Source organism: Patiria miniata, unplaced genomic scaffold, assembly GCF_015706575.1.
Source record: "Patiria miniata isolate m_02_andy unplaced genomic scaffold, ASM1570657v1 HiC_scaffold_15, whole genome shotgun sequence".
Taxonomy (NCBI): Eukaryota; Metazoa; Echinodermata; class Asteroidea; order Valvatida; family Asterinidae; genus Patiria; species Patiria miniata.
Genome location: NW_024037053.1, coordinates 1798704 through 1942882, shown reverse-complemented (window position 1 = coordinate 1942882; position 144179 = coordinate 1798704). Strand labels below are relative to the sequence as shown.

The window sequence follows — 144179 nt, the reverse complement described above, 5'->3', positions numbered from 1 at the left end:
AAAGTCAACGGCACCAAGGTCCCGGAAAACCTGTTTGAAAGTCTTGAGCACCTCCAGGAAAATGAAATGGTACGGCACTCTACTTTGTCCGTTTGTGGCATTCTGTGTTTTAGTTTGTAGCTGTATACTGTAGGTCATTATTTTGTATGCGTATATCTTCACTTCCATTTGATGAGTTTAATCATTAATTCTAACCCACCTCAATCCTCCAACATCCTCGTGGCGGTTTGGAGGATTTTGGAGGATTGAGGATGAATGGTGTTTGAGAAACATAAGGATTTTGGAGGATGAATGGTGTTGAAGCACATGAGCAGGGCTATGCATGTAAATTATACATTGTTTTGTGAAGCGCTTTGAGACAATTATACTCCCCATTATACTGAATATCCCATTATATCACGTTATTATGGAGGATTTTGAAGGATTGAGGATGCTTCCTAGCAAACAAGGCCTAAGGAGTTTAAGGTTTTTCCCTCCCTACTTCTTTTGGGTCGATTTTAAATCAGGTGCAATTTTTTTTTTTTTTTAGAGGAATGAGGATTTTGGAGGATTGAGAAATTATGTTTGAAAAGGAAGAGGATTTTGGAGGATTGAGGATGAATGCATTTTGGGGGGCAGGACTGTCTGAAGCTTTTGAAGGATTGGGGCGCTGGGTATGCTTCATTTGAACATTATGGAGGATTTTGGAGGATTGAGGATGCTTCCTAGCAAACAAGGCCTAAGGAGTTTAAGGTTTTTCCCTCCCTACTTATTTTGGGTCGATTTTAAATCAGGTGCAATTTTGGTTTTTTTTAGATCCGCTGGCATGGTGTGCAAAATGTTAAAACGATCTTTGTATTTTTAGTTGACTTTCATATTGTTGGGTGTTTGATCAGCCTGCATAATTTGTGTGAGAAAAAAAACTAGAGTTTATTTGCCATATTTATAAGAAGCAATCCGAACATCAACTTATCTATTTCAGTCTACAGCAGAGTTCTCATCTTATTATGGGTTATCTCGTCTGGGTGACATTTTTATATCGGACTCTTATGTATCACTCGCCAACAATGATTTTGATATGAATCATTTTATCCTATGAAATTTTCTTATTCAACCTTTTATCTGATAACCTTTACAAATTGTAAATTTAAGTATCAATTTAGTATGGAATGTGAGTAATTATTTATTGGGCGGATATTTATTTGTGGTTATTTCTTGTATTGCCATTGATTTGTGAGACATAGTTGTAGGACTTGCCTTCCATTTCTAGGATCCGAAGCCCAGCTCCGCTCATCGGACGACCTTCTTGGATCTTTTCCGGACCCCAAACATCCGCAAGAAGACTCTGATTATCTTCTTTAACTGGTAGGCAACAACCATAAATACGTTAATACATGTACCGTGAAATTTGGTTGTGATATAGTTTAGTTGATCGTCGTGTGTGTACGAGTTGTACGGGGGTTCGAATCATGATGGGAGCAAGGTGTTCTTGGGCAATACACTTTACTACAATAAGCTCTCTCCACCAGCAGGAGTATAAATGGGAACCTGCAAGGTGCATGCCCGATGAACAGGGCTATGCGTGTAAATTATACATTGTTTTGTGAAGCGCTTTGAGACAATTATACTCCCCATTATACTGAATATCCCATTATATCACGTTATCTTGAGCTTATAGTATACGTTTGTTGAATTTAATATATTCACGTTTCATGTAATGTACTTTATTCCTGCTTCCAATGGACCGATCCAGTAAACCCCGCCCACTGCGCACTGGACAAAATAACACGTGCTCCTCTCCAATGCCACACTGCATTTTCCTGCCGCGCGCATCATACGCGTGTGCACGCACGTCGGACTTTTGTGCACGCACGTCGGACATAAATCACGGCTGTGATTGGTCAGAACACCATGGGGCGGTGCTTACTGGATCGGTCCATTACTGTTGAGTAATGTTGTATTGTTTCAATCTGCTTTATAAAAGTACGTAAATACATGTGATATTGAATGGAAAAATTAAAACAGGTGAATGCAAATTTGGCGTCTTCTTAATTCTTTCTTGACAGGTTTGTGACCAACTTGGCGTACTACGGGCTATCTCTCAGCACCTCCTCACTGGGCATAGATGACTACGTGGCCGCCTTTGTATCCGGTGCCTTGGAGGTACCAGCCTACCTTTTTTGCTGGTTCGTCATGGAGAAATTCGGCCGACGTTTCTCCCTGTCGGCTCTCTTTGTGTCCGGAGGCGTCTTCTGCCTGATAACCATCTTCGTTCGTACGTTTCTTTTTCTTCAATTTTTACATGATGAACACGCATTACTTAAAAAAATATGTTAATATGATCATGGATGGAAAAAAACAGATTATAGAGGCTTCATTCTTAATTTTTGTCACCTTCTGGTAGCGCTGGGTGCTGGCCGGGTCGCGGTGGCTATGATTGGCAAGTTCGCCATTACTGCAGCATTCAGTCACATATACATCTACAGTAGTGAGCTCTACCCGACCGTAATCAGGTAGGCCTATACGATATCTCAACTTCCATGTAAGAGGTCAAATTGGTTTTTGAGTTTAGAATTTCTTCGCTTATTTTATTTACTAAGGGAATCAGTGTGAGCTTGGCCGGTTTTAAACACTCTGTTTAAGACCGGTTGGAGTCTGGATGCCGATAATTACCCGAGCCGGACACTTTTTCCCTCAAAAAATCTAAACTTTTAAGTCCAAAATTCAAAACAAGTCAAAACTTATAAATTTCCAACGATGTTGCTTTTCAAAACATAGCTGTGTTATGGATTGTCCCTCTCGCGAGTAGATGTAAACAACTCCTTATGTGGAGATTGGCGCGCTGGTACCCATCTTCCAAACGGGGGCGCTCTTCAAAACTGACCATTATTACGCATACTACATATTACATGGACATTTTCAAGGCGCATTGTAATGGTTGTTGAGCGGGTTTTCTTTGGTGAGATTGATGTCAGAAGAACTATAAACATTTATTTAAATCATTGCTGACAAAAAAAAAAATTTCAAAAAAATCCGCCAGGGCGAGCAAAGTGCCTCCCTCCTGCCCCCCTGTACACCCCCTGTACATTAGGAAATCACTATGCAAACAACAAAACTACACAATAGATTGATTGTCGCTTTTCCTTTGAAAATTATTCTAATGCCATTAAACCATTTTCGCTCAATCAGGGGTATTGGTTTAGGAGCATCTTCCATGGCAGCCCGCGTGAGTGGGGTTCTTTGCCCCATCATCTTGATCCTAGGCAAATACTGGCAACCACTGCCTCTCTCTGTCTTCGGAGGCAGCTCCGTGCTGGCTGGGATGCTGTCTCTGATGCTGCCGGAGACCTTGGGCCGTGACATGCCGGACACTATTCAAGACGGAGAGCAAGCCGGGAGTAAGTAGTCTGAGTATCACCCGTTGCCCAATGGAGCCCTCTAGCGTCTGATATAATTATGCGAGCAATGCAAATTGTATGCGACCCGCGCGCCAGCCAATCGGGGTGACTTTAGAAAATGTGACGTCATTTCGATCTGAAAAGTGGACTAAGCTTTTTTGTGCACCTATTTCTTACAGTGGGTCCAGGCCTCAGTCTGTGCCGCAAGAAAGGTCTTAAAGACAGCCTTGACTCAAAACCTCCCGAGAACTACCTTCCACTGTCCACAAACAACAAATCTGCGACTGAGCCAGTGGCGATCTGAGGTCCGAAGTTAAAAATCGAAGTCCCAAGCTGTCTTTGTTATTATATTTTCTTAATTAGTTTATTGGCTATAAGAATTGCTAGCATGAGTTAACTTATTATTTGACTTACTGACTTTAAAAGGGCTAACTATCGAGTGTTTAATACATTTTCCATAACCAGCTGTGGTTTGCTTTTTCTTAAAGTTCAAACTTGACGGTTAAAAATGGACGCATGATTTATATTGAAACTTTGGTGGATACGTGCGCTTTGTAAATACGCATTTGTCCATAGGAATAGATGCATGGCCAATAAACCATTATCATGTTGCGACCATTTGATTTGTTTCCCATTCAAACCAATGTAACCAAAGCGAGGCTGTCAGGAAAAATAGTCTGCTTCCTGTTTGCACAAAAACATTATCATTCAGTTCTGTTATTGGATACAGGGAACATGACTAAAATGGTGGCAGCATGGTAAAGGTCTATAGGCCGAATTGCATTGATGGATCCTTCCTCTCACAGAGAATATTAAAAAATAATAGGAATTATAAAGAAAGAAGTTCATAATAATCAAAAGAGGGCGCCACTAAAATGTGAAAATCGCTATACCGAACGATCGATTTTACGAACAATTTCTGTGGATCCCACGATGTTCGTTATAGCGACGTTCCACTTTATGACGTCACGCTTTGTTTACCTGTGCGCTTTCCAGTGAGAGCCCCAGCTGGCTCTCATAAGAAAGCGCACATGTAAACAAAGTGTGACGTCATTTATATTTCAGGTCCATTTGTGATGTTTTGTTTTAACGGGGAAAAAACCTACTTTATTCCGATTTTGGACGTCTGAAACCTTCTGGAAAAAAAAATTAGATTTTTGCACACAAAAGAACGCAACCTGCGAGAGCCGAATTATTGTCGGGCCGCGGACAGCGCAGCCAATAATTCGATTTTTGTGAAGAAATAATTCAATAACTAAACGTCAGTGGAAATTTGTTTCGTTAATGTCTCATTCAAAAGTGATTAACGTTTGTTTTTCTAGGAAAATAGTAATCGAAAAAAAGTGGATGTATTTTTCGAGGTAAAATTCAAAAATAGCACAGGGAACGATCTTTAAAATGAGAAAAAACTACATTCGGATAAGCCCAAAGCCTGAAAAAAAATCATACATCTCGGTAATTATTTGTTAAATTGAATATTTTCCAGTTACTATTGTTACTTCATGACAACAAACTAAAACACCTCTTATTTTAACTTAGTATGGTATTTTTTTAAAATTTTAACTATGAATTTGTATACAAAAACAACTAAAGTTAGTTTATAGATGTATTTATCACCTTAAAATTTTGCGAAGTGCGTAATTAATTATTTAAAGAGGAGGAACGTGGAATGCTTTTTGTGCAGGTTAACTATATGGGGTTATCTAACCAGACTTTATTCTACCTCTGCTTATGCCTATATACAGTTTAATACTTTGTGAAATTTTGACTTGTTTTTGGTCGGTCGGTGGAAGGGTTTTCAGAGATTTTAGAATTTCTTGTACTTTTTGGTGTAGGGTTAAAGAGGTTGTGGAATGCTCGAAGACATTTCTGTCTTTTTTCGGGTATATGTAGCCTAAGGTGTGATGAAATAAAAACGATTATTGTGTCTGTCATGAAATGAGTACAAAGGGTACTTTTGAGAGCTGTTTTTCAGGTCCTGTTTCGACCCGAACGTGCAATTCGTGTACTTGAAGTCGTCGTTGGGGGCAGCAAACAAACCATAGTAAATCGTGACGTAATAAACAGGACTCCCGATGCAGCGTAGTATAAACGAATCCCGTTTATTACGTCACGATTTACTATGTTTTGTTTGCTGCCCCCAACGACGACTTTTACACGAATTGCACGTTCGGGTCGAAACAGGACCTGAAAAACAGCTCTCAAAAGTACCTTTTGTACTCATTTCATGACAGACACAATAGTCGTTTTTATTTCATCACACCTTAGGCTACATATACCCGAAAAATGACGGAAATGTCTTCGCATTCCACAACCTCTTTAGCGGGACTCAAAGTAAAGGAAAGCTGTGAGTTAATCGCGGTTTCGTTACGTGGGGTTTATTACCGTGTGTGCGTTGGGTTAGCTCACCCGAATCGACTCGGGTAAAGGTAGACGGATTAGCCACGGCGGTGGGCTAATCGAACGCTCAGCCGCGGGCCAACACGATCCTCACGTGATGTCCGTATAGCCGTGGCCGTAGCCACTGACAAAACTCCCGTTTCGGACTTGGTCTTAGTACGAAATTTACTGCTTTTCAATCAATTGCAAAACTCAAAAAAAAGTTTTGCAATGAGGGCTGGATGTTACAGTGGGGTGGGGGGGGGGAGGCTGGACATCATCTTCCCATGGGGGCGCATTCAAAATCGACATGATGGATCAATGTCAGACAATAGGTGGCGCTATTCGCTTTCCCCGGGACGTTAAACAGCCACTCGCCAAAAACGGGGTTTTCGTGAAAAATAAACAGAAACCGTGGAAAAGGCACTTTCTGCTATATAACCGCTAACCATGGTAACTTATACGATTGTGCTTTTCTCTGGTTGCCAAATTTTCAGTGGGGGACGACTGGAGGGTGGGGGACATATTTTTATGAGGGTGTGCTCCCCCCCCCCCGCGACGCCCATGGCTAACAGTGGCAATTTTGGTCCGCCCAAACAAACTTGCGCCTTCATCGGGCTCTGCTTACTGTTTATATCGAAAAATCTCTGCTAACTATGGCACATTATTCCGTGCTTACGGTAAGCATATTTCACGGGTTAGCAAGGAATGTTGGCTTCTACGCATGCGTATACATCCGTAACTGCGCTTACAGTGATTAGCGCATAATTGTTATGCTAGGGAGCGGTTAGCACAAAAGGGTGATCGTAAGCGCGGAGGTGAATAAAAACCTACCAGTTGTCGGGCCCAAACAACACGTCACGGCTCACAGCCTATAATACATGTACTTCACATGAATGCATTTCAGTTCTCAAGACAGACTGCGTTTACACGGCAACAAACGACCAACTTTCGCTATGCAGTACGAGGACATTTTGCAGCACATTGGCCATTTTGGCAAATACCAAAAACGGTTTGTTGTGCTTCTGTCCCTGATACAACTCCCAACGATATTTCATTTCTTAGCTCAGGTGTTTCTGGCGGCCAACGCCGATCATTGGTGCCTGGTCCCGGCCAGCCAGGCCGTCAACTGCAGCCTGCTCCAGCTCGACTCGTCTGCCTGCCAGGAAGCACAGAAGAACCAGAGCATCCCGTACGAGTTGGACTCCCAGGGAAGTCGAGTTTACTCCTCGTGTGAGCGATACGTGTTAGATGATGAGGGAGAAGGCGACCAAGGTACCAACTCGACGGATGTCGTCGCCTGTGATGCTGGCTGGGATTTCGATCGATCTCGCTACATATCCACCATAAATGATGAGGTATCAGTATTAAAAACACAAAAATATACATATTGCAAGTGCAGCCTTATAGTACTAGCAAGCAAATCTCTGCCGGGCCTTTGGAAAAAGCCTAGAAATCTACATGTATTACACCAGTTTCTGGTATCCGTTTGGGAAAGATTTCCATACCTGGACTTCACTTGATACCCTGTGCATAAACCCTATGAGACTGGTCTGAAGAATTCTAAGTGTTTTTCTCAGTAAATTCTTCAGTATTTTCCACGCTAAATTTGACTTTTTAGCACATGATTGTTATCGCTTTCTGTTGGGTCACTGCAGGGAAATTATGACGACACCTGTAATATTGTTTCAAATTTCCAATAGAATACAGTTCTTACAGTAAAAGAAAAAATCTTAATTCAAGGAAAAAAATATTAGAGATGTTCATGTATGGGATTCTGTCCCTGGTTTGTGCTCGACATTTGTATTTTTGTTGTATGTATATAACTAATGTTTATCGTGAATTAAAAAAAAGGTCTCACCGCTTGGATTGCACCGTATTACAAGAGGAAATTCTTCCCGTTAGGACTATATCCAATTTGCTCACACCGAAAGACTTGGTTCACTTTGTCTCTGATGCCACGGTTCATTAAAAAAAAAAAACCTGAGCTCTTAAAAAAAAAATTCTTTCTCGGGAAAAATGTTGCAACCTGACGCCACTTATTTCTTCATATATTCATCTCAATGAAGGTCAGTCATTGCCAAAATGACGATAAGACATGGATCTGGGACTGAGAAACATTTCAAATTTTGTTAGGAAATACTTGTCAAAAAAATTGTCTTGACTCTCCATACACTTTGGACACAAACGCTGAGGTGGCGTCAGGTTGCAACATTTGTGTTCCCTTTCGGGCAACAAGTTTTCAATTTGGATTTTATTCCGATTGTGGGTACCTGCACAAAATGAACCCGCCGGCATGGCCGAATTATTGTCTATTAAGTTAATAACTTTGATATTGAAAAAAAACCTTGATATTATTTTTTTTTGTTTAGGTCATACTTGAGAATAACACAGGGAACAATCTTTAAATCGAGAATTTGTTTTTTTTATTTGCTTCAACAGTTTAGCCTGGTTTGCGACCGGGAGGATTTGGCAGGCCTGGCCCAGTCAGTCTGGTTTGCTGGTCTGCTGACGGGGTCCTTGGTATGGGGTTCGGTGGGTGATTGGTAGGTATTATGCTTTGGTGCGGCCAAAACCTAAATAGCGATTAGGTTTACGGTTGCACATGCACAATGCACGGAGCAAGGAACAGATAGGGCGACTGTATAGCCATTGTATATGGATACAATTAAAGCTAACATCTTTGAGCTGAGTTGCCTATCAGTGAGTGACTGCCAAAGAATTTACGAGAACCAAAACTGAGTATAGGTGGGATGTTCTTTTCCCTTTTCAATCAGAACCTGTAGAAAGCTTGAACAGCCGAGGTTATAGCTCTTAAAGATGCATTCTAATTCGATGTTACAGGTAGTATAGCTGTCATTTTGTCCTCTGTAAGTTAACGAAGTGAAGTTATCATCGTCTTCCATAGGTTGGGAAGAAGGAAGACATCTTTCCTCAGCCTAGCCCTCGTCGCCGTCTCATCAATTGTGACGACCTTCGCTCCGAACTTCGCTGCTTTTGCCGCCTTGCGTTTCATTACGGCAGCCTGTGCATTCGGAGCCTTCCTCATGACGTATATTATCTGTAAGTTTATTTGTGTATACGAAATCATGATTAAAATGATAAACTGATGCAGTGGATGCACTACAGCCCGATTCGGCCCGAAATGTGGTGGATGGTACCCCGAAGCACACAGCTAATATTCGTTCACGCGTGCGGAAAGGAGCCCTGCTGATTTCCTTCGACCTCGTTTTCCCCCAGATTTTGGGTTGCGCTACCTCAAAAAACCACTTATAGGTCCAGAAAGTAATGCCTTTATGGCGATTTAAGGGGCTTTTCCAAAAAAAAAGCGACTGGACCTGGACAAATTGAGAGAAAATGACCCAAACGTTCTAGCCCTGTACATTTTCAATTCGCTCTTTTCACGCTTCGCCATGGGCGTGCAGAGCCTCGATCTGGCAACTTTACACAATAAAAATAGCCAGTTCAGTGATCTGAACCCCGACACGGGAATCACTGAACCGGCTATATTATTGTGTAAAGTTGCCAGATCGAGGCTCTGCATGCCCATGGCGGAAGTGTGAAAAGAGCGAATGGACCGCTTTCGCTTTTTGCCGCCAGGGCCATTTATGCGCATGCGTGCTTAAATATGAATTTATTAGTAAAAAAGTCCATTCTGAGCGGGGACACAGACCTCGCACCCCCCCCCCCCCCCCCCCCGGTTACTTCATGTTAATTCTTCAAATGAAAATACATGAGGTATTGTCTTAAATGGACCCCGACTACAAGAATTTACATACATGTAGCAACTACAGGGTGAGTAAAAAAAAACGCAACCCAAATATCAAGACCATTGTTTTAGTGAAGTTCTGCATGTAGCACTTTTAAAATCTATGATATAAAAGCCCAATTCATAAGCATTCATTTAGTACAAAAATCATTCAAATCACTTACGTACTTTTTAAGTTACGGAATTTTAAACACAACCACCGTTTTAAAGTTATATCCACGGATCACAAAAAAGATAAAGTGTTCTTTCAGCAAAACGAAAACAAATCACATAGGGATGGGTGTGAATTGTTTTCGTTTTGCTGAAAGATCGCACACCTCTTTTTGTGATCCGTGGACAGGACTTTAAAACGGAGGTTGTGTTCCATAACTTGAAAAGTACATGAGTGATTTGAATTGTTCTTATACTAAACGCAAGCTTATGAATTGGGCTTTCCTATCCTAGATTTTGAAAGTGCTACATGCAGAACTTCACCAAAACAGTGGTCCCGACATTTGGGTTTCGTTTACTCACCCTGCATAGGAATTTGTTACACGGAAATCTTATGAACTGATGATGGTTCCGAAAAATATCAAAGAATAACTTAGATTCAATCCTAAGCTATGATCTCCGTGATACCAAAAAAATGTGGCTCATTTTTGCAATATTTCTACCGGCATGAGACACAATAAATACACATAATGGTCTCGGTCGTGTATATGAATCTAATTTAGAGATGAGATTTGCAAATTTTCTTTTATGGATATCCGAGCCACTTCATAAAAGCATTTATTAATGTATTATTATTCAGCTTCGGAGATAGTTGGACCCAGCAAGCATGTGCTGGTCGGGACCGTGGCGGTAATATTCGCTTCCATCGGTCATCCTGTCTATCTTTGCATACTTTATACGGGATTGGCGCCACCTCCAATTAGCGATTTCGCTTCCATGGGTGCACACCTGTAAATAGGCTTAAACCCATCCGCCGAGCTCATGAATAAAAGTTATACCCTCAAAATATTCTATATTAGAGAGTTCTGAGAGCCATAACATTGGGGAATTGAAGAGATGAACCTCTGGCCCGGACTCGGGGCTTCCAATTCTGAGCATTTTGGATACAATTGGGCTCGAAAGTGGCGCTATTTTGCCATGTTGTGGAGGGATCGTTTTTCAAGATGGCTACCGTTCCGCTTTGGGGAAAATAGGGGTCGTCTTCTTTGGGCGAGAATTTCTCAAAAAGTCAATGGTCAACCCACCAAAAAATGAAAAGAACTGGAAATATGACATGTCGGTCATCATTTTTCTGTGCAGCTTAAATACCTGTGAGAGTTCTGAGTATTCTTAAAAGAATTTTGAAGTATGGGCATTTAGCACTAGTAGCTATGGGAATTTTTTGGCACTGTTGCACCCATTATGTTGTGGCGTAGTTACATAGTTACTGTTAATCTTCATAAAGCATTTATTAATGTACTTTTTTCAGCTTCGGAGATAGTTGGACCGAGCAAGCGCGTGCTGGTCGGGACCGTGGCGGCAATATTCGCCTCCATTGGCTACGTCATCCTGTCCATGCTTGCATACTTTATACGGGATTGGCGCCACCTCCAATTAGCAATTTCGCTTCCATATGTTGTGGCGTTCCTACTCGTATTGTAAGTACATAAATTTACATATTGTAGATCCAACTCGTATTGTAAGTACATAAATTTACATATTGTAGATCCAACAAGTTCACAGTGAACATAGACCTTATGCTATGCGGGTGTCTCACCGGCTGATCTTTGGTTTTTATAATCTAGTAGTAACAATGAAAGCACAAAATGTTTACACACGCCCACCCACACACACACGTTTACGTTACATACCAAGTGTGGACATTCCCTTGATTTCGTGTAGTTAAGAAAATCCTCTGACAAAAAAACCTCATTTTACTCTCACTGTGAAATTACTTTCAACCCAATTTTTTTCTCTATGATTCCCTTTTGTGTTTCTCTTCATTTTGCCACATATAAACCTAACCCCAAAATGCCTCTAAACCTGTTTTCCAGAAATGGGGAAACACTGTGTGGACTAGCCCAAGTCCACACAACGTCGCGTCTACCTGGTTTATGAGGACCTCTTTTGTTCGGAAGTCCACACAGTGAATGTAATGCCTACCCACGCACACACGTTTGCATGGTGTAAATCGAGATTTTCTTTTGTTCCTCTTCCCTTTTCCTTTGTTTGTACTAACTTTTTTCGCAACAGCTCTCATTCGTTTTGTACACGTTTTCTAATCGAGGTCGTCCTCGATTGGGTTCCTGTCCTCGATTCACCGATGATGTTGCACGTGTGTGTGTCCTCGATTTACACCATAAACAAACGCATCTTTGTAAACACTGGCAATCGTGGACCCCCTATTGTCCCTATAATCATCATTCCTTTGTTTGTACTTTACAAACTTTACTTAACGAAATACTTTACTGGACTGGTATTATAGGGATTGACAGTCTAGAGCATTCTGTAAATCATGACTCCTGATGTGCTGACATTTTCAAGTAAAGTGGTATTTTTTTTTGGATCAATTTCCAAAGCTGGTCGGCCGACCAGCGTTAGAGAAAACTTTTCTTTTTTTTCAAAAACAACTACTAATTTTTCGTATTCAGTTAATTTTCCTTGCAATTGGTTACTTAGGCCTACCTATGAAGGGGTTGAAGCCGGGGAACCAGACTACAAGAACATGATTGGTTTCCTTTGCTTTTACGGCATCTATCGAACCCAAAACGTAAAACAAGACAATCTTCCTGCCAATGCATTTATTTCTGAAAATTACCTCAAAAGCAAATGTTTTACATTCCCTTTAAAGCATAACGTCTATTGACTTTTCCCAAAGTTGCCCACATACAATAAAGCAATGTTTTCTTCAACTTTAACAGGCCAGGTTGCTCTGTATATAGTATTGTTTCCATTTTATTTTTTACAAATGTCCGAACTCATAACATTCTATTGCAACTTGTCCATTTACCTATCAGGGGCGGAGCTAGCTATCAGGAAACGGGGGAGTTGATATAAAGGGGGAGGGGCGAGTCCAAGGCGTGTCCAAGGCTACTCAATAATATCTTTAGCATAACTTAACCCGATTCTTAATTAAAAGACAGATATTGTAAACAAATATTAGGGAGTATGTTACATGTTCTTCAAACAGTGCTCTAAAATTGCCGAAGTGCCATTGTGCTATCCAAAATGTGCAGAGTTGTGCCCGAGTCTCCCCGCTGGCTGATTTCGAAGGGTCGCTTCAAAGAAGCCGAGAAAATCATCACAAAAATCGCCAAAGTCAACGGCACCAAGGTTCCGGAAAACCTGTTTGAAAGTCTTGAGAACATCCAGGAAAATGAAACGGTACGGGCCCACGGCATGACACCCAATAATTTCAATAACAACTTTGTAGACTGTGGTATTCTGGGTTTAGCTGAAGGCCACCAAAAGCATATCTTCACTTCTATGTAATAACTTTTGTTCTATTCCAAAACAATCCTCCAAAACGGATTGGTGCTTAAATACAGGGTGAGTCAAAAAAAGCGGAACCCAAACCCCCAAAAATATATTTCATATTTAAACAAATATGTAGCACCAAAAATAATAATGACTGGAAAGCCAATTTCATAAGCTACTTTAAAATGAAAAAAAAATACTAAAATTGCTCAATCCGTTCAAAGAATATTACCATTTAAACGCAATGACCCTAAAACCTTTCTCGTCCAAAAAAGCAATTTATTGTGTGTTTTGACTGTTTGGAACAACAGAAAATGACACAGAATACATGTTTCAACAATTGTCACCACCTGTAGTGCACAATATCTTTATTAACAACCCCGGTTAGGCAAACAAAATGATTTATAAAATCTACTTTTTTTAAAAGATGGGCCTTCAAAAAGACTTTGTTGAATATTTTTAACGTTTAACTGAGATTTTAAGGCTGGTGATATTTAAAGACAATTGTGACGACGATTCTTGAAATCGCATTTTTTTTGGACGAGACAAGTTTTAGGGTCATTGTGTTTAAATGGTGATATTATTTAAACGGATTGACCAATTTCAGCAATTTTTTCATCTAAAAGTAGCTTATGAAATTGGCTTTCCAGTTATTATTATGTGCGGTGCTACATCTTTTTTTAAACATGAAATATAATTTTTGGGGTTTGGGTTCCGCTTTTTTTGACTCACCCTGTATTTGATTTAAAGTCCTTGTTGAGCTGATCACGAAAAGCCATACATGTTCTGGAATTAGCCACGGATCCTAGTACAAAATGCACTGAACGGACTTGCCTTAATTGGTTGGACGCGTGACAACGGGCCTTAAAGGGAAGATACAACATTTGCAAACATCAAAAAACGAAATGATCAAATTATATCACGAAATGTCTTACTGGATTGTTAGGGAATGACATTCTAAAAGCACCCTGTAAAATCGTGGCTCCTGCTGGTGTGCTGACATTTTCAAGAAAATTTTTTATTTTTTTCCAACGCTGGTCGGCCGACACTTTCCTATGGAGCCAGTGGTGGCCCACGGTCCACTGAGCACCATAAGAAAGCACACACGTAAACAAAGTGTAATGTCATCAGTATAGAGGCTTATTTGATAGCCACTGCATGCAGTGAAGCGGTAAAGCTGCGTCTTTGTTGACAAGTATTCATGATAATTGCCACCTGTACAGGCCGATATCGCCGTCTAACCAGCAGGAGTTTTGCCGAGTCGTTAATCCTTGTGTGTAGAATCCGTGAATTAACTTACCTTTCATATTGGGTGTTATTAGCCTGCACATTTTTGTGTAAGAAAAAATTGTAAAGTGTATTTGGTAAAAATATTTATAAGAAGCAATCGACAGCAAAATATCTATTTCAGTCTACAGCAGGATTCACATGTCATTATGGGTTCTCTCGTTCATACGTCTGGCTGACATTTTTATATCTGACTCTTTATGTATCACTCGCCAACAATGATTTTGATATGAATCATTTTTTTCTATGAAATTTCCGTTCGTGATTTCTCTCTCACACTTTTATTCAACCCATTATATTTTATTTAATTGGGCGTATAATATTATTTACTTTCGCATTCGTGGTTTTCCCTTGTCATATTACCTTTAATTGTGAGAAATAAGAATCACTTGCCTTCCATTTCTAGGATCCGAAGTCCAGCTCCGCTCGTCGGACGACCGTCTTGGATCTTTTCCGGACCCCAAACATCCGCAAGAAGACTCTGGTTATCTTCTTCAACTGGTAAACAACAATATATGTTAATACCATGAGACGTGGTTGTGATAAAGTACAGTTGAGCGCCATGTGTGTGGCTCATGTACAATGGTACGGGGTTCGAATCCTGATGGGACCGTGGTGTCCTTGGGCAAGACACTTTACTACAATTGCCTCTCTCGCCACCCAGGAGTAGAAAAGGGAGCCTGCGAGGTGCATGCCTGGTGAACAGGGCTATATATGTAAAAGCGCCTATCACTACATTGTCATCAATATAAAATAGACAACATGATACCAAGGGCGTTTACAAAGTCTTACAACAAGGACATCAACTTGCTAAAACCCACGGTTACATTAAAATATTGTACAGAGTGAGTATACCACAAAAAAAGAAACCCAATTGGTGCCCCCTTTTTTTATTAAAGAAGTTTTGCATGTAGTGTTTTCCAGATCTAAGATATGAAAGCTCAATTAATAAGCTTTCTTTTAGTGAAAGAATAATTCAAATCGCTTAATATGTACTTTTCCAGATATGGAATTTTGAACAAAAACACTGTTTTTTTTACCTCGTCCACGGATCACAATAAAGGTAAGTGATATTTCAGCAAAACGAAAACTATATACATATTTTTTTTAAAAACACATCAAAACAATCTGGTGACCATGATAACTGGCACTTAGCATATACATGTATAACATTCATTTTAAAAAACCTCCTGTTTCCAATGTTAACATGCTTTATGTCCAGAGTTTATACAGGGTGAGTTAAAAATTTAACGAAACCCAAACGTCGGGACTATTGTGTTATTGAAGTTCTGCATGTAGCGCTTTGAAAATCTAGGATAAGAAAGCTCATTATTTATAAGCTTTCTTTTAGTACAAGAATCATTCAAATCACTTATGCACTTTTCAAGTTATGGAATTTTAAACACAACCACCCTTTTAAAGTTCTGTCCACAGATCACAAAAAGGTGTGCGTTCTTTCAGCAAAACAAAACAATTCACACACATCCCTATGTGATTTGTTTTCGTTTTGCTGAAAGAACACTGAACTTTTTTTTTGTGATCCGTGAACAGAACCTTAAAACGATGGTGGTGTTTAAAAATCCGTAACTTAAAAGTACATGAGCGATTTGAATGATTCTTGTACCGCTTATATGAATGGGGCTTTTATATCCTAGATTTTGAAAGTGCTATATGTAGAACTTCACTGAAACAATGGTCCCAACATTTGGGTTTTGCTTTTTTTTACTCACCCGGTAGTCTTGCCCCGCCTGCCACTTGGCTACCCCGGAGACTCATGGGATTATTCTGATATCATTTTCAGGATGAGTCTTGTTAATTCTTTTCTTGACAGGTTTGTGACCAACATGACGTACTATGGGCTATCCCTCAGCACCTCCTCACTGGGCATAGATGACTACGTGGCCGCCTTTGTATCCGGTGCCTTGGAGGTACCAGCCGCCCTTTTTAACTGGTTCGTCATGGAGAAATTCGGCCGACGTTTCTCCCTGTCGGCTCTCTTTGTGTCCGGAGGCGTCTTCTGCCTGATAACCACCTTCGTTCGTACGTTTTTCTTTCTTCGATTTACACATGACGAAGAAGCATTTTACTAACGAAACCAAATACGATAGATGCTTCTTTCTTATTTTATTTTTTTAATATTTTGTTTTGGGTCACTTTTTTTTAGCTCTCGGTGCTGGCCGGGTCGCGGTGGCTATGATTGGCAAGTTCGCCATTACTGCAGTATTCAATCACATTTATATCTACAGTAGTGAGCTCTACCCGACCGTAATCAGGTAAACGATATCACAACTTTCATTAGACTAGGGCTGAAATCCAGTGATCAAATCCACCAGTGATCAAATCCCCACACTTCCCCACAATCCCCCAAAACTTTTTTAAATTACTCGGAACTCGCACAGGTATTCAGGCTGCACAGAAAACTGATGACCAACATGTCGTCTTTCATTTTCCTCTCAATTTTGAATGGGTGGACCAATGAAATTTTGGGGAAATTCTCACCCACATAGAAGACCACCCCTGAAAACGAGTGATGTTTCCCAAACTAGAAAAGTAGCCATTTTGAAAAAAAGGATCCTTCCACAACATGGCTAAAAAGCGCCACTTTTGGACTCAATTGCATCCGAAATTCTCAGAATTGGAAGCCCAAGTCCAGGCCAGAGGTGCGCAGTGCCATATTTCTTCAATCCCCCAATTCCATGGCCCCCAGAAAACTCTTATATATAATAATTTGATTAGTATAACAACTATTCAAGACTCGGCGGACGGATTGTTGGCCTATTAACTTGGTTGCACCCCTAGTGGTCATATTAAGATATGACGTAATCATGACGTTTGTCCGTTTGTACAAAGTCTTTTCCGTACACATTTTGTACACTAAGTAAATCACTCACCATACAAACAACAAAACTCATAACAAAATAGACTGGTTGGCACTTGTCCTTTGAAATTTATTTTAATGACATTAATTTAAACCATTCTTACCTTCATTTTATAAACTTTTGACAGGGGTATCGGCCTGGGAGCATCTTCCATGGTAGCCCGCGTGAGTGGGGTGCTTTGCCCCATCATCTTGATCCTTGGCAAATACTGGCAACCACTGCCTCTCTGTGTCTTCGGAGGCAGCTCCGTGCTGGCCGGGATGCTGTCTCTGATGCTGCCGGAGACCTTGGGCCGTGACATGCCGGACACTATTCAAGACGGAGAGCAAGCCGGGAGTAAGTAGTCCGAGTATCAGCCGTTGCCCAACGGAGCACTCTCCGTAACCAACGAGCATCCAGAAAAATGTGTTATGTACGATAAACAAGACGCACAAAATCGGTTACTCACGTCACATTTTCGTAACGTGAGTAACCGATTTTGTACGTCTTTTTTATCATACATAACACATTTTTCTGGATGTCATCTTTGGTGCTTAGGTAGGTCTAGGTCTACTCTATCTACCATGGGGATAACAGTTATTAAACCTTTTCAGTAAGGTAATTACAGCCCAAGGAAACTCAAAAGTACATCAAAAATGTAACGTGAGAAACCGTGGAATTGCCCATGTATATATACACCAACTTTAATTAAACGAAGTTTGCACATTCTAATTACCCTGCTTTATTAATACAAGTCCATCTCGACGCCTATTTCTTACAGTGGGTCCAGGGCTCAGTGTGTGCCGCAGGAAAGATCTTAAAGACGGCCTTGACTCCAAACCTCCCGAGAACCACCTTCCACTCTCCACAAACAACAAATCTGCGACTGAGCCGGTGGCGATCTGAGGTCTGAAGTTAAAAGTCGAAGTCCCAAGCTGTCTTTGTCTTGTCATTTTCTTAATTGGTTCGTTGGCTAAGAATCGCTGAAACAGTGTTAAGCTTTATATTACTGAATGACTTTAAAAGAAGTAAATGACAACCGTTTTAAACTTATTTTTCTCATTACCAGCTTCCTACTTCATGATTTACTTTTTTTCTGAAAATTAAAACTAGTCGATTAAAAATATATGGTTCGTTAGTTAGTTAGTTCGTTAGTTCGTTCAATTCAATTCAATATTACATTTATTTCCATACTGAAACAATAATATAACAGAAGCAAAATACAATATTGTGGAGGCACAATCCTAATAAGACAAGGTTTGTAGCTGAGTGCCTTTAGAAGAGAAAACAAAGACATTTCGTTAGTTAGTTAGTTCGTAACAAACGTTGACATTGTCCATTGCTTCTACATTTTTTGGACCGATTTCAACCAAACTTTGTCAAACTTAGTATCCGTGCTAGCACAGCCCCAACATGTCACATGACCAGACTGGGGTCAAAGGTCATCATGGGGTCCAGGTCAAATAACGTCAAATTTCAAATAAGCTCTTGGCAAATAACAAAAGCGCTGTCAAGATGTTGGCCTTGGTCACACATGTTTAAAATATCCATGTGACCTCTTCGTCTGACCTACAGTTACGGGGTCAAAGGTCAATATAAGGTTAACACATATTCGTTGGCCCGCAGCTTCCGAGATCCGATCGAGCTTGTTTTAATTTTAACTGAAACTTTGTATAAAAACAAGTAAAGTTATTTTATAGATTATTTATCACTTACAAAATATGTAATTTATTATTTATATAGGAGAAACGTGGAATACTGATGCAGGTTTATGTATAGGTCTAGGCTTATCTAACTGGACTTTCTTCTGCGTCTGTTTAAACATTTTAATATTTTCCGAAATTTTTGATTTATCATTTTGGTCGGTTGGTGGAAGGATTTAAAGAGATTTTAGAATTGTTTGTACTGGTTTAAGGGTATATATACATATATATTTATAGGAGAAACGTGGAATACTGATGCAGGTTTATGTATAGGTCTAGGGTTACTGCCAAAAAAAAAAAATAAGTCGGTCTCTGGTCAGCGCGCGCGTCGATTTTAAGCATGCGCGTCGATCTTTTTTTTTTTCCTAAATGTTCCGCGGTAGCTCCAACAGCGCCCTCTATTTCCGCACCTCCTCATTTTTTTTACCAAAGAGCACCAAGGAATGGGAAATTGCACCAAGGCAAATGATCGAAAGCACCAAGGCAAATTATGGAGGCCACCAATGTACATGAGGACACCAAAAAAAGCAAAATAGTACCCACCTTGTCTGTAGAATCCAAACTGAAGAAAAAAAAAAAAGGGGGGGGAAAAAAAAAAAAAGCCGCGTGGCCGCGTCAATTCCGGAACTTTGGTCTGACCAGAGACCGAATATTTTTTTTTTTTTGGCCTTATCCAACTGGACTTTTTTCTGCGTCTGCTTAAACATTTTAATATTTTCTGAAATTTTTGATTGATCATTTTGGTCGGTTGGTGGAAGGATTTAAAGAGATTTTAGAATTGTGTGTATTGGTTTAAGGGTACAAAAAAGACTAAGTAAAGAAAAGTTGCGAGTCACTAAACACGGTCGATACGTGGGGTTTATTGCCGTCTTGTGTGTAATACATCAAGAGGGTTCATGCCAAAAAAATTCTTAGGAACATAAATTGTGCGACTTTCTACTCTCAAATGTATGAAAACTATTTGACATCCCGTTTTGGCTACTTTTTATCGAAACTAGAGCACTCCTTTATTAGACAATTAAAATGTTCCATGCTTTTCCAGACAACTGAGGGCGCTGTTGCTGTGATGTAATTTTTAGGAAGGCACTGTTCAATTTATGGGTTTTCTGTCAAAGTTTTGAACCCAACAATGTGCTCACTTTTTTGAAAACATTTGTGAGAAAAGTTTGCTCATTGGCTTGACTGACGTGTACCGACACAACAATTACGGAATCACCAAAGAAAAGAAAATATACAACAGCAGAAGTATCGTGGCAACTTCTAGTGCAGAAAAAGCTGTAACATTTTAGGTTTCTGCCATGCCTCAAATGACATCACAATTTTGCGAACAAATGGAATTTTGCATTGCCATCAACAACAAAAAAGGCACCAACTCTTGAAAATGGCAAAATGAAAATTGAAAATAAGGTTAAATGGGACACAAAGGTGCATTGTCAAGGATTGCAAAATAATGTAAACATTAATTAGCCCTTATGGTATAATTAAGCCTATACCGTAACAGGGGCGGCAGAACCGGGGGGGTGGCACTCCACCCCCCCCCCCTCCCCCTCCCCCCCCCCCCCCCCCCATTTACCCAAGGGCCCCTTTCTTGCGGACATACATGTGCACCCTTGAGCATTATGTAGCATCCCTTTTTTCAGTCATAATATGCTTCCGTTTTTAGACACTGCTTTCACTTTCCAACAATGAATTTCCTTAGATTGGCATTTTTTTTCTGAGATTTCCTCAGAATTTTACTTGGATTTTCTCGGGGTTTTTTTCCCTTAAATAATTATGTAACTTGAAGTAACCATGGTAATAATGAAGTGGATATTTCTTACCTGTTTAGTTCCTCCATTTTTCAAAGAAAGGCCTCACCAAAGCTTAGCCGCGTCCTGATCCCATCATCCATGCAAGTGCGTTTATACACCCTGACCAGACTAAAGCGAAAACCAGACTGGGGCCAAGTCTAGATCAATGTTGACCCAGTTCGTGACCTTTGAGGACAAAACCATTTTTGTTTGGGTTAGGAACGTTCATTATATACACTAAATAGTAAAAAGAGGGCAAAGTTTTGTTAGCTTTCATGATAAACATTGATTGGACTTGTAAGAAATTACTTCTTCTTTTTTTTTTACCAAACTTCAGATATAAGCAATTTAAAAGTTTATCTAGAACATGTTGTGGACATTCAAACACCCCGATATGCAAAGTGGACTGCTCTGTTGACAGTATTAATTCGACCTTGCAAGTAAAATGGAATTTGGTGCACATGTCTCTTTATTTTTTTAGCTATTTTCCCCGAATTGGCTTTTAATATTTGATTTTTTTACATCGATCACCATGACGCACAATGAAGCCAGAGGGCATTGGTTCAAAGAAGGAGCCATCGGACTCGGAGGTCAGTGTAAATATTGAAATTTAGAAAGCCGGCCTAGAATCATTCAGTTTTTTGCGTGGATTTATATGAGTGTTTGGACAGTAGAGGGCGCTGTCAGCCTGTGATGCTTTATTATAATATCTTTAAAAAACATCCTAGACCGGCAATTTCTATACTTTATTAACCCTCCTATATGCAACATGCCTTCTGTGCCTAGTTGTCCTTTCAGTCAAAATCAATCAAGTGACTGTTTTCAACAGTTGTTGAGCTCCCACAGCAGTCCCAGTCCCCAGCCTACAAAAAAAAAAAAAAAATTAAGGGCAATTTGGATACCTTCACTTGTCTTGTACTTCAGACCTTACCCTTGTTTAAACTTGGACGCGCAAGTTTAAAACTTGCGCGCACTCAATTTCCTTGCTGCGAATTGCGCACACTTACCGAGGCGCAAAGCCATACATGCATATGTCATGGCCTTAAATATGGCTGGAGTTAACTTCGAGTTTTTTCTTGAGTTTGTGACTCAAAATGAACATTGTATTGTCTTTCTTGGTCGCCAAACAGAAAAAAAAACTATGCGAAAACTCATTTCTCAAATTACATTGGACTGTATTTGTTTTTATTTTGAAAACAGTTGGAGTTTTGTATGGAGTGACTAGTGTGTGCGTGGGTCACCCATTCGACACCATCAAGACCAAAATGCAGGCTCAGGTTGGGTTTGAGAAAGACGGCCTCTTCAGAACGCTCACTAAAACCTTCAAAACACAGGGTATCATCGGTTTCTACAGGTGAGACATAAAGACAATACCCCGGACTTTCCTCATGCAGTGTTGCCAAACTTCTTTGTTGACAAACTTCAAATTCATTCAGTGAAATTTACTGGTACTTTTACCTTTAAAGGGAAAATACAACATTTGCAAACATCAAAAAACGAAATGATCAAATTACCACGAAATACCTTACTGAATTGTTAGGGACTGACGGTCTAAAGCATCCCTTAAAATCGTGGCTCCTGGTGGGCTGACATTTTCAAGAAAAACTGTATTTTTCCAACACTGGTCGGCCGACCAGCGTTGGAGAAAACTGGCTTTTTTTCAAAAACTGTTCTTAATTTTTCATATTTAGTTATTCTGACTTTTCTTTGCAATTGATCACACACCTGTGAAGGGGTACAAGCCTGCTAGACTGATTCTCTGACCTTACAATTCCCCAAAGTGTATTAATTGCTTCGTTTCATCTTTAGTGGGGTCAGGGAACCAGACTACAAGAACATGATAGGTTTTCTTGGTTTTTCCAGCATCTACAAGCCCAAAACATGATACAAGTCAGTTTAACAATATTTTATATAACATACTAATCCTCCAAATCCATTTATTTCTGAAAATTGCAGCAAAAGCAAATGTTGTACATTCCCTTTAATGCAAGCTATTTAATCTCTGTGAATAATTTCGGTGTCATTAAATTTAATCCGAAATTCCAAAACTGTGGCGTCCAGAAGTTGGGCACACAATCGGCTGAGTGTTCCCTTAGGTGGCGCTCTCGAATAAATCTCGGAAAAACTCCAATTAACATTGAAGAATTTCTGTAAAAATGACAAATTCTGATAAACCATTATTATCTCTACTTACATTCTACATCTCTACTTATTTTTTGGGGACATTTTCAAAGGGTTCACTGTGCGCTTTGAAATAAAATGGGAAAATCACGCCGAAATAATTTTTTCTTCTAGTTTTGTAATGGGTAGATAAACTCCTGATTTATGAACGGGAGTGTTCAGAACTTGATGAAATTTCTCTTTCTGTGAAATTTCAGTGAAAACTTTTGCTCTAGCTAGGCGCTACAGGCGCAAAATCAAAGTGCGCCACGTTAGGGGCCGCACCAAGTTAGGGTACTTCAACAATATGTGAGTCTCTGGCAAAAAATAAGCAGCAAGTCGGACATTTTAAGAATGGAGATATCGTAAGGTGCGTGGAAAAAGGTCGTTAGGGCGAAAAATGGGTCAAAAGGTCGAATTCGGATTCTTCTTATTTAATTACAATGCGTGTACCTTTTTTCTTTCCATTTTTGCAGAGGCTCCATTCCTGTTCTGTGGGGCTCTGGCATTTACAGGTCTACACAGTTCGGCGTTTTTGAATCAGTGTAAGTGAAAGAAAGACTTAAAAACTGATTTTGAAAAGTCAAGTTTATTAATTTGTTAATTCCACTTGAAATGAAATAGAACTGTAATGGCCCGACTAGAATATCGTTCCCAATTTAAAGGCAGAGTAGATCATTTGCAGCTATCCAAAAAGTAACTGACGAAATTATCATTGAAAAGCTTACTTGGTTTAAAGATGATAATGGCACTAAACTCCCTGTGAAATTGTTCTTCCTGGCATGCTGTCATTTTGAAGAAAGCAATGAAAGAAGGCCATTTCCAAAGATGTGTCAAGTGACACATTTTTGGAAATGTCCGTTAGTATGATTGGTTTGTTATTTGTCAAATTCGTGAATGGGTGCGCACAAGCGTTGATATGACGCACACGCGAGCAGTTGCTATCATTCGTCGGTTCAGTGCATGACATCACGTAGCTGCAATCGGCTGAATGAGAACGTGTCCGAGATGCTGATTTCGGACGCACTTTTTGAAAGTTTGAAATCGAGATCTAAGAATATTGCTTTCATGGAATATACAGCATTCACTGAGCTTAAAAACTTCATCAAGTTTAGTTGATAAGCACCTGTCTTTAGATTTTGTGCACTTTTGTTGCTTCTACAAAACAAAATGCACAAATGACAATTGAGCTACCGTACTAGTTTGGACCTTTAAAATTCCAACAGCATTGCACATAATCTTAAGTACAAATACATAACAACTAACCTGTTGAAATCTCAGCTCAATGGATACTCTACACCTAAAGACAACAGACAAAATGTATGCACAATATTTTGAAACCACCTTCGATAGTATTTGTTCTGCCAAATAATACAATTTCAGGCGGAATAATAATTTCACAGGGTATTTGATACCAGTCCTATCTTCCCGTTGAACAAGGTTTCTGTCACTAAATTGAAAGGTTAAGTGACCCTTTGTGGCATTAATATTTCACTTTCTTTTGTCGTTATTGTTTTGCAGATACACCTTCCTAGATAATCCATTTTGTAAAAACGAAATTCCGATGACGGGAGGCTTGCAAATGTAAGTGAGTAAAGCCCGGTTCATACTTCATGCGAAAGTGAAGCAAAATTCGTGATGTCAACAATACATTCGAAGCGCGTCTACCATTGTTGACGCCATGAATTTCGCTTCGCACAAGCTTTCGCGTGAAGTATGAACCGGGCTTAACAAGAACTTTGTTTGTGAAGTTGATTTGTTTGCTTGCAGTGTTTGTGCCATGTTTCTGACTGAAATCTTTCCGTTCTCATTCTCAACTGCTACAGACGAGTGTTGCTGGCTGGCGCTTGTGGCTCCACAGCTAGGGCCATCATTGAGTCACCGTTAGAACTTGCAAAAGTAAGACAAACTGGTTGGACTTAAAAAAAAAAAATTAACAGGGACATTTGGAAGGTCAAGAGGTCATATAAAAAGATTTTCAAAATAATAAACCATACAGTGCTGGGGCAGTTTTGGGCAGTAAACAGAGTAACAGGCAGAACGCTTAGTTGCTGGAAAAGGAACTAATGGGCGGACAGGGTTATAAAGAAATCTTTCAAGAAAAAGCAGTGCAAAGAATAAGATAGATTTGATCATAATCATTTTTTCAACATTTTATTTCTTTAATTTAATAATGATTTGTTGGTTTTCTTTTTTTTCGCACAGATCAGAAGACAAACGCAGCAGACGTGGCAGTTCAGAGGGCTTTACAAGGTTAAACAAGTTGCATGACTTGACCGATTCATTCTATTCCTTCGTAGTCTGCCTAAAACCATGGAAACAGGATTGCAGAGCCCTGGTATATGCACCTTACATGGGGCCACCCCCCCCCCCCATCCCTTGCTTTTCAAATTTGCAATGGCGAGTTGGCCATCCCCCCCCCCCCAAAAAAAGGGTTCTGAATCTGCCCTTTCTTGACCTCTGAACTTGCCAACCAGGGCCCAATTTCATGGCACTGCTCAACAGTTAGCAGAAAAAAAGTTTGCTAACTGTAGCAAAAAATTATGCGAACTGATGATCATCTTAATATCATCACAGTTACACTCGGGTCACCAAAAAACGGCAACTGATATGTTCCCTACGTACCTTAGGCACAGCTTGTTCCTGAAAGCCAGTCACCGACTGTTCTGTGTCTTCGTTAGGTCGACCTGAGGACGGCTTTAGAGTTCTTCACCTTCATGTAACTATTTTAACTTTGTACCATTAGTTACCGTCTACATGTCTCCTTGGCAGGGTTTTGGGGTCCACTGGTGTCGGACGATGGGCCTGATGTGTACCTACTTCATCCTGATTGACACCCAGCGGCGACATTTCCCTCAGGTCTTCAACTCCAGCGTTATCGGCCCGTTCCTGGTCTCGGGCACTGCTGCCACATATCCTTGATATAGCCTTATTCAAAAGGCCCCCCTCTCCCCCACAAAAGAAAGTCAAATATTGCTCTGTGAGTGTTGTCGGCAAGAATATAGTATATTTGTATGGACCATTAGAAATGTAGGGGCCATTAGTAGAGGTCATTAGAAATGATGACTTTGACGCAACCTTTCTGAAAGGGCAGTACAACTTTTGATTGATCGGTTGCTGGTTAAAACAAAAATTGGAAAAAAAAGTTTTGCATTCAAAAAAACTTGTATTTTGAGTTCACTAACTGATCATTTATGACTATCTGATTATGGTTGATATAAGGATCTGAACTTGGAATTGCGATGTCTCATTAAGAGCCCTCCATTTTTAAATATCACTTGTAACCAATCCTTGACTCGTATCTTACGCTAGCTTGGTGGATCGTGTGGCCGCTGGAGTATATGAAATCACAAGTGCAAGGAAACTATGGAAAGTAAGTCAAGTTGTTGCGGAACTTAGTCGTTAAAAAATTTACAAAACTGTTCTGATGGTTCTAAATATAACTGACCTGAGGTGGGGTGGGGGAATTGTTAAACCCAGTGTTTATAGAAATTGGATTTGCTGCTTTTGAGTTGAAGCCTTTTATACAAATATTCTTTTGCAAGCAGGAGGTCGTGGGTTCGACTCGCTCGAGTCCCATCCGAGTGATTTTTTCCACCTTTCTCTCGGAGGGTAACACACTGAGTATACAGTATTTATACATCAGTGAAGGGCAAAACCTAATATTGAATCTTCATTTTGATGGGACTGAACAAATACGAAATGTCAAATAATGAAATAATGAATAATGAAAGGTTTGCGAAAACACCATGTGCGAATAATTTCTCAACTAAGAGAATGATTCTGAAAAGAACCAGAGGTATAAACTCGACGTTCCAGTCAGTATGCTCTGACCGTCTTCAGGAGAATGACCTACGAAATGTCATCATAAATCTGTGCCCATTTTCAAGTCTTGACATCCCCCTCTGACTCCTGTACAGGGACATGCCCGTCTTAACCCGGATGCGCTTGGTCGTCAAAGAGCGCGGGGGCTTCCTCGCATTGTACCGCGGCATCGGGCCGGGAACCATCCGGAGCTTCATCTCCAACGGGACTAGCATGATCGTCATGGCCAACGCACAGAAGAAAGTGTCGGAGTGGGGCTTGAGAGATTGATATTAAAGATGGCAGCATCCTCGCTAGCCAGGCAGTCTTATGTCGTAAGACACTCCAGCAAAGGGAGTCCAAATCTTTACCCTTTTTTAAACTCAACGTCAACCAATCAGATTCTCTGCAACGTCTGGGTATATTCAGGTCAGGAATTACAAGGTCAACTTTATTAGCCAATAGACGTTTATCGTGCTGCCACCATTTCAGTCATGTTCCCTGTATCAAATAACAGTACCGAATGATAATGTTTTTTGTGCAAAAAGGAACCAGACTATTTTTTCTTCCAGCCTCACTTTGGTTACATTGATTTGAATGGGCAAAAATCAAGATGGCCGCAACATGATAATGGTCTATTGCAGAGCACTTTTTCGGGACTGTGCAGCTCGCTTCCACTTTATTTGGTAGGAGGCCAATTCTGGGTCAGCATTTTGTAAAGAGCGATCTGATTGGTCAGAACGATCTGATTGGTCAGAATTTACGTCAGTCCATATTTGGAAGTGTTCATGAATAATTACATGAATAATTTCATGTTAAATAGAAAAGATATGGACTCAGTCTGCCAGGGTACAGTCTGACAATGTAGGCGTGTAAGAACACCCTGGCTAGTGAGGATGGATAACAGTTGAAATAGTAAATCCTTGCTGGGATGGCACAACCTCGTCCCCATGGCATTGAGCAGTACGCTCCCACTAGCTACTCTGTCGCATTGATACTGGATCATATGCAATATCCGTGAAATCTTGGATATTATAATTAGGTGCTGAATAGGCCAGTGCCTGTACAACACTCTCCATGTTTGTTTCAGATAGCAAACTTGGTAAAATGAAACATTGAAAGAATTTTTTCACAAAAAAAGTTTGGGAACATGACTTTGGTGCCTCTGAAATAGACTGGTTCCTCTGGATGGAAGTTGCATCATACCAGTTTACTGCGTCTTCAGCATTCGCACAAATATTGGCCTGTTTGTTTGTTTATTTGTTTGTTTGTTTGTTTGTTTTTTGGTCAAAGCATTAATGTATTTCTTGACAGCTGTATTTCTTGTGTATTTAAAACTTACATGTGCTTTAAAATTTTCAGAGTATTTAAAATACTATACTTGCCTGGATACAATGTATATATTTTTAACGGGAGTTTGGGTTTGTAACAGTATTTTTTCTCATTGAAAGCTCAATTTTCTTTTTTCATTTTTAGTAATTTCCCAATACCTTAAAGGAAATATACATTTGCAAACATAAAAAAACCTACCAAATTATCATGAAATACCTTACTTAACTGCAAGTGAATAATAGTCTCAAACATCATGTGAAATCATGGCACCTGGTGTGCTGTCATTTTCAAGAAAAGTGGAATTTTTGTATCAATTTCCAACGATGGTTGGCCAACCATCATTGGAAAAAAACTGATTTTTTTTTTAACACTTCCACCAATTTACTAAATTTAGTAAGTCCACATTTTGTTTGCAATCGGTTTCACATCCGTGAATGCAAGCCCTGACCTGACAATTGTCTTTAAGAACGCGTGCAGCATGCACGGACATGGTTCCACCTAAAAAATAGCATCTAATTGTGTGCGCTGAAGTATATTTGATATCTTGTTTGAGAGCAAAGCGAATTCACTGAGATTATTGAGAAAATCACAATGAAACATTTTCTCTGATATCATGGAATTGATGTTGGTAGCAACAAGAAAAACTGACCTTAATTATGGCAATAAACTTGCAAACAAATATTTGTTTAAATGTTCCCCAAAAGGACGACTGACCCGCCGAAGGATCATGTTTGAAAATGGAAAGAGTTTTAACTACATTTTTGTACATCAGTAATATACATATCTACAACAACCGCCAAAAATTATTTTTTTTTTTTCTGTTATAACCCTTAGGTGTTTGTTTATTTTTAAAAAATGAAATATTTCACAACAATGTGGTATTCAGTATATAACTTATGGCCATGGAAATCTGGTTTGCTATTTATTTATTTTTTCCAACTATTTTCAACATTTTTCGAATAATTTTATCAGGTATAGTTATGTTTGTCTGCTTAAAAGAAGTTATTTTCACAGTTTGGGGTATTTTATTAGAATTGTGAAACCTTCAAAAGAATTATGCAAAAAAAACTGTAACTTTTGTGAGTTGCACAGTATTATGAGGTACAATGACAAATTCATGTAAAAATTGTAAAAATTGAATTTTTATAAGCACTATAATGATTTAAAATAACCCAAGGTTGTATTTTATATGAAATTCTTTTAAGGTTGAAATAACATGAGAAAGACTCATATGAACTCTAATGTCATTTGTTTGAAACTTTCTGGTGTAGAACCAAAATTTATGAAGAAAGTGAGGATTTTATCAGAACAGCCTGCAAGATGAGTGTAGCATGCCTTCATTCAACTCTTGTGCAATGTTTCAATTGTCATCAACGTGTGATTTTGTTATTTAAAGCGACTAGTACAAATTTTCAACAATTTTTCCAAAATTTGATTTCCTTCCCCAAAATACTTCCCATATTAAAAAAAAACCAATGGAATGCTGAGTAATTGTATGTTGTTCAGTACTTATCTGAGAGTGTTTGAGAATGAAAGAAAACTTTCTATTTTTTCTTTCTATTTTTTGAGGGTGTATTTTACTACGTTTTAGTAGTATTTTAAGTCAACATCACCAATTTGGGGTTTTTTTCGTGAACTTATTTTGGTCGTTCTACTTTTCTGTTTTCATTTCATTCTTCTTTCGGACTAGTTCAAAATTAATTTTCTTGATTGATTTTTTTTATTAATGTCTGTTTCTTTTCGTTGAATGATTTTTAACTAAAAAGAACACCTTTATAATATTGACGTGATATACACGAAGTGTAAAATAGTGTGCATGACATCAAAAGTGTCACGATGTAACCATAAACACCAACGATTTAATAAAAAAAAATAAAGAAAAAACTTAATTGAGTTTGAGATATTATTTTGTGATTTTTTTTCTAAGTGAGAGACTTGGCTAGTCTAGTGATGGCAGAAACAAGACCGTTTTTTAGTGCTTGTAGCATGAAACAAGTCTAAAATACTTGCATGAACTTGCTGCACGAGGGCGCTGTTTTGCAACCCAACTTTCAAAACAGAATGGCGGACGAAATCCAAGATATCGAAGACGAGATTGATGTCGAGGGATTCGACGAAAAAGAAGGGTAACGATTGCATTTTGTGCCATTATTTGCTGATTTTACGGTAAAGATACTGCTGTTAGTTATAGATGGCATCTTATTTATTTGGTAAATGGAGTAAAATGATTGTTACGATATGACATTTGTACTTGTCAGCTTGTCATGTTTGTTTACATGTGAAGTGCGTTGCATCAATTTCGTGAAAGAAATGGGGGAAACTTTCTGCGATTGTGTAGTTACGGTCAAATTAGAGCCAAGGGTGTTTTTTATCATTCAAAAATGGTACTCCTTATCTTTAGGACACCTCTATTTTACGAATACGAGTTCTGTTCAAAACTCAATTTTCATGATTTTGCATAGGGCCTAGGCCTTGTTCAACTTCAAGTCAGACCAGCGATCGTGAAGTGTAGGGCCCCTGTTTTGTTTTGATCAAATTACAGTCAAAAATGTTTTTTATTGCTCAAAAATCACCTTTACAATCAAAAGCAGACTTTTCTCAATTCTAATGACACCCGTTTTGCAATTTTCAACAGATTCTTGGGGTAGAAATCACGATTTTCCCGCGCGGTTTGTGCCTTGCTATTCAGTGCGCCATGCGTGTTCACGGTACATCGCGCGGTTATTGCCATCTTTATTTTCGGGTCGCGTGTTGTCGCTGTGCTGTCATCGTCATTTTACCCCCAAATTTCCCTCAAAAATCAAAACCCTGCCCTCTATCCATGACATAGGCCTACCTGTTTATTGAGAATGTCGCCAACTAGTTTGGTAGGTCCAATAATTTTAAAGTGGATTTTGTTCCCTAATACTAGAACCGGGCCCTACACTACACTAACTGGGGCGCTAGAAGTAGAACTCCTTTTTTGACATTTGGGATGTGGCCTGTCGTACTAGCGCCCCACAACGCATAAATCCTCATTTCAGAGAGTGTCAAATAAATGTCATTTTTCCAGACCATTCCCCTCAAAAGTTGCCAAACATCACACAAAATACTTGACAAAAATACCTTTCAACGCACCTACTGGCTTTTCCACATGTCAAAGATGAAGCAATGTAGTTTAGTCGGAAAAGGGGGGTATCGTGCACCCTCGGAAATCAATTTCTAATCAACGTTCCTAGGTCAGAAAAAATGCGTAGAAAACGATTTGCTATGTTAAAAAATTCAAAAAATGTCCCATGTATTGTTTTTATGCAAATTAGTGCCGCCATTACCGAAAAATCTATTTTTAATTATATCTCAGCCAGTATTGCAGATAACTGAACGAACTAGGTGTCTAAACCCATGTTTTCAAGGTCAGAGATCACAATAAAACTATTCTGGAAGTGACCACATGTGTCTGTGGCATAGGAATATGCAAATTAGTGCCGCTAATACCGGAAAATCATGTTTTTGGCATATCTCGGCCAATATAGCACATAAGTACACCAGTAAGGTGTCTAAACCCATGTTTTGAGGGTCAAGTATCATTAGAAGACCATTCACGAAGTAACTTTGTGTGTCTTTGGCATGAAAATATGTAAATTATAAAGTGTCGGTTTATCAGATATTTGATTCTTAGCCAATATCTCGGCCAATATTGCACTTAACTGCACAAGTAAGGTGTCTAAACCTATGTTTTGAGGGTCAGGTATCATTAGAAGACCATTCACGAAGTAACTATGTGTGTCTTTGGCATGAAAATATGTAAATTCTAAATTGCCGGTTTATCAAAAAAATTATTTTCAGCCAAATTATATTCAATTTCAGCCAATATTACAGTTTATTTTGAATATGATGGCTTAAAATAAACTTTGATCATTATTGCTTATTAAAAACCCTTCTGTCAACATTAGCTGCAATATTGGCCGAGATGTTGGCTAAAAATCAAATTTTCGATAAATCGACACTTTAGAATTTACATATTTACCTGCCAAGGACACACATAGTTACTTTGTGAATGGTTTTCTAATGATACCTGACCCTCAAAACATGGGTTTAGACACCTTACTTGTGTAGTTATGTGCAATATTGGCGAGATATTGGCTAAAAATCAAATATCTAATAAACCGACACTTTATAATTTACATATTTTCATGCCAAAGACACACAAAGTTACTTCGTGAATGGTCTTCTAATGATACTTGACCCTCAAAACATGGGTTTAGACACCTTACTGGTGTAGTTATGTGCTATATTGGCCGAGATATGCCAAAAACATGACTTTCCGGTATTTGCGGCACTAATTTGCATATTCCTGTGCCACAGACACATGTGGTCACTTCCAGAATAGTTTTATTGTGATCTCTGACCTTGAAAACATGGGTTTAGACACCTAGTTCGTTCAGTTATCTGCAATATTGGCTGAGATATACTTACAAATAGATTTTTCGGTAATGGCGGCACTAATTTGCATAAAAATAATACGTGGGACATTTTTTGAATTTTTTAACATAGCAAATCGTTTTTTACGCATTTTTTCTGACCTAGAAATGTTGATTAGAAATTGATTTCCGAGGGTGCACGATACCCCCCTCTTCCGACTGAACTAATGGGGCTTCAGTGATACTCACAATTATTTTTTGGGTTGAAAATCCGTGAAATTCGACTTGGTTGAAAATCCGTGAAATTCGACCAGTTTAGCACAAACATCAGACAGCAAAAGGCCACCAGCTAGAGTCTTACCGTGCATTGTCTATAGATGTTCATACAAACGTGTAGGCTGGCATGGTGTGAGAAACAATATCGTTCAGCTGATAGCGAAAAAGTGGTCACGTGACCGCGCACGTAATGAACACTGCAGCGGCAAATTTGGTATCCCACTTACGATTGGGGCATGAAGAGTGTCCGGATCGAAAGTGCGATACCAAATTCGCACTAAAGAAAACAAACAAGCGTTGGCACGACCATGACGACGCACATGCGCACGGGGGTGCCATTATTCGTCAGTTCAGTGCGTGACACCGCGTAGCTACAATTGGCTGAATGAGAACATGTCCCGGACGCTGATATCGGGGCAACTTTCAAATTGTAACTTAGATCCTATAATATTGTTTTCTCGGAATATACAGCATTCACTGAGCTAAAACTTCATCAGGTTAGTTGTTAAGCACCTGTCTTTAGATTTTGAGCACTTGTGTTGCTTCAAACAAAAAAAACTGCACAAATGACAAATGATCTACTCTACCTTTAAATTATCAATCTCCCCAATATTTCGTGCTACAGCATTCGTCACAAATAAATGCTATCAAACGCTGGTTCTGTTGCTACATTCTGTAATAATTTTTTTCTGACCAAATTTCTCTCACCTCAACAGGTCAAGCACCCTTCTGCCCGACGACCCCGCACTGCCACCCAAGAAATATAAAAATGAAACAAGCATCAGATCTCGGATTTGGAAAGAGGTAATTACAATTTTACGATGGCCGTAACTTATTTCCCTGTGAGTCAAAAGTCCTATCTTTTGCAGTACTTTCTTTTTGAGCTTGGGGAGTTCTGTGCTGTCGATGTGCAAAGTTCTGTTTCAGTCTGAACCTTAAGTGTCGAAAAAATTGAAAAACAAAATCAGGCCTACTTTACTCACTCTGTAGCTGATTACATTGTCCAAAAATTGTCATGAGGCAAAGACAAGGTCCTCGGTATTTCACCAACCAAGTTTGAGATCTCAATTCAATTTTTAAAAGGAGACTTTCCTTCAACATTTTGCACCTGAGAGTGAAGCCAAGTGATTTAAATTTGAAGCCTAAGACTAGACTGGTACATGTCCAGCTTTGTGGAAAGTTTGACCCTTTAGTTGTCCGGTGGCAGACTATGGAGACATGTGTAGAAATAGAGACCTGCACCAGATGTTTCTTTTGACACAGTTGATTGGTGCAGTACTGAAGGGGTGTTGGACTGGTTGTTTCAGGTGCCAGTCTATTTTCTTGTTTTGCATGTTTTCAATACCTTAAGTTTTGGGACTCTCATACACAGTATTGAGAGTCCCAAATCTTCGGACGTGTTCTGTTTTAGAAAACCTTACCTCTTCTACATTCTTTAAAATCCTCACGCCAGATTTGAACAATGTAGTAAAGTGCTGGTAGAGTCCATCCGCTGTTACAAATACTTTGATCTTCATGAAAAAAAGGAAACAAATATTGAATTTTATTCAACCCTAACTCACAAGGCATTTTTGCGAGGATGCAACCTCAATCCTGCAAAATCCTCCAACTGTGTCCATGTAAAAATGGCAAACAGCCTCAATCCTGCAAAATCCTCCCTTATTTCTTGAATGTGGTCCTTGGAGGGGTGACCACTGCCTCAATCCTGCAAAATCCTCCGGCAATCACTGTCAGTATGTTGAGGCAGAGCCAGTGAAACCCTGGCGCAGCGCGGAGAATTTCAAGTATAATGTAGGCCTAAATTTATGCACGGCTGAGCATAAACAACACAAGGTCCGGCCCAAGACCTCGACACAGTGCATCAGCCACACACTTTTACCATATAGCCTCAATCCTACAAAATCCTCCGGTTTGCAAAGAGGATTTGGGAAGGGTAGGGTTAACTATTCAAGTCTATCTTTTCTTATTGAAATTCAGTTTGGTGTTCCTGTTTGTGATTGGTCAGTTGATGACATGGATCCTGAGAGTCGACTCACCATTGAGAAAATGCTGCACGAAGAGCGGTATCCTTTACTACTTTGTAAATTACACAACTTTAAATATATTTCAAATGAACCACAAAGGGATACTGGCTAGGTGAATTATAACAATTTTTGCAAAGTTGAACAAAGAAATTGACTGGAGCGGGGTTTGAACCTGCGACCTCCGGATTACCGTTCCGGTGCTCTACCAACTGAGCTATCCAGCCCTATGTTGGCAGTTCCAACAAAGATATTAACAATTTGGGGAACCACCAATATAGGGCTGGATAGCTCAGTTGGTAGAGCACTGGAACAGCACTCTGGAGGTCGCAGGTTCAAACCCCGCCCCAATCCATTTCTCAACCACAACAAAATTAAATATGTTTTAAATCATCTCCCAGGTTATTTAATATTTATGCAATCAAAACTTGAACATGCAGATAGTTAGACAAAGACAAGTAAGATTAATCGATGAATATTGTTCATGTCGTTGTGCATATTTAGTGTAACCTGTGTTTCTAGCATACTTAGTTTCACTTACTACTTTAAAAAAAACAATTGTCATTATCAGTGGTATTGATTTATCAATCCCTTAATGTTATTCTTCAGTCGATATCTCAGAACCAGTAATGGACCTGTCACAAGAAGGTAAGAATTTTAATTTTTTTCTGTTTTATTTTCTATTTTTTATTAATTGACTTGTGCTTATCTACTTGAAAATTAATGCATTTCAAGATTACATGGCATTGTGATATAATAAAAGTATTGATTAAATGACTTTGATATTTGTGTTGTTGTTTATTGTTCAGACCAAAGAAGAAACCCTCCCCGTATTTACGATGGACTCCCCAAGAGAGACAACAGTTCGAGCAGGGATTTGTGAGTAAACTGAACTATCAGTATAAACACCACCTGTTATTAACGCCACCACCAATCAAAACGTTTGTCAAGAACCTTCCCTTAACCCTAATGCAAACATACATTTTGCACAAAGTTGTCCTTTCAGTCAAAAATCAATCAAGTGACTGTTTTCAACAGTTGAGAGCTCCCAGCGTGCATAAAGCAGGATTGACTGGCTGTGACTGTTTATGTAACTTGATATAGCTATTCTTAAACTGTAGGTGATTGATACGCCAGCTGTGTTTAACACTTGTTAGCCTTTGCCTGTTGACTGAATTTGACTAGTCGCAGTGCTTGCTTGAAATGTGCAGTCCTTCTGATTTGAGGCGTGCGATCGCATCCCCACGCCATCATACGCCTAAAAGCTTCCCGAGAAGTGCGAATAATCGCACATCAGAATCCCTCTGTACCGCACACCTTGGCATACATTTGCGTCATAATTATACTTCTGTGGGCTCTTGAAATGGCTTTACTGTAAACCAAGATAATTATTATAAAAAAAAAAATATGAGATTGTTCAGTCCCAGTTTGGACCACAGAATCACAAGCCTTGAAAAATCACACGTCTAGAAAAATCACATGCCTGGAAAAAATCACACGTCTAGAAAAAATCACATGCCTGGAAAAAATCACACGCCTGGGAAAAATCACACGCCTAGAAAAATCACATGCCTAGAAAAATCACACGCCTAGAAAAAATCACACGCCTAGAAAATCACATGCCTAGAAAAATCACACGCCTAGAAAAATCACACGCCTAGAAAAATCACACGCCTAGAAAAATCACACGCCTAGAAAATCACATGCCTGGAAAATCACACGCCTGTTATTAACGCCACCACCAATCAAAACGTTTGTCAAGAACCTTCCCTTAACCCTAATGCAAACATACATTTTGCACAAAGTTGTCCTTTCAGTCAAAAATCAATCAAGTGACTGTTTTCAACAGTTAAGAGCTCCAGCCTACATAAAGCAGGATTGACTGGCTGTGACTGTTTATGTAACTTGATATAGCTATGCTTTGACTGTAGGTGATTGATACGCCAGCTGTGTCTAACACTTGTTAGCCTTTGCCTGTTGACTGAATTTGACTAGTCGCAGTGCTTGCTTGAAATATGCAGTCCTTCTGATTTGAGGCGTGCGATCGCATCCCCACGCCATCATACGCCTAAAAGCTTCCCGAGAAGTGCGAATAATCACACGCCTGAATCCCTCTGTACTGCACACCTCGGCATACACGTACGGCATAATTATACTTCTGTGAGCTCTTGAAATGGCTTTACTATAAACCAAGATGAATGTTATACAAAAATACCAGATTGTTAAGTCCCAGTTTGGACCATAGAATCACAAGCCTAGAAAAATCACATGCCTGGAAAAATCACACGCCTGGGAAAAATCACACGCCTAGAAAAAATCACATGCCTAGAAAAAATCACACGCCTAGAAAAATCACACGCCTAGAAAAATCACACGCCTAGAAAAATCACACGCCTAGAAAAATCACACGCCTAGAAAAATCACACGCCTAGAAAAATCCAGGTGTGCTTTTTTCCACACGCCTGTGATTTTCAAATTAGAGGGACTGCATGGGATATGACTGTTGGTGACTAGCCTATGTAGAATGCATTGCAGGGTGAGGATCGATTTTGTTGACTGTCTGTGACTGTTCAAACAGCAGGAGGTTAATCCCCAAAATCACATGTACGCACAAGGCCACTCCGACCTATTTATAACTGTATTTGTGTCTGTATTATACAGGGTGAGTCAAAAAACCCGAAACCCAAATGTCGGGACCATTGTTTTAGTGAAGTTCTGCTTATAGCACGTTCAAAATCTAGGATATGAAAGCCCAATTCATAAGCTTTCTTTTAGTACAAGAATCATTCAAGTAACTCATGTACTTTTCAAGTTACGGAATTTTAAACCCAACCACTGTTTTAAAGTTCTGTCCACGGATCACAAAAAGTATTAAGTGTTCTTTCAGCAAAACGAAAACAAATCACATAGGGATGTGTGTGAATTGTTTTTGTTTTGCTGAAAAAACACACACTTTTTTTGTGATCCGAGGGCAGAACTTGAAAACCACGGTTGGGTTTAAAATTCCGTAACTTGAAAAATACATGAGTGATTTGAATGATTCTAGTACTAAAAGAAAGCTTATGAATTGGGCTTTCATATCCTACATTGTGAAAGTGGTACCAGCAGAACTGCAGTAAAACAATAGCCCCGACATTTGGGTTTGGTTTTTTTTTTACTCACCCAGTATTCGTTATTTGATGTAGATGAGCTACGGCAATCGATGGACACAGATAGCCAGACTGATCCCCACAAGGAGTCCCCTGCAGGTCAAGAATTACGCCAGATACTACTTCCCAGCAAAGGTGAGCGGCCTCCTCTTCACAAGATTTCACCCTAAATTTCAAGTTTCACCTCAAAATCTACTCAGAGGTCTTGGGATGATTCTGCAAGCTAAGGAAGTTAGTATCGCTGGTACTTGTGGGGGAGTTTGGCCTAGTGGTTGGGGTTAGTGGCTCATGAAGGTCAGGGGTTCGAATCCAGCTGCTGGCCATATGTTGTGTCCTTGGGCAAGCCACTTCATCCCCACTTGCCTCTCTCTACCCAGGACGCAGCTTTTTTTTTCTTTTCTTTTTTTACCATTTTTTTCTTTAAATGTCGGCTGATGACTGCAAATGGTGCCCGACTAAATTTAGTGCAAATATATGGGAGTCCAGAGAGGCCACATAAAGCTTATACTCGATCATAACCTCATCTAAAAACACGTGAAAATTGTGCAGCAGCAGGATTCTAGTCAAACCAGTGAGTTTGGCAGTTTTGAGACGTCATCTTTCATTGAAAAAAAAACTTTTTAATTTTGCAGACGCGCATGGCTACGGCGACACGCGCGCATACCAGAAACCAGTGGCTTTTTTATTTTGGCCTACTTGAGTAAACAGCACTCCATTCGTTTAAAAGATGGCACATCGGTCATAGCTGATATCTTTGTCTCCCTAGTTCAAGATCCTTGTTGTGAAAGCTAGCAGTCGACCTCCTGACCAAGGTAACGCCAGGTTTTTCTTTTACTTTGTCTCCACTACCACAGTTACAGTCGGCATCTGACGAAAGTCTTGATGACGACACCGACCAAGACGGGGTAAACCAAGATGTCTTCCATCCGCACCTCCCCGAGTCTCTGAACACAGGGTCGCCGACCATCGCGACCAGGCCGGTTGCTCCGACGGCGCGGGGCATTGCCACTCCTTCCAAACGCCGGCACTTTCAGAAGTTCGGCTTTGCCAATCTCAGCCCGTCCCGCGTACTGAAATCGCGCTCCGGGAAAGACGCGCTGGCCTCCATGAAGAGGATTGCCGATGGGAGGTCGGCGAAGAAATTAACGACAACACTAGAGGGCGGTGCAGCAAGACCCACACGCAAGATGCGGAGAGGTGACCGAGGCAGAGCTCGCCGAGCAGGAGTCAAAACAAAAGATGAGAGAGTGTCGGGATTGGTGGGGTATCAACGAGATGGGTCCAGGGATGCGGCAGGAGGCAGCAGTGTGGACCTCTTTGAGCAAGGAGGAGGGGTGGTACGGATGAGACCAGAGAGTTCTGAGGATGAAGACGTGGATGTTGAAGAGGATGTGGTGGGAGACGGAGACAATCATCAGGAGAACTTGTTAATGGGTGAGAAATAATCTCGAAAACCAGTGTTGTAGTTGAGTCAATCACACTTCCATCACAAGTCCATCACAAGTCCAGTCACAAGTCCAGTCACAAGTGCAGTCACAAGTCCAGTCACAAACCCAGTCACAAGTCCATCACAAGCCCATCACAAGTCCATCACAAGTCCATCACAAGTCCATCACAAGTCCCTCACAAGTCCCTCACAAGTCCGTCACAAGTCCCTCACAAGTCCATCACAAATCCATCACAAGTCCATCACAAGTCCATCACAAGTCCAGTCACAAGTCCAGTCACAAGTAACAGTGGATGAACACTACCCAAGGAATGCCTTTATGACATCTCAGTCGAATAGCTTGTGAGTTGAATCGGGACTGGAGGACTTGTGATGGACTTGTGATGGACTTGTGATGGACTTGCAGGGACATGGCTACAACCCTGCTCGAAGCAAATAATTCGTAGTGCAGCTAAGCTAACTATGAAAAGAATTCCGCTTTACCGAGAGTTCATCATGTGAAAAATCAACATCTGTCTGCAGATATCAAATTAGGTGGCCATTTTTTTTTTATGTTCATCAGTCTTCCCAAGTGAACTTGAGTCCTCTATCCCGATTGGCCGATCCATGGCAACAACAGTGTGGTACTATCCCGTATACCACTGACCACATCGCACTCTGCATGTCGCGCTATTCTAAGATGCGAGCGCCTGCCTGCCGCACGCGTGTGGGAAAGAATGTTGCATCCCGACAATAATTTTTTTCCTCATATCATTTCAATAAAGGCCAGTCATTGCAACAACAAAAAACCAGACAAGCATCCGGGACTGAGAAACATTTCCAATTTTGTTAGGAAATACTTCTTAAAAATGTTCTTGAATCTCCATAGACTCTGTACACAACCGCTGAAATGGCGTCTGGATACTACATTCTTGTGGAGATTTGCATATTTGCATATTAGTTCCATGGAGTTCAAATTGCACAACTGAGAAAACAGGCTTTAAAATAGCTGGCTCGGTTGTAGATTTGGGCATGAAAAGCTCACTTTTAATATCTTATTAACCAACATGTTCCTGTTTTACTATCACTTCTAAACTTTGGATATTGATTCTACAATGATTATTTTCAATGATTTTTGGGAAAAAGAGACTTTTTGAAACCAGATTACTATATTTTGGCTAATTTGCATATTGATTAAAATGATAGTTTTTAAATGTAAAATAAAGAGAACAATGCATACAAAATAAGGTAATTTTTTCCCCGTTTTTAATCGAAATCAACTTTTCTGTGAATGAATCCTTAAACTTTAGGTATCAAAGATGTCATTTAAGACAAAAAACGAAAATCAAATTTTGATGAAAAATTTCACCCTCTCAACATTCAGCAGGCCATTACACGTAAAGGCATAGCGCGACTTATATCACCTTTTCCTGGAGCGGGTCACACATTTTCCATTCTTTGACACATTTCATTTTTGCTTGTCTTCATTCAGGTCTTGCCGACGCCTGCGATCGCATATACAACAATCTCATCACGCCCTCCGGCAATTATGCCCCGCCCACTGCCACCAACCCTGACAAGAGAGCGAGACGCACTGGCGCGAGGCCAAAATCAAAGGTCGGTCCTGACATCCCCGGCAGGTCAAAGGTCAGGGGTCACAAGGTCATCATGGAATCCCTCAGCATCCCAGAGCTGCCCTGGAACGCAGACCACACCTACAGCATGTCGCTCAGGACCCTTCACAAGCTGGGCATTCTGAGAGGGGTTTTTAAACCCGCGCAGGACCGCGCCGAAAGGGGCTCAGGATCGCAAGGCAGAAGAGACACGGCACAGTGCTTTAACGTTGTCTCGGAGAGCAAAGTGGTGGCATTAAGGAGAGGCGATACGGAGGATTTTATCGGGGATGAGGAAGCATTCTCACCAAAATCAGAGCGAGGAGATTCCATAGATGATCTTCCTCGAGACGGGGAAATGTCGTTAGAATTCAAAACAGAGCCTGAGGAGGATGACAGCGATGTGGTTTGGAATATTGAGCCGACCGAGTGTCACGTGAAGGACGAACCCTGTCACGTGGATGACGCTACGTGTCACGTGAAGGACGAACCGCGTCACACGGAAGACGAATCATGTCACGTGGCCGATGAACCTTGTCACGTGACGGATGAACCTTGTCACGTGAGTGACACTATGTGTCACGTGAAGGACGAACCGTGTCACATGAAGGATGAACTGTGTCACATGACGGACAAGCTATGTCGTGTGGTGGATGAACGGTGTCACGTGAAGGACGACCCATGTCTCGTAAAGGACAGATTGTGTCACACGAGCGAGGAAATTTGTCACGTGAAGGAGGAACCGTGTGACGAAGCTTGCAGCTCGAGTGACTTCGATCAGGACGATACATACCTGCTGGTGGATATGTGTCAGCCCGTTGAACCCTTCCCATCAAAGGGTCCAGACACTGAAACACCCCTATTTGAAAATCCAGAGGTCCAGCCCGCAGATTCACCAGTGCATCATCCCGGCACAGGATCCTACCAAGAGCAGGAGCTGGAGGGGTTCGTGACCTCTGAGGAGAGTACAAGTGCCCCTCGGCTGGTAACTGCACCAGCACCCCTTGAAAAAAATACAGGGAGCCCAGAGACAGAGGTGGGGAGTGACTGTGAAACTGGTGGGTCGAACCAAGAGGATGAAAATAGGGGTGACATGACATCTAATGCCATGGAGGGGGAAGCAGACAGCAACAGTGGAGGAGACAATGAGCAAACAGCTGGTGAATAGTATTAAATTTTGTTTTTCTTTTAACCCAAACCCTCGGGTATTTTTACTAGAAAGTATCCTGAATCCACCAAAATCCATCAATTTTGCCATGCAAAAAAAATGATAGTGGCCAGTGAGTCCATCAGAATCCGTCAGTTAGCCGGGAGTAAATCTGTTGACATCCTGAATCCATCAAAGTCCCCCAACTGCTCATTATGGAGGTATCCTGAATCCATCAAATTCCTGCAGTACCGCTAGGCTTCATGTCTTGAATCCATCAAAATCCTCCAACTTTTTCAATATGGAGGTATCCTGATTCCGCCGAAATCCTCCAAAACACGGGTGTGGATTTTGATGGATCCAGGTATGTTAGGGTTAAATGCATTTTTGTGTCGCCTAAACAAAGTTTTGGGAGACACTAACAGGTCATAAATTTTGTACGACCGTCCGACCCATTTATGACAGTGTGACCATTGACCCAGATGTTAAAGTTTTTGGAATTGCTCTCATTTCCTGCATTGGACCCAAGGGTCGTTGGTCAAGAAGAATACAAAATGAAAAGGGAGGTAACTCGAGGTTTACCACAAGGTTTTAAAGCCAGAGTCCATCATTTGCAGCTATCCAAAAAGTAACTGGCGTAATTATTGTTGAAAAACATACTTGGTTGAAAGATAGTAAGGGGACTTTACTCCCTGTGAAATCATTCTTTCTGGCAAGCTGTCGTTTTGAAGAAATCAACAAAAGGAGGCCTTTCCAACATGCTTCTTAAGAAGCACCGTAGGAAGCACCGTAGGAAATTCAAATAAGTAGTTCGTTTTGTTATTCGGCGAAGCGCGCACAAGCATTGGCACAATGCACACGCGCGCGCGGTTGCTACAATTCGTCAGATCAGTGCGCGACATCGCGTAGCTGCAATCGGCTCAGTGAGAACGTGTCTCAGACGCTGAATTCAGGCCCAATTCAAAACATGATTCAGCAACTTTTGATTTGAAATCGAGATCCTAGAATGTTGTTTTTCTCGAAATGTACAGCTAAAGCTGAGCTGAAACTTCATCAGGTTAGTTGTTCAGCACCCTTCTTTAGATCTTGAACACTTTTGTTGCTTCAAACGCACAAAATGCACAAATTACAAATGATGGACTATACCTTTAAGGCCAGTTCATACTTGGTACGTGAATGACCGCAACCAAGAATTTGTGACGTCAGGGCAAGTTTCTGTGCTGTAAATTCACAAAAGTTGAACACAGTTCAACACCGGTGAATTTTGCAGGGAATGCTTTGTGTCATCAAATTCGCATCACATTCATGTTTAGCTGGCTTTCATAGGGTGCCTCAGAGTTCAACCTCGGAGTACCACATGTTGAATTTTGCATTCTCCCCTTTGTTTCTTACCTTTCGTGAAATGATCATTGTTACTCGTCATTTCAGGGCTATTGGGAGAGTACCTTCTCGACCTTGAGGAAATCGAGGACTGGGAGAAGAAAGCCCTGCCCGAGTTCTTCAAGGGTCGACCCACCAAGACCCCGGAACGCTACCTCAAGATCAGAAACTACATTCACCAACAATGGTGTGTGACACTCGTTCTCTCTTCATCTCACGCTCCAAACTAAATTCTGCAGTGTTTACTTTGTATGAACAGCTTCCTTTCAATCCACATTTTCTTCCTTGAACCCTAACCCCCTAGGCCCTCTGGCTAGGATGCAACCTCAATCCTGCAAAATCCTCTAATTGCCACCTAGAAAAAATTTGATTCAGCCTCATCATCCAAAATCATCCCTTATTTCTTGAATTTAGTCTGTGGAGGGTGACCACTGCCTCAATCCTCCAAAATCCTTTGCCAATTACTGCTATGGTTTGAGGCAGTGCGAATGGCGTTGAGAAGCAGTGCGGATGAAATACGAGAAAAAAACAGCGCTGGTTTATGCATGGCTGAACATAACCAATGCAGGATATGGCCTACTGGCTTGACTAATGCATCCTCCACAAAAAAGTGATACATCTTTGCCATTCATCCTCAATCCTCTAAAAACATCCAAAACCGGCAGGGGGATTTTGGAGGACTGAGGAGGGTTAGGGTTAACCCTAACTCCCTAGGCTCTCTTGCCGAGAGGCAGGCCGAATCCTCCCATGATCTTTGCAACAATGGTGACGCTGATTTTCTGGTATCCAAATATAGGCCTGGTCGTGAATTTGTTTTTTTGCAGCATACATCGTATTTTTGAACCAATCACATCATGCACCCTAACATGAATGTTTATCACGCTGTGTGGATGGAAGACACTTAGGTTCTCGTAGTGTTTTCCCTTCAATTAAACTTATCCCAACCAACAAAAATATTTGATGAAAATAGACATGGGTTCGAACCACGGATCTTGCGATCCATAGCTCATTCCACTATCCACTAGGCCACTGTGGCAGCTCGACGAAAGCCGCTCTTTGAAATGCTTTAATGTACATGCATGACTGAGTGATAGCAATGGTGTGATTTCATTGTTATTCTCATATGAGTAAACATCGAACTAGCTGGATAATCATGATCCATTGACGATATGTGCTGCAGATAAAAACACTGCGGCCGGGTCATGAGAGAGCCCTATTCACGTTTCTGGACAATTTTTTTTTTTACCAATTTCATCCTCTGCCATTCTGAAGTTCTAAAGTTGTATTTTGGAGAACAGTTGTCCATTTCTAAAAAGATGTTACTTGGTTATTTTTTGGGTAGGTTACAAATCAAGCCGAAATATTTGAACAAAGCCGCGGTCCGCCAGGGGCTCAAAAGCTGTGGGGATGTGAACTGCATCGGACGGATCCATCACAGCCTGGAGAAAGCTGGCGCCATCAACTACGGAGTGGGTAAGTAACAAGAACTGTACATTTTGCGACTTGAAGCTTTGCACGCAAAGTACGTGAGTGATAGCGATTCGATGTGATAATGTCCTCTCCCAGCAGCTTTTTGGGTATCTAATATACAACATGGTACAGGGAATATCAGGTAGGGCAGTTAAAATTGGTACAAAAACAGTATTAAGTTTCTCTGTTCTGTGCTAATAAATGATAAATATATGAATAATAATGATAATAATAATACCGGAGTCTTATATAGCGCACGTATCTACCAACAATTAGGTACGCAAGGCGCTGGTAATTCGGGCGATTCACAATGCAGTGCGCCACCAAGAGTTTGCCATGGAAAGTCCATTTTCCAGCTTTACGGTCGACAAAACATGGCCCATTTGAGTGAGTGTCAATAGACAACTTGAGCTGATATGTCATAGATTGGGGCATAGCGTTCTGCCGCCTTACAAAAAACACCATATTGATACAAAGAATAAAAAAGAGCAAACAGATCCTCAAATCATACCCTTACGAAACTACTGACCGGAAAAACTTTTCAAATGTCCCGCGCTGCGAATTTGTCGACTATCTCCCACGATGCATTGGGAAAATTAACTCTCGGTGGCAAACTCTTGGTGGCGCACTCTATTGTGAATCGCCCGAATTATGTCTATTTTTAAAGACAGGAAAATGAAGGTTATGAGAAATATGAGACCCATTATGTAGCCCCTTTATAAGGTTTTACAAGGGGCTGCGGTGCATTTTGCAGCCACTGCCAGAAACACCGGGGAAAACCCCTTCTCTTAGCGATAAGTGTTACTGGGTTCTTTAACGTGCATTACACAACACACGGGACCTACGGCTTTACGTCCCATCCGAAGGACGAAGCAGTAATGGTAAAGTGCCTTGCTCAAGAGCACAAGCACCATATTCAAACCAACGTACCACGGCACACGAGTCGAACACCGTAACCATTAGACCACGGCACCCTGCAAATATATCATTATTATTTACATTAGGATTTCTTTTTGGTAGAGAGGAGACAATGAGAAAGAAATTACAATTTTAGAGGTGGGAGGAAAACCCCAGAAGAATATTCTGGGGAAAACCCATGGAATCAGGCAGGGACCGAAAACCCAATCCACATATTGGCCCAGGCGGGATTCGAACCCGGGTCACAGCGGTGGAAGGCAAGAAAAGTAACCACTGCGACAACCTGACTCCCTAACTATTCTTGCAGACAAGTCAATTAAACTTACGTTTTCAGAAAGTGAACATTTTTTTTTTTTTTGTGTGTGTTTTTGGGTGTGTGTGTGTGTGTTCCTGCATGGCATTACGCCTGAGGACAGACAACAAAAGGAGCACAAAGGGGCCATTGATCCTCGAAGGAAGGTGCCTATTGTCCTTGAACGCAGGTTTGTGTGCTTAGTCTATGGGAGAGTGTTATATTACAGGGACAAAGGAAAACACAAAGCCAATCCTCGGAAGCATAGCAAAAAACGACTGGGTGTGTGTGTGTGTGTGATGCGATGGGCCTAATGGAGTCGTTTGTCAACCCTGGTCAAAATTTTTTTTAATACAGATTTGAAAAGAGCACAATCTCAGCAGTACTGGTGTGAAAACTGCATGCTGATACCATCTTTAGTTCAAAAATTATGGAAGTCGGAACACCAAGAGATGCAATGAAGTGATGTGATGAAGTGGCCCTATTTTGGCCTGAATCTCCAAATGAAAAGTCCCGACAAACGACTCATTTAGCTTGATCGCATCACATATGTTTCATAGGCCACCCACTATTACTTTTCTGACCACTCGTTCTATCTTTGGTCTGTCCATGTAGCCAACCCCCACCGGTCGATCATTGACTGTCGAGTCAACGCTCTGCGTCAACGCATGGCCACCAAGACTAGCGACCAGAGGGCTTCCAGAGAATCCAAGGTAACCATTTCTCAAAACTTAAAAAAAACAAAACAGAAAGTCTTGTCATTTTTTTGTTTAATTTTGTTGGGGACGGCCGTGAGGTTTTAGTCTATTTTCATTAATTTAGGGGCCGTTCACAATTATCAACATTTTCACAGTGTACAAAGAGTACACTTTTTCAAGACCCTCCCCCCTAAAAGTGTACGAAAAAAATGTTGATTTTTTTTTTCACACAAGTCTATATATAGACACTTGCATGTGATTTAAAGTCTTTTTGTAACTTTTGTAGATCAAGTTTTTGTACTATACATGTACATGTACATACAGTACATTTACAGTACATTTTCATGTACGTGTGTAGGACAATGCCGCACATGCTGTACACAATACGTTCATGGGATGCAATGCGGGGCCTGGCGCGGGGCGCGACCGGCTCGGCAAGTGCTCGATCGGCATCGGTTGCGGCTGTCGGTTGTGGCGACGGGCGAGAAAACAGATCGACATTTAAAAAAAAAAAAAAAGCGTACAGTGGCCATTAACCCCCTCCCCCCCCCAGCGTACGGTTTGTACGCTCGTGAAAATGTTGATAATTGTGAACGGCCCCTTAGTCAAAGGGGCGACCAGCTGCTTTTAGGGATATCCACCTCTGGAAAATTCCAGCATTATGGAAGAAGTTCGATGTCTGTGACAGAGCCAATTAACCCTAACCCCTAGGCTCTTTTGGCTTGGAACCATCCTCAATCCTGCAAAATCCTCCAATTGCCACCATGTGAAAAATTGGATTCAGCCTCAATCCTCCAAAATCATCCGTTAGTTCTTGAATTTGTTCAGCGGAGGGATGACCATTGCCTCAATCCTTCAAAATCCTCCAACAATCGCTGTTAATAGGTTGAGGTAGTGCCGATGACATTCAGAAGCAGTGCGGATGATATCAAGCATAATGCAGGGCTCAATTATGCATGACTGAACATAAACAATGCTGGATACAGCCTACTAACTCGAAACAATGCATCCTCCAAATCAACCGACACTTTTTTTGCTATTCAGCCTCAATCCTCCAAAATACTCCGAAATCCTCCAAAAGCACCCGGAGGATTTTGGAAGATTGAGGAAGGTTCGGGTTAAACCATGATACCTTAAAGATTCAGACATTTGATCCAAAACTCCTAGTCTTGACCATTACTAGATGATAGATGTAGAAGATTTGAAAAAAAAATTGGGTTTATTCATGCAGCTCTTAAAAAGCTACATCATTAAACATTTCATAATGCTCAAATTTATTTTTTAAAATTTTAACCAAAATTTTAGATGGTAGCTATTAAGTTGAAATTGAAGTCTAATACAACGGCGTAAATATGGTCAGACTTCTAGGTAATACTTGCGGGTACGGGGTGGTTGAGGCATATGTGAGACTTGTCAGTGTTTTTCCTGATTTCAGGATAATTTGTCAGCATTTTTCCTGAAATCAGGATTTTTGTGGTCGGTATAAACGAAAATCTTCCTTTTTTGCGTCAGTGTCTGATGTACGCGCGAACTACCAGGTGTCAGTTCGTGAAACCGAAATTGTTGATTACGTGGTTTTTACGAACTGACACCCACTTCCGCGTGAGTGTCAGTTCGTGGTGCCGATGAAGATGTGTAGGAACACCCAAGAGGGCACGGACATCCAGTGGGGACGCATTTGCCCCCCCCCCCCCCCCCCCCCGCATTATGTTGCTCCTCCCATTTTGTACCACGGTGTTTCCATTATTGGTACCTTGCAGAGACCACGTAAGAAAAAGAATTTGCATCCAGAGTCTGAAATCAGCCAGAAATCAGACGAGAAGCTGCCTCAAAGGAAGAGCGTCAGGTGGGTTGCCTTTCCAATTAGTAGGCTCAAAATGACATTGATAACGGACCGTGAAATAGTATTTGAATAAACATTATTGGATTATTGTAAGATAATTTGCGATTACGGGATGGCGGGAAGTTTATTAGCATGTTTTAAAAAGAAACTAACCTGTTTAGAGCATTTAAAAGTAAGATATAAACATCCACACAACCATCCTTTAAAAACTGTGCGTTTTTGTGTTAGGCCAAAAAAAAAAATAAGTCGGTCTCTGATCAGCGCGCGCGTCGATTTTAATCATGCGCGTCGATCTTTTTTTTCCCAAAATGTTCCGCGGTAGCGCCCTCTATTTCCGCACCTCCTCAATTTGTTTTACCAAAGAGCACCAAGGAATGGGAAATTGCACCAAGGCAAATGATCGAAAGCACCAAGGCAAATTATGGAGGACATCAATGTACATTAGGACACCAAAAAAGCAATATAGTACCCCACCTTGTCTGTACAATCCAAGCTTGAAGAAGAAAAAAAAAAAAGCCAAAAAAAAAAAAAGCCGCGTCGCCACGTCAATTCCGGAACTTTGGTCTGACCAGAGACCGAATATTTTTTTTTTTTGGCCTTATTCATGCGAGAACCATGTGAGAACAAATTTCGGGGGTCAAAATTTTGACTACGAAAAAATCGAGCTGTTGAGTGCTGGTTGTGAATCCTGCCGCACAGTGGTTCGCATTCTGCGGACATGCGAGAAACAGTAACTAACAAAGAAACAAACTATTGTGTATTTTTCTTTGAAATGACAATATGAACTATTATTCTTAAAGGGAATGTACATCATTTGCTTTTGCTGTAATTTTCAGAAATGGATGGAATTGGGGGGTTGGAAATATATAGCAAATATAGTTACACTGACTTTTTTGAGGTTTTGGGTTCGAAAATGCTATAAAAACCAAGAAAAACAATCATTTTCCTGTAGTCTGGTTCCCTGACTTCATATAAGAAGAAACAGAGCAGTTTACATACATTGGGGAATTGTAAGGTCAGGGAACCAGTCTAGCTGGCTTGTACCCGTTCATAGGTGTGTAATCGATTGCAAACAAGTGCGATGGTCAATTGGGGCCAGTATTTGAAAAAAAAACAGTTGTTTCCAACGCTGGTCGGCTGACCAGCGTTGGAAATTGATACAAAAATACCACTTTTCTTGAAAATGACAGTATACCAGGTGCCATGATTTTACAGGATGCTTTACACTGTCATTCACTAACAGTCCAGCAAGGTATTTCAAAATGATTTGGTAGTTTTATTTTTTGATGTTTGCAAATGTTGTATTTTCCCTTTAACAGAGGCAGTATCGAATTGGTGAAATTACACATTTTTATTTTTTGTCTGCTACCACTGACTTTCCACTCATCTGTCTTGGTTTCAGGTCCGGACCCCGGAAGACCAAAGCTGTTCCATATGATCCCTTTAAGCTGATTGAATGCTGCAGGTTTACTGAAGAGAAAGAGGTAACTTTGAAAAACCATATCAGCTTGACCACCCGTAGTATCTCTTCAGTGGCACACCCATGATTTGGCTTGGGGGGGGGGGGCTCACAATTTCTTTTCAAATTTTTTAGAGAAGTTGAAATTTTTTTACTTAAAATTTTTGGCCGCAGAATTTTTTTTGGGGGGGAGGGGGGGGGGGGGGGGGGACTTTTTGATATTGGTGGCACCACTTACACCCCTATTATACTACTTGAAAATAGGCCACATACATATCACCAAGGGCAAATCGTGGGAATAAAAAAAATTTACAAAAAAAAAAATTGGATGCACCACTGTACCTCTTCCCATATGTGACCTGTTCTGTCAAAAGCAGACGCTTCTGGGCAGAGGTTGAAATTGAGATAGGGCAAAAAAACGCTGTGGGGGTGATTTTTTTTTGGTTTTTCTAATTTTTGCATATTTGTAATCATGAACATGTCTAAAATATACAATAAAAGTTTGAAACCCTAATTTGAACACTAAAAATAGTATTTTTGATGATTTGTTAAGGTATATCAGTTACAGAAATGTCACTTGAAACAGGTCTTAAAATAGACCCCAAACTTTAGCTGCTATTTTCTCCGTTTTCTACTTTTCAACACGATGAACTTCAAAATAGCTTAACTTTGCCCAGGAATGACCGGTTTCAAAAATTAAACCACCTATTAAAAGAAAAATGTACATATTTAACAATGTTCAAAAATCTCGTTTTTACCGTATGCCCAGAAAAGTCTGATTTTGACAGAACAGGTCACATATTCCATCTAATGGCATTGCACATCTCCAAAATTATTTGGTTCACAACTGGCTTGAGCACTCGCTTTTGGCTCTGTCTTCAAGAAACTGCCAATCCAACTGTTTTACTTTCATTTGATTATTTCCCCATTTTTTTGGCCTTGTTCCTGTTTCCACAGGCTCCATTCCATGTCAGGATCCAGTCTGATGCTATGATCATTATGGATGTGGTAAGTCTATGAAAAAAACAACATTTTTAAGATATTGCCTTCTTGAGACAACTGTCTGTGTGGATAGATTTCTGGGGATTTATTTGTATTGATTTCAATGGTTCATGCTGGAAATTTTTCGGCAAAACACATTTTCTGCAACTGTACTCCCCTTAAATGTATGAAAAATATTTCACATCCCTCTTTGGTTAATTTTATTGAAAAGTCTTCTGCTTTAAACATTTCAAATTGTCCATGCTTTTCCGGACAAATGAGGGCACTGTTTCTGTGATGTCATTTCAGGAAGACACTGTTCAGTTTCGGGATTTTCTGTTCAAAATTGTGAACCCCAAAATTTCCTTATTGAAAACTTTTGTGAAAAAAGTTGGCTCATTGGCTTGCTGCCATGTACTGACACAACAAAAAATCACCAAAGAAAAGACAATTGACAACAGCCAAATATCCAAAATTCTGGCAACTTTTGGCGCTGAAATAAGTGTAACTTTGAGGTTTATGCCTGAAATGACATCACACTTGTGTCATGGATTTGGAAATTGACATTAGCGTAAAAACCAGAAAGGCACCAAAATACCTTTGAAAAAATCATTCAACGAAAATTGAAAATAGGGGTTAAATGGGACACAAAGGTGCATTTCCAAGGATTGCATAAAAAAATTATGTTGCAAAGGCCCTTTAAAACAAAAATTAATTTGGCTCTCTTGTGTACTGGTTTGATAAGTTCAAACTAAAGTAGCCATTTTTGTTGTTGTTCACAGCACTCTCACATGTCATCCACTGAGGTGATCGGTCTGCTAGGAGGCAAGTTTTGCAAGGAAGACAACATGTTGGATGTACTGCTTGCCGTTCCTTGTAACAGCATCAGTACGGGCATGCAGTGTGAGATGGATCCAGGTATGTAACGAGACACTTCACAGTCCTACGCCCAGAGTTGTAATCAAGTTGTTATTAGTCACAAGACATCATAAGTGATTATTAGTCAATCACAAGTCCATAAGGCATCCGTCTGGAGTTGTTATCAAGCTGTTTTTAGTCACAAGACATTCTAAGTGATTATAAGTCAATCACAAGTTATCACAGGTTATCACGAGTCATTGTAAGTCATCACAAGTCAATCATACGTCAATCACAAGCCATCACAAGTCAATCACAAGCCATCACAAGTCAATCACAAGTCATCACAAGTCAATCAAGTCAATCACAAGTCAATCACAAGTCATCACAAGTCATCACAAGCCATCACAAGCCATCACAAGTCAATCACAAGTCTCACAAGTCAATCACAACTCATCACAAGTCAATCACAAGTCATCACAAGTCAATCAAGTCAATCACAAGTCAATCACAAGTCATCACAAGTCAATCACAATTCAATCACAAGTCAATCACAAGTCATTACAAGTCAATCACAAGTCATTTCAAGTCATTACAAGTCAATCATAAGTCATCACAAGTCAATCATAAGTCATCACAAGTCATCACAAGTCAATCACAGGTCATCACAAGTCATCACAAGTCAATCACAAGTCAGTCACAAGTCATCACAAGTCAATCACAAGTCAGTCACAAGCCATCACAAGTCAATCACAAGTCATCACAACTCAAATCACAACTCAATCACAAGTCATCACAAGTCAATCACAAATCAATCACAAGTCAATCACAAGTCATCACAAGTCAATCATAAGTCATTTTAGTTTGTGACAGAGTTTACTTTTACGTACTGTTCGCCGCAGTGTCCCAGACGGAGGCCTATGAGTCCATCCTAGCCAAGGATTACCAGGTTGTTGGCTGGTATCACAGCCACCCAGCCTTCGCTGCCAACCCGTCCGTCCGAGACATAGAGACGCAGTCAGGATTTCAGGTTTGTCACTCCATCAGTCCCTCTGTTTGTTTGTCCTCATCCCTTGCTCGTTGAGTGTTACCTTTTAGCTATTTAGCTGATGTGCCAATAGACGAATAGCGGCATCCTCTTAAAAAAACAGCTTTCATTTTTGCGCACAAATGAAAACTGCTCTACGAGAGCCGAATTATTGTCTGTCAGCCAATAATTCAAATTTGTGAAGACATCAATAACTAAGCATTGGTGGAATTTTTTTGTGTGGCGTCTCATTCAGAAATGAATAATTGTAACATATTGCTAGGAAAATTACAATTGAAAAAAATTAATCAATTTTTTCGAGGGGAAACTCGAAATTAACACAGATTATTTGCAGCTATCCAAAAAAATACTTAACAAAATTATTGTTGAAAAGCTAACTTGGTTTAAAGATGGGGATGGCAATAATCTCCCTGTGAAATTATTCTTTCTGGCATGCTGTCATTTTAAAGAAAACACTCAAACTAAGAAGGCAATTTCCAAAGATGGGTCAAAGACACATTTTTGGAAATTTCTGTCAGTAGTGGCTTTGTAATTCGGCAAAACCGTGAATGGGTGTGCGCGCAGTTGCTGGCATTCATCGGTTCAGTGCGTAACATCGCGTAGCTGCAATCGGCTGAATGTGAACGTGTCCGTGATGCTAAATTCAGGCCCAATTCAAAACGTGACATGGCAAGTTTTGAATTGAAATCAAGATCCTAGAATATTGTTTTCTCGGAATAGCTATTAAGCACCTGTCTTTAGAAATTTGAGCACAAACATGCACAAATGACAAATGATCTACCGACCGTTAAAGGATTTTTTGTTATGTGCCTCTCGCAGGGTTGGTTCAGCCAGGGTGGAGCCCCGTTCATCGGAATCATCGTCAGTCCGTGTCACAACTACCAAATCTCGCAGTCCAAAGTCTGCTGCCTGACCATCAGCGCGGAGTGGTCCTCCGAACTCAAATGCAGTGAGTACATATCAATCTTTACAAAGACTGATCTGGGTTTTCAGCCAAAACCTCATTTACGTGAGTCATTCTATAAATTTGGGGTCCACTTTTTCCTGTCCCTGTTACATCTGACATCTATGATTTTATGATTCTGATGGCCTCCTTAACCCTAACTCCCTAGCGTCTTTTATTAGGAACTGGACCAAGTCCATCAAAATCCATCAATCACTGTGCGTCCAATAAAAAACTGTTCATGACATAACGGAATCCACCACCGACGCACTGGTTGACATTCATGGACTTGCTACACATGGCTTTTATCACAATAGCAGTACAGGAAGCTAGGCAAAATCAATCGGATACCCCTGGCACTGCTTCAGGCCATTAGGCCCAAGCCCATCATACTCCATCAATATTTAGTCACGCCAGGCCTTCTGGACCAAGTCCCCCAAAATCCACCAAAATCGGGGGATGGATTTTGATGGAGTTGGGGTGGTTAGGGTTAATGCAGTCGTCCTCAAAGAGTAATTATGAATAGTAAACTCCCTACTCAACAAATTAAGGAAATCTTTTGAAGTCATCCTTAAAGGTAATATACAACATTTGCAAACATCAAAAAACAAAACTACCAAATTATTATGAAATACCTTATTCGACTGTAAGTGAATAATAGTCTCAAGCATCCTATGAATTCGTGGCACCTGGTGTGCTGTCCTTTTCAAGTCATTTTTCAATTTGTGTATCAATTTCAAACGATGGGCGGCCGACCATCATTGGAGAAAAAAAAAAATTACTTTCAAATACTGCCCAATATTTACCAAATTTAGTTACTCCACATTTTTGTTTGCTATCGGTTTATCCATGAATGGGTGCAAGCAATCTAGTCTGGTTCCCTGACCTGACAATTCCCTGATGTCTAATAAATTGCTCCCTTTTTATCTGAAGTAGGGTCAGGGAACCAGACTACAAGAACAGCATTTTTTTCTTCGCATGTTAAAGTTCAATTTCTACTTCTTTTTCTTCTTCCCTCTTTGCATCAGGAAAACCGTATCAGTTTGACTTCACAGTGTCGCATAGCCACTGCGACAACGCACACACAATGGACACCATTTCTAGCGTAGTGACCAAGTTTTCCGTCTACAAGCAGTAAGTTATAATTTCAACTAAATCAGGAAAATCTTGCGAAAGTTGGGGTCTGGCACATTTTCATTAGCAGCCAATTTCATGGTACTGTAATCGGCACAGATGTTGGCTAACACCAAAATATTTGCTTAGTAGAGACAGCTTAGAGTTGCATAGGAACATTTGCAACTACCCAGAAACAGTACTATCGATTTAACGAGAAAAACCTTGCACAAAGTGAAGAAATAATGATGGTACCAAATAACGTGTAAAATTATTCCGCCTGAAATGGTGTCGTTAAAGAAGAACACAGTCATTGAAGGTGGTTTTCAAAAAGATGTGTCTGCACATGTTTTTATGTGCGTCAGCAACAGATTGCAGTTAAACGACCCAAAATTTTGAGTATATCTGTTTTCTCAAAATGTTAAGTAGCCACTGAACTCAGACTGCCACGGTGTTCTGACTTAGCACTATTGCACAAAAAAATTGACTAGGTACTAAGCCCGCTCTAATTAATTTCTTTGTTCAATTTTTATAATTGGTATAAATGCACCTAGTCAGCTTTCCGTTGTGGTTAATTTTACAATTTTGTAATAAAAAGTTTCCCAGGTTTGCAGCATTGCTAATGTTGCTAGCATCGTGACTTTGGGCGTGATCCCTGGCTACATGACATGTATACAAGTTTATGGCTTCTGACTAGCGCCCCTTTGATATTGACGAATTGGGGAACCACCAACATATGGCTGGATAGCTCAGTTGCTAGAGCGCTGGAACGGTGTTTTGGAGGTCGTAGGTTAAAACCATCAATAAGTTTTGCCGTTTGTTTCCTTTCCATGTAGCCGTTCTGAGATGCTGTACTTGTGGTCCAGGCATTATGACATCTCCTTCCTTGAAAAGGTGAGTTTAACTTTTAACCCTCCTATGCAAACATACAAAGTTGTCCTAATTCAGTCAAAATCAATCAAGTGACTGTTTTCAACAGGTAAGAGCTCCCAGCCTACATAAAGCAAGATTGACTGGCTGTGACTGTTTATGTAACTTGATACAGCTTTGCTTTGACTGTAGGTCATTAATAAGCCAGCTGCCTACCACTTGCCTGTTTTTGACCGTTGATTAAATTTGACTCGTCACAGTGCTTGCTTGAAATATGATCTGACCGTTAGTGACTAGCCTGTGCAAGGGCAGATCCAGGGGGGGGGGCCAAAGGGGGCCATGGCCCCCCCCCCCCCAAAAAAAAACATAACCAATTTTTTTTTTTTTTATGTGACATCGCAACAAAGGCAGGCAATGAGTACACCACCATCTTTTCCTCAAAAAAACATTGGTTAAAGTGGTCAGAAATAGCCTCAGATCGCACCACAGAGCATCTAGAATCCAAAAAATTTTGTTGGCCCCCTCCAAAATTGTGTTCTGGATCCGCCCTTGAGCCTGTGTAAAAGACATAGCAGGGAAGAGAATTACTTTTTTTTTGACTGTCTGCGACTGTTCAGATAGCAGAAGGGTTAAAAGCTTAGGAAAATCCTTGTGTGTCTTTCACACTTGCTCCAAAAATATCTTTTCAATCTTTTTATAAATTTTGACGATGTGGTTTTATTCCTTTGTTTGATCCCAGATGTTACTGTCCATCAAGACCTATATCTGCCCCAGTCAACAAGGTGATCTGCTGATGCAGATCAAAGATCTCATCACTGCGGAGTTCACAGCCAAAACCGTCCTCACGATCACAGATGAAGACGACAATTAAAGTAAGACCAGTATCAGTTGCCATAACCACGTGGACTGCCTTAAAATTCAGAACATATCTAGATATATTATACAAGTTGTATATGTTTTATTGCATCTCGTACATCATATCGTCATCGTTTTCACAAACTGACACTGCTATTGGGTGTTGGGTCGTGAAAAACATGTAATCAACAATTTCGGTTTCATGAACTGACACCCGGGTGTGCGCGCACATCGGACACTGACGCGAAATAGAAAGATTTTGGTTTTCACAAACTGATACACAGGCATGTGGTGGAAATACAGTTCGGAGAAAAATGCTTTGAAAGGTTTGACACTAACTGACCTATTGCCGTTTGCGGGTTAGCCACGCCCCTTAGACAACCCTATGGAGTTTTAACACTAAGTTTTGTTTGTCTCAGATTTTGCGCGTTCCGCGTCCATTTGTATATCATGTAATTGGACAATATTTCACAAGCTGTGTTGACGCGATTCTAACCCGATTCTACCGCTATAGGTCAGTTTAATCTGTCCGTATACTTGTGGGTTGCACAAAAACTTCATTAAAAACCTATTTACTGGTGAAATTAAGATCAGTTTCAGTTTGTGGAAACGAAAATGTACGGAGTGCGCGCATGCAGTGCCGGGTGTCAGTTCGTGAGAACGAAAATAACGCGGTTCTGTAAAATACTCGCGCGTGCCGGGCACTCACGCGCAACATGGTGTCAGTTCATGGTATCGGTGATGATATTTAAGGTGAAAAACAAAAGTATGTTTGGCATCCCTTTCCAGCGAATTCGTATGATCATTCATGAATGTATGATGATGGTAGCACGCAGTCTTAGAGTCCGACTTCCCAGGTTCTACAGACCAGTTGGGCAAAAGTACGAGTTTGGTGCAACACAGGATCGCTACTTTCAGACTTGCAACTTTTCCTCGGATCGGCTGAATTCGTCATTTTTGTCACTCACACTTTTGCCATTCAAAATTGGAAAACACTTGTATGGGCTCCGTGCACCAACAAGAGAGGGCGCTATTTTACCACTTTCGAGAGCCCTGTGGACGGGGCACACTGCGTGCGCGTACTGGTTTGTGCGCGTATAGCATGAGGTACGCATGACGTAGTTTATACTGAATATGCACAAAGCAAAGCGTCTTCGCGTGAGCGTCAGGTAATGCATTCAAATGTCACTCCAAGTGTTCTTTCCCAACTCTCCCTTCCTTACCGTTGAGGGGGTACTTGTGCACGGACCCCATATAGTATTGCAAAGCGTGGAATTCCCTCTTTTCTTGTTACTTTCCCCACAACCAAGGAAAGAAGTCCGCTTAGTTTATAAATATGTATGAGGTGTGATCAATGTCAATACTAGGCCGTCTTAAAGATCGTCTTCATATCGTCTCAGTTACACTCAACTGTATGGACCGTGCAATACAGCCTCATATCACACTGTTGTTGCCATATGGATTGACCAATCAGGATCGAGGATACAAGTTTGCTTGAAGATAAATATAAACACTGCATTCCCATGTTGGACACTTTTTTCAGGAAAAATACTCACAACTCTCCAAGGTGTTTGAGACACACATCAAGTTAAAGCTTATGTTATAATCTCTCATTTTCTGTTCAATATTTTTGGGGGTTAACCAATGACTTTTGGGAGAAAATTCCATTCAAAGATGATCACCCCTGAAAGTAGTCCTGTAGCCCGTTGCCATTTTGAAAGAAAAATGATGCCTGCTCTCCATTGCAAAACAGAGCAATTGCAGGGCCCCATTTCATCCAAATTTCACAGAAATATGAGCTTGCAGTCCTGTGCACAGCTTCCACCTTTCTTTTTATTTACAAACCCTCAAGTTTACAGCCCAAAAAATTATCTAATACCAGAGATTTTGAGGGCATGCAAATCGTGATTTGGCCGGCGTAGGCAATTTTGGGCCTATTTACTGGCCTGCACCCTTGGAGTCCTAATTCAGTAAGCTAACTTTGGCCAAGAGAGGGCGCTATTCCACTAGACCGGCTCTACAAACGATACACCACCACTGCATATTATTCTTTTCCAAGGTTACTGGTACAGAGAACTGGCACAATACTTCAATGAATTCACCTCCGGTTCTCATCTTTTGTTGCAAAGAGGGTAAAAAATAGTCTTTTGTCACAGCTACAATAATTGTAATCAGTCAAAAGATCCGATTTACATACAATGCCTTTACGTGATCCGTGATTGCGTTTCTCTGTGTAGTGTGTACAATTTTTTCCTTTGACAAAATGGAATAATAGTGTTGCTCGACAAAAATAGTACTTTGGTCATATTTTTATTCCAAAGTGCAGTTTTTCTTCACCTTTTTTCAACCGAACAATGTTTGAATGTTACGTAAACAGTAAACATTACGCAATCCTACAGCCAAAGCAGTGCATGTAAATACTTGTGCCAGTAAATTTCATCTTGTGAAAAATTTCCTTTTTGGGGGGGGGGGGGGGGGGGTGCTCTAAATATTATCATGTTGTATCCATGGCCCCAATTTCAAAAGTTAAGAACTTAATAGCTTTTTAGTAGGTCACTTGTCCCCGCGCAAGAATTGGTTTGTTGCTCAGACTAAAAATCATTGTGACAGGAAAAGTTGAAATGTATAAAAAAAAAGTTGAAATGTATATAAAATGTATAAAGTACAATAGAATATTAAAGAAGTGTTGAGCTTATTGTAAATTCTTCTTGTTCTTAACTTTTATTTTTTATAGCCTGATCTGTACAATAAATATATGTAAATTTAGACTGCAAAATGAAATAAACATTTAAACCGATTGAGTAACATATTTGAAGACAATTTTTTTTGTGAGCAATATCTTGTCCAGCATTTATCAATTTCTAATCACTGTATGGTATGATCTTCAAGGCATATAGGATCATTTGCGTTTCATGCATTTTATTTGTTTCCAATTAATAACACCCCTCAAAATCCAAAGAAGAATGTTCAGAACCTAACCTGTTGAAGTTTCAGCTCGGTAGATACAACACTTTTTAAGAAAACATTGAAAAACCATGCAAAACCTTTAGATCACGAAACACGATTTCATCCATAGCGCTTTTTATTCTAAAAATCAGTCAGTTGACAGATCGTTGGAAATCACCTACTTTTCTTGATTTCTTCTAAATGACAGCAAGCCAGATGGAATCATTTCATAAGGTGTTTCGTACCAGTACGATCTTTAGTCCATGTTAGCTTTTTGATAATAATTTGGCAGGTTACATGTACTTTTGGAATAAATGCATATTGTCCTATCTTGTTTCTGTTTTTTCCCCTAACTTTAATTTGTTCCAATGGACATTGAATTGTAATCCGCAAAAGAAAATTAACCTATAAATATCTGTGATATCTGTGCTCGGTTCCAACTCAACCCACATTAAGACTGACCTTTCAGAATGAGATAAAGCTTTTTTTTCTTTTGATAAACCCATCTTGCATAAAAGATAGTGAGTTGTTTCTGGGCAACACTCAAGTTTTCTCGAACGGACGACCCAACTTGGACAAAGAAGCCTTCATGTTCTGTCTAGAGTCTAGACGCCCATGGACAGAACAGCTTTAAATAGGGCTTTGATTTCGTGAAATGTTGAATGTACACACAATGGACAAGGTGTTGAACCCGTGTGTAATGTCAGACTTTGGGAGTACACAGATGTAAATGCTTCAACTCACAATAGCAATTTAAACCAAAACTAACTTGTACGTGAAAAAAGTTTATCTGAAAAAGATTCATTTGTAAGTTTTTTTAGCAGTGCAAGGATTTTTGGCCTCCAAAAAAAGAAAATCTGAAATTATTGTCGAGAAGATGGAATATATTTGATTTCACTGGTTTTGCAAAGTCCTTTGCAAATTTGTGTCCTTAATAATAATAATAATTAATTTGTCCTTTACCAAAACCAACTGCGAACCAGTTATAACACAAAATTTTATCTAGTAATTATAATAATATTACTGTGGTGCTTATATAGTGCTTTATACCTAAGGTTTCAAAACACTTTACAAATTATCCCTGTTCATCAGGAACGAGACCATTTTTCTGCAGCAGCTCGAGATCAGCGCAATTTGGTCTCCACCTTCACAGGTACCCATTTATACTCCTGGGTGGAGAGAGGCAATTGTAGTAAAGTGTCTTGCCCAAGAACACAAGCATTAGCGCATTCTGGTCTCTACCTTCACAGGTCCCCATTTATACTCCTGGGTGGAGAGAGGCAATTGTAGTAAAGTGTCTTGCCCAAGAACACAAGCATTAGCACATTCTGGTTTCTACCCTCACAGGTACCCATTTATACTCCTAGGTGGAGAGAGGCAATTGTAGTAAAGTGTCTTGCCCAAGAACACAAGCATCAGTGCAGTCTGGTCTGTACCTTCACAGGTACCCATTTACAATGTATACTCCTGGGTGGAGAGAGGCAATTTTAGTAAAGTGTCTTGCCCGAGGACACAAACAAAATGTTCCCAGTCAGGGGTCGAACCCATGTACCACAGCACACGAGTTGAACCATTGGACCACAGCGCCCCGATAACCTTTTTCACGAAGTGAACACATGCAGTTTCTGAAGTTGTTAAATTCTGTTTATCACAGAAAATATCTGCTTAGAAAAGACGTGTTACCAGCCAAAATGTCATGCAGTGTCTATTGCTTTGTGACCGGTTCCCAGCTGGTTTTTTTTTTATATTAGCTGATTAATTACTTTCCTAAGCAGTATTTTTCTGCTTGGCTAGTCTGTGAATTTTGCCCCTGCATTGTTGAAAGACATTGTCCCAAAAACATAAGAATCCAGCCCAAATTAGCTGTCAATGCTTAGCACTTTAAGAGTACTCAGTACTCAACATTTTCAACCCTGCGTCAACCCCGAGATTGATTTCGCCCCGGGTTGAACTCAACCCTGCTCCAGACCAGGCTTGAGAAACTCTCGCCTGGGTTAAAAAAAAAAAGTAGCACCCGAGTGTATTTAAGCTTGGTTTGTACGAAACAAGTGTGAAACGATGCAGAGTTGAACGCGGGGTTAAACAAAAATTTAAAAACTCAACCCAGAGCGGCACTGGGTTCGCCCAGGGTTGAGTTCAACCTGGTTGAGAGGCTGTAGCGTGAAAAGGCCCAGCGTTTGTGTGCTGTTCATTGGTTGACAATTGTTGGACTTATTTTGTTCACGATATCCAGTTAATCTGTGTGAACTGATTAGATCTTAGTGGGTGGCTATCATCCGCTGACTTCGTCCCATGTCCTTCCAACTCTTAACAAGCAGTCTACTAAAGGCATTGTAAACTACAATGAATTAAAAAATTTTACTTACCAGTTGTTCTGTATCCATTCTTAACAATATATATGAGTGGGAGGGGGGGGGGGCTGGGGTAGATATAATTATTTTGGTAGCCATTCACTGCATGGCTTTTTCTGAAATTGTCGGCATTTTTTGCAGTTATAACACATTACTGCGTGACAATATTGTCCACTTCAAAAGAGTATAGGGGAGTGTGTGGCCTAGTGGTTAGGGTTCGTGACTCATGATCCGAGGGTCCGGGGTTCGAATCCAGCCGCTGGTCATATATTGTGTCCTTGGGCAAGGCACTTCACCCCCACTTGCCCCTCTCCACCCAGGAGTATAAATGGGTACCCTGACCGGCATTAGCTGGGGAGTAACCTGCGATGGACTAGCATCCCATCCAGGGGGAGTAGAAATATTCTCAGTCGTATCATGCTACTGAAACCGGAGATAAACGCCGGCCTGATGAGCCACATTGGCTCGGGACAGACTTTACTTTACTTCACTTCAAAAGAGTATGTTATCCCACACCTCTACCGACTTACTATCAAAAAGCTTACATGGATTTTATAAAGATCCTACTGGTACTAAAAAAACCTGTGAAATAATCCCGTCTGGCTTTAAGAAATAAGGAAATGTAGATGATATCCAACGATCATTCATTTAACAGATTTTTGGAAATAAAAAGTACTACATGTACATGTATGGATGAAATTGTGTTTCGTGATCAAAAGGTTGTGCATGTTTTTTTCCCCCACTGTTTTCTTGAAAAGTGTCATATCGATTGAGCTGAAACTTCAACAGTTTAGGTTTTGAACAATCTCCTGTGGATTTTGAGTGGTGTTATTGTTGGAAATGAACAAATTGTATGAAAAGCACATGATGCTAGACTCCTTTAAGACGTTCACTGGGAAAAAGTAATTGGGGGGGGGGGGGACCTAGTTGATATTTCCCGAGTAATATTGAATGAGGTTATATCTGTATCACATGTTCCTAAATAAAAGGAACTGATGGAATTACGTACCGTACGTGTACCTTAAAGGGAATGTACAACATTTGCTTTTGCTGCAATATTCAGAAATAAATGGATTTGGAGGATTAGTATGTTATAGCAAATATTGTTAAACTGACTTGTTTCACATTTTTGGCTTGTAGATGCTGGAAAAACCAAGAAAACCTATCATGCTCTTGTAGTCTGGTTCCCTGACCCCACTTTAGATGAAACGGAGCAATCATGACTTTGGGAAATTGTAAAGTCAGAGAATCAGTCTAGCAGGCTTGAACCTCTTCACAGGCGTGCAAACAATTGCAAAGAAAACACGGAATAACTAATTATGAAAAATTAGGAGCAGTTTTTGAAATAAGCCAGTTTTCTCCAACGCTGGTCGGCCAACCAGCGTTGGAAAAATACCATTTTCCTTGAAAATGACAGCACACCAGGAGCCACAATTTTACAGGATGCTTTAGACTGCATTCCCTAACAATCTAGTGAGGTATTTCGTGATTATTTTATCATTACGTTTTATGATGTTTGCAAATGTTGTATCTTCCCTTTAAAGGGACTATACAGCATTTGCAAACATCCAAAAACAAAACTACCAAATTATTGTGAAATACCTTACTGGACTGTTAATGGATGACAGTCTAAATCATCCTGTAAAATTATGGCACCTGGTGTGCTGACATTTTCAAGAAAAGCCTTTGTTATCAATTTTTTCCCAATACAGCCACCAATTTACCATATTTAGTTAGTCCGCATTTTGTTTGCAATCGATTACACACCTATGAATGGGTACAAGCCAGCTAGACTGGTTCCCTGACCTTACAATTCCCCGACGTCTATACATTGCTCCGTCTTAAGTGGGGTTAGGTAACCAGACTACAGGAACATGATTGTTTTTCTTGGTTTTTCCAGCATCTGCGAACACAAAACTTCAAACAAGTCAGTGTAACAATATTTGCTATAAATACCCCCCCCCCCCCCAATCCATTCATTTCTGAAACTTACAGCAAAAGCAAATGTTGTAAATTCCCTTTTAAGTTTGACATTGCACACCCATTACATCCTCAGTGTTTGTCAACCAACAACCCAAAACAGAATTTCCAACGATCAGCAATTTTGGTGCAATAATAATAAATGTAATCTCGGCCATTATCACAATGGGACCAGAATCACCCCATTCCTTCCCAATTGTTACGACTGATAAGGAGAGGCTCTGATTGTTTGGGTTAATCTTTGTCATAATGGTTGGATTAATCTTGTTTCAGTTTCATGGCTGTGGCATTGGGGCTGGTGTTTGCACTCATCAGCTCGGTGGCGACGTTGCTCGGTGCCGGTGGTGCGATCATTTTTGTTTGGTCACGTACATGTACCTGGTTTCTGGAGTGAAGCACCTTTGATCAAATTAATCATCAGTATTGCCATTGTTTGACGAAATAGTTCTATAATTTGATAAGGGAATAAATGTGTGCTTGGCCAGTTTTAAACAAGTACCTTTAAAGATATAGTCCATCATTTGTAATTTGTGCATTTTGTTCGTTTGAAGCAACAAAAGTTTTCAAAATCTAATGAAGGATACTGAACAACTAACCTGATAAAGTTTCAGCTCAGCTTCAGCTGTATATTCCGAGAAAAACAGCATTCTAGGATCTCAATTTCAAATCAAAAGTTGCTGAATCATGTTTTGAATTGCAGCTATGCGCGATGTCGCGCACTGATCCGACGAACTATAGCAACCGCGTGCGCCTGTGTGTCGTTCCAATGCTTGCGCGCGCTGCGCCGAATAACAAAACGAACTACTAATTTAAATTTTCCTACGGTGCGTCTTAAGACGCACCGTTAAAGGCCTTCTTTCGTTGAGTACTTCAAAATGATAGCTTGCCAGAAAGATTAATTTCACAGGGAGTTTAGTCCACTTACTATCTTTCAACCAGTATGTTTTTCAACAATAATACGCCAGTTACTTTTTCCGATGGCTGCAAATGATGGACTATAGCTTTAAAGCCAGTTTTATACGCAATTGTTTGCCAGCCAAGCACATATTTATTCCCATTCATAAATACATACCTTTTGGTCAAAAAAAGCAAAAAAATCAATAATTCAACATATTTCCAACGCTTTTGCACGACAATTTTACTTCACATTTTGTGGAACACCCCTCCGGCCATATCTTCGGTATGTGCCTTGCACGCGTTGTGTTAAAAATCCCCTTTTATGGAAATTTGCGCGCGCTGTATGATCTGGCGCTGTATCCAGCGATTTAAAACCGGTTAGTTAGTTTTTGGATAGCTGCAAATGATGGACTCTGGCTTTAAGAGCACTGACGTGGGCCGAATGCCACTCAAAGCATCATAAAATAATTAAAGTTGATTGTCATCAGTTTTGTTTCGTTTCATCAACATATATTTCTGATTCCGACAATAAGAGATTTAGCAATAAATACATTGCAGCTGATATTTCACAACAAATTTTTTTGAATGGGGGAGGGATGTTGCTTAGCTCGTACCGAAATTGAAAGCTCGATTGTTTTTTTTCTCTTCAAAATATGCATCTCTCCTTCAATATGATTGCTGTGTTGCACACATGACAAAAGCCCTTGAAAACAACATGGCTTAGATAACATAAGATGGAATTTTGCATCAGGGTGATGTAAATCAAATAAGCCATTTCGGAGTTACAAAAATGTACTACTGCACGTGCGCACATCAGATTCAACGATTTAGTGTCGGAAGATAAACAAAGCAGATAAATGCACACAAGTCTATGGGAGACGTGGTAATCGAATCCACATTTTGCAATTTTGTTCTAGTAAAACAGAAGATGGAAATTTTTGTTCGCACAAAAGTTGGAGCACACGAAACAACGTAAGCCATGGTGCCGTTGAAAACAATCAACATTTTGCATCTACTTCAAAATAAGAACTTTTCTTTAATTTCGTTGATACCCCGCTATGATTTTGCACGCGCGTGGCGAACTGTTTATCCCCCTACCCTAATCGTTGTCATGGGATGTGCGCATGCACAGTAGTACATTTTTGTAACTCCGAAATGGCTTATTAGGTTTTGCCCATTAGGTTTTTTTCCAACTTTCACTCGGGAGGTAACACACTGAGTATACAGTGTTTACACGTCGGTGAAGGGCAAAACCTAATTTGAGTTAGATAACACTTGTAAAAAAAAATTGCTACTAGTGAGTACCTACTTCTACTTGCGCCAGGAGGAGTACTCGAGTAGACGAAACATCACAAGTAGAACAACGAGTAGCACAAACTACTTGCGTGTACTCGAGTACTCGATTACTCGAGTACTCGAGTGACTCGCCCAGCAGTAGCTGACAGTACCACCAATGTAATGTGACTTGGCTCAAAAAAAATAGCAATTGGTCAGTCAAAATCTCAAAGAGTTTGACAAACTGTTGCAGTATCCCTTCGTGGTGATCCTCCTTGCTGACATGTAAGTTTCATTGTGTTTTGTTTTAGCCTCTGAAGAAGAACTTGCTAAGTTCGCAACGTCAGGCCACATTAATTTTAAGATTATAATATAATACCACAATTTCACTGAACATTCTCACTTGAAATTCATTCACAAAAATATGGGAAAAAGGTCAGGGGGAAAAAAGGGCAGCTGGACCGCTCATACGGTACAGGGTGATTAAAAAAAAACGTTTACACTTTTTCAGAGGCAGATTTCTCAAAATTGAAGAGACATGTTAAAATTGTTTTAATATATTCTGAAACTACAAGATGTTGGTCGTGTATTGTGAAAACGGCGTTGAAAATAAAGCTCAAGTTAAGAAATGGCGGCCATTTACAGAAGATTGGTCAAAAACTAGTTTGTCCACATCTGTTGCAGTCACATAGACCTAATTACAGTTATTGCATCTTATGAATAACTAATTACAATACTTTTTTGCGTACAATGCTATTGTGTTGACCATATCTTATGGATCTGGAGAAACTGCTTTCTTTAAACCATCGCCATTTCTTAATTTAGGCTTTATTTTCAGCGCCGTTTTCACCATATACCACGAACATGCTGTAGTTTAGGAATATCTTGCAACAATTTTAACAAGTCTCCCCAATTTCAGGAAATCTGCGTCTGAAAAAAGTGTAAACGTTTCTTGGGACCACCCTGTACATGTAGCTGATTTCAAGAGTTTGCAGAATTGGTTCCACATACAATGTAAGGTCCATATATCTGTGTTAAAGTTTTTTTTATAACACTGGCCAAAAGTCCCAACCTTTTTGGAGAGGGCATAGCTCAAAATAATTTTAATAGAAGACAATATGGATTATTCAAAAATTGAGATAAATGTATCAAAGTTCATGAAGAGGCCTCACATATTTACACGTACATGTACAGGTACGTACCGTATGTTGTGTAACATTGATGCCCTACTTTTGGCACAAACACGCCTGTCCTACTTGATAAGTCCCATCAAATAAGCTTTGGAATTTGACATTTCAAACAATATTAGTACATGCACGTAGCACACATCCATCAGCCAGTCTGTTTATGTGTCTGTTCTGGTTTTGTCATTTTGAAGTCAATTATCATTATGCCAAAAAAAAAATAAGTCGGTCTCTGGTCAGCGCGCGCGTCGATTTTAATCATGCGTGTCAATCTTTTTTTTTTCCCAAAATGTTCCGCGGTAGCTCCAACAGCGCCCTCTATTGCCGCACCTCCTCATTTTTTTTTACCAAAGAGCACCAAGGAATGGGAAATTGCACCAAGGCAAATGATCGAGAGCACCAAGGCAAATTATGGAGGACACCAATGTACATGAGGACACCAAAAAAGCAAAAAAATACCCCACCTTGTCTGTACAATCCAAGCTTGAAAAAAAAAAAAAGCCGCGTCCCCGCGTCAATTCCGGAACTTTGGTCTGACCAGAGACCGAATTTTTTTTTTTTGGCCTTATATAGCAATAAGAATAGAACACCATTGTGAGTTGTTAAGTACAGCTCAAATTAATCCCCGTTAAAGGTAATATGCAACATTTGCAAACATCCAAAAACAAAACTTCCAAATTATTGTGAAATACCTTACTTGACTGTAAAGTGAATAATAGTCTCAAGCATTCTGTGAAATCGTGGCACCTGGTGTGCTGTCATTTCCACGAAAAGTGGTATTTTTTTCGATTTCCAACGATTGTCGGCCGACCATCGTTGGAAAACACTGACTTTTTTTCCAAATACTGCCCCTAATTTACAGGCATGCAACTTTTCCTCAGATCAGCTGATTTCCTCCCTTTTTTTATTCCCTTTTCTGTCATTCGAAATAGAAAAACACCGTACAAAGTCTTCTGAATTTTGGAATTTCCTCTTTTGTTTTGTGAATGTACTGTTGCATGCCTGAATTTACCAAATTCAGTCAGTTACACATCCATGAATGAAATTGTCTGCTTTTCTGACCTTATTTAATCAACAGTTTGTGGAAAAAGAAACGTAGTCATGTTTCTTCAAATAGTCAACCCAGGCACTGGAACTTTTTCCAATGTCTCGGGTCATTTAGGCCTATATGATTCAGAATTCCCGTTCAGAAAAGTATACTTGTAAATGGTACATACATATGTACATGTATGTATAACTGTGTAAAAACAGATATTCCTGAGTGTTTAATTACTCTGACGCTAAATGCTTTTTGGAAAATTGCTTTTTATTGTACATTTCTCATACTAAAAGGATTTTCAAATTATACAGATTAATTAGACTTTATTCCTCCATGTTTTAGATCAAAGATCAATCCGTTTCCACCTCATGCTGATGCCATCAATTCATTCAACAAGAGGCCTGGCCGTGGCCTGGATAATATTGCACAATTCCTATCCGGAGGGTAACAATTGGCCCACTACCATTTCCAAATCTCCATATCCCTTTGCAACCCCAGCTGTTATTTAAGCTATTATATGTTTCCTACTTGACATAAACCTGCAGTTCATACCCTTGCACAAAATCCTTGACACTGTGCCACTGTGTTGACAGCTTAACAGCTGGCGATGGCAATTTGCCACATATTTTTAGTCAAGCGAAAGGAAAAAAAACTGGGGCAAGAACTCGTGCACGTAATAGTCACATTTCCGCCTTTTTTTGAGGGGACCCAAAAGCAAAAGTGAAATATCTTTTCCTGTTTACAGAAAGTACATGCATGTAATTGGTTCGCCATGAAACTTTGTCAAATGACTTTTGAGTTCAAGTGGCGAGAACTTTTTGCGGTCAAAGTATGGGCTGTAAAAAAAAAAAATTGAGCAATTGTTAAAGTGTTCTGACCCTACTTCAGACGAAAGACGTCGGGGAATCGTCAGGCAAGGGAACCAGACTAGCTGGCTTGCACCCGTTCACAGATGTGTAACCGATTGCATACACAATTTGGTAATTTTTTGGATAAAAAAACCACTTTTTGATAAAAAGTCAGTTTTTTCCCCAATGATAAAACTTCCACTTTTCTTGAAAATGACAGCACACTAGGTGCCACGATTTCACAGGAAGCTTGAGACTTTTATTCACTTAACGGTTTAGTCAAGTAAGGTATTTCATAATAATTTGGTACTTTTTTTTATGTTTGCAAATGTTGTACATTACTTTTAAGGTCTCCTAAAAAGTAAACATTTGCAAACACAAAATAAGTTGTATATGAGCGTGATAATGCATGTAAATATGTATGGCACAAAAAATCACGTCTTTTATTGGTACTAGCAGAGCAGAGAGATTAAGTTAGGCCCTGCCCCTGAGTTGAAGTTGTATAAAAGCTTTATTCTCAGTGCAACATGCGTTTCCAATTGGGCACCAGGAAAAAACACATCACATAGTTGGTGTACATGTGACAAGTTGAACAAACTTTTCCCATGATGGAGCTGGTCCAGGGGTGATTCAGACAACATCTTAAAGGGAATATACAACATTTGCAAACATCGAAAAACAAAACTACCCAAATTTTACGAAATACCTTACTAGGATTATGGTAAATGACAGTCTAAAGCATCCTGTAAAATTTTTGCACCTGGTGTGAAGTCATTTTCAAGAAAATAGCATTTTTGTAAACATTTCCAATGGTGGTCGCTGCATCGGGAGTACTGTTTATTACGTCACGATTTACTATGTTTTGTTTGCTGCCCCCAACAAAGACTTTTACACAAATTGCACGTTTGGGTCGAAACAGGACCTGAAAAACAGCTCTCAAAAGTACCTTTTGTACTCATTTCATGACAGACACAATAGTCGTTTTTATTTCATCACACCTTAGGCTACATATACCCGAAAAATGACGGATATGTCTTCGAGCATTCCACAACCTCTTTAACATATGAGGGATTAAGTGAACTTCACATTTGGAATCTTGTTTCCAAGACATGTACCATTGTTTTAAGTACAAGTACTTTGATTCAGTGGGCCAAGGGCAGGCATTTTACAATGTACATATAAACTCAACATGATATGCAGTATGACTTCAGGCCATTTCAAACTATTGTCTCGCCTACCCGTGTTGAGATCATCACCGGTGCCCCGCAAGCGGAACCGGTTCCCATTGAACATGGGTAGGCAAGACGTACCGTTCACAATTGCATTGGTGTGTACATGGATCGGCTCAAGGCGTTAATCGCTTCTCAAAAGTGGGGGGGGGGGAGCATACCTTGATCAGAACTAATGCAGGTGCGTAGCCCTAACGGCATGGGGTTCGGGGCCCGCTTAACTGTTTTAAGGGCCCCAAACAATTTTGGATTCTAGACACTCTGTAGTGCGATCTGAGGCAATTTCTGACCAATCAGATTCACGCAGGAAGTCACATGGTTGTCATCATGTGACTGGTCATCATGTGACTGATCATCATGTGACCGATTATAGAGCCGAATCGGGCATGTGTATGCGGTCTGACCACAACGGTGAAAAAACGCACTGGCAATGGGGTGATCCGGTAACATGGGGAAAAAAATGTTGCAACCCGATGCCACTTTTTTCTTTATCTCAATGAAGGTCATTCATTGCAAAAATGATGATGACATGAATCCGGGACTGAGAAACATTTCCAATTTTTTTTAAGAAATAGTTATAAAATTTTCTTGACTCTCCGTAGACTTATGTACACAATCGCGAAAGTGGCGTCAGGTTGCAACATTTTTTCCAAAATCGGAAAAAGGAGTGCGCCCGGCTTTAAGCCTAACCTCTGCGTTAGTCAGGTTTTTGCAAATTGATTTGAGTCGTACACAGTGACAGGCACTGGTAGAGCAGTCATCAAACAAATAGTGTCACGTACATGTACAAAAGGTTTGGGTAAAGCATGAAAGTGATGTAACTAACTCACAAAGACAATTGCAAAACCAGTGTCACCTATTGACTTTTCAGAAAGAAAAAAACTGCAAGCTGTTATGTTTGATCAATGCCTTAGGTTAACCGCTAAACCGCAGTTGTTATTTACCCAACGATAAACTTGTCCTGACATCATTGGACAATTCATTTTGGAACAGACTGATAGGATACCCGGGACTCTGGAGTCTCGGTACAATGTGCAGTTCTACTTCATGAACTTACTCCCTCCGATATCGGGCATAGGGAAGTTCTTCACTCCGAAGCTCTCATTATTTTTTTTATGGCTCTGGTAATTATCTGTATCCGGACTCCAACCAGTCTTAAACAGAGTGTTTAAAACCCCACAAGCACACATAATAATTTGCAGATGGCCACTCAATAGACCTAACCCTCCTGCTATCTGAACAGTCACAGACAGTCAAAAAAATCAATCCTCTTCCCCTGCCATGCCTTTTTACACAAGCTAGTCACCAACAGTCAGATGATATTTCAAGCAAGCACTGTGACTAGTCAAAATTCAGTCAGCAGACAAAAGCAGGCAAGTGGTGGACACAGCTGGCTTATCAATCACCTACAGTCAACGCATAGCTGCATCAAGTTACATAAACAGTCACAGCCAGTCAATCCTGCTGTGTGTAGGCTGGGAGCTCTAAACTGTTAAAAACAGTCACTTGATTGATTTTGACTGCTAGGACACTTTGGCACAGAATGTATGTTTGCATATGATGCTCCGTCACCTGGGCAACACCACGTGCTCCCCTCCGATGCCACACTGCATGTTCCGGCACCGCTCGTCACGCGCACGTGCACGCATGTCAAATTTTGCCCATATGTCAGACATTAATCAAGGCTGTGACTGGTCGAAACATATGGGGGCGGGGTTTAACGGATCCGTCTATAGATTGCTTCATCAAATTGTTTTTTAAAAAAATCCAGGATGTTTAAACAAGTGCAATAGTTATCTGTCAAGTTTTTTTTTTATTTACTGACAAAATCTTTGCTGTACAATAATTAATTGAGTGTCTTGCATCAGCTGTCTCCTGTATCACTAAATAACAGTTGTGTTGTAAGCCAGAGATAATGAGCACTTTTAATTTAAATATACATGTTCACTGTAGCTATAATGTCAAACAGAAAATATTAAAGAAAGGTAAAAATGGCTTTCTGGTATTCATGCCGTGCGCAGACAGAGAATTTGGGGGATTTTTTTTTTCTCCAAAACATGACAATTGTTAAGAATTTGCCTTTTATTTTTTGGGTCGGAGAATTGGGGGATACAATCGAAAGGTTTTGGTAAATTCAATATATTTAAAAAAAAAAAAAAAAACATAATCACAAGAGGTTGGGGAGCACATAACAGACTTTTGGGATTATACACAATGAAGCCCGGTTCATACTTCATGCGAAAGCGAATGCGAAGCGAAGTTGACGTCATGAAACATTCGCTGCGAAATTCGTCCGAGTTCAGTTGAAATGTGTTCAACTTTTGTGAATTCGCAGCGCGAATACTTGCCATGTCGTCACAAATTCGCGTTCGCATCCGCTTTCGCGCCGAGTATGAACCGGGCTTTACAATGAATTTTTAGCCCCATTTGATGCAATGGCGGATCATACACCACATAGTTAAAATGGGGGAAAATGGGGGGGGGGGGGACACAGAGCAAAAGTTTCCTTGTTCATTCCTTAAGCAGCTTCCTCCTCTGTAACTTAGGCAGTGACTGGTTGATATAGTTCTGTTTATTCAAAGTGATTTGAATCCTGACAAGGCTCAATTCTAATCAGTGGTTTTGTCAACAAAAGACTGACAGCTGTTATTTTGGGAGAAATTCCTCACAGCAAGTCTCTGATCCCATCTCTAATCCGATTGGTCATTTATTCATTCCATTTACACTGATTTAATAAGCACCAATAAACATCAATAATGTCCCATGTAAGATGTACAAAAAACAGGTCAACATTCTCAATGACCTCACCAAGAGGGCTAGTATGCAGATATTGAATGCTTCGAGTGGTGTAGTAAAAACTAGCCTCCCGAGGTGATCCATGGACATTCTGTTTTCCCGAGGCGAAGCTGAGGGAAAATAGAATGCTCCATGGATCACCAAGGGAGGCTAGTTTTACTACACCACTCAAAGCATTCAGTATTTGATTTATAACACTTCACCCACAGATTCTGCTTGGTTTTAAAATTTCAATTTATTTAAATCTGAACACAGTTTAAAAATACGTAAATTTCAATACAAAATTGGTGGAAAATGTCATTCTCTCTTCCAACCACCCCTTCACGAAACGTTTGAACCCAACTCTGTTGCACACTCTCTTGGGAACAATACGCGCAACGCTAAACGCGCACACCAGCATGCATTTGCACACAATGCCGCGCCATGGTTATAGTACTCTGGTTGCTAATGGTATAGTACTTTGGTTGCTACAGGTATAGTACTTTTGGCCGTGCACAGAAAGACAGCAAAAAACAGAAAGTACCATGTGACTCGCTCTCGGCCAATCAAGACACAGAATCTGTGGGTGAGGTGTTATAATACAATATAATATACAACATACAGGGATGTTGACAACAGATATGATGACCATCTTTGGCATTCCTGACTCTATGCACAAAAACATCACAGAGAGTATGACATGTCTTTATCTCTTCAAACATTATGGCAACAGATCCTGCATCCTGATAGCAACATATGTACTGCATCTGACCAACAGCTGATAGCATATCAAAGTTCAAACACAATTCCTCAGGCAACCTGGGTCTAACCCTTGATGCAATCTTATCCTCAGTGAAGCATTATCCACCTTGAAACTGAGCTCACCCATTCTACACAGGCACCGCATCAATCTCCTCAAACATAGGTCTCCATTTACTATTGTTCTCTCCGTTTGTGAACATTATGGTTGAATGTTTCTTCGTCCAACGACAGCCATTACTGCATCTGGGGGCGTGAAATGAGATGCCAAGAAAGTTTGGTAAAAAAAAATGTAAACCCATGACAGAATGTTATAAAAACAATTGCAATCACAATGAAACTCCATTTATTTTTTTGAACCCTAACTCCCAGCAAAAGTATTGCCTTTAACCATTATTTTGAAAATATTCTGAATGACTAGTAGACGGAACACTGATAAAATGTAATTTAATGTGCAGTACCCAAACTGGTAACAGGGGTGTGAAATCTCAGCTTTAAAGCTGATTTCAGCTTTTTTGGTTTTGGATTTCAGCTTTTTTCCCTCACTTGCCGTGTACAAAAGTATAGGAGATTTCCAAATTTCAGCGCTTTTTTAACACTTTTTTTTAGCTGTTTTCAGCTATTTTTATCAGTGGTCACTCACACCCCTGAACTGATGATCAATGTGTGAGTTTCCCCCACCAAAAATTCCCCCACCAAAAGAAATCAAGCATCGGCATAAAATGTTCAATAATGTCACTTGAAACTTCAAAATACATACATAATAGCATGGAGCTATAATAGCAAGGCTTTACATACATGTAAAGCAATTCTTTATATTAATTGTTCTGATGTTCTGACTGTTACTTCATCCAAGTAACACAATTTTGTAACCTTTGGGCATTCAAACATTTGTGTTATACAATGTAGTGTATGATTGCTAAAGCATTTGCTGCCTGCAAACCTTTCTGAGTTTTACTTTTCATGACCAACCAGAGTTTGTGCATTGTCCACATGGCCTACCGGCTAGTTATCTGCTATTTACTATGATCCCTGAACGTCAGTCCCTAAACTCAATATACCACGGGCCAGCTGTGTTCAAGGGCCCTGGACCAATACACAAACTTGTTTTCCAACTTTCTTCTTCAAAAGAAAGAGCTGAACCATGTGTGAAAGCATTAGCATACAATCACTTCCCTGCTTTTCAAAGAACTTGTGTAGGGAGAGTCCATCAATGGGCCTCACTCCCTCTGAAAGGAGACAGTGTGGAGAAATAGGATTATCCTCTTGGATGCGTGCAGTACAAGTGCACTTATGGTTTCCAGTAAACTTTCAAGGCCACAGGCCTAGTGTCTTTGTTAAGAATTACGTTAACCTTGGACTGCAAGTTGGAGCACTCCATATATCCGGGTCTTTGGAATGCTGGTTTTATGATGAGGAAAAGGTTTTCTTGGAAAGTATCAAGATATTGTCAAAGAAGTTATTGTTTGTACTGTTGAGTCACGTTTGCGATCTTCTGAACCGAAATGCCCACGATATAATAAGACATTTCCACGGTCACACCGGCATGGCTCAATGATCACACACTTTTTCCAACCTCAAGCCTTGTTTCCAAGTATATCCTTGCAAATTAACCAACTTTTTTTTTGAAACAGCGTAAATTGGCATCAAAGTCTTGGTTTGCGGTATAATAAGTGAGAATTAAACTTAAAACTTGGTGGTCAATCCATTAACTCTGAACTCCAAGTGGACAATCGGTAATTAAACACTCATTGTAATTGAGAGGTGGATTGTTGGATAATGTAATTTTACAAACCAAAAACCAAATGCTTCCAACATTTGTTTTTATGATTTGCCATTTTATGATTTTTTTTTATGAAGTGGCAAGGTCCCTCCATGGTTTGATCAAGATTTTCTGGGATGCAAAGTGGACTCTAAAATGTTTGCCTAAAACTGTGAGGTTACATTTCACCACCGGTTTCACAAAGGGACGGGCATGTGGATTTTCAAGTAAAACCGTTTTCGAGATAATCGCAAGAGAAGTTTCTCCGTTTTTAAAACAGCAAAAACTACAACTTTGCAACAACTTTATGCAATAAGGAAACCTTGACGTAATTCTTTGATAGGTAAACTTTAATTTGAACCCAGTAATTATAATTAATACAGTGGTTAATTAGCCAAACTTGATTAGTAAAGATGCCCGTCCCTTTGTGAAAACGAAAATCCCACTAATCGAGATGCCTGCCCCTGGTGTCATTAATGTAATTCAGGAATTAATTATGGAAACATGTCAGAACGCTTAAGTAGCATGTTTTAAAGCAAAATAGTGAAAAAACGCGAAATCGAAAAAATTGTCAATTTTTACACGCCCGTCCCTTCTTGAAAACGGTGACGATTTGTACTAAGGAAAAGTATACACACCTAGTGTGATACCAATGTGTTATTTACAATGTTGAAACAAAAGGAGATTGCTAGGAGGATTTACAATCCCTTAAGATCCTTTTTTTAAGGGATTCACACTCTCAGTGCACTTCTTAAAGGGGCACTACTAGGTCCTGAAAATCCCCCAAAATGTCATGTTTTGGATTGTTTACTAAGCCTATTTCAAACATCTGGTTGAAAGGAAACCAACCTAATGTCTTACTGTTCCCGAGAAAAGAGGAAAAATCCCCGTTTGTTTACATCAGACACGACGGAGTACGAATACATTTTTCGTGTCGTTCTCAGTGTACGATATACACGTTGTGTGTCTCGGGAACAGCGGTAACCAATCACCAATGCAAAAAATGTGGTTTCTTCAGCATCCGCAAAAGGCGCACAGTTTACGAATGAAATCACAACTAGCATCCAAACAGCTCGAATTTATGGGGGTCGCAAAAGTGGCCCTCGAAATTCGTTCCCGCACGCATAATACAGGAATAACACAAAAACGCCCAATTTTTAAAGGATAGTTACTTTATATACTAGTTTTAAATGTTCTTTCCGATTAACATCATCTCGTTCAAAGCGCGTTTTGTAGCCCAATTGGGCTGTTCCAGGACCCAGTGTCCCTTTAAATATAAAATTGAGATGAACTTGCTCTAGATATGGGTTATGTCATTGTCAGTGTTCACTTTATACAGAAGGAAAAAAGGTCACTCTCCCAGGTTTGTTTACAGCAAAGTGAATTACCTCAGTATGGTACCTGCATTGTCAAAATAAATTGTACAGAAAGTCTTTGACTGCTAATACTTAATAGGATTAATACACTCCAGCTTTGTGTACACATACATGTGCCTGTGGGGGTTCCTACTACTGTAGGTCACCTTCTCATGAATATTCAAACATTCACCTGACCTGTGGAAGGGAGGGGTCACATGTAGCCAATCACAGCTTGGGATGGAGAAAGTTTCCAAATATAGCCTCTGTAGCTGGGTTACAGTTCCCTGGGAGCTTTATCACGTTTCGCATTGAGGTCTTTAGGTCTGCACTTGGTTAAAGTTCATTCCTTCTGCTATATTTTAGTTTCATCCTGATAAAATAAGGTTCCTTTGCTATCAAATTGCTATTTCTAGCAACAAAAGTGATTCACTTTTTGGAATGAGACATCTACCGAAAAACTGGCCCATGTTTAGTTTTTAAATTATTACTTCAAGAAATTTGGAATCGCTTAAGGCCGGACAATAATTCTGTTCCTGGGGGGGGGGGGGGGAGAGAGATGGGGGGTCAAGCTGGTTCCGACCCACAATCAGTCTCGATAATGTATGGACCCGGAACCAGTCTGCTTGCAATGTTGATCTGTATATAGTGCCCAAAATAATAACCTTTTTCCAGAGGGTTGCAAATGCCCAAAAAAATGGGGGGGAGGGGGGGGGGGGGGAGAAGGGGAAGGGGCGGGGGAGGGGGAAAACAGGAAAAAAGAGGAGCTTGTTGGCTCCATGTCTACCCAAAAAAGTAAATAGAATACAGACACTGCCGTACGGCCAGCAAGACTGCACTGCCAACCAGGCAAATATAAAAAAACAATTTTATATAAAAATTTCCAAAAATGCAGGATGATTCTGCAAAACTAGTTTGTTTGTTTATTTCTCCAATAAAAATATTAAGGTTCTGCATAATTTTCTACGTTGGGTATAGGGTAACCAAGTTGTGGGTAACAGACTTTGCTTTCATTCTTGGTCTTTACTTGGTTCAACAAACTTTTGCACTAGATTAAGCTTTTCCATGGGTTTTCTAACAAACTCCCGTTGCGGGTTTTTAACCCTAAGATGCAATATCCATTCTAATCTTGATAAGGATTCAAAATACTTTCGTTTGCCCAGATCCTGAACAGTGCACGGTGTTTGTTGTTCAGGGGTCAGCAAACTTTTGAATTGTTCAAGTCAGGGCCAAGCTCCTGGTAAAAACACAGCATATTGTGCAACTTCCAATCCTGACAATGGCAAACCCAGAATGCCTCAAGGTTTGTTTTGTTTTTTATTGCAGGGTTTGTTTTAGCATTGGAAATGGACGGATCACCCAAGGCCAACTTGTTTATTTTCTGTTTCACTTAGACAATGGCTCTGCGTGCAAACCAGTAGCGCTGCATGACTTTGCTTGCTTAAAGGTACAGTCCATCATTTGTAATTTGTGCGTGTTTAAGTTGTTTGTTTGAAGCAACAAACGTGCTCTGCATGCAAACCAGTACCAATGCATGACTTTGCGTGCTTAAAGGTACCGGTACAGTCCATCATTTGTAATTTATGCGTAATTTGTGCATTTTGTTCGTTTGAAGTAACAAACGTGCTCAAAATCTAAAGAACGGTGCTGAACAACTAACCTGATGAAGTTTCAGCTCTGTGAATGTTATATAATTCCGAGAAAAACAACATTCTAGGATCTCGATTTCAAATCAAAAGTTGCCGAGTCATGTTTTGAATTGGGCATGAATTTAGCGTCAGAGACACGTTTTAACTGAGCCATTTGCAGCTACGCAATATCGCGCACTGACCCGACGAATTATAGCAACTGCCCATGCGTGTGCATGGTGTCAACTCTTGCGCACGCTTCGATTGAATAAAAAACGAACTACTAATGGAAATGTCCAACAACGCGTCTTTAGACGCACCGTTGGAAAGGCCTTCTTTCATTGATTTCTTCAAAATGACAGCTTGCCAGAAAGAATAATTTCACAGGAAGTTTAGTCCCTTTACTATCTTTAAGCCAAGTGTGCATTTCAACAATAATTACGTCAGTCATAATTTTTGGATAGCTGCAAATGATGGACTGTACTAGTCTGTAGCTTTAAAAAGAAAGCTGTGGTTTCAATACTACCTCTGTTCAGAAGCATGCCCGCACAAAACTTGGCAAAGTCAAGGTGAATGAATTGCAAAAAAAAATACAAAAATTCACTGAACATTATCCTATAGATTTTGAGGATATTTTTTCAGTATCATTATGGGTTAAAATGAAAAACATTGACACTTTTAAAACATAATTTTTTTCTATTTAGAACTAATGTACACACACCTTGTACTTTTGAACCTTATAAATCAAGTTCAGAAGTTCAATCGTATCTGTCTAGCCATAAAATACAGAATGATGACTTTTCCAGAACGTAAGAGTTGAACTTATTAGTTGCCTAACCACCCTAACCCCTTCAAAATCAAACTACATGTACATGTTTTGTTGGAATCTGTTGGAGCTTTTCCTTGCTCTATGTTTGGAGTGAGTACTGCACTAGTAAACTGATTATGCTTTACATGGGGTCAGGCATACCACCATATTCAGAGTCCAACAGTTTGAGTGTAGAGTTTACCATGTGGTGTTGGATTTTGCAAGAGTGAGGAAGGTTCCTGGTAAATCACTCAATGGGGTTAAGGTTAAAGATAATAAATACCTGTAAACATGGTTTTTTTCTGAGAAACTTCACCCCCTTCAGAGCTACAAGATTATTTAACTGCCCAGGAGTCAATTTTTTTTTTTTTAAAGGTCACTGATATGAATGATTTATTTTACCAAAAATGTATTAAAGCTGCATTCAGTGCCTCGGATTTACCTCCTGACTTCCTTGGTAAATGCAATTTAATTCCACTGAACTTAAAGGGCCCATGTAATGTTATTTTTTTTTAATGCAATCCTTGAAAATTCACCTCTGTATCCCATTTAACTTTATTTTCAATATTTTAATTTGCCCTTTTCAAGGGTCTTTTGGTGCCTTTTTGGTTTTTATGCTCAAGCAAATTTCCATATTCATGAGCAAAAGCGTGATGTCATTTTAGGCAGAAACCTCAATGTAACAGTTATTTCAGCACCAAAAGTTGCCGGAAGTTTGGATATTTTGCTGGCGTAAGTTTTCTTTTCTGTGGTGATGATTCATCGTTGCTTCAGTACATGACAGTTAGCCAATGAGCAAATTTTTCTCACAAATGTTGTCAATGGGCAATTATTTGAGTGCACAATTTGAACCGAAAACCCCTAAACTGAACAGTGTCTTCCTGAAGTGACATCACAGCAACAGCGCCCTCAATTGTCAGAAAAAGCATTTAATTTTGTTGAAATGTTTTTTAAAAAGTGGACTTTACAAAGATTTTAACACCAAAAAGGGATGTCTCATAGTTTTCATACATTTTGGAGGAGTGGATATTTGAACAAAATAAGTTACAGTGTAAACCCGGATGGGGAACATAGTGCTTGTGTTCTTGGGCAAGACACTTTACTACAATTGCCTCTCTCTACCCAGGAGTATAAATGGGTACCTGTGAAGGTAGAGACCAGATTTCGCTGATCTCGAGCTGCTGCAGAAACTGGTCTCATGGCCTGATGAACAGGGGTAATAATTGTGAAGCGCTTTGAGACCTTTGGTATAAAGCGCTATATTATTATTAAACTTCATGTCATGAACCATCAGTGTTTTCCGTGTACCTCACCACTGTGTGTATTACTCATTCAAAATAATTGCACTTTTACAAAGGCAAGACAGGACAAAAATCCCTAAATGATATCCTCATCCCTCTAATTAATTTAAAGCTATAGTCCATCATTTGCAGCCATCCGAAAAGTAACTGGCGTAATTATTGTTGAAAAACATACTTGGTTGAAAGATAGTAAGTGGACTAAACTCCCGGTGAAATTATTCTTTCTGGCAAGCTGTCAATTTGAAGTAATCAACAAAAGAAGACGCACCGTAGGAAAATTTAAATTAGTAGTTCGTTTTGTTATTCGGCGAAGCGCGTGCAAGCATTTGCACGACGCACAGGCGGTTGCGGTTGCTATATTTCGTCGGATCAGTGCGCGACGCCGCGTATAGCTGCAACCGGCTCAGTGAGAACGTGTCTCGGATGCTGAATTCAGGCCCAATTCAAAACATGATTCAGCAACTTTTGATTTGAAATTGAGATCTTAGAATGCTGTTTTTCTCGGAATATTACAGCTGAAGCTGAGCTGAAACTTCATCGGGTTAGTTGTTCAAGTATCCTTCATTAGATTTTGAACACTTTTGTTGCTTCAAACGAACAAAATGCACAAATTACAAATGATGGACTATATCTTTAATCCAATTGGTTCAACATACTGTGCTGGTTTTTGTTTTGGCCCACGGCCTATACATACATCTTGTTTCTTTTCGTGACACTGGTTAAAGGGAATATACATCATTTGCTTTTGCTGTAATTTTCAGAAATGGATGGAATTGGGGGGTTGGAAATATATAGCAAATATAGTTACACTGACTTTTTTGAGGTTTTGGGTTCGAAAATGCTATAAAAACCAAGAAAAACAATCATTTTCCTGTAGTCTGGTTCCCTGACTCCATATAAGAAGAAACAGAGCAGTTTACATACATTGGGGAATTGTAAGGTCAGGGAACCAGTCTAGCTGGCTTGTACCCGTTCATAGGTGTGTAATCGATTGCAAACAAGTGCGATGGTCAATTGGGGCCAGTATTTGAAAAAAAGCCAGTTTTTTCCAACGCTGGTCGGCCAACCAGCGTTGGAAATTGATACAAAAATACCACTTTTCTTGAAAATGACAGTATACCAGGTGCCATGACTTTACAGGATGCTTTACACTGTCATTCAGTAACAGTCCAGCAAAGTATTTCAAAATGATTTGGTAGTTTTATTTTTTGATGTTTGCAAATGTTGTATTTTCCCTTTAAAGAATGCATCCTTACAGGCATGTTTTTTTTACACAAAGGGGACCTGAACATGATGCATTGAAAGACTGTGTGACATTCATCTCCAAAGAAGCTCTACAAACCAGAACAGTATACCAGTATATAAAATGAAAAATGTCCTTCCAATCACAATGGAAACTACATCAAGTTAATGGACACTGCCTTAGGGAGCTTTTGAGGTTTGCGGGCCTTGAAAAATGAAGGAAATATATCATTTGAAATGTCCTTTCGGTTTCACTAAAAGTTTCAGCCAATCAGACAGTGCACAAGTAATTGCCCTCTGGATTAACAACAGCTTCAAGAACCAATCCATGAATCAATTTACATAAAACAGCAATCAAAGCCTAAAATCACAACCATGTTCTGAGAAGATGGAGCTAGGGTGGGTGTTAATGTGAATTCGGGCGATTCACAATGCAGGGCGCCACCAAGAGTTTGCCACGGAGAGTTCATTTTTCCCAGTGCATTGTGGGAGATGGTCGACAAATTCGCAGCGCGGGACATTTGAAATTGTTCGTTTTTCCGGTTTGTAGTTTCGTAAGCGTATGATTCGAGTAGGCCTATCTGTTTGCCTTTTTTTTATCTTTTTATCAATATGGTGTTTTTTGTAAGGCGGCAAAAAGCTATGCCCCAGTCTATAACAAATAAGCTCAAGTTGTCTACTGACACTCATTCAAATGGGCCATGTTTTGTTGTCCGTAAACCTGAAAAATGGATTCTCCATGGCAAACTCTTGGTGGCGCACTGCATTGTGAATCGCCCGAATTGGGAGGTTTCCAATGTCAGTCGAACAACAAAAACAACTCAATGATCTGAAGAACGCCGAAGAAATCTGAACTGCAACGCAGCCAGTGAGGTTGGGGCCGGGCATGCCGGGCCGAGGCCAAAGGTAACCGCATTCGAAAATGCAGTGTGAGGGCGCCCTTTCATTTGGCAACCCTTTTTTTTTCAGAATAGGAAATCGTGATCAAGGCCAAATTATAAAAAAAAAACACGTTTAGCGTCTTGCCTTTTTTGAAAAAAAAAGAAGCGGGAGGCTCTTTTTTCTTTTTTTCCCCTCCAAAATGGCCGCCCGACCATGCTATTTTTCAAGATGGCTGCCGCTTTTTTTTTTTTAAATGGCCGCTATTGGACTCAGGAAATGACCTACCAGCTTAATATGGGCTAGATGCAACAGACAAAGTGGTCATCACTGAGAAAAAAAGAAAAGAAGAAAAAAGAAGGCTGCCTCCAAAAAGGAAGCGGGCAGGGACGCTAAACTTTTTTTTTAATTTGGCCCAATAGGGAGGATTCAATAAGGAAAACTGACTAGTGTTACTAAATGAGAGAGTGCCGATCTTAAGTTATTAAGCACAATAATGATTGCCGTCTGCCATATATTTATTGAAATAAGCATAAAATTAAAAAAATAAAGTTAAAGACAAAGATTTTGAGAAAATGTGAATTTTTTTGAGTAGGCCCTATTTCAATCATTTTTCTGCACTCCTTTTTAAAGGAAAATAATCTTATTGTACTCTGCATTTAAAGTAGGCCTATTTTTGAGTCAGAGTCAGACTCAGACTCAGTCAGAGGTCAGAGTCTCAAACAAATCCCTGGCATGCCTGGTTTAATTTATCCATTTTTCTTTGGTTTGCAGATTCAGACGAATCAAAACTTGCATTAAAATATTTCTATTTATTAGTATTACTACAAAACTACATCAAAAACAAATGTAGAAAATATATTCGAAAAATGTACTTTTTAAATTAAACATGTTATAAGTTATATAAAGTAAGTTACCTCCCCACAAAGGGGCGTGTCCACAAACATGACAAACGATCTGACAAAAAGTGACAATACATTACTCATTTTATTTACTGACATGACTGAACACTTTGCCTAAAGTTAATCGGAATTGCATGGATTCTGGCCGGCGTGGTCGTACAAGGAATAAGATGGCGACAAGAAAATCATGGTACAAGCCATTTGGCTCAAGAAATAGTAAATAAAGCTCAGTCATAACTTATAGCGCGAATGATATTTTCACGAAACAGGTTAAGTACAAAAGTATTGCAAACCACGCTGACGTGTACAATTGACAGTGCATGATGCAGTGAAAGTCGTGAAGTGAAACGTCAGAGCCGAGGCCTAGTTAATTGTGTTGCGTTGTTTACTCGTAAAAAAATACATACAATGGTGTAATTCTCTTGTAGTATATACGTACCGTTTCTTGCTCCAAAAGTTGAGGAATAGCCACAAAAATCAGGCAAAAAGTGAGTATAAATCCGACAACCATGCGTTTCCCGTCGCACTAAATGTTCATTCATGAATATGTAATTTCACCTCCCTATTTCTGTCCAATCACAAGCCTCCATGCGCGCGGCAGGTCAAAGGTAAAAGTGGTTCGATAAGTTTTATCCAATGAGAAAACAAGAGTAAAAAGCTGGACCATACCATCAGCTGGAAAATTACTTTTTGCTTAAACTTTAGATTTAGGCTGATATCCGTGCTTCGGGAAGCACATTAGCTCTAGTTTTCAGTCTGCTCATACCACCATGCTCTTCATTTTTTGTTTCTCTAAACGAATTTCAATTTGTACGTTTTGTTTTAACGAAAAAAAGTACTTTATTCCGATTTTTGGCGTCTGCCACTCTCCGGGAGAGGGCTTTCAGTATTTGCACAAAATAATTAACCCTCTCTGCTAGAGCCGGAGGATTGTCTGGCAGCCTATATTTCGAATTTTGTGAAGAAATAATTCAATAAACTGGAACAACGTTTGTAGCCAGAGGTATTGGAAGTGAAGGCTTCAGTTTTTAGGTAAACTTTTTCAATTCCAGGCATATGCCTCTGGCTTTCGTTACTTTTTGTTGTGTTGTATTTTGTAATTTTGTCGTTTGTTTATTTTTATGCCGAATAAATTATGATACTAATCATCATCATAATAATAATGTCGGTAGATGGTTTTTTTTTATCAGACGAGTGGAAGAACATGCTCTTTTAAGACATACTTCATTGTTGTATCAAATTTGATTGCTTTTTAAGAAAAGAAAAAAATTAATCCAGGGCCCTTTCTTTTTGACTCGCCCTGTATTATTATCACTGCAATTCATTTTTCCAGTGGCCGCGCACTAATATACATTTTGTCCAGCTCTCTATTCATTCACTCAATCGGCTTTTTTTACATGCAATTGGGTTTTTATTATATTATATCTTTCCCGATGTCGTGATGAATTTACCGGACACAATATCGTTGGAATTATGCTTTTCAAAAAAAACATCGATACTATTACTAGCTCCTCTCCACGCCAAATAGTAAACACATACTTTAATACCGAGTATTTTCCTTTTTGAAGAACAGTTCAGCTTCAGTCAAGGCCGGATCTAGGACACAATATTTGGGGGCACATTTTTTGTTTTGTTAGCCGAAAATGTGGGTCCAAAAAAATGTCCACCCAAGCTTAATATGAGAAGCAAGGCGTGACGTATTGCTTTTGTTGAGTTTTGTGGGTGGTGTACGCATTGGCGGCCTTTTTTGTGACGTCACTAAAAAAATAGGTTCGTGTGGGGTTTTCTTTTTGGAGGGGGGGGGGATGCGCCCGTTGCGCTCCCCGGATCCGCCGTTGGCTGCAGTGTGTCTATTAATGTGATTGATTTCACTATGATTATTATTTGTTATTATTTATTATTATTACTTATTATTTATTCGGTCAAAGTACAAAATACGTCAAGCAAGCAATCCACAAAAATAAACAAAACTATAAACAAAAACAACCCAATCCAAGCTGGCCAGGATTGACAAAAGTATTAATAAAACACTGTGACTCGAAAGCCTGTCAATCTAAACGATCCTCAAACCAAAATCTTCTTCCAGACTCCTCAACGTCCCAATCTTTATCATTTAAGGGAACATCGCATTTTGAAGTTTTGTTGTAATGCACCAAAAAAAGTAAAATATTTATCTTAAATTTACACAATTTCTTTCTGTGTAACCCCCCCCCCCCATTCTCCCCAAACTTCTCTGAAAAAAATAGTTCACATTTATTATTGATTTATGAATATGGAGGAATCCCTTTGTATACCTCCCTCCATGCTTAAATTAACATCTTTAAGGTTACCCCCCCCCCCCCGACACACACACACAAAATTATTTATTGTTCCCAATATGTCATATCAACTTCATCATCGTCATCACAACGTCATCCAAGTTCTATTTACAAATGCGTTGTACAAAAGCATTTAGTTCTGTTATCGCTGTTATTGTCATCATGTTTCAGTACGTAACCTCATATTCAGTGCACTACTGCACATTGCATGGCAAAATTGTGTGCAATATTGCTTGTTAGTGTTTATAGCTCCATGGTGTTACGAAACACTCGCTATATATATCATCAGGCCTATAGTAACAGTGAGTTGGACAAGTTTTGACAGGACAGGAATAGCGATATTGCATGCAGGGAGTAGCAGCAATAATCGTAACAGCCGCACCGACTGCTCCATAAAAACCTGACAACTATCAGGGGAGCGCGGGGGATGACCTAGCCTTTGTACCGGTCTCTGCTCCCGCTCTGCAATTGACAATCGCGCCTAATCGGCTAAGCCCAGGGTGCCCTTGTCAAAGTCCCCGGTATAAAAGCCGCCGTAATTTCGCAACGGGCTTTAAAAGTTTTCCAGTTGCAAGCTCAAGAAGAATATACTCTGGACTTGTAGCGGCCACACGCTTAACTGGCCGTCATGGAGCTGTTAAAGACGTGGTTGTTGCTGGCTTGTGTTGCTGGATCATATGCTGGTAAGTTGGGTTTTAGTTTATTAAATAAAAACAAATTTGATTTCCAATTTCTCCCCAATGTTTTAGGACTTTAAAATGTTGTCAAAATTTTGGAAATTGTTCGCGTTGTTCAGTTGTAAATTAATCGTCAATTCGATTGCTTGACAATATTATCGACCTAAATTGTAAAGTCTTTTTTGTACTTTTTTACCGAACCTTTATCACAAAGTGTGGTTTTGTCCATGATAAAAGATAATTAATCGCGGTCACTTTTTGAGTTTGCAAAACCACAGGCCGGCCACAGATTACACGTCGCACGCGCACACATCTACCGCATTCGCCTCAAAACGACATTAGTGCGGCTGTGATTATTCATGAGCTATAGTTTATTTAAAACCTTGTACTTTTATGATCTTTTTTAAATGACCATTAAAATTCATCATTTAACCATGATTCAGTTCATTATCGTGGATTTCTGTTCAGGCTTGAGCAGAGATAGAGCATGGTGATTTCATTGTTAGTCTCTACGGCCAGGCTTAATAATAATGAGTTTTAAACATAAAGGAATAAACAAGATCGACCATTAATATTTTGTAACTACATGTACTGAAGCGTCGAAGAGATAGATAGGTCTACTTAAGTTTCGATGGAATTTCTCACGCAATAGTTCAAATTTACATCGTAAAAAGACGTCACATTTCTTGGAAACTGTGTGGAGATATGTATTTTTAGGGCCCCCAATCCGTGCCACATACAGTAGCTTGTCTTTGTTCTTCTCTTGGGCCCACAAAACCGTTACGTGCTATTGCTAAGTACAGCGCCACACGGGTTTTCCGTGCAAGGATCTTGTTTACATTGAACAGCTGATTGCGGTTTTCCCGATGGCGCGCATGCTCAGATGCCTAGCATACACATACTGCATATGCATGAGCACAATCGGAGGGGCCTTTTGACAGACTTATCGATCGCCCGGATCGAAGGGAGGGGGGACTATTCCCAAATTTTGGGTCCTGGGAGTCCTTTGACCAACTGCATGGATATATATATATAGAACAGGCCTTAAGTTATCAAAGATACTACAGAGGGGTATATTATCGTGTTGCCTCCATGCCTGAATCTATTTTATAAATTGTAAACCGTTGAATGGGATATTGTGCCAGACTAGTTTATGATCGTAGTGTGAGCGAGTCACTTTAAAAAAAATTTAATGGGCCTTAAATTAAACATTACGGTTTGTTTAATCTCACATTTTAAGTTATTCATCAGAGCAGACTGGTATTAATTTGCAATGGCCCTTTCTTTAATTGCTCTCGTTTCTACTCGCAAGTTCCAAAAATAAAAGTTTACCTCGCTTTCAATTGAAAATGGCCAGCTCGTGATTTGACTAGAGTCTATGGAGTCAGCTCTGTATAGAGTGTTATAATTCATTGCTTTCGTTTCTACTCGCAAGTTCCAAAAATAAGAGTTAACCTCGTTTTCAATTGAAAATGGCCGACTCGTGATCAAGTTGATTATAAAGTCTATGGAGTCAGCTCAGCATAGAGTGTTATTTTTTTTATACAGGTTTGGTGACACCTAATTAATGCATATTCGTTACTCCGCAAAGTTATTGTTTTACCAACGAGGTTGGTGTTAAGTTGCCACGTGATATATTTCATGTCTGTTGATCCTGCAATATTTTTGGTTTTAAAAATTTTTTTAACACTTGATTTCCATAGTTTTGAATGGTAACATGGAATGAAATTTCTATATTGCTAATGAATTTTCTACATAACGTTCCATTTAATATTTCATGGGATTTAATGGCCTCAATTTTTGGCACCCAAGATCGAGCCATGAGCTGTTGTATCACAGAAAAAAAATAATTTCCTGATCCCGGGCCCCGAGTCAAATAAGAAAAATAAATCACGGGGCCCCTGGACAACAAATTGCGGTGTAGACTGTGGTTGTTATTTTACCGATTAAGATGATAAAAATGATTTGATAACATTGTGATTCCAGTTATGCCATGGGGGGTTATACCGACCTAGGATGAAAGGTTAAACCGCAAAAGTCATGAAAAGCTCAGAGAATGATTTATCAGAGAGCAAATATGGATAAGAAAGCCGGCCGGTTTTTTTGTTCGAGGTCAGTGTATGATCATTATATGAAGGCTTTCTTGTAGTTGTACGATCGAGTACCGTGCGGTGGCATTGGAAGGCGCCCTCTATAACGCATCAGCGAATAAAAATGTGGCATGCATTATTATCTAATTTAATTACTCTCAAAACTATTGTGGAATCGCCAGAAATAGCACAATTCATACATTGTTTCTTTTTTGTTCAAAACAGCTCCTTTGTCGGCATTGGGATCCAGGCACTGTTCACGACAGACATGCAACGCTGGTAAGCTTCTTATAATAAGTTTCTGGCATAATTATTCCAGAGGGCGTAGTGTATGTTTTTTAACTGGCTACAATTATGCAAATTACTCAGAAAGGATTAGTAGTCGGGTACCCGGCTGAAAAACTTTCTTCCTGGAAAATTGCTCGTAACAATTTGGGTACCTGTCGAGTCTCAAAAAGCACGTGGATGCAGTTGTAAAACAAAATGGGTGGATTTGCGGAAAGTTATCAACGAAAAAGGCAAGAATATTAACATTAGACAGTGTAGATGAACAAGCTGTAGGGTGTATTTAAGTGATTGGCGGACATTGTGCTGAATGGTACTCGTAGTTCACATTTTGTTTTTATTCATGTCGATTTCCCAGAGCTTTTTGAGTTGTAATTCGTGCACAAAATGTATGCAACAAAACTTTCTGCCGTGAAAGGTCCATATACATGTATATGACGTCACTATAGAGAGATGCACAAATTGACCTGAGCTGGTCAAATCTCCATATGGGCCTATACGTTTACTGTGGGAAAACGGCTGTGCTTATCGCTTAAATCGCTTAAAATGCTTCAGCAGGTAGTGGGTAGTGTAGTGATAGAATCATGAGAATAGATAGAATAAATGTGCATGGTTTTGAATGCCAAATGTGCTGATGCAGAATCCACGAGGCACGAGATTTTTGCTTTTAAATAGAAGATAGGGCCTAGTGGATATTTTGCTGGAGGTAATGACGGCAAACTAACGTTTACTAAAGGTTTTCCGGCGGCAATTCATATCAACAGAGGGCGCTGTACTTTTTAAGATAGGGCTGAATTATAAGATGTATTAAATTCCCACCAAAAGTTGTGTAGCACGTTTGGTGTAGTGGTTAAGCAAAAGCTCTAGTGAGCGGGATGACTCGGGTTCGATCCCGATCCCCGCCACATTTTTAAGGGTTTTTTTTCCCATCCCCAAATAAATAAGAATATTCTTCTTTTATTATTTTAACATGTCTCAAACATTTTATTGCAGAGTATTACATTTTCTTTTTCAGATTTGTGGCTCTGGAGGATTTTTTTTAAAAGGGAAATAAAGTCCGAAATTATAAAATGGTCTGAATCCCATCTTGTGAATAGGAGGTTACAACGATAATATTGGCATGGAGCCAGACTAAAATTTTTCATAATAGTATTAATTCTGCTTCCGGTTTCCCTACCTACCCTACATGTATAATGACAGCACCTACCCTAATTTTTTGGTGGGAAAAATGAGAAAAAAAAACACCCAAAACCATCAATTTTTACCTTTTACCCTTGACTACACACAGACACCTCCATATGATATAGTGCCCCCCCCCCCCTTCCGCTTTTTGACAGCGCACCGACCTTTAATTTTCAAAGCTGGAGAACACTTGGGGATAACAGGGTTTATGATTTGCACTTTGTAACTCGCAAACTTTGCCGTCAACTTTCAGAGAACGGCAGATACGAAGTAGGCCAGAAGTACACGTACCGCTACACCGCTGAATCGGCAACGTGGATCAACGGCACTTCAGAGCAGAAGAGCAGTCTAAAGTTTGACTGCAACGCCGAGATAAGCGCCATCAGTCCCTGTGAACTCACCCTCACGGTAAGGGAAGTCTAGAGCCGTTCTTTGGTCACTGTGCGACGTAAAATTGGGCTTGTCTGATTAAAAGCTTTGCCCCATATTAACTACATCTGACATATTACTTTCAATGATTCGTCAGGTGGGGGCACAAGCCACCCCAGCCCCATAAATGTGGCCTATTTACTGGACTGCCTCCGTAAACATAGGCCACACATCCACATGTACAAAAACGTGTCGCACTTTGCCAAATTTTGATTTTCACATTTAGGCTTAGTTTGAACGTTTTTATTGCTTTAGAAGCATACTCACCCTCTTTATAGGCTAATCAGAAAGTGCTGCCTTTTTCAGATGTCTAATTTTTGTGAAATTTCAGGTTGAAATTTTGATACGCAAACGTGTAAAAATGAATCTGGAAATTTCACGAAAAATATACATCTGAAAAAAGGAGCACTTTCTGATTAGCCTATAAAGAGGGTGAGTATGCTTCTAAAGCAAAAAAACCCTACAAACTAAGCCTAAATGCGAAAATCAAAATTTGGCAAAGTGCGACACGTTTTTGTACATGTGGATGTGTGGCCTATGTTTACGGAGGCAGTCCAGAAAATAGACCACATTTATGGGGCTAAAGCCACCCAAGCTCCCACAAGAAAGTGTGCACCTTAACAAAGCATGACGTCATTCATGTCATTGTGACATTCACAAGTAATGGTTGGTGAATAATAAAGGAATTTTTGTCACAGTTCATTTAAATAGCTTGTGACTACTGACTTTGATTGGGACTGAATGACTTGTGATAGACTTGTGAGGGTCTTTTTAGGACTTATGATGGCCTGTTTGAGCCACCAACACTTTAAGGTGATGCTTATTGCCTATTCAGAAAAAAATCTTGGGTGACCCAATAATTTCAGATTGTGAACATTTATCAACTTAGACACAAAAACAATATTTTGTACAAGTTCATTCATTCAATAGACATAGGCATTTGCCCGTGGCCTCCTAATGTTATACACAGTTCGAATCACTGGCTCCGATCCCACTTTTTCAAGTTGTACAAAGAAATTGACTGGAGCGGGGTTTGAACCTTCAAACCTCCAGATTGCCGTTCCAGTGCTCTACCAACTGAGCTATCCAGCCCTATGTTGGTGGTTCCCCATTATGTAAATCTTTTCTTCACTATAGTACAAGTGCCGTTACGGTACACCATTTGATTAAGCAAAGAGGGTGTGTATCGTCAGTAAATGTCTGACCTTATTTTTACCCCTCGTAGTTGTTTCGTTCACTGATAAGTGACTGACCTACACATTGCAAATGTGAAAAAATGATTAACTTGCTGACTCCTCATTGATTGTTGTCACAGCTGAAAAATGTCAACGCGTTCGAGTCCAACGCCAACGGAGACATGGTGGCGGCAACGGACACCGATATGGCTCTGGAGCTGCAGGAGCACGTCCTACGCTTTGCCTTCCACGACGGTGTCGTCACCGACGTCTGCCCTACCGGGAACGAGAAGACATGGGCGCTCAACTTCAAGCGCGGCGTCCTGTCGGCGATCCAGGCACCCGTTACGGAGATACCGGCTGACAAGACGGAAGAAATGATCACTGAGGTTAGTAATAGACTCCGTAGATGGTAACAATATATCATAGGCCTCATCCAAATTACTTAAACTACGGCTAGGAATTGCAGACTGAGTACTTGTTGAGTAGATAGAGTAGTTGTTGAGTAGACTGAGTACTTGTTGAGTAGACTTGAGTACTTGTTGAGTAGACTGAGTACTTGTTGAGTAGACTGAGTACTTGTTGAGTAGACTGAGTACTTGTTGAGTAGACTGAGTACTTGTTGAGTAGACTGAGTTCTTATTGAGTAGACTGAGTACTTGTTGAGTAGACTGAGTACTTGGTGAGTAGACTGAGTACTTGGTGAGTAGACTGAGTACTTGTTGAGTAGACTGAGTACTTGTTGAGTAGACTGAGTACTTGTTGAGTAGACTGAGTACTTGTTGAGTAGACTGAGTTCTTATTGAGAAGACCGAGTACTTGTTGAGTAGACTGAGTACTTGTTGAGTAGACAGAGTACTTGTTGAGTAGACTGAGTAGTTGTTGAGTAGACTGAGTAGTTGTTGAGTAGACTGAGTAGTTGTTGAGTAGACTGAGTTCTTATTGAGAAGACCGAGTACTTGTTGAGTAGACTGAGTACTTGTTGAGTTGACAGAGTACTTGTTGAGTAGACTGAGTACTTGTTGAGTAGACTGAGTACTTGTTGAGTAGACTGAGTAGTTGTTGAGTAGACTGAGTACTTGTTGAGTAGACTGAGTACTTGTTGAGTAGACTGAGTACTTTTTGAGTAGACTGAGTACTTGTTGAGTAGACTGAGTACTTGTTGAGTAGACTGAGTACTTGTTGAGTAGACTGAGTACTTGTTGAGTAGACTGAGTAGTTGTTGAGTAGACTGAGTACTTGTTGAGTAGACTGAGTACTTGTTGAGTAGACTGAGTCCTTGTTGAGTAGACTGAGTACTTGTTGAGTAGACTGAGTACTTGTTGAGTATACTTAGTACTGTGAGTAGGAATTTTGGTACTCACACATACATCCTGATGTACACAGCTGTGTAAGAAGTATACATGTACAAAACTTATATTCGTGTTCCTACAATATCTATCTAAGTACTCTTTGAGTTGAAATTCTTAATCAATTATTTTGGTTTTTTTCCTGTATGACAGACTGACGTTACGGGTAAATGCCCCACCAAGATCAGCAGATCCGAATTCCCGAGGTCCATCATGAAGCACAAAGACTTCAAGAACTGCCAGCATCACAGCAAGCTAGAGGGCGGTATGCAGGCCACCATGCTGAAAGCGGAAGCGGTACGTATCAAGTTACTTGAAATCAAGCCGGTAATTGGCCGAGTTTAGTCCGCCCAGCATCGCTTCGTATCATACCGTACCATACTGACTGCACTGCACCATACCCTGTCCAGGGGTAGCGTGTAGTGTGTGGTATAATAACATGCGGGAACGTTCAGTGCAACCTTGGCACCAATATGTGTGTGCAGCTCACTGTTTTGTTAAACTCTTTCAGTGCCCGCAAAATTTGAAAAGTTAAACCCTAAAGTGCCCAACTTCGAGCGTGTTTTGTAATTGTTCAAAATTCTGTAATAAAAAAAAAAGTAAACAAGTTGTATTCACTAAATTTGTTGTTGTTGCTCTGTGGTATATCCTTGGTATATTGGAAAGTCAATAGTAGTCGCGTACATAGCGATACACCCTGAAACACTGTCCTGCACACAGGGGAATTTCGCACTTTTTGCAGAAAATACGAGTGTCAGTGCTGCGCCCTCTCGCAAGAACTCGAATGAAACAAATAAATACAGGTCGTACCTAAATGAAAGTGATATTATTATTAGAAAGAGCGAGAGCGCCCCCTTGTGATAACATGCTTACTCTACCTCGTACATGTACGAGGTTTGGCGATTTTAAGTACGAACATTACTTCGTACATGTACGAGGTTGGCACTGTCGAACTAACAAATATACCTCGTACATGTACGACTTTGGAACTAAAAGAGTTAATACATGTCGCCGACTGTGAGGTTTATTAATTTCTTCTATTTGTTGCAGCCATTATACGACATTGCGGACTGCTCCCTGGAGTGCGAAGTCTCCTTTGAAGAGAACTCCGACATTGTCGCTGAGTCCAACTGCAGGGAACGTCATCTCTCCAAAGCTTTCTCCAAGCAGAGTTCCGGAGCCGTGACCCTAGTCACAGTCAACATTGAGCTCACGGAAGTCGTGGAAAGATCCGCACCCATGAGTAAGTCAGATTAGTTGCGCAGGTCCCAAAGTCCACAAAATCTGTGAATTTGCTCGATTTGGAATGGCTATTCATTTCAAGGCTTTGCTTGAATTTAATACCGGAGTCTTACATAGCACACGTATCTACCAACAATTAGGTACTCAAGGCACTGGAAATTATGTATAACTTTAAATACAGGTAAATGAAGTTTATGAGAAAATATGAGACCCATTATGTAGCACCTTAAAAGAGTTTACAAGGTGCTGCGGCGCATATTGCAGCCACTGCCAGAAACACCGGGGAAAACCCCTTCTCGTAGTGATAAGTGTTACTGGGTTCTTGAACGTGCATTACACAACACACGGGACCTACGGCTTTACGTCCCAAACGAAGGATGAAGCAATAATGGTAAAGTGCCTTGCTCAAGAGCACAAGCACCATGTTCCCACAGTCAGGATTGGAACCCATGTACCACGGCACACGAGTCGAACACCATACCTTTTGGACCATAACACCCCACAATTTTGCCTCGTCTTTTGTTGTGGAGCGCCGTGGTTCAATGGTTATTGTGTTCGACTCGTGTGCCGTGGTACAGGGGTTTGGACCCAGACGGGGAACATGATGCTTGTGTTCATGGGCAAGACACTTTACTGCGATGCCTCTAAGCCTGAACCAGCCTTTAGATTGGATTTTGGATTTTGTGCCCCTTCAGCAGACGGCACCGATCCCTGACAGTTAAGCTAGGACAAGCTGCCAAGAACATGAATCAAATCCAGTCGTGTGAAGTTTTTGACTCGGACCAGAAAGATTGACCTATCACGGTAGAATCGGGTCAACGCAGCTTGTGAATGACGTGATATACAAATGGATGTGGAAATCGCAAAATCTGAGACAAGCAAAACTTAACGTACAAAATGCCAAACGGGGGTAGGTCAATTCCAAGGGTACCTCATGCACCCACACATACCATGAACGTAGCCCCCCCCCCCCTCCACCCCTCAGGGTCTGCAATACCTGAGCAACACCCTTGTAAACTTCCTCTATCCACCACCGAATTTGTACCTCTTTCCTGTCAATAACAGGCACCGTCGTCGAGCGACAGACCACCATCCTCTTCGACCACGAGGAGACCCAGGTCGAGACGCAGCAAGAAGTCCTGACCAAAGTCCGCGGAATCCTGACCGCCATCAACCGCCGGGTGACCAGGACGGTCGGCGTAGACTTGCCCAACCTCTTCTCGGACCTGATGACCGAGATGCACAAGATTGAAACCTTGACCGGCATGACGGAGCTGAAGAACTTTGCCGAGGCCGAGAGCCAAGCCTTGTAGTAAGTCCTAAGCAAATGGTTCCTGTTAATTATTGCTGAAAGTTCAACACTGCTGTGTTTTTTGAGATGGCATCCTTCACTAAATCTATGCTTTGCAGTGTTGTAGTACTCGTATTCGGTACTCGTACTCAAGTACTACTCGAGTACTTTTTTTGGAGTATTCGTCCTCGTACTCGAATGTCAAAGTACTCGTACTCGAAATGACGGTAATCGTACTCAGGCAGCAAAGTACTCATACTCGACATGTCAAAATTTTACTCGATCATCAAAGTACTCGTACTCGAATACCAGTACTCGAAAACAAAATGGTATAGCTTGACTAACCTTGACCTTATTTTATTATCGATACTTTCAGTTGGAAATGGTTGAGTGGCTTGCAGAGAAATAAAAGTTTACTGATTTTTCGCTGTGCGCGTCAGGACAAAACACATTTAACAGCTAGCCGTGAGTGGGTCTATATATCGGTCTGACTGGGCCTGGGCCAATTACGCACAATGAACCATTTGCGGTATGGCCATATTCAGAAATAGAAGTACCCATACTTGTACTCAGAATACAAGTACTTGTACTCGTACTTGGAAATACAAGTTCTCGTACTCGGAGACCTGAACTTGTACTTGGAAGTGCAAGTACTCGTACTCGGTAACGTAAGTACTCGGCAGTACTCGGAAAAAAGTACTCGACTACAACACTGCTACTTTGTAATTTCATGTTTCGCATCTGTCAATATTAATTTCCTCTCGTTTCCGTGGCAACAGTGAGGTCTTCAAGGATGCCCTGCCGATGTGCGAGACCACCGCCAGCATGGAGATGATGGCGGCCATCATCAGCGAGGTGGCGGCCTCATCCGACGAAGCCGTCAAGAAAGCGTTCAACCCGACGCGGATCGCCTGGCTGACCCTACCCTCCATGATCAGTCATCCCACTAAAGAAATGATTTCCGCCCTCATGGTAAGTAACTTTCTTTTTAATGGTCAAAGAAAACTTTGCGCAGGGTCAACAAATGACTCATTTAGCTTGATCTTATCACATATTCTGTGTAACTTTCTAAAAAAAATTCTCTCTTTTATTTCCTTTTTAATGACCAATTGTCTGCATTCCTCCTCAGCCCCTGATCCAGACCCTCTCTGTGGATGACACTGTCTTCTTCCTGCCCATCTCATCCCTCATCAATCGCTACTGCACCTCCGAGAACCCCTCATGTCTTGAGGAGGCAGAGGTGCGTCAGGCCCTGGAGTACTTCCAGCAGCTGCTGGGCTACGACTGCACTCCAAGTGATGAGGTTCCTGCTCTAAAGGTAAGTCCAGATTTGTCTTCGTTTTCTTTTGTTAGGCCAAAAAAAAAAGTCTCCGGTTTCTGGTATGCGCGCGCGTCGCCGTAGCCATGCGCGTCGGCGAAATGAAAAAGTTTTTTTTTCAATGAAAGATGATGTCTCAAAACCGCCCAACTCACTGGTTTGACTGGAATCCTGCTGCTGCACAATTTTAATGTGTTTTTAGATGAGGTTATGATTGAGAACTAGCTTTATGTGGCCTGTCTGGACTCCCATATATTTGCAGTAAGTTTAGTCGCGCACCATTTGCAGTCATCAGCCGACATTTGAAGCAAAAAAATCAGGTAAAAAAAAAAAAAGCCGCATTGCCGCACCACTTTTTGGGCAAGCTCCATACCAGAAACCGGAGACTTTTTTTTTTTGGCCTTACGAGTAATATAAGTGAGTTTGACGAACATTACTGGTACCCACACCAGTCGAGCATAGTTTCACTAGTGTAGTTGGATATTTAGGACCAGCCTGCCACCGCTGTACTCAAGTTCATCGAAAGTCCCCAAAAGCCGTCCCAAGTGATGTTGTGCAAACCCGACCCGAAATCGACTCAAAACTGAAACTGACTTCAGTTCGGATCTGGTCAGTTTTCCATATTATCAGTCCGGTCCGGTCAGTTTCGATTTTGCGTTTACGATTTTCGGGTCGGGACGGTTAAGCCATCAAAAATTCACGTGGCGCAATACTATTGTAGAGTCACTGTGCTGGGTACTGCGCGGAGTGCGCGCACACTACCCATAATTTGTCGGGGGCCCAGCAGTAGGGCATGTGAGCATTCTGATGCGAAAATCGCATTTCAAGAAAATTGCATTCAAAGGCTCCAATAGTCCCAATGCTCCAATATTCCGATGGAAATGATTACATTTCATTATAAAATGGAGGCAGTTTTCTGCATATATTTTTGCTGGGAACATTTTGGTTCACGTACGCCCTTTTGCCAAGCACCAAATGAGTTATAGTGATTGATTTCAAGTGCTTTGAACCAAAATGGCAGCATCGAGCTGTATACTCCCCAGGGAGCTGAGATTATCTCTGGAATGTTTCATTGGCCCATGAGCAGGATAATAATGATGTAGCGCCTTGAGCACCAATACTGGTGGATACGTGCGCTTTGTTAACGCACATTTTTATTTTAACTACCTCACGTGTGTTTGTCCATCTTCGACAGATGTTGATGGCCCTGAAGGCTCTGGCCAACGCCCGTCGTCTGTCCACCGACAGCAAGATCAGCATCATCAGCAAGTGCTTCGATCACCACAACCCGACCAAGGGAATGGAGATCCGGATTGCTGCCCTGGAGGTCGTCAGGCGCCTCCCGTGCAACCCAGAATACGTGAGTATATATACTCCTGGTTGCAATCTATTGTAGGTTACGCCCAAATCACTTCAGCTCCAGTTAGGAATAGCACACTCGACTGTGGATTTAGCTTCTTCGAGGGCTGTCCGATTTCGAATAATTTAGTATTCGATTATTATAAATATTCAAATATTCGAAACTTGCAGGTCAAGTTAAGCACGTGCCAGCTGCAGTTGCTTGCAGTTGCTGATGGTCAAACGTTGCATACAAAGCGCGGGGGTTAAAATTTGCGAGCGGTGATCATTATGGGCCGCTGCATTGTTTTGTAGTAAGTACTGTCCAACCCTCAAGGGACTTTACCCAGCTGAATGTATAGGACCAATAAATAAGCGTTGACTAAAAAGTGGACTAAATTGGGCAAGGGGACTCCACAACCATGCAACCATCACCCCTGTCCCGGTTCCACTGCCTATGGTTTAAAGGTTAAATTGAAATATAACAAGACCAGGCTTGCTTAAAGGGAAAATACAACATTTGCAAACATCAAAAAATAAAACTACTAAATTATTTTGAAATACCTTGCTGGACGGTTAGTGAATGACAGTCTAAAGCATCCTGTAAAATCATGGCACCTAAAACACAGTCATTTTCAAGAAAAGTGGTATTTTCGTATCAATTTCTAACGCTGATCGGCCGATCAGCGTTGGAAAAAACTGGCTTTTTTTTCAAATACTGGCCCCAATTGACCATCGCACTTGTTTGCAATCGATTACACACCTATGAACGGGTACAAGCCAGCTAGACTGGTTCCCCGACCTTACAATTCCCCAATGTATGTAAACTGCTCTGTTTCTGCTTAAATGGAGTCAGGGAACCAGACTACAGGAAAATGATTGTTTTTCTTGGTTTTTATAGCATTTTTGAACCCAAAACCTCAAAAAAGTCAGTGTAACAATATTTGCTATATATTTCCAACCCCCCATATTCATCTGTTTCTGAAAATTACAGCAAAAGCAAATGATGTATATTCCCTTTAAAGGTTAAATTGAAATATAACAAGACCAGGCTTGCCTAAATCGACCCAAAAATAGCTCAATTAAGGACGTTAATTGACCTAATAGGCATTGGGTCCACCAACAATTATAGGAGATTAGAAACTGCAAGAGACAATAAATACATTTCAATAAATTTCTTCAGCAAATTTTTCGTAAAATTCATCAACTTTTGATGTTCTTATTTGGTCGGACAGCAAACGTACGCCAAGGGGATGTACAAGAACCAGCATTTTGACAGCGAGCTGCGTATCGCCGCCTACCGTGCCATCATGACCTGCCCCAGCGAGGATATCATGGCCGCTGTCAAGGAAGTCATGATGGAAGAGGAGAGCGATCAAGGTATGGGTAGGGGAAAGCTTGGAATTCCTAAGAAATTCTGTAAAGAAATTGGTGTTGATACACGGTGATGGAATTAGTATGCAAATGTTGAGTGGCTCAGAGTGAAATGGGAGGAATATTATCGCAAGGTAAAATCTGGACTCTTCCATTTCACGAGGCGAAGCCAAGTGAACTGAAAAAGTCCAGATTTTACCGAGCGATGATATTCCTCCCATTTCACAATTTAAAGCCACTCAATATTTGTTTTATGTATATGATATATAGATCCTTGTCATTTGAGGTATTGAACTTTTATTTCAACATAAAATTGGTGGAAAATGTATTTCTCTCTTCCAAACCACCCCTTCATGAAAATGTTTGAACCCAACTCTGTAGCGCTGGCTCTTTGGAACAATACGCGCTACGCGCAACGCTGAACACGCACACCAGCATGCATTTGCTCACAAATACCGTGTCATGGAACAAGAATGATCCTAACTGTTCAGAAGTATTTCCCATTCCCCATGGGCGGATAGTACTTTTTGAGCCCCGGCGTGAATGGGTTAATGAATGTCATGTGATGTGAGTTCCTCCAATCAAATGACAAGGATCTATATGTCAGTTATATAACATACAAATAATGAATGGTTATGAGTGCAATGGTAAGAATATTTTCAAGTGACAGATGGAAAAAAGCTTGCAAGCGACGGTGCCTCGTGGAAAAAGTCGGTATCTGTGTGTAGACATTACAAAACATTCTTCGTTTTACAACCGGTGAAGAGCTCTGTTTTAGGTTACTTCATATTGAGTCGGTTTTTCCCCCTGAGAATCACAAGTATTTAGGATGCTTCTAAATGCACGTGTGTTTGTAAGGCACCGCATATGTAGACAAAAGGGGCGTGTTAAAAACTGCAGGACGTGTGAGGCAAACGCTTGGTTGACCACAGTATCCTGCATTGTTTCTGTTAGGCAAAAAAAAAAAAATATTCGGTCTCTGGTCAGACCAAAGTGCCGGAATTGACGCGGCCACGCGGCTTTTTTTTTTTTTTTTTTTTTTTTCTTCAAGCTTGGATTGTACAGACAAGGTAGGTACTATTTTGCTTTTTTGGTGTCCTCATGTACATTGGTGTCCTCCATAATTTGCCTTGGTGCTTTCGATCATTTGCCTTGGTGCAATTTCCCATTCCTTGGTGCTCTCTGGTAAAAAAAAATTGAGAAGGTGCAGAAATACAGGGCCCTGTTGGAGCTACCGCGGAACATTTTGGGGGAAAAAAAGATCAACGCGCATGATTAAAATCGACGCGTGCGCTGACCAGAGACCGACTTATTATTTTTTTTGGCCTTATTGATGCAATGTATTTGTCTGTCTTCCTTTGTGTAGTTGGGTCCTACGTCTGGACCCATCTGTCCAACTTAAACGAGACCAGCGACCCGCAGAAGCAGCACCTCAAGCGCTGGGTGCAGGACAGCGGCATCATGGGAACCAACCTCAAGCTGGACCTGCGCACGGCGTCCCGCAACGTGGAGCTGTCCTGGTACAAAGGTGAGTGGAGAAGCAGAAGTGACGGTACACCAGAGATCCTGACTGTAACGATAGTTGGTCTAGCGCCCTCTATCGACCAGTCTGAAGGTCTTGCATTAATGGCTGCTAATAAAGTAACCCAGATCAACGTGTCCTGAGAACATAATCGCCTAGAATCAAGCATCATCCTTTAAGTAGCATCAAGCATTTACATGGTGTCAGATTGGTTACGTCCTGCTCCCCACTTTTGGACACGGTTTCAACAAACTTTCGGCGACTTTCTGAACTTCGATTCCATCGTTAATCTAACTCAACGGGGAACGTACGCACGCTCACGAACACTTCGATTCGCGAGTGGACTATACGACTGTATGTACATTGTGCTACGGAATGGTTGCATAAAATGAACTTTATGGACGGTACTTCGTAAATTAAATGGACACTAGATTCTCTGTTATCATTTGTGTAGATCTGAGGTTAGCACTTACATTATTTTGAGAGATAATTCCTCTCAAATTTAATGGCCATGAACGTCTCTTTGACTTGAGTTTGAATAAGACTCGCTACTAGTCTTGCACGTGGACAAATGTGCATTTTTTTTTCGTTTGAAGCAACAAAAGTGCTCAAAATCTGAAGAAGGGTGCTTAAAGGGAAAATACAACATTTGCAAACATCAAAAAATAAAACTACCAAATCATTTTGAAATACCTTGCTGGACTGTTAGTGAATGACAGTGTAAAGCATCCTGTAAAATCATGGCACCTGGTATACTGTCATTTTCAAGAAAAGTGGTATTTTTGTATCAATTTCCAACGCTGATCGGCCGACCAGCGTTGGAAAAAACTGGCTTTTTTTTTTCAAATACTGGCCCCAGTTGACCATCGCACTTGTTTGCAATCGATTACACACCTGTGAACGGGTTCAAGCCAGCTAGACTGGTTCCCTGACCTTACAATTCCCCAATGTATGTAAACTGCTCTGTTTCTTCTTAAATGGAGTCAGGGAACCAGACTACAGGAAAATGATTGTTTTTCTTGGTTTTTATAGCATTTTCGAACCCAAAACCTCAAAAAAGTCAGTGTAACTATATTTGCTTTATATTTCCAACCCCCCAATTCCATCCATTTCTGAAAATTACAGCAAAAGCAAATGATGTATATTCCCTTTAACAACTAACCTGACAAAGGTTTTAAAATGCTGAAAAAAACATATTCAGAAAAAACAATATTCTAGGATCTCGATTTCAATTCAAAAGTTGCCGAGTCATGTCATTGCAATGTTCTGAAATTCTGTCTCACTTTTGTTTGCTCAGCTTTGTCATTTTGTCATTTTTCTGTTTTAATTTGCTCCTTTAATTGCTTTCGTCTAGATGATATCGCAAGTGGCTTGACCATTGACGCCGACATGGTCTTCTCGAAGAAGTCCTTCCTGCCCCGCGAGCTGAAGCTCAACAACACCGTGTCGCTGTTCGGCTACGCTGTCAACCTCTTCGAGGTAACTACAGAGAGTGCCAAAAAAAGTGCAACATTCAGAAAACAAATAATTAAAACTGTTAAATGTTGTTTTCATCAATGAAATGATATATTACACTAAAGCCTGACTATTTCTCAATCCACTCATTTTTACCCTGTTCCGTTTGGGTCCCTAGATCCAGAAATACACTCGACCAAAAAAGAAAGTCCCCCCCCCCCCCCTTTCCAATACTTCTTGTCTAACTCAATAACTGCTGAGCACCTCTCGCTCAAATAACGACTAATCAGTACAGAAATTCCTTAGCAATGCAACCACACTCTTTCTTTGGGCCAAAACAGTGATAATGTGTACAAAATTATGCAATTTATGACAAGTGATACCAAAAACAGTTGCACTTTTGTATACGTGCAAGTTGTGGTTCACACTCACCTTGCAAATATACAAAAGTGCAACTTTTTTTGGTACCATTTGTCATAAATTGCATAAATTTGTACACATTATCACTGTTTTGGGCCAAAGAAAGAGTATGGCTGGATTGCTAGAGAATTTTTGTACTGATCAGTCATAATTTGATAAAGAGGTGCCCAATAGCTTTTGAGTTAAACAAAAAGTATTAAGGGAGACTTTCTTTTTTGGTCGAGTGTATAATCAATTAAGTGAAAGGGGCTAACCTTAATTCAGGTTTTTTAATTTTATGGAAACACTGAACATTTTCCACATCATAAAATTTCGTTGGGATCTAAAAAAAAAAATAACCAAAAACAGTAAATGGTGTCTGGAAATTGGGCACGAAGTTAATATACTGCGACGTGGCCAAGATTTTGGAGACAGATTTTTGTTAGGCCTATTTTCCAATTTTTCCATCTCTTATGAATATTGATTTTTGGTGGTTTTTTTTTTTTTCAGATTGGAGGTCGCATGGAGGGAATGCACCAATTCCTGGAGTCCTTCTTCGGCCCCCGGGGTTACCTCAAGGAGAACTCGGTCCAGGACCTCTTCAAGGAGTACCAGCAGAAGCAGCAGGAGGCCTTCCTGGACAACCTGCCCGACGCCCCGGCTGCCGAGGATACCCTGCCCGAGGGCCTTCCCGACGGCATCACCTTGGACATGTACAACCAGCTGCTGCGCATGATGCAGTTCCAGCAGAAGATCTTCGGCGGCAAGCTGCCGCTGCCCATCCCCGGTGAGCCCATGCCCGCCGGCATGCCCAAGGGCATGACCCAGGCCATGTACGACGACCTCCTGGTCTACTTCATGAGGGAGGGGCTGCCCGGAGCTCGCCAGAAGCGACACCTGATCAGGGAGACCAGCATCAACGACATCGAGTCAGAGGTAATTAATACTTTTCAAAAGAATTGTCAGTCCCTAAAAACAGTACTAAAACAGACAGTAAGTTTTCAATATTGTTCTAAGTTCACCAAAACAGCCAAAGAACAGTTCTAGCACGCATTACGCAGTGTTGGAAATGTTCCTATCACGCGCGCTTGTTGCTTCAAATGTGTTCGAAATACGACGCATCTGATGCGTGTTATGCAAGTTGACGCTCAAAATGCCGATGCACGTGGATGATCTGTAGGAAATGACGTCATTTGAACGAGACCTATATAATCAATAAGTGCATTTTGTCGAGTAATTCCTAATGTACCTATGTGCCTTTTAATTAAAATTTTTTGGGGGGGATTGATTTTCTTTCAGTACCATGCCAATGTTGAGGACCACCCCCACGCCTCCCTCTACCTCAAGGTGTTCGGCAACGAGCTGGCCTACATGGACCTGGCGAAGATCAAGAACAGGCTGACGGAGATGAAATCCAGCATGAACCCAATGAAGGTACCAAAGCCTGCGCATCTCTGCTTTCAAATTTGCATTTTCTGTCTTCTCAAACTGCCGAGATTCTTATCATTCAATGTAATTTTTAATGAAACTGCGGAAGTTCAATTAATTTCTCAGTCATTTCTGTCGTGACTTATTGTGTCAAAGACCAAAAAACCGACAAAGTGCAAAGTTTTTATAATTTTGCACTTGATGCAGAGCAAGATTTTTTTTTCCTGGAAGTTTGTTGGTACCCTCTGTAAATTTTATTTTTGCACCGCAGCTTGTTTATCCACAAAAGAAATATTGTTATCGTGATGTGCTGTTATTAATTATTTCCGGTAATGAAACCAAGGATTCCTCAAAAGTGCCCTAGGCACTGTAGCTGGCAAGCCTGAAGAAACCTGTAGAGAGGAGACAATGAAGAAATTACAGTTTTAGTAGTGGGAGGATAAACCTCCAGGGAAAGCCAATGGAATCAGGCAGGGACTGAAAACCCAATCTCATGTTGGCCCAGGTGGGATTCGAGCCCAGGTCACAGCGGTGGAAGGCGAGGAAAGAACCGCTATGCCAACCTGACTCAAGTGCAGTAGGAATACTTAACTCTTTCGCTACGGAATTTAATTTACCTTTTTTGTCCCAACTGGACGGAATTAAAAGCTGAAAATTCCGCCGAGCGTCGTTGTGAGCGCCGCCATCTTTAAATGTATCTCCGTAAACAAACTGCTCGCAATAACCAAAAGCGCACCCCGGCCAGACGGAGAGCCGCTGGCAGCGGCTCAAACTAGGGTCAGAGGTTATACGATATAAATTATGTAGATATGGCCCAAGTCATGGGGATACCCTGTTTATTCATAGCGACGCAACCGAGCCGCTGCCAGCGGCTCTCCGTACGACCTGTACAATTTGTATGTGCCACTGTCAGCGGCTCGCCGTAGCGAAAGAGTTAAACTGGCTTATTCAGCTACACCTTGGTTTGAGAAAAGCTTACTGACCCTGTTGTCCTCCCCATCCCCCCACCCATCCCAGTTGTTGATGAACCTGGCCAAGGAGCAGACCCACGAGCTGAGCAAGAACGCCCTGCTGCTGGACGGTTCCTGGACCACCCCCACCGCCATGGGTCTGCCCCTGAAGCTGGCCATCAATGGCACCGTCTCCATGAAGGTCAAGACGGAAGGCAAGATTGACATGCGCGGTATCCTGATGGCCCCGAGGAGCTTCGAAATCAACGGTGTGGTCGAGCCCAGGTACAGAAATTAAACTTTTTCAATTTTAATCAGAAATCCGAATTCCAAAATTCCAATTTTTCTGACGATCTTTTCCCCGCAAAATTTAATTTGAAAAAATTGAATTACAACGAAATTGATGAAAAAGCGCAGTAAAATCTGTGTTGCAAGCGCAATAAAATAAATTTAAAAAAAAAAGTAAGTACTTTTTTTTCCCCCTCAAAATATCCTACAGTGCACTACAGATAACCCTAACCACCCCAAGTCCATCAAAATCCATCCCCCATGTTTTGGGGATTTTGGGGGATTTGGTCCAGCCAGCTTCACTTAATGTTGGTGGGGTCTGATGGACTTGGTCCAGAAGGCCTGAGGAACCTCTGGTGGAGTCTGATGGATTTGGTCCAGTAAAACAGCAGAGATTTGGTTTTTTAACCCTCCTTCTATTTAAGAGGTCACAATCAGTCAAAATGTTCTTTCTCACCCCCTGGCATACTGTTAACAAACCAATGGGGGTCTTGACCAAGATTGACCCAAGTAATAACAAGGCTGACAATGCATGTTTCCCCCGGAGGGTTAAAAGTTGCTGGCCAGCAACTTTTCATGTGTGTTGTGGATTTGAGATTGCCCCCAGTGCAAATGCATGCCTCATGTTGGTTTATGTACATAATGAGATGCATGTGTGTATAATGAGATGCATATGAGTACACTGTACACAGACCCTTTGTAGGGTTTATTGGGGGTCCATTTATAATCTTGACTGGTGGCCTTGTTTGTTTCCTTTGTTTACAATTTGACCAAACATTAAAAACATGCATCAATTTAGTAGGTTGACTTTGATGGATTTGGGCCCCAAGTACTGGGGTAATGCTGTTAACCATGTACCTATACATAATATTGGTATATAACTGTTACATGCACTGTTAATGTACGCGCAGTTGAAAATGACGGCGCGGGTTGATTACTCATTTGGATCTTTAAAAGTTGGCAGCTATGCTCAAGATTTCTTGAAATTTTGTTGGTAGTCAAATAACATTGCAATAAAGATTTTAAAAAAGCAATGTTTTTGGGGTCTGTTTGTCCAGCGCTGCTCTGGAGGTGAGCTCCAGCATGGAGGTGACGGCCCGCCAGACGCGCTCCGGTCTCAACCACGTCTCCCGCCTGCACTCCTCCATCTCCCTGGGCGGCAAGATCCAAGTCAGTAAAGGCAAGGCCTTCGTGCTGGAAGTCAACGTTCCTGACCAGAAACAAGAGATTATCGACGTCAGGTAAGGCTAAAAAAAATATTTTTCTTTAAGAATGCAGGGTAATGAATTTGGCATTGAAGTCAAGACTGATTCGTTTTTTATGTTATTGTAAACAGAATTTAATGTCGCAAAACATTAACAGCAAAATTGGCTTTGACAAATTGTGACCGGCTCCACAATAGAAAGGTATTATGTTGCAAAATTGAGTAATATACATGGTTGGAAAGCCAACGATGTAAGCTTTCATTTGGTATATAATAGAACTCCATAGCCCCTCTCGTTCTGGAGATGTGACGTATTTGCATTTTAATTAATTCCTTGGAGTTCAGATTACACAACTGAGAAAACGGGCTTTGAAATAGCTGGCTTTGTTGTAGAACAACAGAACAATGTATTTTTTTTCCCACTTAGTTAATCAAAATCAACATATCTGTGAATGAAACCTAAAACCTGAAACTGTAGGCATTAAAGATGTCATGCATGATAAAAAAACGGAAATCACATTTTGACCAAATTTTCACCCTCTCAATGTTGAGCGGGCCATAACACAATAATGCTCAGAGCAACTTAATACCCTTTTTTGAGGAGCCAGTCACAATTCGCATTAAAAGGAATATACAACATTTGCTTTTGCTGTAATTTTCAAAAACGGACGGATTTTGGGGTTAAAAGCCCACATAAAGCAGGATTGACCGGCTGTTTATGTACTATTTGATACAGCTATACTTTGACTGTAGGTGATTGATAAGCCAGCTGTGCCTAGTGCCTACCACTTGCATGTTTTTGTCTGTTGACTGAATTTGATTAGTCACGTACGGTGCTTGCTTGAAATATGAACTGACTGTTGGTGACTAGCCGGTGTAAAAGGCATAACTGGGAAGAGGATAACTTTTTTGATTGTCTGTGACTGTTCAGACAGCAAGAGGGTTAATCTTTTTAGCTTTTGACTGTCTGCGACTGTTTAAACACCAGGAGGGTTAATTTTTGTATCTGTTCCCACACACAGCTCCAGCATCTATCTCCGGCTTCAGGACGAGTCTCTGGAGCTGCCCGGAATCCCCGAACGTCTTGAGAGATCCTTCTGCTCGGGATCCCTGACCACCAAGTACTTCGGCGGCCAGGTCTGTGCGGAAGTCGCCTTCCCTAAATCCTACGCCAGTGTAAGTAAACACAGATTTTCTATTGTTGCGTCACTAAGTTGAGCAAATTTTTCCCCTGAAATAAGCGTGCCTTTTACGGTCTCCATGAAATAGACAGAGGCTCTGTAAGCAGAAAATCATGTGCTTAACAGCGCCGTGAAATCGGGCCCTGACGTACATGCAATAATAAATAATAATAATAATCGTAGTGCTTATATAGCGCTTTCCATCGTATCAACAATCTCAAAGCGCTTTACAATTATTACCCCATTCATCAGGCCATGAGACCACGCGGCAGCCGATATCAGCGCTCAATCGGTCCTCGACCCTCACAGGTACCCATTCATACTCCTGGGTGGAGAGAGGCAATTGTAGTTAAGTGTCTTGCCCAAGGGCACAAACACCATGTTCCTGGCAGGGTTCGAACCCACGCACCATCGTGCGTGAGTCAAACACCGTAACCACTGGACCATGGTCTTCTACATGGCCTACATGTAGCTAGCTAGGTGTCAATTAGGCACAATTCCTAACTTGTATGCAGATATTGCAAACAAAAGACTTGTATCTTCAATAAAGAACATCAGAGAAAGGGCACGTGTGTCACGTGAATCATGAAAAAAATCACTCAAGACTTGTGACTTGACTTGAAAAAAAAACCGACATGTTACTTGACTTGACTCAGGAAAAATCGACTCTTGACTTGACTTGTGACAATTTGACTCTCGATTTGAATTGACTTTTGAAAAAATGACTTGATGCGACACTGTCATTTTCCCCCAATCTCAACCCTTTGCTGAAAGGGTTAAGTGCCCTTTTGCCTCTGTGGTGTGACCCTCCTTTCTTGAGTTTTATTCAATTTGTTGATCAGAGGGCAAGTTCCGTTATCACCTTTGTTTTGTTTTTAATTGTCCCTCTTGCAGGCGGAATACCCACTGTACCCTCTGACCGGCCCTGGTCATATGCTGGTAACTCTTGAGAAGACCGACCCCTCTCTGAAGACCTGGAAGCTGGAAGGATCATACGGACTAGAAAAGGTAAACAGTCTTTCTATAAATAAATGTTGTGTTTGTAGCAATGTGTGTTTTCTCCCGAAATGAGTTCTACTACTGTTTATGAAGCCTCGTGTCTGCTCTTGAATATCGTGAAAACCTGCACACAAAATGCACAAGTTTTAATGCTCTCAAAACTCACAAGTTCGTCATGTACCTGCACTCCAATGGTTAACAAACTTCTGGAACGTCAGTAGGCTGAAGCACACATCAATTGACTGAATAAAACTTTTGAGGAAACTTTCAACATTGGAATCAAACTTGCACAAAGCAGAATGAAAACGATAAGTGAGAGGTCACACACGTCACACTGCGCAAACGCAGCACAGCCAGAGTGAACTCTGGTGCCTATGGCAACCAAAAGTTATACATGTCACTAAATGTTAAATGAAGAGTGGTTTATTTGCAGCTATCCGAAAGACAAAATTATTGTCAAAAAAACTTACTTGGTTTAATTGTAAGGGCATAAACTCCCTGTGAAATTATTCTTTCTGGCATGCAGTCAGCTGGAAGAAAATGATAAAAGAAGGTCACTTAGAAGATGAGTCAAGCGACTCAGTTTTTGGAAATTCCATTAGTAGTTGGGTTGTAACTTTTGGAATCCCCGAAGTTGCATGCAAGCGTTGGCACGATGCGCACACTCACGCGGTTGCTATTATTCGTCAGTTCAGTGTGTGATCTTACGTAGCTGCAATCGGCTGGAAGACAGCATTTACAGGGTGAGTAAAAAAAAAACGAAACCCAAATGTTGGGACCATTGTTTTAGTGAAGTTCTGCATGTAGCACTTTCAAAATCTAGGATATAAAAGCCCAATTCATAAGCTTTCTTTTAGTACAAGAATCATTCAAATCACTCATGTACTTTTCAAGTTACGGAGTTTTAAACACAACAACCACCGTTTTAAAGTTCTGTCCACGGATCACACAAGGCGTGCGTTCTATCATCCAAATGAAAACAATTCACACACATCCCTATGTGATTTGTTTTCGTTTTGCTGAAAGAACACTGAACTTTTTTGTGATCCATGGACAGAACCTTAAAACGGTGGTTGTGTTTAAAATTCCGTAACTTGAAAAGTACATGAGTGATTTGAATGATTCTTGTACTAAAACAAAGCTTATGAATTGGGCTTTTATATCCTAGATTTTGAAAGTGCTACGTGCAGAACTTCACTAAAAAAATATGGTCCCGACATTTGGGTTTTGTTTTTGTTTACTCGCCCTGTATTCCAGATGCTGATTTCAGGCGCAATTCAAACTATGACTTGGCAACTTTTGAATTGAAATCAAGATCCAAGAGTATTTCTCGGAATAAACAGCATTCACAGAGCTAAAACTTCATCAGGTTAGGGCCCGTGACCATTCAGCCCCGGTATGAAAAGGGCCCCCCGGTTAGCTCATCCCCTCCAAGAAGTCCTCTCGTACCGTCCCAGCTACCGGCCCAGGAGCTCGTCCGGTTGCTAATCAGAAACTCCTCTATCCTGGGGTGGGGTCTATTGTTTGCAAGTATTGACACATGTAATATATCCCAGAAGAAACCCGCTTGTGGTTTTCATCTCTCAGCGCGGAACAATAGAACACTTTCGTCGGCACAGATCAAAACCCCTGCCATGCGGTTTCACGCACAATGGGACCGTAAATTACCAAGGCGTTTGGAAGGATTTTATCTTTAATCCGGTAAGTCTGCTATTGTTCTGCTCTTGACGTTCTCTGAAGGGCAATAAATTGATGCGCCTGACTGACTTCAAAACTTCTGGTCAGACAGGACCATGTACCGGACGAGACTGGGCTGAAGACTGAACTGGCTTTGGACCGGACGGGGTACCGGGGGGCCCTTTTCATACCAGGGCTGAATGGTCACGGTCCCTTATGAATGTGTTACTGGTCGATAAAGCTTCGTCGTAACGGTTCCTTTTTTGCCACTTTGTTCTTCTACCTCACAGGAGACGGTTAAAGGCACCCAAGTAATCACTGATCGGTTCCACCTGATGTTTGGAGCCCCAGACACGGACATCCCTCGCACCTTCCAAGTTGACGTCTCCTTCAATCGCAACGACAAGGAGCTGAATTTCAATGTCATCACGCCGATCAAAACCATCGATTTGTATGGTAAGTACATGTACAAGTTCCATTCCCGCCACCCCCCCCCCCCTATAAATGCTGAAAAAATCATGAAAACACATTGGGTTGATGAGAAAATGCCAATTAGGCCACACAAAAAAAGTCTCCAGTTTCTGGTATGGAGCTTGCCCAAAAAGTGGTGCGGCGACGCGGCTTTGTTTGTTTTTTTACCTGATTTTTTTGCTTCAAATGTCAGCTGATGACTGCAAATGGTCCTCGACTAAACTTAGTGAAAATATATGGGAGTCCAGAGAGGCCACATAAAGCTTATTCTCGACCATAACCCAATCTAAAAACACGTTAAAATTGTGCAGCAGCAGGATTCCAGTCAAACCAGTGAGTATGGCAGTTTTGAGACATCATCTTTCATTGAAAAAAAAAACTTTTTCATTTTCCCGACGCACATGGCTACGGCGACGCGCGCGCATACCAGAAACCGGAGACTTTTTTTTTTGGCCTTATGTAAAAGTACTTATTTTTCATCCTTTCCAATGGTGCTTCAAACAGTGAAACATCTTACCGTAAGCCCACTGTGCAATTGTCTTTCATTTGTGCAATTTCCTTAATGTCTAGACATATTTATGATGCTGAAAAGGTTTAAAATAGGACTAAAAAGGATAAGATATCTGTTCAGGTGGAAAATTAAAGGTATTTCCATCGAATTCATTTGTTCTCCTGTCATATTATGTGCCACGTTGTTGGTAAGGATTAAGACACAATGCGCTACATGCATTTCATGCACCAATAGGTACAGTGTAAATCCCTATCAACTGTGGTAATGCCATTGGAATGGACCAAAAAGGAGTTGTGTTACATAATTAGCATTTTCTCAGCAACCCAAAGTGTTGTTTTCATGATTTTTTTTCAGTATTTGAAAGAAAAAAACTCTCAGCTTTAATCTGACATCCAACATGTCCAAAACATAAAAATTCACGTTTATGAAAAAAGGCATAAGTTTCAGGGTGCAATTTTTTTTGGAGTCACCCAGCAAATTTAAGCAAGGACTAATACTCCATTATTAAAGGGAATATATACAACATTTGCAAACATCAAAAAATGAAACTACCAAATTGTCACGAAATACCTTACTGAACTGTTAGTGAATGACAGTGTATAGCATTCTGTGAAATCATGGCACCTGGTGTGCTGACATTTCCAAGAAAAGTGGTATTTTTGTATCAATTTCCAACGCTGGTCGGCCGATTTATCATATTTCGTTAGTCCATATTTTCTTTGCAAGCGATTACACCCCTGTGAACGGGTACAAGCCAGCTAGACTGATTCCCTGACCGTACAATTCCCCGACATCTATAAATTGCTCCGTTGCAACTTAAGTGGGGTCAGGGAACCAGACTACAATAACATGATTGGTTTGGGTTTTTTCCCAGCATCTTTGAACCCAAAACGTCAAACAAGTCAGTGTAACAATATTTGCTATAAACCAACTCCCCAAATCATCCATTTCTGAAAATTACAGCAAAAGCAAATGTTGTATATTCCCTTTAAGACAACGAAGGAAAAAAAAGAAGTAGATATACAGCCATTGGTGGGTGGCACATATGGTTGTATAAGAGTCATCCCTGTTTTGTCTTAATTTCTGATGTCAGCCGTGAATTTGTTCTTGAATTGTTATCCCCCAAATAGGCAAGGTCGTGAACAACCCAATGCTGCGCAAACTGGAGACCTCGCTCACCTTGGACAAGACCAGCGTCTACACGCTGGACGCGGAGGTCGAGTCCCGCCCGACCGTGGCGGACGGCGATCCCGTCATCAATTTCTACCCGCGCATGGACATCACCAGCCCGCGGGGCAACGTGCTGACGTACCGCAGCTCCATCAGCGTGCGGGACGGCCAGCAGACGCGCGTCAACATGTGGATGTCGCTGGACAGCCCGCGGACCGCTCTTTTTACCGTATCAGGTCCGTAGGCTTCTGTTTTTCCCCTTAAGATTAGCATATTCCCATAATACCTTGACATTTGTTAAAAGGCATACAGTGGAATGTCGCCCTACCGAACACCGCTGCACCGAACATGCGGCTATACCAAACATCATCCTTGGCTCCCGATTTCTGTGTGCAAAACGTACCGAACATTGTTGTTGAAAAATGTCAACAGAAAAGCGACAAGTGGCTATTATTTCCCCAAGGAATAGAAGGGGAAAGCCACCCATTGATGTAGGTAGTAAGCTCAAAAACTGTGTAATTACATAATACAATAGTCGGCACGTGTTCAAAGTCGTCTTTCAGTAACTACCAGGGCATGCAGGGCGAAGTTATGAAGGGCGCTTTTTATTGAAAAGTGAGTACCGGAGCACTGGCAGCTTAAAATTGCTATACTGAACGATCGCTATTACGAACAATTTCTGTGGATCCCATGAAGTTCGTTATAGCGGCGTTCCACTTGATAGGATCATTTGCTTTTCATGCATTTTGTTCCTTTCTAATAATAACACCACTGAAAATCCGAAGAAGACTTTTCAAAATCTAACCTGTTGAAGTTTCAGCTCAGCGGATATTACACCTTTCGAGAGAACAGCAAAAAGCCATGCAGCATGCACAACCTTTTTGATCACGATTTCGCCGATGGTGCTGTTTATTCCAAAAATCAGTCGATAAGCCAGTTAGGTATTCCAACTGCGCATGTGCTCATCAAGATTTGACAAATTTTTGGGGGGGATAAACATTTCATCGTATGCATGCAGAAGCATAGCAGGGTACCAGCAAAATTGAACAGATCGTCGTGTTCTAAAGTAACATTTTGCTAAAAAAACGTTTGGACACGGAAGTGTTTAGGTGTCTTGTGTGTCCAAACTTATGTGCAAACGAAACTTTCCATCTCTTTTTGATTGCGGGAAAAATTTTACAGAATGCAGATTTGGTCACCGCGTCCCTCATAGCCTTGTGTGCATTTATCTGCCGCAGTTATCCCGAAAAAAACCAAAACATCGAATCTTGTTGTGTTCCAGACTATTTTTGAATACCTAATTGGCTTATTGGCTGATCATTGGAAATCACATTCATTTCTTGATTTTAAATGACAGCAAATAATGACAGATAACAATTCGGTAGGTTACTTTTGGAACAAATGCAAATGATCCTTTGTAATATGTTTCAACATTGTACTCCTACAAAATTGTGCCTAACTTACCCCGACAACAAAAAACGTTTCAAATCTGTGTTCCACGCCCAGACTAAACAAGAAATCAACAAATCTATCACTCTCCTTTCCAAAATAGCTGTGGTGTCATCTTTTGTTACATTCTACTCCAAATATACAACAGTCTGGATCGACAGAGTGGATGACTGATCCCTCTCGTCTTTCTCTCGAACTTCCTTCATGACCAGTTCCAGTTCCCTTGATTAATTTTTCGTTTATTGAATTGTTTATCTTTAATCGATTAATGTTTTTTCCTCTTAAATAATTGGTTTCCAGTTCTATTGCCTCGCCTTACTGTCTTCTCACTTTGCTATTCAATGAATCCTGTGATTGTGACATTAATGACCTTTCTTTACACATGTCTTGTTTTGTTAACCCCTTAAGGATGGGGTGTAATGGGGACATTCCTCCACACATAGAGCAAGTGGCCCGCATGACTGCACAGCCTTTGTGTGGTAGCGGGACTGCACAAAAGCAGCAGCTGTGGAACTACCCACTAGCCGTGTGCCACGGCATACCACAGCTGGCAACTGCATTCCAATGAGGATTAGCGGCCGCGGCCATGACCGCTTCCCGTCCTTAAGGGGTTAATAAAGACAGGAATTATAATTACAAAATTATTCTAAAGTGCCTCAGCAAGGAAGTGATTGTATCCTGATATCCTGGTTGTACGCGCAGGTGACGTCGTTAAGACCGAGAGCTCAAGGAAGGTGCGTTACAGCAGCGACCTTCAGATCAGCGGCCGCTACGTCAACGTGAATGTTACCGCCGCCTGGCAGAAGCAGAAACGAGACAACATCATCAACGTGGATGCCACGGTCCTGAGACTCGTCAATGGCGCGATTGTCAGGGACATCGTCATCAACGCCAAATACACCAACAAGACAACAGAGGTTCGTCTAAACCTCTAAACTATTTTGGTACAATACAGCGTGAATATTGGCCGACACGGAAAAAGCCAGCGAAATTATCGTAATGCATTAAGGGCTAATGCAATGTGATTTTTTTTAATGCAATCCTTGAAAATGCACCTTTTGTGTGCCATTTATCCTTATGTTCAATTTTCATTTTCATTTTGCAATTTTTAAGGACATTTTTGTGCCTTTTGGGGTTTTTATGCTAATTTGAAATTCCATATTCATTAAAAAATATTGTGATGTCATTCCGGGTAGAAACCTCAAATGTTACAGCTATTTCAGCACAAAAAGTTGCCAGAATTTTGGATACTTCGCTGTCATAATTTTTTTTTTTCAGCCAATAAGCGACCCTTCCTCACACATGTTTTCAATGAGCAAATTTTTGGTTCACAGATTGAACAGAAAACCCCTAAACTGAACAGTGTCTTCCTGAAATGATATCACAGCAACAGCGCCCTCAGTTGTCTGAAAGAGCATGGTTAAAGAACGGCACTTTTCATTATAAAAAATAACTCAAAAGGGATGTCAAATAGCTTTTTAAGAGGGGGACAATTAAAAACCCAAAGGATATTTGTGGCACACATTATACTACAGCTTAATTAATAAACCATGTTTCACTTTCTGTTAAATTGAGGGCAGTAATGTGATTACCATTAAGGCGTTTCATACTCCCTTTGACCTATGCGTTCTGGTTGCAGACCAGTAAATCGGTCCAAAATCGCCTACGCCGGCCAAATCACGATTTTGCAATGCCCTCAAATTCTTTGCCATTTGAGCATATTGTGGGCCATGAACTTGAGGGTTTGTAAAAAATATGGGTGGAGGCTGTGCACAGGACTGTGAGCTTGTAGTTCTGTGCAATTTGGATGAAATTGGAGCCCTAAAAGCGCTCTATTTTGCAAAGGAGTGTAGGCGTCATTTTCAAAATGGCGATGGGCTTCAGGACCATTTTAAGGGATGATCATCTTTGGATGGAAATTTCTCCTAAAAGTCATCAGTTAACCCCCAAAAAATTGAAAAGAAAATGAAAGATGATGAAATAAGCTTTAACTTGATGTGTGTCTCGAACACCTTGGAGAGTTGTGAGTATTTTTCCTGAATTTTTGAAGCGGGGGCATTTATCATTAGGGGTCTATGGCAGTTTATTTACTGGTCTGCAACCTTATATGCAAGACAGATTCTGCGAGCTGCTCTCCAAGAGTTGAAAAATAACCGCGATTTTTTTGGGGTTTTTTTTTTCGGCAATATGTGACCTGTTGTGTCAAAAGCAGACGCTTCTGGGCAGAGGTTGAAATTAAGATAGGGCAAAAAAACGCTGTTGGGGTGATTTTTTTCGATTTTCAAATTTTTGCATATTTGTAATCCTGAACATGTCTAAAATATACTATAAAAGTTTGAAACCCTAATTTGAACTCTCAATATAGTACTTTTGATGATTTGTTAAGGTATATCAGTTAAAGAAATTACTGTTTTGTGACGTTCGTGGCCACTTTCTCCGTTTTCTACTTTTCGGCACAATGAACTTCAAAATAGCATAACTCTGCCCAGGAATGACCGGTTTCAAAAATTAAACCACCTATTAAAAGGAAAAAGAACATACTTTAACAATATGCAAAAAATCTCATTTTTGACCTTATGCCCAGAAAAGTCAGATTTTGACAGAACAGGTCACATATGTCGGAATATTTCATGAAAATACACGGACTGCGAATAGTATCCATTACTTATAGGAGATAATATCTCCTGTCTTATGGTTGCCCCACCCTCCCATCCCCAGGATCAGAAGGAGTGGGACTTGAAGACGGAATGGATGTTCGCTCGCTACCCTCTCCTGAGCTTCCTGTTTGAGTACGAGTACACCGGCACCTCGCGTTCCTCCGAAGCGACTAGCAAGATGTGCTACAGATACAACGGAGAAGAGTGCAGCCAAGATACAAAGGTACCGTTAGTCTTTTAGTCAAGATCTTAAACTTTCAATAAAATCGGTCAGAAGGCAGCCTCGACTCCATGGGCTCGTGCGCCTTCCTTCACTAACCCCCGGCCGTGATGTACTCGTAAACGATGCTGACTGGCTATTCAGAGCGTACTGCGCAGGCATTTCGAAGATTGCACGTCAGGCGCGCCCATAATGCGCTCGCGTGTTTTGCATGTCACGTCACGTACGAATATTAAAAACTGCGCGATGCCTGTACGATATGGATTATGGCAGCCTCGTTTTTCGCTTAAAAAAAACCCCTGTATCTGCGGTTGTAAAGGGACGAAAGGGGTACAAATCTTTGCCAAATAACGCAACGTCCAAACCTTATGTTTGAAAGCATTGATTCTTCAAAAACACAACTTTCAACATTTTAAAGATGGCGTCGGCACGTAAAACGGATAAACTGCAGCCTAATTATAATGTGCCATATTTTGACACATTTAAATTACACAATTCCAAGGGTTGAGTTCCCGCAAGGCATGATGGGAAACAACATGGCGCAGCAAGATCTCGTACCCATGGGAACGAGGTTGGTCAGAAGGCTTTACAGACTCCATCAGAATGCCATCAACTGTTTATGAGCAGTGTGTAAAGTCCTCCGACCTAAAGGCCAATTTCACGGCACTGCTTAGCACACAAATTTGCTCAGCACAAAAAAAAGTCTGGCTTATAAAAGCAGTTTACCAGCCAAAACTCCAGGTGATTTTCATGCTGTAGCAAACAACAGCTCAATACTAATCGCGAGCAATATACATCGCATGGAGTTTTGGCTGGTAACCTGCTTTTATAAGTCAGACTTCTTTTGTGCTAAGCAAATTTTTTTGTGCTTAGCGCTTGTGAGGGACACACTGCGTGCGTGTACCCGATTTTCATATCTGTAAATGCTCACCTCTAGTATTATGTAACTATGATTCCAGGAATCTCTGTGTATCTGTGTTTGTCTGTCTGTACTTCGATAATCTTCAGAACCGGGCGCTGTATGAAGTTGAAAATCGGCAGGTGTACTGCTCAGGACTCCTGAATTTGCAGTGTCAAGTTTGAAGTTGTTTGGATGTCCGGTTCTTCAAAAAGCTGCAATTTGGCCCCATTTGCCTCTTATAAAAGATTTGGCCTATGTGTGCGTGCATAGTATACAAATATTGAGTGGCTCAGCGTGGAATGGGAGGAATATTATCGAAAGGTAAAATCTGGACTTTTCCATTTCAGGAGGCGAAGCCGAGTGAACTGGAAAAGTCCAGATTTTACCAAACGATAATATTCCTCCCATTTCACAATTTAAAGCCGCTCAATATTTTTTTTATATAACTGACATATAGATCCTTGTCATTTGATATATTTGAACTTTTATTTCAATACAAAACTGGAGGAAAATGTATTTCTCTCTTCCAAACCACCCCTTCACAAAAAAGTTTGAACCCAACGCTGTTGCGCTGGCTCTTTGGAACAATACGCGCTACGCACACCAGCATGCATTTGCACACAAATACCGCGTCATGATCCTATCTGTTCAATAGTATTTCCCATTCCCCATGGGCAGATAGTACTTTTTGAGCTGCGGCGTAAATGGGAGCAATAAGAAATGTCACGTGATGTGAGTTCCACCAATCAAATGACAAGGATCTGTATGTCAGTTATATAAAGCCAACTGACCTTCACTGGGCGGCTATTCCATTATCAACAATGGGTTCTTCACTGGGGGGAGGGCTATTCCATTATCAACAACTGGTAAATAAACAAAGGCACACTTTTCTTCCCTATGTTTTCTTACTATAATTCGAGAAATCTCTGTGTGTCTGTCCACATGTGAAAAAATGTGCATTCAACCTGTGAGTGTGCGTTCAACCTGTGAAAACAACACCATTGAATCGTGTGCGTTGTTTGCATGAGCAGTTCTCAAAAACGCTGCAGGCAACCAAAACCAGTGGTCAAGCAATTTGCCCCTTCCGAACAGGCACATTTTCAACAGGCACTCCACTAGTTATTAGAAATGAACAAAATGCTTGGATCCACAGTCAAAGAGGCTACTGCATTATCTATCTATTTTTTTGTTTGTAATTATTTAGGTTGTCATGAGCCATCTCCTCACGTGGGAATCTTCCGAGACTCAGACCATCGAGAATCTGAACTTCAAGATCCGCAACCCAGCCAACAACATCCATCTGGAGTTCCAGCAGCACGCCATCTCCAACGCCACCCACCCGGTGGATTTCTCCTTCACCGTCCTCAACAAGACCTCAGAGCTGGAGGTGCTGAACGCCGGCCTGCGCACCCGCACCCTGAGCCAGGAGCCCATCAAGGGCGACTTCGAGGCTTCCCTGCGGAGCCAGACGTGGCGCTACGCTATACAGGAGGACTGGGACATCGTCAAGGGCGGCCGGGCCGTCCTGAACACGGCGCTCCACTGGGAGGACCAGCAGGCAACTTTCGGCATTAACTACACCCCGACGTCAGATGAGGAGACGGGTCTGGAGCGTTACGACTTCAACACCTTGCTGACCTACCCTCTAGGACGTGTCACCGTCGACTGGTACGCCTGGAAGAGAGGATATGATGTCTCCCATGGGGCCTCCGCATCCCTCATTGACCAGTCCCTGTTTGCTTATCGTATAGATTTCACCAACCACACCGTGATCTCCAGCCGCCCCGACATCAATCTGGATGCTTCCTTCAACCTCACTCGCCCCATGAGCCCCATCTCGGTGGTGCTACATGCCAGCAACAAGAACAGCGATGTTAACTTCGGGTTCAACGTCACCCGGGGAAACACCAAGGCTTTCACGTCTGGCTACAGCCAGACAGTGGCCCTTGGCATAGACATGCTTCCCATGATCTACATGAAGATCTTTGCCGATGTGGAAATCCCGGAGAAGGATTTCAGTCTTGCCATCTCTCAAGTGTCTTCCAAGACTGGGCTGTCGTCCAAACAGGAGCAGTCAGTACACTTCAATAGCAGGCTGGTTTACTACCAAAATACCATCATGACCTTGGTCACAAATGAAGAAACAGGAAGGTATGACGTGACATACGACGTCACCCAAAATATGACCTATCCGCTGCCCGAGTATGACTACCGATTCATCTTCAGTATGATCAGCGGCAACGTTGACACTCAGCTTACCATCCACCGAGCTAAGATTCCCGTCTGTTTCCTGAAAGTCGACTACGACCTGAAGACACCGGGAGCTGACGAGAAGGATGGAAAGAACAGCCTGATTGAAAGAACCGACCGTCACGAGGTCCGAATCATCCTCAGAACCCCGCTGGCCGTCATGAAGGACGTCCAGTGGAACGGGACCCTTGACCTGGCCCAGACCAGCTTCGACTTCGAGACCCGTCTGCTGTACTTCCCCGATCAAGAAAAGCCCTTCGTTATGACCATCAACTACCAGGACAAAGGCAACGAGTTGGTCACCCACAAGGAGCTGACCACGTCCTTCGAGACCCAGAAACGCCGCGTCAGCATCTTCAACATGGCCAAGTTCGACCTGGGTTCGGGCATCATCCAGGGCACGACCTCCGTCAAGATGGGCGCCCTGAATGCCAAACCGGACAACTTTGAGCTCAACGTGGAATACACCAACAAGACAGAAGACCAGACCGTCTCCAACAAGCTGGTGCTGACCCTCACCTCCCCGGACAACGTCATCAAGACGGAAGGCAGCGTGAGCTACATCGAGTTGACCTCCTACACCACAGCCTTCTCCGTCCTAGTCTCAGAGGAGCCCATCTATTCCAGCACGACCGTCTTCACCAATAACTCGGACAGCAACCAGAAGGCCTATGATGTGGACACCACCGTCAACTACTTCGGCTACGGGTATCGTATCCACACTGTTCACATCCAGGACGCCGACTCCTTCCACCCCAACGTCAAGGTCTACCGTGTCGATGAGACCGACCCCATGGCCGAGGCTGACGTGGCTTACACCAGGGCCGGCCAGTCACCCAAGACCCACACCGTGATGCTGACCCTGAAATCTAAAGGAGAAGCACAGATGACCATCAACACGGTGTACACCAACGGCTCCAACACCCAGAACGTTCACGTCATCATCTCCACCCCGCAGGACCAGCATCTAGACATTGTCTTCAACCTGGCCACAGGATCCTCAGAGACCGAATCGGAAGCCTACGACGTCACATTCCAAGTCGACAACACCTACCTTCCAAACCGACAGTTTGAGCTGACCACTCACTTCAGCATCGGCAGCGCCCAGTACAACCTGAATACTGACATGAGAATCTCACAGGAGCACATGGTAAGCCACAATTTTTAAGAGGCACAAAAAAATTAAGAAAACTTCAATCAAGTTTTAAAAAAATGCAGCTTTGCGTGAAACAAAATGCTAGAAAGTTTTTGATGGTATTGTACAGGTTTGGTGTATTCTCATTTTTCTATTCTGAAAACATGAAGTTGAGCAAAAGTTGATTCAGTTGTTCAGGGGGCAATCCAGGTTTGGCTGACGGGGGTTGAGCTGTCAAGATAGCGGGGTATTAACAGGCAGGCATCTTGTATTGTTTTTTTCCTGTTATTTTTCTCTTTTTGGCGGCTGTAAAGAGGGAGGGGGGGGGTAAATTCTCCCCATAGTTCCGCCACAGTACAAGCACTCTAATAACCAGGCATGCAACTTTTCCTCGGATCCGCTGATTTCCTTGTTTTTTACTTCTCATGAATGCCATTACAAAGTGAAAAACACTGTACAAAATCTTTTGTGGTTTGGACTTGCCTCATTTTCCCCCTAAATTCCCAGTTGCATGCCTGAATAACTGAGCTGAAAATCACATTTCTGTGTTTGACTTGAAAAGGTTATTTAAGGTCTTTGTTTGCCCTTTTCAGTGCCCCAATCTTTTGTAGCTGCAGGTATCGGCCCAACAAATCATCATGTCTCTCCGTTAGTTAGTAACAATCGTTGCCATCGTCTATTGCTCCTACATAATTTTGAAAGTATCAGTAGCCCAGCCCAACATGTCACACGACCAAACTTGGGTCAAAGGTCATAATAGGGTCACTGGGTTTTTTAACTCAAAACTCTACTCCTTCCAGAAAATAATGATAATAATAATAATATTGGCTTCTTGTATAGCGCTCATGTCCGTCACAAAGTGATGCTCCTGGCGCTCTATTATTACCCTGGCTTTAGCACGGCTGCCATTACGGCGCTCAAGCATTGAAGGCATTTCTTCCTACCGGGTACCCATTTACTACACCTGGGTGGAGAGAGGCAATCGTAGTAAAGTGCCTTGCCCAAGAGCACAAGCACCATGTTCCCTGTCAGGATTCGAACCCATGTTCCACGCCACACGAGTTGAACACCGTAACCGCTGGACCACAGCACCCCACATGGCAAAATCATGGGCGTCGCCAGGATTTTTTCTAGAGGGGAGCAAAAAAAAATTTTGCCAAAAAATGCTTGTATTTCTCAACACATTCTCGATTTATCAGTTTTAGAGGGGGGCAGGGACATTTTGCCCCCACCCCAATTCATTAAATTTACACCACTTTGTCTTCGCGCCTCTTTTTCTGTTTTTTTTTTTTTTTTTTTGCTTTTCCAGGGGGGGGGGGAGGGGCAAGTGCCCCCCTTGCCCCCCCCCCCCCTCGCGACGCCCATGGGCATAATCATGTGACTCGTGCATGAACACGACTTAATTGGCCGCAGCTACCGAGATATATCCAATCAGGCTTGTTTTTTTTCTTGACGCAGATGAACATGGTGTACCGGTGTGAGGACACCTCCCCGTCAGACACGCACACCAAGAAGACCACCCGTTTCCAGATGAGCTTCCCCCAGCTGGCTGACTATCCAACCCTCCTCAACCTGGGGCTCCGCCTCGACCAGGAGGACCGGCGGGACGTCAGTGTGATGCGCAAGGGTGAATTCCGCTGGGGCCAGATGACCGACGCGGAGGCCGTGGCCCTCACGGTGACCGCCCAGAGCGACTTGCTGGAGGTCCAGGTGGCTCACCCCATGAACGTGCCGTCTCTCCCCAACGAGATCAACGTGATACTCCGGAACAACACCGATGCGACCGCTAGAGGCTCATTTGAAGTAAGTTAACCCTGTCCTTACCAGATGTGGACTTGGCTCTCCCCAGAACCAAATTGCTTGCTCAGTTATGCAGGAAATCACTAGAGCATGAAAAATGGACCACAAGTTGAAAACTCACTTTTTTTCCAATTTCACTGCCATGGAGTGATTACAATCAAAGGTATTGTGTGTACAGGTTGCTCCTTGAACCTTACTCTTTTATGTGATGTAAAAAGCAAGATTTGTGCAAAAAGAAGAAAATGATGTCCGTTTTTTTGTTTATCTGGTCCCAGTTATCGAACTGCAAGCCATTTCACCAATAGCACGCCATACCTCAAATTGTGCGTGGATACTTCTGAAGCACTTTTCTTAAAAGTTTTGTAATGGTAACACTATGAATAAACAAAACTTAAGCTCGGCTCACTCGAGTGCCACATCACGAAGAATAAACAAATTCCTGAAATTTTGACCCATTTTTGGGGTGGGGCCACATGTTATACAGTGGGGGTCAGTTATGCACATTACTACTTTTGGCAAAGACAAACACGGAATCTGAGTCTTGATTCACAAATGAATTGAACTTGGCAAGAATTCTGTTCTCTGTTTGTACGAACATTCTGTTGCTCTTTTCACTCCACCAGATTCAAGTCAACGAGGAGGATGTGAAACTCATGATGCTGTCGGGTTCCTACGCACGCGTCGACGGGAACGACAAGAAACGCCGCGCAATCCTGGCCTTCACCAGACCAGCACATCCAGTGAGTGGTTATCAAATTTTGAAAAGGAGATTTGTGAGGCGTTCTGGCAAAATGAGACAGAACTAGGCAGAGGTCAAAAAGAGTTTTAGGAAAGAGAATAAAATAATCCTCACAAAACTGTTTGTTGCACTTCAATCAGACATTCCATTCACAAGTCATGTTTAAAGTTCACATTTATCGACATGTTCCCTGATCCAACTTAAAATGAAAACGAGCAATATATATACATCAGGGAATTGTAAGGTCAGGGAACCAATCTAGCTGGCTTGTACCTGCATGACTATTGGTATGTAATCGATTGCAAACTAAATGCAGACTTAAAGTGGTAAATTGGGGGCAGTATTTAGAAAAAAGCCATTTTCTTTTTCCAAAGCTGGTCAGCCGACCAGCATTGGAATTAAAATAAAATACCACTTATTTTTAAGTGACAGTACACCAGGAGCCATTCTTATACAGGATGTTTTAGACTGTCATTCACTAACAGTCCAGTAAGGTATTTCATAATAATTTGGTAGTTTGAGGTTTGCAAATGTTGTACATTCCCTTTAAACAAAATTTCAGGACATCCAAATCACGTTGGATGCTGAGTTGATGAACGAGAACAGAATCTTCGGCTCGGACCTGACGATTAAGTACAGCGAAGAGGAGAATAGACTGGTCACCGCCATGATTGAGGTCGTTAACCATACCAGCGCGGACAGCATGGGATGGGACATCAACACGGCCATGCGACACTTAGTCAGTGGGTTGGACATGAGCACGGCACTGTGAGTATAGCGACTGGCATTAAGCTCAGGTGGGGTTATAGTATACACATATTGACTGGCTGTGAGGTCACTAGCGCACATATATGCACCTCACGCTCAAGGAACTGTGAATGACCACTATAGGGTCTAAGACTATATTGGCACTGTGAGTATAGCGACTGGCATTAGGCTGTGGTGGGGTTATAGTATACACATATTGACTGGCTGTGAGGTCACTAGCGCACATATATGCACCTCACGCTCAAGGAACTGTGAATGACCACTAGAGGGTCTAAGACTATATTTTGAGGCCGAATAAAATCCTCCTGTTGTCATTCACAGTCCAAAATAATCGAGTATAGTGCCTGAGCAGGCTTGTGTTCTTAAGCAAGACACTTTTTTATAATTGTCTCTCTCCAGCCTGGATTAGGTATGGGTGCTTGTTGCTTGTGAGGGTAGAGACCAGATTGCGTTGATCTCAGGCTGCAGCAGAGAACAAGTCTCATGGCCTTAACAGGAATAACAAATGCAACACATTATAATTACAGTGGAACGCCGCTATAACAAACATCACGGGATCCACAGAAATTTGTGCGTAATAGTGATCGTTTGGTATAACGATTTTAAGCTGCCGGTGCTCCGATACTCACTTTTCAATAAATAGCGCCCTACAGAATTTCACCCTGCACGCCCTGGTACTAATAGTTATTGAAAGACGACTTTGAACATGTGCCGACTATTGTATTATGTAATTACACAGTTTTTCATCTTACTACCTACAGCAATGGGTGGTTTTCCCGTTCTTTGCCTTGGGAAAATAAAACCCACTTGTCGCTCCTCTGTTTGACATTTTCTCAACAAAAATGTTCAGTACGTTTTGTACATAAAAATCAAGAGTCAACGACAATGTTCGGTATAGCCAAATGTTTGGTACAACGGTGTTCGGTAAGAGAATAGTGACATTGCATTGTATTTCTTAGTGGTAAAGTTTTCTCCCTTTTTTTAAAATTTTGAATCCATTTTAATTTTTTCTTTTAACTTTCCCCTTGTCCTCACAGCTCTGTCATGAACGACAAGAAGGCAGTTTCGGCCGGTATCGAGGGAGAGATTCTCGTCGATGGCGAACCAAGACCCTTCAACTTTGAAGTCAAGTGGGACAAGGAACAAGAGAAATACACCGTCAGGGTAAGTGACAGGCACAAATTGCGTTAGTAATTAGTCCAGTGCCAATTATTGCATTTTAGGCCATCAGCCTGGGGGTTTGGTCAGTATTAAATCAGGGCATAAATGATTTTATAGCACCTCACCCACAGATTCTGTGTCTTGATTGGCCGAGAGCGAGTCACATGATACTTTCTATTTTTGCTATCTTCCTGTGCACGGCCAAAAGTACTATACCCGTAGCAACCAAAGTACTATATCCGCGGCGCTGTATTTGTGTGCAAATGTATGCTGGCGTGCGCTTTGCACGTAGCGTGTTTTGTTCCAAAGTGAGCGCGCTGCAGAGTTGGGTTCAAACATTTCGTGAAGGGGTAGTTTGGAAGAGAGAAATACACAGTTGTAACAAGCATTTTGATGGACATTTTGAAGGAAAAAACGGTGATAACACCCAAAAAGCTGCCACCATTGCAATGCTATCACATACTTTCCAACTCTGGAGGTGTTTTTAATAATATCTGTTCTAATATATTGTTCTTTATAATAATATCCTTCTTTTTAATAATATCCTTGCAGTCGGACTCACCTTGGAATGAGATGGTTTTCACTGGACAGTTTGAGGACCGCTCGTACTCCGACTACAAGATTTACCGCGTGACCATGACCAACACGTACAGGGACAACCGCATCGTCAGGTCCATGTTTGAGTTCAACAGCCAGTTGAAGGAGATCTCCTATATGGTCAATCACAACCCCGGTAAGTTTTCGAGAACAAAACATCGAAAGAGATGTTAGGAGATATTAGAAGTAGTTTCATTGTCACAAAAAGGGAAACTTTACTGATTCCCAGAGAAGCTAGTTTCATGTTGCTTCCGTTTTCCTAATGATTTTCCCAGACAATCTTGAGGATTTCCTGCAATTCCGTGCTGATTCCCAGACAAACTAGTTTCATGTTGCTTCTGTTTTCCTAATGATTTTCCTAGACAATCTTGAGGATTTCTTGTGGTTCCATGCTGATTCCCAGACAAGCTAGTTTCATGTTGCTTCTGTTTTCCTAATGATTTTCCCAGATTTCTTGTGGTTCCGTGCTGATTCCCAGACAAACTAGTTTCATGTTGCTTCCGTTTTCCTAATGATTTTCCCAGACAATCTTGAGGATTTCTTGTGGTTCCGTGCCGATTCCCAGACAAGCTAGTTTCATGTTGCTTCCTTTTCCTTGTGATTTTCCCCGACAATCCTGAGGATTTCTTGTGGTTCCGTGCTGATTCCCAGACAAGCAATTTTCATGTTGCTTCCGTTTTCCTAATGATTTTCCCAGACAATCTGGAGGATTTCCTGTGGTTCCATGCCGATTCCCAGACAAGCTAGTTTCATGTTGCTTCCTTTTCCCAATGATTTTCCCAGACAATCTTGAGGATTTCCTGCAGTTCCGAGCTGGTTTCCCCTACTGTTATTCCAAAACATGCTAGTTTCATGTTGCTTTCCTTTTTTCCGACTGATTTTCCCAGACAAAGCCAACGATTTTATGCGGTTCCGAGCCGGTTTCCTGAACGAGACCGCCCTGCTTGCCATGTTGGATTCTGAAATTGACGGTCAGTACGCCCAGGACGCTAGATTCCTTTTGGCACTGGAATCACCCAAGATCCTCCAGACCCATATTCAGTGGAATCCCAATTGGGTGGAATACATCAGCGTGAGTAGCACAATTCTTAAATATTTTTAAAAGCGTTTGAAATTACTACCGAGGAAAAATGAAACCCTGATTTCAGGACTATTGTTTTAGTGAAGCTCTGCATGTAGCACTTTCAACATCTAGGATATGAAAGCCCAATTCATAAGCTTTCTTTTAGTATAAGAATCATTCTAATCACTCATGTACTTTTCAAGTTACGGAGTTTTGAACCCACCACCGTTTCAAAGTTCTGTCCATGGATCACAAAAAAGGTGTGCGTTCTTTCAAGTATCAGCAAAACGAAAACAATTCACACACATCCCTATGTGATTTGTTTTCGTTTTGCTGAATGAACACTTAACTTTTTTGTGATCTCTGGACAGCACCTTAAAACGGTAGTTGTGTTTAAAATTCTGGAAAAGTTTCATGAGTGATTTGAATGATTCTTGTACTAAAAGAAAGCTTATGAATTGAGCTTTTATATCCTAGATTTTGAAAGTGCTACATGCAGAACTTCACTAAAACAATGGTCCCGATATTTGGGTTTCATTTTTTTTTACTCACCCTGTATTAGTAATGCAGTGTGTCCCAGTAAAGCAAGCCCAGTACAAATCAGCGGCCAAATCTAAACAAATGTTTATGTGAGCCTAAATTTTGTTTGTGTTTTGTCATGCCGTTGATGTTGTTTATTGCCTGTGGAAAAATAAACTGAATTGATTGAAAACTTTTAAAAGCATGACTAGAAACGTAAGAGCTCCATAAAATTGAAATTTACCCTTTTTGTGGCATTAGCTTGTGCTGGTAAACAGTGGAGAGAGGGAGACCACGAACCTGTTTCACACACGAACACATTTCACATGCAAACAAGAATGACCATGTTTTTATTCCAAAACAAATTAACATGTAAATATGTTTATGAAATGAAGACATAGTCTCATTTAGGCCAAAAAAAAATATACTCGGTCTCAGGTCAGCGCGCGTGTTAATTTTAATCATGCTTGTCAACCTTTCTTTTTTTTTAAATTAACACGGAAGCTACAACAGCGCCCTCTATTGCTGCGCCTCCTCAAATTTTTGTACCAAGGAGCACCAAGGAATGGGGAAATTGCACCAAGGCAAATGATAAAGGGCACCAAGGCAAATTATGGAGGACACCAATGTATAATGAGGACACAAAAAAGCAAAATAGTACCCACCTTGTCTGTACAATACAAGCTTGAAAAAAAACAAAAAAACGCGTCGCCGCATCAATTCCGGAACTTCGGTCTGACCAGAGACCGACTATTTTTTGGGGGGCCTTACATGTAAATGTGTAATGAAATAAAGACATAGTCTCTTCTTGTTTGCATGTGAAATGTGTTCGTGTGTGATACAGCTTCGTCTCAAAACATACGATCACACATACGATCCGCGGACCACCTGTGCATTTTTCAACTTTTTATTTTTCATAATTTACCGACAGGAGAAGTACATAGCCGGCTACGACAGGCTGACGAGAGAGTTAGAAGCACGACGCGTGGACATGGAAGCAAGCCGAACGAGTTTCGGGGAACGCATCTGTGCTTCCTACAACGACTTCCTGGCCAGCAACTCTGACATCAAGACCGCTCTGGAAGACATGAAGGAGGCATTCCTCGTCAAATACGAGGCCAAGAAGGCGCGGTTTGAAGTTATGAAGGAGGACTTTAAGGTAGGACTAGTGGCCCTTTTTTTGGGGGGGGGGGGGGGTCAGGCCAACATTCTGGACCACAAGACATATAAATACATCGACCGCAAGGTCCTATTCAAAACTACACGCGATCTGCGTGGCGCCCCACTAAAATCAAAACTATGGGCAAATTCACCACTCGGTAACGATTTTACACACCATTGAGCTATTCCAGTAAAAAAAAACCTATTTTTCGGAGTCCATTTTTTCAAAGTCCATTTTTTTCAAAGACATGCGTCGCACGGTTACGCGCTTGAAAGTGTTTGAAAGTGTTACAAGATGTGAACTTGCTTTCAACGATGTCAGCCTCTGGCTAGGTTATACTTTACATGAACAAAACAATACTTTACATGAACAAAACAATACCAGTGACGTCATAAAATGGTAGAGCGGCACGTTAAACATTTTTACAAGTCACAAAAAGGTTGCCGAAACAGCCCTGTGTTTGTCCACAAACTTAAGTCCAGCTTTTTATTTGCTGTAGACAAAGTGGGAGAATTACTTCAACCAGCTGACCCAAGACTTGGCACCTTACCAAGAGACTCTGATGCAGAGATTGGATAATCTGAGGATCAGGTACAGGGAATGGCACATGGACATGACCGCAGCCGCAGAAGGTTACTTAACGGTAAGTGGTACACAGATAGCAGGCATTATAACATACAGGGTGCAGTCAGAATGATCTGGACCCAAATTACAGAAAATATTTTTCAAAATATGTAGCAATTATCAAAACCAGTGCCAATGATATGCTATAGGCTGGTATTTTGGACATATGTGATGCGATCAAGCTAAATGAGTCGTTTGTCTGGATTTTCGGGGGGAGATTCAGGCCAAAGTAAGGCCACTTCATCACATCTCTTGGTGTTCCAAATTCCATAATTTTTTCAACTAACGATGGTATCAACATGGGGTTTTCACAGCAGTAATGCAGAGATTGTGCTCTTTCCAAATCTGTAATCAAAACAAATTTTGACCAGGGTCGACAAACGACTCATTTAGCTTGATCGCATCACATATTTGGTGGAAATTTCATGTGTATCCATTGTACCATTGTGACGAAAAGCGCTGGCAAAGAACGCATGCTAAAAAAACACTCTGACCGCGGTCGCATGGTTCAACAAATTTATTGAAATCGCGTACTCATGTGAAACCACCCTACGAAAGACGACTTATTGTCAAGCTGTATACAACTTGAATTTAATAAAGAAATATTTTAACAACTAACTCTCTGGATGTGTGTTCGATTACTCATTCAAAAAGTGGAAACTTAAAATTGGCTAGGAACATAGCGATTGAGGCAAGAAATCTATTTTTCGGGAAGGAATTAGACAATTTAAGCACTGGGAATGCAACTTAATCATTGTGTCTTAGTACAAATTTGGGCGGTTTGATTTACTAAACGAAAAATAACCCTCCGTCGTCTGTCCGTTCCAGACCACCGAACAGCGCGTGAAGGCCTTCTACAACATGCACGTCAAGCCCATCTTCGAGGAGCTGAAAGAGTTGTTCGACAGCCTAGCCGAGCAGCACCGTGTCCAGCTGGACCTGTTGTTCCCCGCAGTCAGGCCGTACGGTGACAGCTACCTCATCCCCAAACCGGAGCCTGAACCCAATCATCCGCCCAAGTATATGGTCGGGGTAGGTGTACATTTCAAACAACTTCCCTGTAGTTTTTTTTTTATCCCCCTGGCTTTCAAGCTAGTCATGAGGATATTGCGATCGCGTATTCCTGCGTTTGTTTATGGTGTAAATCGAGGACACACACGTGCAAAATCATCGGTGAATCGAGGACAGGAACCAAATCAAGGACGACCTCGATTAGGAAATGTGTACAAAGCCAATGAGAGCTGTTGCGAAAAAGTTAGAGTACAAACAAAGGAAAAGGGAAGAGGAACAAAAGAAAATCCTTGATTTACACCAGAAACAAATGTTCTAGGGTGGGCGTGTTTATCTATTCAAACCGTGGACGAAAAATACCAGAGAACAAAAGAGAACGATATCGTCCACGATTCCCAGCATACGTCCACGATTGGGGTCGTGTACAAAACATATGGGCGTCTTCCTAAAGAGAGTACAAACAAAAGAGGGACAAAAGGATGCCACGATCGACGGTGTGAATATGACTGTGTGTCTGTGTGTGTGTTCCGTTTTGGTTAGGTTCACTGTACTAAAGTTCAGTCATCAATCTCAACCAAACTTGATATGTGGTTATTGCTCACGGTATCTGGTAAATTGATTAGAATCAGGCAGATCAGTGACGTCACCAAAGATCACCCTATCCGCTCCATTCACAAGTACCCCCTCAACCGGCAAAGAGAGTACAGTTGGGGGTGACCGACCGACGCCATCTTGCCTGACTGCAATTCATTTGCCGCGAAGCGCGGCCACTGCGTGTACATAGTACAAATCCCCTGGTGTACGTGCGTCACACACAAGGAACGGTGCGCGTCAACCAGCGAAATGTCCCGCCCATGGGACATCGTTGCTAGGTAAAAGGGCGCCCTCTTGGGTCGGTGCACGGAGCCCATACAGCCTAATGCCCACTGTCTTCAAGTAGGAGGAGTATTTAGAAGTAATGATTGGCCCCGCCCACCCCCCCCAAAAAAAACCCTCACCACCAAAAAACCCCTCCCCCTCCCCCTCCCCCCCCCCCAAAAAAAAGGGAATTCTTGAACATTCCCAAGATGAGTCTGAACATGTTACAAAGAATGTTCAATTTTTTCTTGGTTGTAAAGGGCAAAGAAGATTACATGTCTCTGGGGGAAGTCGTGCAGACGGCAATCAAAGTGCCAGGGGAGAGGGAGATCATCTTCAGCACCCGACTGACACGCCTGCGACAGCTGAAGGTCTGGAAGGACATCGAACGGCTCTGGAATGAGACGAAAGGTAAACCGATGTTTGGGTTTTGTCGAGAGTTGTACGTGTGAAACCTTTCTTTAACTGAACCGTTTTCGTCTTTCGCTACTTCCATTTGTTTCACTAAAACACTGCGGACAGTCCGGTAGAAATTGGAATATCCTCTGTTTGTGTAGCCTTTCGCCAGGGCCATCGTGGCTTAGAGCTGCGAATCTGTGTGCGACTGGAGCGAAGACGAAAACAGCCCGCCCGAGCGGCAAAGCCACGAGGCTTCTTTTAACTTGATTTTGTTGAATTATTCATATTTTTTATGCAAATAAGTAGAGAGCTGAAAGGTTAACCAATTACAGCGTGGATTTTGCCTAGCTGCCTAGTTCACCCGATTGCATGAAGCTCGTCTGAACACAAATTTGTGCAAGACAAAAAGTTTTAACTCGGCAGCAAGCAGTCAGCAAGCCGAAATTTCATGCGACGGTTACTTATCGAGTGGTTCCCAGATGATTTTATTGAAACTTTTTTCCCCAACCAACAACTCCCTGAAGTTGATTCCAGTTGCATTGATCATTTTTGACATTACTTTAAAAAAAAAAATTTAAAAAAATTGTTTATCGTGTGTCATTTATATCAGCCGAACTTGAAGCCATCTTTGCCGAGATAGACGGAGAATTCAAGCAGTCCAATTTCTACCTGGATGTTTTGGAGCAGTGGGAAGTGCTGAAGGAACAGTACCCCGTAGAGCAGTGGTGGGCCGACATTCTGATGAGGTTGGAGGAGATCAAGGAATCCGAGGACATTCAGGAGTTGATCGCTACATTTGAATTGCTGAAGGAAGAGGTAGGTGTAAAGAGATGTGTGTGGTTGAATGTGAGGTTTTGTGCGAGGACTGTGTATGAGGTTACAGTATAAGGCTTGGCTTGAGGCTCCGTTTGAGGCTTGGTTTGAGACTCAGTTTGAGGCTGGGTTTGAGGTTCAGTTTGAGGCTTAGTTTGAGGCTCAGTTTGAGGCTGGCTTTGAGGCTGGCTTTGAGGTTCAGTTTGAGGCTTGGATGAGGCGCAGATTGGGGATCAATTTGAGGTAAAGTATGAGGCTCAGCTTGAAGCTTGGATTGAGGTTCAGCTTTGGGCTCAGCTTGTATCTCAGTTTCAGGCTAACCTAGAGGCTCAGCTGAGTCTCTAGCTGATTTACATCTTGAGGTTCAGTTTGAGGATCTACCCCAGGCTCAGTTTCAGATTCACATAAAGGCTCATTTTAGGTTCCATTGCATCTACGTTTGAGTTTCATCTGGAGACTCGGATTACCTAGAGGCTCAGCTAGAAAGTCAGTCTGAGGTGAGCTTAGTGCTCAATAAGAGGCTCAGTTAGATGCACAGCTTGAGTGAAGTAGTGAAGTAGATTTATTTGGATCCCATTTACAGTTGAGTGTCCCGACCATCGACACCGAAGCCGGCCTGACCCGGATCCGGGAGCGCATCGCCAGCTCCCTGCAGGGCTACGGACTGGAGATCCTGGAATACCTGAAGACCCCGACCTACGAGCTGGTCCGCTACGACCTGGAGAACGGCGAGATCCTGTTCCGCCTCTTTCTGCCGATGGAAGTCCACAGCCTGCAAGAGGTCCCCGAGTCTTGGCGCCAGATGGAGATGCTGCGCCGTCTGCGGGAGCTGATCGCGGAGGTCCGGGAGCGGTCCAAGCGCACCTTGGGCGAGATCTCCATGGCCGACGGCACCACGCGCAGCATGTACGAGCTGATGTTCAACGAGCCCATGCTGCTGTACCGCGAGGGCAACGTCACCCAGTGGTTCCTGGGGGAGAAGATCAAAGCGCAGCGCAAGTTCTGGGAAGCGATCCATCTCGCCAAGATGTACATCAATCCCGTCAACTGGATCCCGCCCCACCAAGGTATTTTCTATAGGCATTCAAAATTTAACTACCTTTGACTTTATTTGCTGGACTCGGCCAATCAAATCCCACAGTTAACAATCAATGCATAATTCATGATTTCCTTTCTGCCAATACTCTGATTGTTGGTGTCAATCGACCCTTGACTGCATTTGCTGTAACTCGTCCTATCAAATCCCACAGTTAATCTAATGAATAATTCATGATCTCTTTCCAGCCAAAACCATGATCATAGGCCTTTGACCACATTTGATGCGACTCAGCCAATCAAATCCCATAGTTAATATAATATAAATCATGATCTCTCTCCAGCCAATGCCATGATCGTAGTTGCCAACCAATTCATGACCTTTGACCGCATTTGCTGCGACTCAGCCAATCAAATCCCACAGTTTACAATCCAATGAATAATTCATGATCTCTTTCCAGCCAATGCCATGATCGTCGGTGCCAATCACTACATGACCTTTGACCGGACCTTCTACGACTTCAGCAGTGGCTGTAGCTACCTCCTGGCCCACGACTTCATCGACGGCAACTTCACGGTGGTCGTGGAGTACAACCGCGACGGCGGCACCCGAACCAAGAGCATTGTGCTGTACTTAAACTCAACCGCCAGTTTTGAAATTCAGAGCGACTTTACGGTAAGGGAAAAAGGCTAAATTAAACGAGCGATACCTCTAGTTTTAACCTTGAAATTATTTTGTTTTAATGACCTCATGTGTACAATTTGTCAGACATGACTAAAATCCTTTTAGGCCATCAGCCTTGGTCCAAAATTTTGGCCACCAGTATCAAATGAGGAGAATAATCGTCATAGCGGTATACACCTCCAGAATTGGAAAATAGGTGATGGCAATGCAGCGGTGGCAGCTTTTTGGGTGTTATCACCCTTTTTTCCAAAATGTCCATCAAAATGCTTGTTACCACTCAAGGGGCGGTATACCTTGCGCATGTGCACCATAATTATTTATGCTCTAATTTGATACTGACCAAACCCCCAGGCTGATGTCCTATTTCTTTCTACATTTTTGGAGAATTTCCAAAAAAAACAACACAGTTTCCAAGGCGAAATCATGCCTGAATCAGTCATTGTAACTCATGGAAATTAACAGACGTTTGGCTAAGATTAAAAGGAATTTCCTAGAAATTATCATCCACCAATAATGCAACGTTTCTTCAGATTAGCAAACTTCCTTTTTCTTTTCTTTTTTCCCCCTGTATACCATTGAAAATTAATATCAAGTGTGAAGAAAGTTTCGCAAAGCTTGAAACTTTTGTTATCAAAGATAAAGATAATTCTCTTCTGCTGGTCGTAGATGGCCTGCCTAGTGTCGTCTTTGTACCTATCTCACTCACTGACTGACTGACTTTCACGTGTGAGCTTGGCAGCGCTTTTGTATAGAATAACAAGTAGCGCCAATGTATTGGCTAAATTCGGCCCATTGTTTAGACCAGATGCGTGGGGTGCTGTGGTCCAATGGTTACGGTGTTCGACTCGTGTGCCGTGGTACATGGGTTCGAATCCTGACCGTGGGAACATGGTGCTTGTGCTCTTGAGCAAGGCACTTTACCATTATTGCTTCGTCCTTCGAATGGGACGTAAAGCTGTAGGTCCCGTGTGTTGTGTAATGCACGTTAAAGAACCCATAACACTTATCGCTAAGAGAAGGGGTTTGCCCCGGTGTTTCTGGCAGTGGCTGCAATATGCGCCGCAGCACCTTGTAAACCCTTATAAGTTGCTACATAATGGGTCTCATATTTCTCATGAACTTTATTTACCTTTCTTTAATAAAAGACATATCTCCAGCGCCTTGAGTACCTAATAGTTGGTAGATACGTGCGCTATATAAGACTCCGATATTATTATGAAAAACTTGCAATGACTAGCCGCTGTAAAGCAGTTAAACAGAATCTAGGATTAATTTGTCTTCATTGGTCTTGTTTATTTCCAGGTGATGATGGGCAAGCAGTTCTTGGAGCTCCCCGTCCAGCACGGACGCACCACCATCACCCGCGACGTCAACAACGTCCGCATCCACAACACCAACGGCATCACCATCACCTGCCACGTGGCCCACGACCTGTGCACCGTCAACGTCAGCGGCTGGTACTTCGGCAAGACGGCCGGTCTCTTCGGCACCTACAACTACGAGCCCCGGGACGACTTCACCACGGCCGACGGGGACATGGCGCGCCACATCGACGACTTCGCCCGCAGCTGGAAGGTCGGCAAGCGCTGCTCGGGTTCCGCCACCGATCCGCTCCCAGAATGCAACAGCGACCCGGAGGAGGAGGCCAACGCGCTCTGCTCCGCCCACTTCTTGGATGGCACATCCAGCCTGACTCAGTGCCTCGGAGTGGTACGTACAATTGTTTCATCCACCTCATAAATATTTATGAACCAAATGCTCCCTTTGGCTCTGCCCACTTTTTTAGACAGATCTTGCATGTTTAGATTTTTACCCACTGTAACTGTATTATATTATCCCTAACTCCCTAGTGGGTATGGTCTGATTTTCTTGAATTGTGTTCGAGAATTCTGCAAAAAAGTTAGAAAAATTCTTACTACAAGGTTCACAGTAAGTATTCGTGCTGCAGATTTACAAAGTTGAACATAGTTGCAAGTTGCAATTCAAGCAAATTTTGTGTAAATTATTCTGATTTCGACCTGACTTTGCTGTCACATTCATGAAAATTATCAAAAAGGGGAACAAAATATATCCAAGGCTACTCTTAATGCAGTAACGTTTCAGTAAACAAAATATCCCCCCCCCCTAAAAAAAAAAACTTCAAGGCAGCACATAGCTCAACCGTTTTGAATTCTTCACTGAACTCCCCAGGTGGACCCTGCGCCGTTCTATTCTATGTGCGCCGGCAAGATGTGCGAGTTGTCAGGGGAGCAGCGTCGGGAGGAAGCCTGCCGCGCCATTAAGGCCTACGTGGATGAGTGCAACCGGCTGGGAGTGGGCATCGTCATGCCTGACATGTGTGGTATGTGACGTCAAATCAGTGGAGTACCACTCGTAGTCTGTACTCGTACATGAGTACAACCAGGGTACTTTTTTAAGAAAATACTCGCACTCGCACTCGTACTCAAATGTCAAAATACTCGGACTGGAATTCATGGTACTCGTGTTTGAAAACCAAAGTATACGGACTCGACTATTCAAAATTGTACTCCATTATCAAATTACTTATACTCAATTATAAGGACTCGGGGGGGGAATCAAGTAATTTTTTTTTGAATGGCCAAAAAACTCCTTCCTTTAAGACGCACATGCTCAAAAATGCTCAAAATTCACTTTAAATGAAAAATTTACTCAAAAAACGATTTTCTTATTACAAACCGACATGTCTGGAGCATCATAAGATTGAGAGGTTGATATAATTATTAAATTGGAAGAAATTTTGAGTGAAAAACGGAAAATCAGACGTACTCATCCCGTTTCAACCGGCATCCACACGGAGATCCCGTGTCACTTTATCGTATCACATACAAGAAGAATGCACAAAGTGATGACATTATATGTAAAATCAATAGCGCAAACTTCAAACCTGCCAAAACTGTCATTGACTGTTTGGGCTATAAGAACCATGATTTGAAGACCTGGTCTTCTGAAATTCGGGTCATATTTTAGGAGTTCTCTTAAACTTGAATGAGAAAAATTTGACAAACAAAATAACAGTGGACACTGGACAGAGTATTTTTGGGAGCCTGTTTTTTTTTTTTAATAACCATGCCAAGTACTACACCAGTTACTCCGATATTTTTAATAAAATGATGCCCTTCAAAAATATTGACTTCATTTTCTATTTTTAATTTTTTTTTAGTGGTGTGTGATTCCCTTGACGGCCAGTTCACGCAGGGTGAGCTTAAGAACCTGTCTTCCCCAGACGTCATCCCCAGGTCAGCCGATGTCATTCTGATCGTTGAGGAGAAACGCTGCAATGCGGACAAGCTGGAACACATTGCCGAAATCGTGGACATTCTGGACACCCAGCTAAAGAACACCCGGCGTAAGTTAAACAAACAGAAATTCAGATTGGGCTAAGACAGTTAAAGGCATATATAGGTTCATTTGCTTTTCATTCCTTTTTGTTCGTTTGCAATGATACCACCCCTCGAAATCCAAAGCAGAGTGTTCAAAACCAAACCTGTTGAAGTTTCAGCTCAGTGGATATTACATGTTTTTCAAGAAAGCGGTGAAAAAAATATGCACAACCTTTTGATCAAGGAACATGAGTTTACCTCTTTATTTCCAAAAATCTGTCAATTGACTGATCATTGGAAATAACTCACATTCTCGGTTTCTTCAAAATGACTGCAAGCGAAACAAACTAATTTTCATGGGTGTGGTTAGTACTGGTATGATCTTAGGTGGTCCTGAAAGGTGGACAAAAGGCATACATTTGGCTGTTTTCCACACTTTAAATTTTCTTTTTCCTTTCAGAGTTCTCTGACAACCGGTTCGGTCTCCTGGGCTTCGGAGGCGAAGGAATCCACGACCTGCCACACATCCACACCATCGACGGCCAACTCTTCAACGAGAAGCGCCCTCTACGCTTCCAGGGCTTGCCCGAGCTGGAGTTTGCCGAGGATGGCAGCAACGACACCTTTGCGGCCATCTTGGCCGCTGCCAACTACCCCTTCCGCGCCGGCGTCGCCAAGAACATCATCCTGTTGTCTTGCTCCGGCTGCCAGCGTCTCTACCACGTGGTGGGTTGACTTTTTTGACCCTGGCCGATCTTTCCTCTGAACTGAGTTGACCACTCCATTGACCCTGGCTGACCTCTTCTTTGACCTTACCTGACCTCTTCTTTGACTCAGCTGACCTCTTCTTTGACTCAGCTTACCTTTATGACCCTAGCTGGTTGACCTTTCACGACCTTGGTTGACTTTTCATTTTGATCTTAGCTGACCTGTGTCTTGACTTTATAGCTGCATGACCTCTATGCTTGGCTGACCTTTTTTTTTACTTTGACCTTAGGTGACCTCTTCTTTGACCTTTGCTGACCTCTATGACATGGGATGACTTCTTTAATGACCCTTGCGGACTTCTAGGTTAGACTTCAGCCGACCTCTCCCTTGACCTTAGCCGACCTCTTCCTTGACCTCAGCCGACCTCTCCTTTGACCTTGGCAAACCTCTGTGACCCTGGCCGACCTCTCCCTTGCCTTAGCTGATCTATGTGACCTTAACCTATATGGCCTCTATGGCTATGACCCTGGCTGAACCATGTCTTGAGCCAACCTCTCCCCTGACCCTTGATGATCTCTCCCTTGACCATGACTGACCTCTATGCTCCCGACTGACCTCTGAAATACCCTGTTTGACCTCGCGTTTAGCTTAGCTGACCTTAGGAGCCAGGTCCAAGTCACATTGGATCCTTCCACAAAATCTTTAAACTGCTTATTGCACCTAGAGCAAAATCGATCCGATTTCCAGCATTTACTAAGAAATTGGACGTGTTCCCATGATACACAGTGGATATAGCAGAATATGTATTGCCAATAGCAGCTTATCCGCATTGTGAATCACTACCACCCATTTACACATCTTCGCATTTCTAAAAACAAAGTTTGCAACAGTGAGTGATATATTTTGTGTGTACATTGGTCTGTTTAGGATAAGTACTACAAGGACGTGGCCCGTGTGCTGCTCAGACAGGGTATCCAGTTGAACCTGCTGATGGACGCCGAGTTGGAGCTTGTACCTACTCGCGGCAAGAACACCTCCCCCAAGAACCAGGTCATCTACGGTAAGCCATAAGAAATATCGCTCTAAATGCCCCAAGACCAGAGTCAGTTACAAGTCATATCAAAAGTCATCCAATTTGGACCCCCCGATACCAGAACCTCGCTGTAGGCTAAGATGATTGGTTTAAACCGCTCAGATTTATGGGGGGAATATGGCAAGAAGAAATGTTGTGTTTAAAGATGTACAATATTAAAACACCTACGGTAGTGACTTACAATTGTGACAAATTTCTTTGAGTTTGAGCAATTATTTTCCTTACCACTTACTAGGTCATGAAATAGATAATTTGCGTTACAATAATAATACATGCTTCTTGTACAAAACTCGTAAATATCCTTCAAAATTTGCGTTACTAGAAAACAGAAATGTTCTCAAATTGTAAATGGGTTATTTTACTCATCAAATTATTGAAGTAAGAAATTTCTATTTTTTGTTTCCAGTGGGACACAGCCTCCCCTCGCTTAAGGCCTGTGCCCCTCCCCCCTCCCTCCCCCACCCCCACCCTCCCCCACCCCCACCCTCCCCCCCCCCCCCCCCCCCACCCCCACCCTCCCCACCCCCACCCTTGTGACTCTCCACTTAGAATTCGGGGGTAGACAAAAAATTAGCTTTGTATCGTAAAGCTCCTATGACTGCCCCCTCCAGAAACCCAGGCCCCCACAAGTGCCCCCATGCAAAATTGTTACCCAGTTTCAATGCCAGTTAATTATTATCTCCCATTGTAGGTGTCGACAACCGCACCGTCTTCACCAACAAGGCCCTGAGCTCGGGCAGCCTGATCGGCGACAAGTCCCTGCGCAAGCTGGTCAACGAGCCCATCAACCAGTGCGCGCTGCTGGCCTACGAGTCCGGCGGCGCCCTCTTCGACGCCACCAAGATGGATCAGAAGAAGTTCGCCGACGTGCTGACCCAGCGGATGGTGGAGCACACGGTCGTAGAGCCGTGTCAGGTCTGCAGCTGCCGCGGCGACGTGGACGACGTCGGACACGCTATCTGCGAGCCGTGCCGCATCTTCGAGAAGTACTCCTGGGTCTTTGTAAGTACACAAGATTCGTAAACATGTCACAAAGGACACAGACTTTGGTGATTCATTGTCATATATGGCAGTAAGCCAATGAGCACACTTTTCTCACAAAAGTTTTTAAGGCCCCAAAAAAAAGTCTTCGGTTTCTGGTATGAAGCTTGCCCAGGGTTGGTGCGGCGACATGGTTTTTGGGGGGTTTTTTAATACTTTTTTTTCCTTCAAATGTCGGCTGATGACTGCAAATGGTGCCCGACTAAATTTAGTGCAAAATATATGGGAGCCCAGAGAGGCCACATAAAGCTTATACTCGATCGTAACCCCATCTAAAAACATGTTAAGATTGTGCAGCAGCAGGATTCCAGTCAAACCAGTGAGTTTGGCAGTGTTGAGACATCATCTTACATTGAAAAAAACCTTTAAATTTTGCCGAAGCGCATGGCTACGGCCACGCGCGCGCATACCAGAAACTGGAGCCTTTTTTTTTTTTGAAAAAAAAAAGGAACAAGTGTGTGTGCACAATAAGCTCTGGCCCGGTTCCAGAATGTCTCTTTTCAGTTACAAAATAGACGCGCACGCGCATCGATCGAGACAAGGGGCATGTTCCGAAAACTTTCCCCAAGAGTATATTTAATAATAATACCGAAGTCTTATATAGTGCACGTATCTACCGACAATTAGGTACTCAAGGCGCTGGAAATAATGTAAATTATTAAAGAAAGGTACATAAGGTTTATGAGAAATATGAGACCCATTATGTAGCACCTTATAATGGTTTACAAGATGCTGCGGCGCATTAAGCAGCCACTGCCAGAAACACCGGGGCAAACCCCTTCTCTTAGCGATAAGTGTTACTGGGTTCTTTAATGTGCATTACACAACACACAGGACCTACGGCTTTACGTCCCATCCGAAGGACGAAGCAATAATGGTAAAGTGCCTTGCTCAAGAGCACAAGCACCATGTTCCCGCAGTCAGGATTCGAACCCATGTACCACGGCACACGAGTCGAACACCATAACAACTGGACCACAGCACCCCACATATTTACTGACGACGGCATTGCATTTGGTCCTGGGAGCTTAAAAACTTTACGTTACTAAATTTGAAAAAAAAAATATTTTGCTTATGTGGACAGGATATGGAGCGTGCTGTTGCGGAGGCCGATTACTACGGACGACATGGCATCCAGTCCTTCGTGGATTACCTATACACCCCATCCACAGCCCTGGACACACAGGTCAACAACACCCCCAAGAATCAACCCTAGGGACAGAGTCAACTAGAGTGGGAATGAGAATGCGGACGAACAAAAAAAAAAAATACGGTCCTGATGCAAAAAAAAAAAAAAAATGTGTATGTTTGTTAACACTGTCTGGAAACTGATCATGTTTTTCTAATTTTTTTTTTCACGTTTTATACTTTTATAAACAAATTACGTAAGCCAAGATGTAAAAAAAAAAATTTTAAAATAAAAACTGTGATTATTTACCACAAATTGCCTTACTTGTTTCGCCAGGTTTTGGGGAAAATTCAGTATTAATATGCAACAGTGATATCTTTTCTCCTTTTTTTTTGCATTATAGTATTTTTTTGTTGATTGTACACACTTGACGTTTTTGTAGTAGGTATCGCATGTGTAGTGCACGTTTCATTAGCTCCTTTTGTTGGCTTCATTATCTACAAAGGTACATCGTTATATCTGGATATTTTGCTGCGTTTGGTTTATTCATTAGGAGTTTTGTCCAAAAAAATACATAACAGACCTTGTTTGTACAAGAAGGAATACCTTCTCAATTTAAGAAACTTCAGGAAAAATTTGTTTCGCTTGCTTTTACAGATGAAAAGATCACTGCAATTTTTGTTAAATCAGTGGATTTGTTTATGTACGTAGATGAGGCTGTTCTTGTACGTAGTTAAGTCTCTGCAGGGCTTAGTTTTACACTCAAAAAACACAGATTAACTATTTCAACTATTGTTTTACATTTGGAAAGAATTTTTTTGAATTTGATGCTTGTTTGCTAACTGTTCAATAATCTTGTCCGTATCAGAATTCTCACACACTTTATCGTTTTGATGTGTGAAAAGTTTTGTGGTGGTTGGTTTTTTTTCTCCATTTTTTACAGCCGGAGAAAGATTCTACCTCTGTGGTACTAGATTACGTTATGTAGGCATTCTTACAAAAATATAACAAATCCTTGTGCAAATTTAGGTTAAACGATCAGAAATATTTTCATAAAGAAAAGTGGACTGAGGAACGTGTACATTGCGTATGAAGAAAGTAGTGTGTAGAGGGCGCTACTTATGCAGATCTTTTAACAGCAGAGCGCCCAGAATGAGTAAGATAATAGTGGTAAGAATGCTGCAAATACAATGCAAATTATTTTTTTTTCAAAATATTTTTTTTTTTTTTTTTTTTAATTAGAAGCAAACATTTTGAGCACAAATCAAGTTACATCCACGTTCTAGTTGTGAGTCTGAACTAGTTACTTAAATATTGGCTGGTTACATCCGATTTTTTTTTTTTTTTTTTTTTTACAGATTAACATTCTTGTGTTACAGGTAACGTGTTAAGAGAGATTTTGGGAAACTTAGTACATGTACGTTGTAGTCAACGTTTTTTCTTTTCTTTTTTTTAGGTTTGTATGATATTTGTGTGATTGTTATGTTTGATTTTCTGGATTAAAAAAAAAGGAATAAAAAAATTAGTTTGTGGTCCCTTTTCTTTGTTAAATTTTGTTTTCATGTTGAAAAAAATTCACTATTTAAGGGTTGTTTGCAACTGTGATTATTGAATAATACTTATATTGCAATTTTTTTGGCGTGTAAGTATTTTGTTTATTTGATATGTTGCCTCTGCTTATACACATATTGGCAACGATATTAAAATGAAAAAAAAGAATTAAGTTAAAGGTACAGTCCATCATTTGTAATTTGTGCATTCTGTTCGTTTGAAGCAACAAACGTGCTCAAAATCTAAAGAAGGGTGCTGAACAACTAACCTGATGAACTTTCAGCTCGACTTCAACTGTATATTCTGAGAAAAATTGCGTTC

The 144179-nt window shown here is 41.2% G+C and overlaps 4 protein-coding genes, 1 non-coding gene and 1 pseudogene across 8 annotated transcripts; 5 read left to right on the top strand and 1 right to left on the bottom strand.

The window, feature by feature from the left end:
- LOC119722374 overlaps nucleotides 1–4520 on the top strand; it is a 16155-nt pseudogene extending 11635 nt beyond the window's left edge.
- A 2040-nt stretch (nucleotides 4521–6560) lies between these two features.
- Nucleotides 6561–19211, top strand: LOC119722372 (organic cation transporter protein-like). 3 transcript variants are annotated; one of them, XR_005270439.1, is made up of 11 exons: nucleotides 6561–7114; nucleotides 8199–8302; nucleotides 8665–8819; nucleotides 10985–11153; nucleotides 12732–12879; nucleotides 14666–14760; nucleotides 16091–16299; nucleotides 16424–16532; nucleotides 17266–17474; nucleotides 17899–18884; nucleotides 19082–19211. XR_005270439.1 is itself a non-coding variant. In XM_038192449.1 (10 exons), the coding sequence occupies exons 1-10, from the start codon at nucleotides 6653–6655 to the stop codon at nucleotides 18021–18023; spliced, it is 1785 nt and encodes a 594-aa protein (XP_038048377.1). In that variant the 5' UTR covers nucleotides 6561–6652; the 3' UTR covers nucleotides 18024–19121. The 3 variants fall into 3 exon arrangements, 1 of the variants encoding a protein (XP_038048377.1); XR_005270440.1 differs by having other exon boundaries at nucleotides 17899–18896; nucleotides 19094–19134; XM_038192449.1 differs by having other exon boundaries at nucleotides 17899–19121.
- A 1838-nt stretch (nucleotides 19212–21049) lies between these two features.
- On the top strand, nucleotides 21050–27108 carry LOC119722371 (solute carrier family 25 member 48-like). Its single transcript, XM_038192448.1, has 9 exons — nucleotides 21050–21200; nucleotides 21811–21964; nucleotides 23247–23315; nucleotides 24292–24354; nucleotides 24597–24669; nucleotides 24976–25023; nucleotides 25543–25682; nucleotides 26078–26143; nucleotides 26691–27108. The coding sequence occupies exons 1-9, from the start codon at nucleotides 21143–21145 to the stop codon at nucleotides 26863–26865; spliced, it is 846 nt and encodes a 281-aa protein (XP_038048376.1). The 5' UTR covers nucleotides 21050–21142; the 3' UTR covers nucleotides 26866–27108.
- Nucleotides 27109–29927: 2819 nt separating this feature from the next.
- LOC119722370 (histone H2A deubiquitinase MYSM1-like) lies at nucleotides 29928–56813 on the top strand. Its single transcript, XM_038192447.1, has 20 exons — nucleotides 29928–30032; nucleotides 33299–33386; nucleotides 34560–34645; nucleotides 35213–35251; nucleotides 35413–35482; nucleotides 37789–37887; nucleotides 38607–39186; nucleotides 40671–41951; nucleotides 43367–43505; nucleotides 44661–44791; nucleotides 46614–46711; nucleotides 48457–48542; nucleotides 49942–50023; nucleotides 50956–51006; nucleotides 51762–51897; nucleotides 52740–52867; nucleotides 53705–53834; nucleotides 54857–54962; nucleotides 55778–55835; nucleotides 56551–56813. The coding sequence occupies exons 1-20, from the start codon at nucleotides 29968–29970 to the stop codon at nucleotides 56680–56682; spliced, it is 3585 nt and encodes a 1194-aa protein (XP_038048375.1). The 5' UTR covers nucleotides 29928–29967; the 3' UTR covers nucleotides 56683–56813.
- Nucleotides 34758–34830, bottom strand: Trnat-ggu. Its single transcript has one exon. It is a non-coding gene; the product is annotated as a tRNA-Thr (tRNA).
- Nucleotides 56814–86680: 29867 nt separating the features above from the next.
- Nucleotides 86681–143644, top strand: LOC119722369. Of its 2 annotated transcripts, XM_038192445.1 has the most exons (44): nucleotides 86683–86827; nucleotides 89137–89190; nucleotides 90632–90786; nucleotides 92123–92371; nucleotides 93485–93628; nucleotides 94382–94574; nucleotides 95639–95885; nucleotides 96644–96836; nucleotides 96994–97182; nucleotides 98378–98542; nucleotides 99756–99900; nucleotides 101261–101422; nucleotides 102771–102895; nucleotides 103781–104206; nucleotides 104570–104704; nucleotides 105716–105933; nucleotides 106995–107177; nucleotides 108163–108316; nucleotides 109216–109329; nucleotides 111288–111453; nucleotides 113110–113385; nucleotides 115301–115515; nucleotides 117317–117478; nucleotides 119581–121776; nucleotides 123220–123564; nucleotides 124185–124301; nucleotides 124863–125068; nucleotides 126106–126232; nucleotides 126782–126962; nucleotides 127714–127898; nucleotides 129340–129567; nucleotides 130070–130213; nucleotides 131023–131226; nucleotides 132324–132474; nucleotides 133073–133278; nucleotides 133859–134342; nucleotides 134772–134986; nucleotides 136298–136705; nucleotides 137186–137336; nucleotides 138177–138362; nucleotides 138797–139062; nucleotides 139972–140104; nucleotides 140829–141139; nucleotides 142263–143644. In XM_038192445.1, the coding sequence occupies exons 1-44, from the start codon at nucleotides 86773–86775 to the stop codon at nucleotides 142392–142394; spliced, it is 10701 nt and encodes a 3566-aa protein (XP_038048373.1). In that variant the 5' UTR covers nucleotides 86683–86772; the 3' UTR covers nucleotides 142395–143644. The 2 variants fall into 2 exon arrangements, with proteins under 2 accessions (XP_038048374.1, XP_038048373.1); XM_038192446.1 differs by lacking the exons at nucleotides 134772–134986; nucleotides 136298–136705; nucleotides 137186–137336; ... (3 more) ...; nucleotides 140829–141139; nucleotides 142263–143644 and adding an exon at nucleotides 134655–134765 and having other exon boundaries at nucleotides 86681–86827.
- The last annotated feature ends 535 nt before the right edge of the window (nucleotides 143645–144179 follow it).

Excerpts from the sequence above, each read along its gene's own strand:
- LOC119722372 (XM_038192449.1), top strand. The coding sequence starts at position 6,653 with ATGCATTTCAGTTCTCAAGACAGACTGCGTTTACACGGCAACAAACGA. Across the intron at positions 16,300-16,423 it reads CCTGATAACCACCTTCGTTC|CTCTCGGTGCTGGCCGGGTC; the intron begins GTACGTTTTTCT and ends ACTTTTTTTTAG. Across the intron at positions 16,533-17,265 it reads CTCTACCCGACCGTAATCAG|GGGTATCGGCCTGGGAGCAT; the intron begins GTAAACGATATC and ends AACTTTTGACAG.
- LOC119722371 (XM_038192448.1), top strand. The coding sequence starts at position 21,143 with ATGACGCACAATGAAGCCAGAGGGCATTGGTTCAAAGAAGGAGCCATC. Across the intron at positions 25,024-25,542 it reads AGTTCAGAGGGCTTTACAAG|GGTTTTGGGGTCCACTGGTG; the intron begins GTTAAACAAGTT and ends TCTCCTTGGCAG. Across the intron at positions 26,144-26,690 it reads GTGCAAGGAAACTATGGAAA|GGACATGCCCGTCTTAACCC; the intron begins GTAAGTCAAGTT and ends ACTCCTGTACAG.
- LOC119722370 (XM_038192447.1), top strand. The coding sequence starts at position 29,968 with ATGGCGGACGAAATCCAAGATATCGAAGACGAGATTGATGTCGAGGGA. Across the intron at positions 37,888-38,606 it reads GATACTACTTCCCAGCAAAG|TTACAGTCGGCATCTGACGA; the intron begins GTGAGCGGCCTC and ends CCACTACCACAG. Across the intron at positions 41,952-43,366 it reads AGACAATGAGCAAACAGCTG|GGCTATTGGGAGAGTACCTT; the intron begins GTGAATAGTATT and ends TCGTCATTTCAG.
- LOC119722369 (XM_038192445.1), top strand. The coding sequence starts at position 86,773 with ATGGAGCTGTTAAAGACGTGGTTGTTGCTGGCTTGTGTTGCTGGATCA. Across the intron at positions 115,516-117,316 it reads ACACCAACAAGACAACAGAG|GATCAGAAGGAGTGGGACTT; the intron begins GTTCGTCTAAAC and ends TCCCATCCCCAG. Across the intron at positions 141,140-142,262 it reads AGAAGTACTCCTGGGTCTTT|GATATGGAGCGTGCTGTTGC; the intron begins GTAAGTACACAA and ends TTATGTGGACAG.